The following is a 144,179-nucleotide window of genomic DNA, read 5'->3' as shown; positions in this document are numbered from 1 at the left end:
CCATGAGGAAACTCTCTCCTCCGACGGGCTCCGCGGCGCCTTCGGGCCCAGCGAACCCGTCTGGGGCCTCTAGCGGGTCGGGGGCTTCGGCCCCGACGCCTTCGGGCCCGGCGCCGCAGGTTCCCGTTATCCCGACGCCGCCGGTGCCTTCGGGCCCGGCGCCGCAGGGTATAGCGGCGCCGGCGCCTTTGGGGCCGGCGTCGCGGGACCCCGCTAGGCCTTCTTCGGGTTCTGGATCGTCGCCGGTGGACCTTACGACCTCCCCGGCGTCGGACCATCAGGTGTCGCCTCCGGCGCCGTCCTCGGGCGGCGCCGTCCCCGATGCCTCCTTCATTCCTGTTCAGCCGTCGGGACGGCCCCGATGGGCGCCGCTCCAGACGTCGTTTGGGGAGTTTCACTTCTATGAACAGGCCCCATTAGTTGAGAACCCTGAGTTTCAGGAGATGGGTGCTGAAGAGGATTCGGAGGGGTCTGAGGACCCTCTGACCAGAGAGTGTAAGTCTCATGAGGACTGGGCAGGAGACCTTGGGGAGGCCAGTGGCCTGGACACCTCTCCAGACACTGGTTTTGTCTCCCCTCCTACCGTGGCTTCGGAGGAGGGGGCAACCTACAGTGTGGTGTTGATGAGGGCTGCCAAGGCCTTGGGCCTTGAGCTCCCCGTCGCGGCCATGAGGACTAATCTCCTCACTGAGGTCCTTAAACCGCAGTCAAGCTCGGCTGAGCCTCTGCTGCCCTTTAATGAGGCCTTGACCGACGTTCTTCTGGGCACTTGGTCCAAGCCCGCTACGGGTTCGCCCGTAGATAGGAACGTGGCCAGACGCCACCGCCCTCCCCGGGCGACCCATGTTTCCTGTCCACCCACCCTACCCCCGAGAGCCTGGTCATCCAGGCCTCCAATTCCCAGACCGCAGTCCCGTCGGCACCTCCGGACAGGGAATTCAAGAGGTACGAGCAGTACGGCAAAAAGATCTTCTCGTCCCTTAGTCTGGGGCTGCGGTCTTCCAACACCGCATGCCTCTTGCGCCGCTACACCCACTCTCTGTGGGATCCGGTCGCGGAAGTGCTGCCAGAGTGTCCGTTGGAGGTACGGGCCAAACTCGGCCACGCCCTTGTGGAAGGCCGGGATGCAGCCAAATATTCTATACGGTGTGGGCTGGATACCACCGACTCACTGGGTAGAGCGATGGCAACGACGGTGGCGGTCAGACGCCACGCCTGGTTGCGGTCCGCCAACTTTTCGGCCGATGTCCAAAACACTCTGATGGACATGCCGTTTGATGGCCGTCGCCTCTTTGGCGACAAAGCAGACCATGCGCTTGAGCGCTTTAAGGACTCCAGGGCTACGGCCAAGTCCTTGGGCCTCTCTGCCCCGCGCCAGCAATCGGCTGCTTATCATTCTTTTCGTGGCCACGGAAGGGGTGTACCCACACGTGCTGCCAGCCACGCTCAGCAGGGTAATACCCAACGCGGTGGCGGCCATGGGAACCGCCGTCCCGGCGGTCGGAGGCAACGGCGAGGTCAGTCCACACCTTCCCCCGCAGCATCCGCCTCAAAACCCTCCTAGTCCGTGCTTTCAGGCCCACGTGATGCCAGTGGGGGGCAGGGTTCGCCATCACCACCTCCACTGGCGCACCGTCACTGCGGACAGGTGGGTGCTGCAGATCGTCCGAAGGGGCTACTCCCTCCCCTTCGAGGCGACTCCTCCAGCCATGCCACCGCAGAACCACCGTGTATCGGGGGATCATTTGCGACTTCTGCAGGAGGAAGTTACGGCCCTCTTGGCCAAGGGGGCCATCGAGCGCGTTCCTGGGCCAGAAGTAGGGTGTGGTTGCTACTCCCACTACTTTCTGGTACCCAAGAAGGGCAAAGGGGGCCTGCGCCCTATCTTGGACCTAAGGAACGTCAACGGCTTCCTCCGGAAGGAGAAGTTCAAGATGCTGACACTGGCTCAGGTCCTAGCTGCCCTGGACCCAGGAGACTGGATGGTAGCGTTGGACTTGCAGGATGCTTATTTCCACATCCCCGTCCTGCCGGCCCACCGGCGCTACCTGCGGTTCACGGTAGGCCACAAGCACTTTCAGTATACCGTGCTCCCCTTCGGCCTTACCAGCGCCCCACGGGTGTTCACAAAGGTGATGGCGGTGGTCGCAGCTCACCTGCGCAGGGTAGGGGTTTAAGTTTTCCCCTACCTCGACGACTGGTTGTTGAAGGCGGGCTCGCCCCAGACAGTCGTCAGCCACCTCCAGGCTACGGCAGACCTCCTGCACCGGCTGGGGTTCTCCATCAATGTGCCGAAGTCACACCTGTGCCCCTCTCAGAAGCTCCTTTTCATCGGAGCGGTTCTCGACTCGGCGCGGTTTTGGGTTTTTCCACCCGAACAGCGGGTCCGGGATATTCAGGCTCTGATTCCCATCTTTCAGCCGTTATCCCGGGTCTCGGTCAGGTTGACGCTGCGGCTTCTGGGGCTGATGGCCTCCTGCATCCTGCTGGTGCATCACGCCAGGTGGCGGATGCGGGCTCTGCAGTGGGACCTGAAGTTTCAGTGGGCCCAGCATCAGGGCAACCTATCCGACCACGTCCTGATCTCGGAGGGCACTGCGAGACAGCTGCAGTGGTGGCTCACGGACCGCGATTGGGTCAGCGGCAGATCCCTCTCACTTCCCCAACCGGAGCACGTAGTTGTGACGGACGCGTCCCTCCAGGGATGGGGTGGCCACATGGGAGAGGCGGAGATCAGAGGCCTCTGGTCTCCGGCGGAGGCCCGGCTCCACATCAACCTGTTGGAGTTACGGGCGATTCGTCTAGCGCTGAAGGCATTCCTCCCCTCTGTCAGGGGAGTGTAGTGCAGGTTTTCACGGACAACACCACCGCCATGTGGTACTGCAACAAACAGGGCCGGAAGGGGTCGTGCACCCTTTACCAGGAGGCTCTGCGCCTCTGGCAATGGCTGGAACGCCAGGGCGTGACCCTGGTGGCTCAACACCTGGCAGGTTCTCTGAACGCCAGGGCGGACGAGCTCAGCCGTCGGTGCATGATGGATCACGAATGGCGTCTGAACTCGGACGTGGCACAAGGCCTCTTTCAGCGATGGGGAGAGCCTTGGTTAGATCTATTCGCCACCAAAGAGAACGCGCAATGTCATCACTTCTGCGCGTTGGAATTTCCAAGGCGCCACTCGCTCGGAGACGCTTTTCGTCGCGAGTGGAGTTGCGGTCTGTTGTACGCCTTTCCGCCTATACCACTTCTGCCCAGAGTGCTGAAGAAGATCAAGCGCGACCGGGCCCAAGTCATCCTTGTGGCTCCGGACTGGGCACGAAGGTACTGGTATCCAGAGCTACTCAGTATGTCAGTCGATCCCCCGGTTTGTCTGCCTCTTCAGGAGGACCTTCTGTCGCAGCAGCAGGGGACGGTCCTCCACCCGAATCTGTCCAGTCTCCACCTCCATGCTTGGAGATTGAGCGGCGACAGTTGAGGCCATTTGACTTGCCTCCTGAAGTCTGTAATGTCATTCTGGCAGCCAGGCGTCCCTCCACGAAGTCGGTATACGCCTGCAGGTGGAACAGATTTGTGGCATGGTGCACAGCAAAGGCTGTGGATCCTCTTGCTGCCCCTCTTTCTGAGGTTCTTCTCTTCCTTCTTTCTCTTGCCCAGCAGGGCTCTGCTCTGGGCACTATCAAGGGCTACCTTTCTGCTCTTTCAGCCTTTCTAAGGCTGCCTGATCAACCTTCTTTGTTCAAGTCCTCTATTGTAAATAGATTTCTAAAGGGCATCACTCACACGTTCCCTCCTGTTCCGTTTGTGATGCCTCAGTGGGACTTGAACCTGGTACTTACGTTTCTGATGTGCGCTCCCTTTGAGCCACTTCACAACTGTCCTCTTCGCCTTCTTACTTTGAAGACTGCTTTCCTGGTTGCCATCACCTCTGCCAGGAGAGTGAGTGAGCTCCAGGCCCTTTCTTGTACTCCACCTTTCCTTTCTGTCCATCCGGACAAAGTGGTGTTGCGTACCAAGCCATCTTTCCTGCCCAAGGTTGTCACGGCCTTCCACATCGGGCAGTCTATCACCTTGCCAACCTTCTTCCCGCCACCGCATTCCTCTAAAGAGGAAGAGCGGCTCCACCGTCTGGACCCAAAACGTGCGCTCTCATTTTACTTGGACCGCACACGCCAGTTCCGGGTGGATGACCAACTCTTTGTTGGTTACGTGGGCGCTAAGAAGGGGAAAGCGGTGCACAAGAGGACCATCTCCCGGTGGATCATCTTGTGTATCCAGGCATGCTACTCCTTGGCTAGAAAGGAGCCCCCTGTTGGATTACGGGCTCATTCCACATGAGCCACGGCGACTACAACTGCCCTGGGCCGGGGGGTGCCCTTACAGGACATCTGTCAGGCAGCTACGTGGGCATCGCTGCACACGTTTGCAAAACACTACTGCCTGGACAGCCAAGTCCGGAGGGATGGCTTCTTTGGCCATTCCGTCCTCCAGGACTTTCTGGTGTGATTATTGGTTCGCAGACCCACCACCGGGGTTGGTATTGCTGGGGTATCTATTCTAAGGTAAGGAATCTAATACTAACGTGTCTCTTTCAGATGCACATGTTACTACTTGTGTAACGATATATCTGTAAGAGACATTAGTTAGTATTAGATTCCTTACCGACCCACCCATCCTCCCCGTTCTGCGAACCGATATCTAGGGTTAGGGTTACCCCCTTTCAGGGCCCTAGTTTCAATGGCACCAGTGTTGGTTTTTAACATGGCTCTGCGTTTCTGGCGCGGAAAAGCTGTGTCTAAGAACTGACATCAGCACGCGGAGGCGGCGTCTAAGTACTCCAACGACGTCATCACGGCGCCCACGACGCCGACGGCGGATGCGGAGCCGCAGACGACGCCTACCGACGCGCAAGGGTACTGCTACGCAAAAATGTCCGGATCCAGTCTGACGCCTGGGGATATTCTAAGGTAAGGAATCTAATACTAACTAATGTCTCTTACAGATATATCGTTACACAAGTAGTAACTTGTGCGATAGTACAATAAACACTAGCCACCAGGTTGAACCCTCCATCCCATAAAAACATTAATGTTTAGATAAGCACATCATCATACACATCTAAGTTGAACACTTACAGTGACATAGAGTGATATCAAGTTTGCTGTTATAAATATTTGACCAAAGCAATTGGTATAGAATAACATCACCTGTAATAGACAGCAATTTACTTTCTCCACTGACATCTGTATACATATTCCACATTTCATCCATATTAGATTGGACCGTCTCGTTCTGGCTTGTTAAACGGTTCCTACAAATTTAGTAGGACTGTATATTAGATCAACAAAACTTCATAATAAAGAGACTGAGACTTATTATATCATCAGTAAATGTTGGTATGGCTAGGTCCCAGTGCCGCATCTAAACCCCTAAACCTCCACAGTTTCAAAATGTTGTTTGTAACCTCGAACATAACCACATTTATTCCAAATGAATTCATGGAAACAGATATAACCTTTTTGTTTGTCACTTTTGCATGCCCAAAGGGTCACAAAGAAAAGAAACGATAATGCATTTTCAAAAGTTTATTGAACTGATCTAATCTTTGTTAATAAAACATGAACTGCGATTAATAGAAAGATGATACACATCATTGGTATAAGCATTATTAGAATGGTGAAAAGCACACACAATTCAACCATGTTAATTGTTCCTAATGTTACTCCTGTTTATCACTAATACCAACGAGAGCATGCCAGAACTAACCTTCTGCCAGACCTGTTGGCATGATCTAATCCCATGCCTTAGTTTTATGTCTCAAGAAGCCAGCCGTAGTGCACTAACAAATGCATCCTGTCTGAACGTGCAGGTCTGCACACTTCTGCTTGCATGGCTATGTTCCTTCTCAGGATGAAGGTGGGGCCTGCAGAGCTGCATCTCAGTTACAGCAGCTTCCCTGAAAACTCTGGTGTGAAGTGCTTCTCTTTGAGTTCAACCCCAGACGCTGTTTAAATGGTAAGACACTGGCCTCAATGCATTGTGCCAGAGGCGCAGACAACATCCTTAGTTAGGCTGGAGCAAAAGAGTTGTCTCCTACGAGCACAAAAGAAAGCAAGGACAGTGCGTTCTGATATGTGTGATGCTGGAACTAACAGTGCGGAGTTTAGAACAACAATGTCTATCAAGAATAAATGCATGCATGTTCTTGTGTTATTAACAAGTTTCAAACCACCTTCTCAAAAAGATGCTAAGTTTTAAAAGAAAACTAAAATGTAGTCTAAATGTTATCCCTACAGCAGCTCTCTAAATTTACTTGGTAAAGTCGATATTTGAGCTGCACTCTTTCTTCCTTATGATTGTGTTGTACAATGTACCTTTCCACTTAATTCTCCCCATATGCCGCATCTTCCTGAATTTCCAATACTGTCATAGCCAGACCATCTATATTACAATGCACTTCATGTGCCGTGCTTTATGCACACCTGTTTCCAAGGCACACTCCTGTATAACACCTTCCTCATCCCCCTTCTTTCCCTATTTCATTTGTGGTTTGCTGATAGTTAGACTTTCCTTGCAGGAGTCACTTCCACGACCCCTCAAATTCATAAATAGGGATGTAGAGGAGTCTACATTTTTGGTATTTCAGTTTAATTGGGACCGGCAAAGTTGAGCTGATGAAAACCTGATGAGTTGTCAAACATGATTCTGGGGCTACTTCCTTATGTTTATATTTCTGTAACATGACCAGGTCGTTCTTCCTCTGACTAGTAAATAAAAATCTATGTATAATGCATTTACGAGATGCTCGATTCAATTTGGTCAGTGATAAGTCTGGTAAGTCTGGTACATTTTTTGTCTATAAAACCTTGTTTAGTGAGGCAATATTTAGCTCCATATCCTTCTATGTAAGTAAGTAAAAAATGTATTGTTTCTGATTAATTAAAACCATTAGAAAAATACATTTCAATGCGCATTTGATCAATAAAAAATTTTTAAAAACAGAAATCTTAGTTGTTAGAAAATGCAATAGTTGATAAATGAGGGTTTGAGGAGTGTCCATAATTCATTATTTTTGTCTAAGCCACCGACATCTTAGTTGGATAGTTTGAGCACCACTAATTTCAAACATTTTACCAACATCCCATTTAGTAGTTGAAGTCTTAGATCAAAGCATGCAAGGACTGCTTGTCTCTGTGTGCGTATTCTCTATTCGTTAAAAGTTGTTTTTAAGAGAGCTACTCTTTCCTCTTTTAGCTTCGAGCAGGAGCATAGCAAGTGTTCGATATCTTCTTTCCCTGCCCCGCATAACCTGCATATTGTCCTACAGTTACTTCTCAGCCATGGTTGTAGATGGGGTATGGCTGGTAGAATTCCTAGCCTGTGTTTTAGGAAGGCTTCTTTTGATTTCCTGCAATACCCCAGTCCAAAGTGAGCCTGTAACCCGGGTGATTTATATGTGCTCAGAATCATCCAGGCGTGGTGCCTATGGGCAAAGGAGGCTTTGTCCTCTATAAAAGAGAGTCTCTTTATGCACTTATTTACTACATGCTTAAATTGTACGTGCGGTAGTAGAGTTTCCCATAGTTCTTTTAGTCCTGTAATAGCCAGTGACTCCTCTAAGTATTTTTTTCCCGGCGTTTTGGAGCTGCTGCACAAATCTTGCCAGAGCCGGTGGTTCAGTGTGTTCTCAGGTGAATTCTTTATTTTGTACCAACACTTAACATACGATCCTCTCCTTGCTAGCAGTTGTTTTGTTAATCCAAATTCTAACCGGATCTGGGATTGTGAGGTGTAAGATGGTAAATTTAAGAGGAGTCTGTATGCTTTTGAAATTATAGTGTCCAGCAATTTCGCATCTGTGCCCCTTAGTGCTTCGCTGCCATAGGTAAGTGGGGCCGGTCAGTTTGGTTTTAAGTTGTCTTGAGTGTTGTCGCAATCAGCATGCCTTTCCTCTTTGTGGCCTCAAGGTGATTTGAGAAACGGCCTCCCCTATCAACTATAACGCCAAGATATTTATATTCTAAGCAGTTCGCTATAGCCTTTGTTCCAAGGAACCAAGAGTGGGATTTTTTATTCCCAGTTATTGACAATACTTTAGTTTTGTCAATGTTTACTTCGAGAAGGTTCTCTTCAGCGTATCCATGCAGTGTGTTGATGAGATGTTGTAGTCCTACTTTGGTATGACTAACCAGGACCTCATCGTCTGCATAGGATATGCTAGGCAAGGCTTGACCCCCTAGTCGGGGGGCATGCGCGTTGCAAGCTTCTAGAGCAGGTGGCAGATCGGCTGTGAATAAGTTAAAACGGGCTGGCGCTAAAACGCACCCCTACTTGAGGCCTTTTGTAGTTGGTATGCGCCTCGAGAGATGAGTACCGTCTCCAAGCTTCACCCGATCCCACGTGTTAGAATGCAGTTCGATCAAGATGTTTAAAAGTTATCCTTCTATGAGGTTCTCTTAAAGATCTGAATATATTAAGGATTTTATGGTTGTAGGATTTGCCACTGCGCACTCACACAGATAATTTAGAGTAGCCCTAGTATGGAGTGACTTTATGAATTTTAGGTTCAGCTCCAGCCTGGTGTCTCCGTGAGGGGTGGCTGTGCAGAGATGAAAAAGTTTACATGCAATCTGTAAAAAAACGTTTTGTGGAACTTAAGGCGGGCGAGGCATACAGTAGATAAGGAATGAGCTTCACTCTCAAAAAGTTGATTGCCCTTCCGCCAAATAGTTTGAAAAACATCATTATTGATTTGGTGATTGTATTGGATTTAAGCTTTACAGTCGAATGATGGTTGGTCCATGATTACCTAGCATCAATCATAACTCCCAAATATTCATATTGACCGATGTTTTCGATTGTGGCATCCCTAAGACCCAACAAGTGGTCATTTGTTTCTTTCCAAATATGATGATCTTAGTTTTTAATATGTTGGCAGTTAGTCCGTTCTCCAAGTTAGAATTGTTTAAAAAGTGTAATAGATATCATAGTCCCTTTGGGATTTGTGACAGGATCACCAAGTCATCAGCGTAAGCCAGATGTGTCACCCCTCGTGATTCCAACTTTGGTGGTGCTCCATATTCCGAGTTAAGAAACTCAGGCAAGTCAGCAGTGTATAGATAGAATAACAAAGGTGCCAGGATGCAGCTTTGTTGTAATCCATTTCTGGTGTAAAATTTGGTGGACATGATGATTTCGAGGGAGAGTCTCATTTGTAATCATGTTTCGATGTGCAGTTCGACTACAAAGTGCAGTAGTGGAGAATTGATCCCCCAATTCGTAAGCTTCATCCACAGTCTTTGGCACCTTACCTTATCGAAAGCTTGTTGAGTAGTCCACATAGCAGGTGTAGTATCGTCTCCAGCCTGAGTACCCGCCAATGACTACGCCACACACGGAGCTTAATATGGCACGTCTTTATTCTTCTGTGTGTAACTGCGAACTCCACATTCTAAATCAGCTTTAATTGCATTCTGCTCCAACTCCTTCATCACAACTCTACGGAGTCCATCAGGAGCCAAAAGGATTCCATCATTGCCAGCTCAGAAGATGCTCCATCTCCCCCTCTGTTACGTGAAAAATTACTATTTTACAATATATATATATATATATATATATATATATATATATATATATATATATTTATTTATTTTATTGAACCTCTACAGTCAATCTTTTTGTAGTTTTACTACTCTTTAGATCGCCCTGATCTGGTAATTGGAAACTGGGAACTGTCACTATCAATGTCAAGAATCTGTGTTGAAAGGAGGAGAGGCAACAGCAGTCACTAATGCAGCAGAACCAGTCTCTCCTTCAACATGTAGATCTGATGAACAAGGTGTTAAACGCTGAAAGTGAGAAGAGTCTCTGGAAATAGATTTCTCAGGTCACTGAGCAGTCACCACGTGTCCCTTGGTAGACACCACTTGAATAAAGGTTCTGCATCAAATGGAGCGTTAGATTTTCATTTCCGTATGTCGCTTGTGAACATTTGATCTCCTCTTTTTAAGAAAAATCTCGTCTGTCGTCTTTTGTCAGTATACGCTTTCATCTTTTGTTTATGAACCAAGTCCTTCTCACGCGTTGTGCTGTAGTCCTTCTCTCTCTGATTAGTCCACTGAGGGATCTTGGTTGTCATTTCTCTCCCGAACATCAATGTCACTGGACTTTCACCCGCGGTCGAGTGAGGTGTTAAACGATAAGCTCTTATGTTAGAATTTAACTTTTTTAAATTGAGCTTTTCAAGAGTAGCAGTCTGCACTGCTTTCTTTAGCATACCCATAAAGTGCTCTACAAGTCCAGTGGCCCGTGGCCACACAGGTGTGCTCTTCTGATGCTTTATATTCAGATGTTCTTAGATGGCAAGATGCTATCTAGTCTCTCAATTACTCCGTCTTGAATAGTAGATGAGAGATCCTCAATTAAAGGAAATTGTGAGTATTTGTCCACAATCACCATCAGGTGATGTCCATTGTCCTGTGCACCAAGAATGTCAATGTCTACTCTCTCCAAGGCATGCTTCAGGAGTTCTGACATACTTAAGGTGTGTTGAGTAACTTTAGTAGAAAAGGCAATTGCATAAATGACAGGCCTTTAATTCCTTTCCAAACCGCTCATTGAGATATGGAAACCATACTCTGTCTCCGAGCGCTCGTTTTGCGTCAACGATTCCATGATGTCCTTCGTGGGCCACTTCAATCATTTTCTGCCGCAGACTCTCTGAAATCAGGATTCTCAATCCTCGCAATATAACTCCTTCCTGAGTTATTGACAGTTCATCTTTAACTTTTTTGTATTTTTGATACTTGCCATCACTGGTGAGCGGTCGAGAGTGTTTGTTCCATGACTGATGTGTGATTATATCTTTCAACTTTAGCACATCACTATTATGGCTTGTGACAGTGATAATCTGGGATAACGAAATAAATGCAGCTTGTCTGTTTGATTTTTACAATGAAATTGATATAGGCTTCAGCTAACTTGGATGGAGCACCATGACCTTGTATAGGCACTCTGGAAAAGTAGTCAGCAGGGTCATGAGCATTCCCTGTAAGAAGCACAATGTTATAATTGTACTCTTGTAGTCGAAGTCCCCATCGTTCTATGCGAGGAGGCATCATGGCCTTTGGATTGCCAAATATAGTTAGTAAGGCTTGATGACCAGTTACCAGTGTAAAAGGCTTTCTGTACAGGAATACATGGAAATGTTCACAAGCCCATACCATGGGAAAACTTTCTTTTTCAGGCTCTGTTTGGGACAAACTCCTACTTGTAATATGCCACAATATGCCTTCAAGCATTTGGTTGTTCACTATGCTGTGTAAAGATGGCACCTGATCCGACTGGGCTCGCGTCAACAACATCCTCTGTATGAAGCTTCAGATTGAAATATGTCATTTCAGTAGCATTCTCAATGGCTCGTTTGATTTTCTTAAAACCTTTCTCACATTCATGTTACCAATGAAAGGCAACATTCTTTTTCGTCAACTCTCTCAATGGAGCACTTACAGTGCAAAGTCTTGTCTATATCTGGAACAGTAGTTGGCCATGCCAAGAAATAAACGCATCATTGAAGCTTCTTGTGGGGGATCAGCATTTGAGAGCGCTTGTACTTTAGCAGGATCGGATGTCAAACTTGCATTCGCAAGTGAACGACATGCTTGTGTGAGAGCTATATCGTGCTCTTTTTGTGTAGCTCCAAAAACGAATGTCATCACAATAATTCAGTGGTTCTCAAACTTTTTGACCCGCGGCTTCCTTGACCTATTGGCTGTTGGCCGCCGCTCCCCATTGTTACTTTTCTTTGTGCGGGTGGGGGGGATGAAAGCCCAACCTCAGGAGTACTTCCATTTTTCTCCCTGAAAATAATTGAGCTGAAGGTATTATAATCATAGATGTAATCCTATCCTATCCACTGCGGAGCCCCATGCAGTGTCAACAACTCATTGGAGGGAAACAGAGTTCTCACAGAAGTGAACTGTTACGGCATTGTGATGTAGTGCTATTTAAAGAGCTGTGTCTTTAGCTCATTTCTGAGCAGGGTTTGTGATGCCCTGATAGATACAGGAATGCTGTTTCAGATCTTGGGTGCTTTAATAGAAAAGGCCTGCGTCTGTCGTCTAGATTTTTTCTTTTTCGAACATTATTACCTCCAGTCTGATTGTACCCGGCTGTATGAAAGTTGGGGTCTGAGTTGATCCCCGGTTCATGCAGCTGACTCAGGTTTGGACTAGTAGTCCATTATGTACCTCCTTTCTAAGGCTATATGTAGGGCTCACACTGTAAAATGCTGTTGTAGACAGCATGTTTTAAATTGCAATAACTGCTTCTTGTGTTCAATAATGATCTCTGTGATGCAACAGCACCGCAAGGGTCTCGTAAATATGCCCCTCAGTCTTTTGTATAGAAACAGACCATCATGTGTAGAAAAGGTTGTAATGTACCTGCAATTTTCTTCGAGTTCTAACTGATGATAGCCTTTACTCAACTCAAGGCGAGAGAAGGCTTTTGCACCATTTAACTGTGTTATCATGTTAGCAATTTGTCATTCTCGTTCAATTGCCCTCTTTGCCTGACGCATGTCAGTCAACGCATATGCGTACAGCTCCTTCGCTGTCCCTTCTGGGCACTACCACTATGGTAGAAACCCATGGCTTGGGATCAGTGGATCGCATGCTTAAGTAATGATTTAAGTTCATTTTCAACAGTGTCTTGTAAATGGAAAGCAATTTGTCTATATCTTTGGGCAACAGGACGGATATCCTCATTAATATGCAGCTTTACTTTCATAGTCTTCCGCTTTCCAAAACCATGAAATATGAAGGGATTTGACTTACTATTTCGTGGTGAGCATTCATGTTGTAGTTTAAGGAAATCAGTACCATATCAGCAGCCATTCTAAAACTGAGTAGACAGGCACTTGACACTGTACCTTGAAGCACATGGGTGGGTGCTTCCACCTTCATTTTTTTGTCATTGTAGCTACAAATGAACCATGACTTTTTAAGGGCATTGATGCAGCCCATGTAAACACTTTTGTTTTTGGTGGTTTCAGTTGCTGTAATGGAGACAATTAGATTTCTCCTCAGGCATAATGTTTATCAAAGCACCACTGTCGATGAGGAAAGGTATTGAACAACCATTTACTTTCAGGGTAATCTTTGGACAATGTTTGAATGACTTTGGTGCTTTAGCATGTCAACTTTTCTTTGACTGACAATTTCCTTCACATGCCGCCACTCCAACATGCACACACTTTTCTGAGATAAACATCAATATGTCACAATCATATTCTTCACTTTCACTTGACACTGATATAGAAGTACTGTTTAACCCCTTCGATGCTCATGACGGAACGGTTCCGTCATGAGCATCGATTGGCCTGTGCTCATGACGGAACCGTTCCGTCATGAGCCCGTTGGCTCATTAGAACGTTCAGCACAGCGCAGGAATCTGTGCCGCGCTGATGTGGTTAACGATGATTAAGATGATAATCAACTTCACTCAATGTCGATTTGTCTTAACTGATTTCGCTGCCTGGCCTTGTGGGTTTGCGGCAAACTTTGTTTCAGGAACGTTCCAGTGGCCATTCAGTCTTCGCGCTGTGACGCACTTGCTTTTCTCTTTGCTCTGCAAACCATCACAAAATAGTTCACCTTCCCACAGCCTTTACATATCTGTCCAATGATGGGATAGTTACCTTCATATGGAAACAAAAATCCACAATTAAACACAACTTATTTTTACGTGTAGACATCACCTTGTGTCCTTTAGTCTTTGGCTTTCACTTATATTCATGCTGAGCACCTCTGGCCTCCATGTCAGCAGCTTGTCTATCGGCACACTCTTCAACTCTGGAAGCCATTAACACTCGCTCCAGACTAAGAGTTTCACTCAGCATTCGTTGTCTAAATGAATTTGACAAGCATCCATGAATAACTCTAAGACGTATAGCTTCTTCGTCATTAAATTGATTGAACTTAAGAGTCTTTGATGAGTGTGTCCAGTCTCTCCACAAATTCATTGATGGTTTCACCAACTTTCTGTCATTCTTGACTGAAAATGTATCTTTCATAATCTACATTGGGCATTTGAGTGAACTTGAGATTCAAAGTTTCTTGTGATTTCTTTGCAGGTTTGCTACATCTTCCTTATGACTTCTTTTACACCATCACCAGCTAGATTTCTGAGGCATTTAATAATCTTTTTATCATTCTGTTCAAGTGCATCAGTTAAATCTTCAAATGTCTCTATCCACATAATCCATCTTTTGCCAATATTTTGATTTTTGGTGGTATTGAAAGGTGGTGGTTTCAGGAAGGTGGCAGCATTGTAACTATTTATGGGAGTGGCTGGCATAGAGGGTGTAGCTCTTTCAGAGATTGTCGGCTGTCCACTAGGACATGCGTCATCTGCACCATCTCTGAAGCGCTGCATGGATTGGCTTTTGCATTGTCCTGGACAGTCTGTGGTACGGTGACGTCCTTCTTGGTCTCCATCGGAGCCCTTCACTTTCTCGAGACCTCTGGAGTTGTTCTGAGCCGCTACCTGGCAGCTTTGGTGGTGTGCCACTTCAGGTATGGACAGCTCAGTAAGCACAACCCTGTGGTTCTTCTGGAGTCTCCTAACTTAGTGCTTAGGTCATAGAGCTACACTTATTGTGGTTCTGGTAAGTGCAATGACAGTATGCTTTCTTGTCAATTGTTTCGTCAGCCAACGCTTTATGTATTTTGTTAGACCTGGCACCATTGGCGTGGGTCTCCCTTCCATTTTTGTTGCTGTTGCCTCATGTGTTTTGCTGGTGTTAGCTGCTCAGAGCTCTGTGCCACTGCCAATCAGTGCCACAGTGCAAGTGCTCCCTGTATAAAGTGTATACATTGATTGGATTCCATGATTGGCTTATTTGGTTTACTGTCTGACCCCAGTAAAGTGCACCAGGAGTGCCAGGGCTTGTAAATACAAATGCTGCTGGTGGGCTTGCAGCACTGGTTGTGCCACCCACAGAAGCGGCCTGGTAAAATGTGTGTAAGGTCTGCCATTGCAGAAACTGTGTGCAGTCTGGTACTGTCATGCTGACTGCGCAAGTGCACCTACTTGCCAGTACCTAAACCTTCCCTTAACTTCATATTAGTCACCCCTATGGTAGGCCCAAGGGCAGGGTGCATTGTAAGCATAAGGTAGGACAAACCCTGATGTGTATGGCATGTCCTAATAGTGAATTACAGCCATTTTCGTTTTTCACCATGGTAAGGCTACCTGTTCTCATAGGTCAGAATGGGCTGCTGGAATTATTACACACTATAATCCTAGAAGGCTCAGGGAACATGGTAGGAATTCGAGTTTGGTATGCCTGAACTCAGAATATTAAAATACATATTTTAGCAAAGTTTATTTTAATGTTCTGTGTTTGCAAATACCACTTTTAGAAAGTTGGTATTTGGTTGCCTAACCATTTCAGCCCGCCTCTGCTAGAATGTGTATCTGCTATCTGGTTTCTGTGTGTGACAGGGCTGGGGAATTCCAAGAGACAGGCTGGACAGCCAGGTGGTGAATAGAAAGATTACACCAGAATGGGTGGGAGGAGTGCTCCTTGACTCAGAATAGGGCTGTGCTCTGCCACCACAATGCTGGCTCTGTAATGTATTCCTATAGGTTCTGTATCGATCCCCCATTCCTGACCCTGTTCTGGTTAATAATGAACTAGCAGCCATCCCACGGTGCAAAAACCGTTATCTGATTAAGCCACACCACGGCACAGAAACGTGTTATCTGATTAGGTCATAACGCATGCCATCTAATTAGACAAACGCTATTCCTCCAGCCCCTGATAAGGCATACGGAGTTCTCAAAACAAATCAAACCTATGACAACCTGGGAAAATCCCTACGGCCATTGTTTTGATTTCACAGAGAACTTCAGTAAAGAATGTGCTAACGACCAGTTCGTATGACATCCTTATTGACGTATCTATGTCCATCCTTACGTCAATCTCGGCACCTTACAGGTATAAATATTACCGACATTGCCTTAAGCAAACACACGCGGTGGTGACGAGATCGGAGCAGCGAGACTTGCCGAAGAGGCCAGCACAGAGCGGACCCCGCTGGCGCTGCCCCGCCTTCCTGACGCGCTGAGAACGAGACGCTGCTTTTCTCCTGCCGAGAAATCCAGTTCCGGCGCTTCCAAGCAGCCCTCGCAGGCAGCTGGAATATCAAGACCAGAGATGAGAGATACCAGCCCTCAACCATTCTAGATCTCAGGTACAGAGCTGAATAACCCCTTGCAGAGAATTCTTGAGTCAGTCACTTGGCAAAACAAACTTAACTTAAACTGCTACTTATCTACTCCCGCCCACGTATTAGGCTTAGGTCAGGTACACTGGGGTAGGCGTAGTTAGAAGCACCAGTTGAGTACGATTAGTCAAATGTATATATGTATGTATCTATTTTATCAATTTTAAATATCATATGGCTTAGAAACCATATCAATGCTTTTACAGTATTATTTTATACTTCTGCTTTTATTGTATGCACTTTACTTAACCATAAGTATTGCAATAATATCGATTCATTTCTCTTGTACGAGAAAAGAGACTGATCAATAAATAACATCTTTTATTGAACACGCCCGTCTCTTCCTTTTCTCTACAATCTGGTGAAACTAAGAATGCACTGAACTGACTGAGTAAAATAAGTTGTCTTTTGTTTTCACACGACTCTAGAGATACACTCTTGATTAGGGGAGAGCAAAGTTGTCATGTTCTATGATTGTCAGAAACTAAATCCCTTCTTGTCTATCCAGGGAGGTTAAACTCCTCCTTGCCTATTCGAGAAAGTTTCTAGTGAACTCTGAGCTAGCTGGCAAACCCAAAACTTTAAGTCTAATATCGTCAGTAGAAGACCTAGTTAACCTCCGTCCTAGGTCTATACTATTGAAGGTATTATTCCAATGCGCAGAGCCTATTGGGATAATAGGAACTACACTACATGGCGCCCAAACGTTTGGATAGGCGATAAAACTAACGCAAGACATTAGAGTAACTCAGTCGTGCTTTTTCACACAGAACCCCTTTTTTTCCCATAATACTCCAAAGACGTCTGGAGTGGGTGAAAGGTCATATCCGCCAAACCTCGCAGGAGGAGACTCCTATGTATGGTTCTTGGTTTAGTCAACGTTGAAGGATACACTGTTCCAAAATATTGTGCATCTAATCTTTGTTTCCATAAGAGACCTGATCTGCAAACAAATAGAATAACCTTCCTGTCGGTAAAATGGTAGACAGTGATGAAGAAAGAGAGACAGCTAGAATAGCAGCTGAACTCGTAGCAGCTGATAATACTATGCAAGAAGCAGACCCGGATATAATACTCATCCCGGTCAACAAAAGGAAATCTGTAACTTTAAAACTTATAGAAAATGGACTGACACCTAGAGGTGGCACAGTCATATTCGTAATAGAGGCCCACGAATATTGGCAGACAGAGGTATTCTATTCATGGATAAACTTTCCAGCAGCTAATGCTGTAACAAAGGTCTTCCACTATTACAAAACAGAGGAACCTCCTGATGAGTACATTCCTTTCGAGGAGGTGGAAGTACCACTCAAATTCCAAGAGCACCTGCTCTTGTTTAATGGCGCCCTAAAACATAATAATCACATCACCAGGCTCGGTCCACTAGGTAGACCAGGAGCAACGTGGCCGGTCCTAGCCGGATACACACCACATCCAGACATTGAAGAAATGCCTGCAGCAGAGCTTTTTATACAGCTAAAACAACTAATCAAAATACATAGACAATTAGTCCAATATGTAATGCGGACTTCAACAGTCCAACCAGCAATTAAAATTCCACAGCTGACCCCTCATCAGGGTAACACAAATAAAATTACACCACAGAACATACAGTCCTGTCTAGGTAAAGTACCCGCAAAACGGGAACAAATACCTTTCTGGATAGCACAAAAAATCACTCAAATAGAGGCGGTGTTTCCAGATACCACCCCTGTTGAGAAACACAGGATTCTGACTATCTGTCTTCCAGTGGGAATCGCACCACACGTGGAGGACTGTGACACTTGGGGTACAGTCTTTGCTTCCATTTACACAAAAACACATGGTGTACCATCCATGTCAGTAATACCAGATGTGCTAAAACAAATTCAAGATGAATATGGTCCAGAACCCGCTTTAACTCTTGGTATGAAATTACTGAAAGACTTCAAGCAGGTCTCGGCTATATTATTAGCCAACATAAAGGGAGAAGCAGCGAATGTGGCGATCCGCCAAAGGTTAAAAGAAACAGATATAGCAAACCAACCAGCTGAAATTGCCAGAATCATAGAAAAATCCTATGAAGAACTAGGAATAGATAGTCTAGGTGGAATACCGGTGAAACCACAACTGATTGAAAGTCCTGAAAAAGTATTTATTAAAAATAATTTAAACACTCAAAAAAAGAGCTGGGATGGAAACAAACAATCCAATCCTAAAGAAAAAAGATTCCAGTCCAGAGGAAGGTCTCCTCGGCGGAGAGAAAGATCTCCCGACCAAGGACGCAAGTCTCCCCAACGGGAGCCCTCTGTGAAAAAATACAACCTTAGAAATAGGGATAATATAAAGAATCCTGATAGATATCAAGATATTGATGCACGTCCCTCTCAATCTTTTCAGACTTCCTCGCAGAAATCGGAAAGAAGAGGACGATCAGAACAAAGGAAAGAGCACGTCAAGTCCAAAGACAAAGAACCTGCTCATCTGAATAAAAAATTACAATTTCCAAAAAAGAAGGTAGCCAGTATTAAAGTAATCAATAATGCCGAGAATACTGAGGACACAGCTGAAAAACGGAGAATGGGCTCAGACAATGCTAGACAGCGCAGCAGAAGTGAGCAGAGCTCGCAAAGTCCTTATGAATCATCTGGAGACAGTGGACACGAATTAATATATTCAAGTGGAAACTGCAGACACCAGAGTTAGCAAACCTCACAAAATATATGAAATAACATTACGTATAGAGGGGGATAAGACTAGAAAAATAAGGGGTCTATTTGGGGATAATCTCTCCCAGGGCTATGACATCCTTCTAGCTGAACGAGACTGGCCACCCGAGTTTGTCAGGGAGTGCCCTCATGGCGAAGAAATAATTATGCCTGCCTTCTCAAATCATATTCCAATTCATAAAAAATATACACTTGCAAGAAAGTGGGCAGTAGCTCTAGCTCCTGCTTTATATAAAAATCATGTAGGATGGGATGAGGACTCTCCTCCTCACAAAATCCAGTTAAAATCACAACCTACTGCACAGAGGCAGTACCCAATTAAGCAAGAAGCTAAAAAACAGGTAAAAGAGATCCTAGATCAACTTGAATACCAGGGGGTGATTGAAACTTGCACCTCACAAATGAACAACCCTTTGTTTCCTGTCTCCAAACCAGACAACTCATATCGTCTAGTTTTGGATTACAGACACCTTAACTCATGTTGTAAAACTTTTGCAGTGCAAAACTCGCATAGTGCTGCACTAATGAATAACATAGTGCGCAAAAAATACAAAACAACATTAGACATCTCTAATGGATTCTTTTGTCAAAATATAGCACCAGAGAGCAGATATTTGACTGCCTTCTCGGTAAATGGCTCGCAAAAAAGTTTCTGCCGTTTACCCCAGGGGCACAAGAACAGCCCAGGATTATTCTCAACGAGAGTAACAGAATTACTACAAACATATGATGACGAGGCATTATCATATGTCGACGACATTTACCTAACAGATGATGACTTGGATACTCACTTGAAGAGAGTGAACACCATAATACTTGGGTCGCAGCAGAGGGTTACAAATTCAACTTTAAAAAATCAAGAATTGCCCATCTAACAGTCCTGTTTTTAGGATATGAATTATCAAGTGAAGGCAAAAGCCTGACTGACAATTTCCTAGAGAAATGTGCTGTACTCCAAGCTCCTAGAACACTAAAAAACGTACAATCAATTCTAGGCTTCCTAAATTTCGGAAGAACATACATTGCAAATTACGCAGAAAGGGTCAAACCCCTTTATGATCTAATAAAACCAGATTTTAAAAGAATCAATTGGACTCAAAAACACACAGAAATTTTGAGATCTTTACAAACAGACATGTTAATTAAAACAAAATTAGAAACACGTGATAACACACGCAATCTTGTGATTCGAGTCATCCCAGGAAGATGCGGATTCACATACCTGACCTCTAATGAGGGAGAAAAGGTACCAATTGCATACAAATCACACTTGTACTCAAAGGCTGAAATGAAATTTAGTCCAACGGAAAAAATTCTGACCGCGGTACAGACTGCTGTAGCAAAGGAGCGGGCCCTAGCACAAGGTAAATGAATAATTATCGTGACACCGATACCAGCCCTGGAGGCGGTAACAAAGGCAAGCATTCCGAATGCTAAAGCACTCCATCCAAGGTGGATACAGTGGGCTAACTCTCTTGCTGCAACAGACGTGGTATACGAATTTGATCCCAATTTAAAAACACAAGAATTTCTCCAATATGAATTCGAATGTCCTCCGCCGACCGAAATTCTGCCTCTAGAACATTACGGCTGTATAATATATACAGACGGATCAGCACAACCCGCAGTGGGGGGTAAACAAGCTTACAGTGCTGCGTGCGCGATTGTTAAAGGTCGCTGGCACGAAGGGAAATTTAAACCAGCGGTCACTAAAACACAATCTCTAGGAGATTGTACAGCTCAGCGAGCTGAACTACTGGCATTCAAGATGGCGCTTGAAAATACCGATCGAGAATTCCCCACACTCATAGTGTGCGATTCGTATTATTGCGTTCAGTCTTACAATGAATACTTGCAGATCTGGCTTCAGAATGGTTTTAAGGATGCAAAAGGAGGCACAATCAAGCATAAAATGCTTTGGGAACAAGTAGTTCATTTGCAAAAAGAACTACCAAAGACTCACGTGATACATACACTGAGTCATCAACGTGATGGCGTTCACGTTGCAGGGAATTCATTGGCTGATGAGGCCGCGAAGGCAGCTGTGCAAACGGCTTCCGTAGCTGCCATCACACGGTCGAAAACAAAAATAGACAGCGATATATTACAAGCTGTCAGCGCTACAGAAAAGATTCGATAGAAACACTCCCGAAAGGCTTTCCAGTGAAGTATTCATATATAACTGATACAAACAATGTTCCGTTTGCTCGAATCCCTGGAGTGGGGGATAGGGCAATTCCAAACATGGAACATAGGTTAGGACTAATCATAGCGGCACACGAAGAACTTGCTTCTGTACATGCTGGCGTCTCAGCCACAGTATCGTTATTAAAACAGAGATACTGGTGGCCACAAATGAGAAGACAAACACGGAACTATGTTCTAGAATGTGAAATATGTCAAAAAATGAAAGTATCAACAGTGAGACGACCAGCGCAGACGCCCCTTCTAATCTCGGATAAACCATTAGCCTGTGTTTACCTGGACCACTGTGGTCCCTTACAAAGGGATGGTAACTATAAATATATCTTGGTTGCAGTGGATTCATGCACGAGATTCATATGGATGTGGCCCCAGCGATCGGCTGACGCCAGAACTGTTATAAAAGATTTGCGAGTCTTTATCGGCACATACGCAATTGGCATGCTGCATTCTGACCAGGGTCCTGCTTTTAGCTCTAGAGCTTATAAGGAGGCCATGACCAGCATGGGCATTGCATTGCGGTATTCTTGTCCATTTCATCCTGAGGGAAACGGAATTGGAGAAAGAAAAAACCGTGACATAAAGCAATCTATAACAGCGAAGGTATTAGGTTCGGGAGCTGGGTGGGTCAAACATCTAATAAGTGTCCAACGTAGTCTAAACAACCTGCCAAGAAATTCTCTGAGGGGATTCAGTCCGTACGAATTATTGTTTGGAACTAGAATGATGGTCTTAGATCTTGACAGTCAGACTTCAGTGGTTAAAGAAAAAAGCTTTGATATCAAAGATCGTTTGGCTATTTTGCAGGACTTAAACGAAACAAGGAAAGACCTGAGCAACATAAAGTTGAAACAACAGCCAACAACCACTGAAGAAAAACCACCTGTCCCAGCAAGACCTGTCTGGATTCCAAAAGTCGGGGATCTAGTCAGAGAAAAGATCGCGGTAAAGAAGGAATTTGGGCCTTCTTACAGAAAAGCAGTTCCTGTCTTGTCTATCAACGGGATAAGATCAGTAGTACTACCGCCCCTTGCTGGTAAAAAGGAGAACAGAGTTGTATCAATCGACCTGATAAAACCACAATCATGTGGCCGATAACAAACAGTAGGCCAAGTGGACTCCCGATAAGTAGTAGAACACCAAGATTTGCTACAAACACAGAGGTTCAATCGAACAGGCTACTCACATTTGAAATGCCAACAGAACAACAACAAGGACTATGCAACAATGCTATGGAACTTAAACCTCTAAAAACCCAAATAAAAACATTTAGCAGAGACCAGCCAATCTACAATGAAGTAACAAATGACTATGCTGCTGCAACAAAACACGCTAATAAAGCAAACAGTAATCCTGAAGCAATAGGAACAATAGACAGAACGGCATCTGGTTACTTCATCAACTTCAATGATTTATTTGAAGATCTGAGTGAATCAAAGGAACAAACATCAACAAAAACCTTTAAAGATAAAGCTAAGGAACTTTTTCAACATCTGAAAGAAACCTATCTGATTTCTCCATGGATTGAATTCTGGGTGGCCTTAGGTGCACTTATCCTCATACTTTGGCTCATCATGGTACTATGTTTGGGACATTTCATTGAGGGAAAATATGCTAAAATGGACACAGCAAGCCAGAAAATCAACTTGGTCCTCAAACCACACACGTCTTCACACGTCGAGAAAAGAGAACTTTCTTCAGTCAACTTCACAGCCAATCCTATACCCGGTGCGGTAGCATGGGACAATACTGATTATGAAATCTATGGTCCGGTTGAAATCCTGAAGTATCCACATCAAATCAAGATCTCATTGAGTGACTTTGTAAAACCAAGCTCAGTTGCAGATGATTGGGACGTTGAAAGCATTAATAATATGATGTCTGACCTAGTGATGTCTGCTAAATTTACAAAACATGATTATTTGCAGGGTTCGTCTAATTATGATAAAATGTTCTGCTATAATCACTATAGTAATCATTATCTGCATAAATCTGCACAACCTAGAAATGTCTTAAATTATAATCAATGGGAACACTGTGCAACCCCTCCAAAAGGTAGCACAAGAACTTTTTATGACTAATATTCATATTTTTCAGGGTTCAACACAAGTAATGCAGAAACATTTTATTTCAAATTATCGAATAAGACAGGTACAAAGACCATGCTTACAAATACTAAATTGATATATTCAGACTCATTTTTTGAGCAAATGAGTACATTTGGTTTTGATTACTGGGAAAAAAATGTTGAAGTAAAAAGTGTTTGGGGTACAAAGGAATGGCAAGTACAAGGTATAGAATCATTGTTTAGAGCCTGCATGATCCCAGAACAAATTATATTTTTGAATGACACTGTCCAACAAACTACCTGTCTTGGCCTAGCCAAAATCAAAGACTTAAACAAACCGTCTATTCCAAAGCCAACAATGAACGGTAATATATCTATAGATGAGGAGATAGACGTAAACCATATATTAAGCCAAAACAGAACACATCCTGATTGGAAACAATGGTTGATCTGGCCCACAGATACTAATAACTGTCAAGACAGATTCCTGAACAAATTACAGGGGTTCACTTTGGCCAGGCCAGACCCTAGATATTCCCAAAGACAACACCCAGGGATAATCACCACGTACAGTGTGGGCAAACTCTGCCTTCAATGGCTACAAACATCCACACTGGCAGAAATTAAGCAACACCTAACTTTACTTACTGATGGTGCTGACTTGCGTGATTTCATTATGGGACCGCGCAAACAGCATCAAAAACGCTTCATAGCAGCCTCTGTATATGCAGCTTATAACGAAGCCTGGAAAATAACTCAAATTGAAACGTCAGAGAGAATACGGGAAATTGACCGTATTAATTTGGAAAAATCACTTTCTGTAGTGGACAATGGGTTAATGACTCTGTCCTCCAGAATATACTCTTTGGACAGCATTGTGTCTTCAGCAATCGACATAATATTGCAAGACTTACTGTTGTTACAACACGGTCAGTCCCAATTGCGTTCTATTGTACAGCTTGGCTGGACGTTACAAAATCTGCGTTCAGGCTATGTGCCTTGGCGTTTAATCAACACAACGTCACTATTCAATAACTTTAACCTTACTGATAAACAAATCAGTATGGCACAGAAGGGTGCTGATTATACAATCCTGAGCATTGAGAAACTCAAGAGATTACCATTGACAATGTCAGAACGACCTGTCATTGAATAGATAATACATGGGATAATTATTTTTTTTTTTTTTTTTTGTGTAAGACATTTATTAGTTATAAACAAGTGTTACACTGCGTCATGCCAACAACCCGGAGGTAGGCCGCGATACGTGCAAGTGTCAAACAATAACAGGTCTCCCGTGAGGGAATTTCCAGCATATCCGGTGGGTTCGTAACTGGCAGTTCCTGTAAACTTTGTTAAAGGTAATTAAACATACAGTGCAACAGAAGCAAATCACATAATCTTACATTTTTTGTAGTTGGTGTCGCAAATAGTCAAAATCTCACATGTACTAGACATGGCACCGTCATATTGACGAGCACGGTGGTCATGGCGTATCAAAACATTGTATTGTATTGTATTGTATTGTATTGTGATTTGTAAAGCGCGATTGCTGCCCAAATGGGCGTCCAAGCGCTGGAGCATGGATAGCCGAGCTGAGGGTGGCGGAGACTGAGATTTAAGTGGGCCTGGCAAACAGAAAGGTTTTCAATTGTTTGCGGAATGAGAGTAGGTTAGGGTTGGACCGGATTTGTAGTGGGAGTGAGTTCCACATTTTAGCGGCCTTTAAGGAAAACATCCTTCCTCCGGTCCTGGCTCTCCGTACTCTTGGGACTACGGCCAGAAAGGCCTCCGTGGACCGAAGGGGTCTATTAGGGTGGTATTGAGTGACCAGTTTGTTAATGATCGCTGGACCTGACTTCCAGAAAGCTCGGTGGGCAATACATAGTGCCTTGAAAGCCACTCTCTGTCTCACTGGGAGCCAGTGTAGGCTGCTCAGTGCGGGTTTAGCAGACTGTGTCCTTGGAATCTGTAGCAGGGCGCGGGCTGCGCAGTTCTGGACCACCTGTAGCTTTCGCATGGACGTCTCAGGGGCACCCACATACAGGGCGTTGTTTGAATCCAGCCGGGACTGAATCAGGCCCTGAACTGCCACTTGTTTGGCTTCCATTGGGAGGAGGGGGAGGACTTTCCTTAGAGTTCTGAGTAAGCTAAAACAGATGGCGGATAGTTTTGTAGCCTGGGTGGAGAAGGAGAGGTTTTTGTCCAGCCATACTCCTAAGCTTTTTACACTTTCTTTGGGAGTGGGAGGGGTGCCCAGACACCCAGGCCACATGGAGGGAAGTGACGTGGGTGATGCGGGACCTAAGAGCATGAGCTCGGTTTTGTCTCCATTAAGTTTCAAAGAGGAGCATGTCATCCACTTTTTAATGTCCTCTAGACAGTTCGTCAGACTTCCTGAGGTGTGACCGGCGCCTTCCTGAGTCATTGAAACCACTAGCTGGGTATCGTCAGCATATGATACGATTTTTATACCCGAGGGTTCGACGAGTCCAGCCAGTGGTTGCATATAGACATTGAAGAGCGCGGGGCTTAGTGAAGAGCCCTGCGGTACTCCACAGTTCAGGGGTTTTCTGGCTGATATTGTGTCCCCGTCAAAGATCTGGAAGGATCTATTGTGCAAGAATGAATCAAGCCATCTTAGAGCATCGCCTCCGACACCGATGTTGCGCAGACGGTTCAGCAAGGTGGCATGGCTGACCGTGTCGAAGGCTGCGCTTAGATCAAGGAGGATCACTGCCACTGATCCTCCCTGGTCTAGTATCCTTCGGGACTCTTCGGTGACTGTCAGCAAGGCGGTTTCAGTACATCAGTTCAGCATAGACAAATCTGCGGCACCTTTACTCCCAACCCCTCACAACAGTTCGAGGGTAACAAAGAACTTCGTGGTGCTTAGCAGAGCATGATCTACATGTCTGAAATGGCAATCTCGGGGCCGTGCGCGCGAGGTGCAGACAGCTGGTGTAAGATGTAAGCATGCGGCAGGGTCAGTGACAGGGGCAGTCCAGAAATCTCCCGGAAGGTGGGGGGGGGGACAGACCAGCTAGTGTGTCGTACGATCAGTGAATGGGGCATAACGATAGGTCTGGCAGGCGCTAGGTGAAGCAGAACTAGGGTATGGGTAGGGTGTTTCGCAGGCCAGAGGAGCAGTCTCTTTGGCAGTTCTCAACCCGCCATAAGTACCGTGCATGTAATCCAGGGATCTCAACCCATGTCATCAGAGACGCCCACGTCAGGGGAATCTGCGGAGGTAGCAGAGCCTGTTTTCTCCCTGGCCCACTGGAGGAATGGCTCCCAAATGTCATTGGGCCTGGTGGCAGTGGGCATCGACTCCCAGTAGTGCGTGAGTTGTGTTTGACCATAAGTCACGTCTTTAATCCACGCCGCGAATGTAGGTAGAGTCCTGCGGCCCCAGTTTATTGCCACCTGGCGTTTCGCATAAAGGAGCAATATCGCGTGCAGCTTCCGGTCACAAGGCTCAGTGTCCCTCACATAACCTAACAGGCCCACGAGCGGGGTGGGCTCGTCTGACCTGCGCAGCATTTGGTTAATTGCAGTGAAGATGGCCGACCAATATTCATGTAACTTAGGGCAGGTCCACGCCACATGCAAGAAGGATGCATCCGCCCCACCACATTTCCAGCATGAAGCATCTTCTCTGATGCCCATGCGGTGTAACAGTGCCGGTGTGCGGTAGTACCTGTGCAGGAATTTAAAGTGGACCAGTCTCAACCTATAATTCGGTGACAGTGCCGAGAGTTGTGCACAGCAGTAGTCCCATGTGTCGTCAGTGAGGGGGTCATCCAGGTCGGCAGACCAAGCCTGTTTGGCCGCTGGCTCTGTGATCGGGGCCTGTTCCTGCATACAATTATATAGTCTAGAGACCAGCTTCGCGGAAGACGGTCGTGACAGCAAATTATGGAGTGCGTCTAGGCGTGGCGGCTCCTCAGGGAATTGAGGCCACAACTTTTTACAGGACTCCCGGAGGGAGTGGTGCAGCAGTGCGTCCGAGAAGGAGTCAGGTTGGCCATCCTCTCGCGCTGGTACCTCAGCGAATTTCCCGTCGGGATAGAGATCCGCAAACGTCAGTATGCGTTTCCCTCGAAGCAGAATGGTGTCACCCCTGGTGCAGAGGCACGGTAGCATCGGGTTACCACGTAGTGGGATTGATGGCGCGTAGAGTAACGGGAGTTTCGCCCGGATCCTCAGTTCACGCCAAGACCAGCGGATCATTTCCACCGTGTCAATGTCCTTCGATGGGCGCGTGACCCCGCCGTTTAGCGCCACCTGTAGAGGCGATGGGGCGACAGCGGCCAGTTCCACCGCCACGTGCGGCTGGTATGGGGTGGGGAAGACCCAGAAATGCAGGAACTGCGCCTGTGCGCATAGGGAATACAATTTGAAATCCGGCGCTCCAAGGCCTCCCTGCCTGAGCGGGAGGGTCAATGGGGCCCAAGAAGATCTAGCCTGGCCACCGGACCACACCAGTTTCAGAAGTAGCGACCTCACGCGTGCGTGGAAGTGCGCCGTCATTGGTATGGGAACATTCACAAATAAATACAGAAATTTGGGGAGTACTACCATTTTCACCAATGCTATCCGTGCAACCAGGGAGAGGGGAAGCCTGTTCCAGATCTCGACTTTGCTTTCAAGCCAGTCCACCGCTCTCCCGAAATTCAGGGACCATATTTCCTGCATGTCCCGACTCACCCATATGCCCAGGTATTTCACCGCCTCAGTTTCCCACCTCAGGGGATATTCCGAGGGAGGCTGTGTAGTCGCGTCAGTTAGGGGGAATGCTACAGATTTTGACCAGTTGATCGATATTCCAGCCAGGCCCTCGAATCTCACGAATTCTCGGAGCAGTGGGTTCATATTTTCAGAGGGATCTTTAATGTAGAGAGTGACATCGTCCGCATATAAGGAGATCAGCAGACTCCGGGAGCTGAATCCTATCCCCCTCGCCGTATGATGTTGACGAACCCTGGCCGCTAGCGGCTCCATGGCAATGGCGAAAAGGAGAGGAGACAGGGGGCACCCCTGTCTGGTCCCTCTAGAGATGTTAAAGGGCTCGGACACCAAGCCATTCACACTCACCCGCGCCCTGGGTGCATCATACAGCAGTTTTATGAGTGTGATGAAGTTGAGACTAAACCCCATCCTCCCTAAGATTTTGAACAAGTAGGGCCATTCCAAGGAGTCAAACGCTTTGGTGGCGTCTAGGAACACCACCGCGGCCTGAACAGATGGGTGTAGATAGTGTAAAATGGAGAAAAGAGTTCTGAGGTTGTGGGAAGTCGCGCGGCCTGGGATAAACCCGGACTGGTCAGGGAGAGCTATCATGGGTAACAATGGTTGTAGCTTGTCTGCAATGACTTTAGCAAAAATCTTGGCGTCTACGTTAATAAGGGAGAGGGGACGATAAGAGTCAAGTGCCATGCTGTCTTTGTCGGGTTTCAGGAGCGTAATTATTAGGGCTTCGCGCATCGAGTCAGGAAGTGAATTCAGCTCAAGGGACTCAGCAAACAGCGAGTGTAATTTCGGGGCCAGTTCCTCCACATAAGTCTTGTAGAAGGAAGTCGTAAGCCCATCCGGGCCAGGCGCCTTGTTCGATGGCATGCTCTTAATAACCTGAGCTATATCTTGTGCCGTAACGGGGAGGTCCATGTATTTCCTGTGATTGTCATTGAACCAGACCAGGGCAATAGAATCAAGGAAGCTATCTAGGGAATCAGGGATGTCCGTCTGTTTAGCCTTGTAGAGGGATGAATAAAAATCAGTGAAGGCTTTTAAGACTGCCTCTTGACCCACCACCAGAGTGCCTGCGCTGTCATGAATAGTGTGTATGTGGTGTGCTTGTGACCTAGGGGCGATTAACCTGGCCAGGGTCCTGCTCGGTCTGTCTCCTTCCCCGTACCTACGCGCTTCAGCCTGTTTACCCAGAAATGTTACTTCTCGCTGCGCCTCCTCATTGAATACAAGCAGTTTGGCTTTGATGCTACTGGCTAGCTCTAAGTGCGGGTCTCGGCAGAAGGCCAGGTCCAACTCCCTCAGCTCCTGTTCTAACCTCGACAGAGAACGTCGAATATCATGTAGTACTCCTGCTTTTCTGGCTATGCACTGGCCTCGTATTACCGCCTTAAAGGCGTCCCATACAATAGCCTCCGTGGAGGCCGACCCCTCATTATCCTTGAAGTAGTCCTCAATGTCAGTACGTATGCCTTCAGTGAACACCTGGTCTGTGAGGGCATGCGGGGGCAAGCGCCAAGTGAACGCCCTTGCAGTGCTACCAGGAATATTCAGCTCCAGTGCACAGGGGGCATGATCAGACAGCGACCTAGCTTGGACGTCGGCCCTCTCTACCCATGTCGCCACCTCAGGTGTCACCAACCAAAAATCCAACCTAGACCAAGCAGCATGATGGCATGTGATGCAGGTACCCAGTCTCTCCCCAGGGTGTCTAACTCTCCACACATCGGACAGCAATCCCTCCTCCATCACATCAAGTATAGCCTGTCTCGCTTTGACGTGTGTGGGCCTGGCCACACCCTGCCTGTCTAGCTCATCATTTAACACAACATTAAAATCCCCCCCAATCACAATCGAGCTGCAGTTTAACAGAGTAATTTGTGCCCAGACCTCGCGAAAAAAGTCCGGGTCATCCACATTCGGACCATATATAGCAGCCAGAACCAGAGGTTTGCCCTGCAGCGAACCATGCAAAATGACAAAGCGGCCCTCAGTATCAAGCACGCATTTATGTTCTTTCCAATCTAGCCCTCTACGCATAAGAACAGCCACTCCCCTAGCATAATTGGAATAAATGGCGGAATACACCTGTGACCACCTAGTGTGTTTTAGCCTGGGCGACGGAGTCGCGTTAATATGAGTTTCTTGCAGGAAGCATACATCTACATTGTGCCTGGACAGTACACCATGCATCAGCTTAGCTTTCTTGTAGTCTCCAAGCCCTCTAATGTTCCAGGTCCATAGCTTAACCCCCCCCATTCCAGCATTTGGGTCGAAGTGACTGAATGCACCCCGCCACCAACCCCAACATTTTCTGAGCGTCCTCGCACCCCACACCCAACAGCCCCTCTCGCACCATGCAAGTAAAGTCATGAACTATTGTGCACCAGTTCAAAACAAATAACCAAACACCCAACCCCTCTCTCCCCCCCCACCCATGCCAACCCCCCAATCAGGTTGCGTTAAAACCCTTGGAGTGCTTAGACCAGCACTCCAGTGAAGTAGAACCAAGAACAGCGGGAAATACCCCATGGGGGCGAGGTGCTCCCGGCGTACACCCCCGATCTCTCGGGGTGGCTGCACATCCCAGGAGATTTGCAGCTCTCCAGAGATAGCCTGCCTCACGAAAGTGCCATTAATGTACCAATACGGGAAACAGCAGTGTCTTAGATCCGGGACTGCACTCGGTACCCGGTCGATCTCCGGGCAGGGAAAATAGGTCAGGCTGCTGTCAGCGAACCAAGCCAGTGTCCATTGGTCGTGACGAAGCCAGGGCCCCCCATCTAGGTTCCCATGTAGGGGGGGCTCTCGGCCAGCCAGGTCCGATGTGTTCAATCATTGTCGCTCATCCGGTCAGCGCTTTCCTCCAGTCTGGGTGATTTTCGGCGAGTACCAGCTCCGCATATGTGTCTGGAGAACTTCAGGGCAGATTTTGCGTCCGTGAAGAAGTGCGCTTCTCGCTCGTGCAGTATTTTCAATTTGGCCGGATATAGTAAGGAGTACGGTATTCCGGCTTGCATCAACAGTTTCTTGGCCGGCATAAACTCCTTCCTGGCCGCTTGAACCATAGGGGTGAAGTCAGGATAAAAGGAGAGCTGGTTCCCTTTGTGGGTGATCTTGCCCTTCTCTCGAGCCAGCCGTAGGACACGGTCACGATCCTGGTAATTTAGCAATTTCGCCAAGATGGGGCGAGGAGGGGCCCCCGTCTGAGGTTTCTTGCCAAGGGTTCTGTGCGCCCTCTCTACCGTGAAAACCTGGGAAAGGTCGGGGTCAAACAGTTCGTGCAGGAGATCCGTTATAAAGACCTCCATCTTCCCAGTATTATCAGTTTCCGGAATGCCTGTGATTCGAATGTTGGATCTGCGGGAACGCGCCTCCAAATCATCTGCCTTGGCTCGCAGGAATTCTAGTTCGCGCTCAATGTTCGTTATGTGTTGCTTAGTCTGTTGCTGGAACTCGCAGCATTCCGTTTGTCTGTTTTCGAGTTTATCCAGGCGTGTCTCATGTGTGTCCACCTTAGCTTTGACCGCTTCCAGCTGTGAGGACATTGCGTCCAACTTGGAGTCGATGCTTTTGAGGCTAGAGCGGACCTCCATAATTAAGGCGCCAAAATCTATGTCCGGTGTAGGACTGGTGGAAGGGGGTGTCGCTGCCTCCTGATCTGCCGGCATCTGTTTGGCCTTCTGTTTCTGCTCGAAAGTGAGCTTGGGCTGTCTCGCATCTCTATTTCCTCCCATCTGGAACCAGGAGGCCACCACCACGAAGGCTGCGTATGTCCACCCACACTCGTGTGCTGTTAAGTCCGCCCCCAAGGATATTGCAGCCCAGAGCAAGGATCCCCTAAACTCAAGTGGGGAATTCTCGAGTGTCTCAGCAGGCGATCCCCACTAGTTGTAGGTGTTGAAGGGGTGCGGCGGTATCAGGTGGGCCTCAGGACAGGGAAATGGTGGGTCTCCCATCAACGGGCTACAGCCGAGTTCCGTGTGTCCCGTGGTTTCGCCCCCTAGTCCTCCCCGTGTGCGCAGCCAGGGTTCACTCACCAGGGGTGCAGCAGTTCTCCGCGTGGCTAGCGGGCTGCAGGAGCGCTGAGTATCGCCGAACAGGAGCAGTGCTCTATCGACCCAGCCGAGTGTTCAGGCTGCGGCTCTCCGCACCGCAACACCACACCAAAATGGCGGCCGCTCTGTCGGGCCGGCGTCAGGCCGCTCCGCGGGCACAGGGTAGCCGGCGAGCACCTCCGCCGGGCTCAGACACCGCAACTGCAGCTCCACGAGACACAGCGGCTGGCAGCAAGCGCCCCCGGGGTTCCGACAGCTCCGCCACCGTTCAGGAGAGAAGGCCCAACAATCCCCGGGGTCCGGTGGACAGCAGCCTCCGCCTCAGGTTCCACAGCGGTCTGCGGGTAGAGCCGGTCAGGTCGTCAGCGCCAGAACTCGTGCGCCCGGTGTCAGCGTGTCGCAGGATTTTAACCGAGTGTTCCCTAGGTCATTCAGCGCTCGGCCATACGCGAGTCAGGGTCTCTCCACAGCGTAGGAAGGATCGTGTCAGGATTTTTAGTGTGCAGCCGGCGGAGCTCACTCACAGAGCGGCCATTTCGCTGCTCGGTTAGCCACGCCCCCACGCCATACATGGGATAATTAATATTCCAATATCTACTTTCAGGTTTCAATACTGCCAAAAATATGTACAGGCTGGCATGTACGAAAAATTGGGAAAAGGGTACATTAAGTCAACATGGAACGTGCCCTATTCACATGCATGTGTCAGTAATAAAGGCCAGAAAGTGTTTCTTAGTGGCAACAATTGTGCGATGTCACTAAGCGGTACACTTCTGTGTAATGGTATTAATTTGCATGGAGCCTGTGAAGGGACCTCAAATAACCTTTCATGTCACCAGCTAGGCACACCTGCAACACAAATAGAGCCATTCTTTAGGAGACTATCGAACGGGAGTTACATTCTAATAGTAGACCGCAGATGTTGTAGTTTGCTGCCCGGAATACCTTATCTCATAAGTACGACTGCGAAGGTCATGTGCTGTGAACGAGTATTGTTCCCCAGCGCAATGCCAGACAGGGAGGCAAGGTTATGGCCGAATTTGAAAATTGCTTCTATTCGAATTGATACTTTAAGCAGAATGAAAACAGTGCTCCTTCAGACGCCGACCAGGCTCACGTCATCAAAAGAAACGTATGATCTCCAAGTTGCAAGGAAAACGGCAGAGATTCATTCATTGTTATCAACTAATTCCCCCATACATTTCGCGGAAATCCTTAACGAAATCTTAAATATTTCTGATACCAGTGGAGTCTCAAATGTATTAGACAGTGTTTTTGGTGGCTTTAACACCATTTAAAGCCATTCTGGGTATTTTTCCGGAGTTCGTCCATTCCATCTTTGGTGGACTTCCTCTCCTTTTGGGACTAGTGGCAGGAATCCTATTTTTGATCCTGTTATTTCGCTATGGCAAACCGTGTCACAGACAAAACACCTGCGACAAGGGAAGAAACAATCCTAGCCATTGGATACTGGGACCGGATATCTAAAATATTGGGACTTAGAGACCTGAACATGACTTGGTTTCTTTCATTTAGACCAATGTGGCAAAGCTGTGTTTTACCTGTATTAAGGTGCTTGCTATGCGGAGAAGAATGCGTGTTGGACACCTGTCTGACGCTACAATCGGATGCGCCAATGGATGCAGAAACTTTGTTGGGTCCGGTCACGGCTCATGCATTGTGCTGTCCCCAGCGGCTACCAATCCTGATGACGGCATTCGTGGAGACTTCACCACTACGATTGAGGGGTAGTGAGGTTCAAGATGAAAGCAGCATCGATCAGGTACGACTTTCTGTCAGCTATGCTGATCAAAACATCAATGGAGGCAATCATGCTCATGAATGCATGGTAACATCTTTTTCCGAGTTAGTGGAACTCTCACAGGAAGCTGTTGACAGCTTTTTCGACAGTCTAAATAATATGATGTTCTCACCAGAGCAGAAATAATGACTTTTGAGTAAGCTAGCACACTGCGTTCCCATCACCCTGAATTTGGCCTTCAACTTTAATGATAAAGTAACATGAACAATTTTTCTCTCCAGCATGGACAGCAGATTTTTTCACAATCCCCAAAATATTTTTTTACAATTTTTCGGGACACTTATCTTCTGCTTAAAGTAGAAACTATTCTTAGAGAACTGAATTTCTATTTTAGGAACTTTAGAGACATTAGCTGCCCTCTGACATGTTCATGGATATTTATTTTGTGATGAAATGGTCTCGCATTTTTTCTTCTGTATTAAGAGCCATTTCATGTGTTATTTTTCACATTTTATTAATAATGATGTATGAATATGTGTGATTAATTTAGCATTTCTCTACTGCTTGAGTGCATATGGTGCATATGATTATTTTTTTCTCGTATATTACATAATTTCGAAATGCATATAAATGTATTTTGGGGTGGTACGGTATACACATACACTACTGTATAGTTACTATGCCTAGATCTTGTAAATATGGACATAGCCTGCGTGGAGTGGGTGTAATGTATTCCTATAGGTTCTGTATCGATCCCCCTATTCCTGACCCTGTTCTGGTTAATAATGAACTAGCAGCCATCCCACGGTGCAAAAACCGTTATCTGATTAAGCCACACCACGGCACAGAAACGTGTTATCTGATTAGGTCATAACGCATGCCATCTAATTAGACAAACGCTATTCCTCCAGCCCCTGATAAGGCATACGGAGTTCTCAAAACAAATCAAACCTATGACAACCTGGGAAAATCCCTACGGCCATTGTTTTGATTTCACAGAGAACTTCAGTAAAGAATGTGCTAACGACCAGTTCGTATGACATCCTTATTGACGTATCTATGTCCATCCTTACGTCAATCTCGGCACCTTACAGGTATAAATATTACCGGCATTGCCTTAAGCAAACACACGCGGTGGTGACGAGATCGGAGCAGCGAGACTTGCCGAAGAGGCCAGCACAGAGCGGACCCCGCCTTCCTGACGCGCTGAGAACGAGACGCTGCTTTTCTCCTGCCGAGAAATCCAGCTCCGGCGCTTCCAAGCAGCCCTCGCAGGCAGCTGGAATATCAAGACCAGAGACGAGAGATACCAGCCCTCAACCATTCTAGATCTCAGGTACAGAGCTGAATAACCCCTTGCAGAGAATTCTTGAGTCAGTCACTTGGCAAAACAAACTTAACTTAAACTGCTACTTATCTACTCCCGCCCACGTATTAGGCTTAGGTCAGGTACACTGGGGTAGGCGTAGTTAGAAGCACCAGTTGAGTACGATTGGTCAAATGTATATATGTATGTATCTATTTTATCAGTTTTAAATATCATATGGCGTAGAAACCATATCAATGCTTTTACAGTATTATTTTATACTTCTGCTTTTATTGTATGCACTTTACTTAACCATAAGTATTGCAATAATATCGATTCATTTCTCTTGTACGAGAAAAGAGACTGATCAATAAATAACATCTTTTATTGAACACGCCCGTCTCTTCCTTTTCTCTACAATCTGGTGAAACTAAGAATGCACTGAACTGACTGAGTAAAATAAGTTGTCTTTTGTTTTCACACGACTCTAGAGATACACTCTTGATTAGGGGAGAGCAAAGTTGTCATGTTCTATGATTGTCAGAAACTAAATCCCTTCTTGTCTATCCAGGGAGGTTAAACTCCTCCTTGCCTATTCGAGAAAGTTTCTAGTGAACTCTGAGCTAGCTGGCAAACCCAAAACTTTAAGTCTAATATCGTCAGTAGAAGACCTAGTTAACCTCCGTCCTAGGTCTATACTATTGAAGGTATTATTCCAATGCGCAGAGCCTATTGGGATAATAGGAACTACACTACAGCTCCACCTCCTGTGGAGCGTCTGATGTCTCTGCCCTGCACACTGAAAGCAGAAGCCTGCATTATGTCAACAAAGTGCTCAAGAACTGGACTGAACAAGGCAAAGGCCCCCTGGCCTCAAAGAACAAAAGAAATGCAGTATAAAGGTAGGAGCCCTGCTCCTAAGAAATCAGATCCTGCTTGAACCACGAAGAACCTCTGCCCGACGAGAAGGACCTGGAAGAAGCTGTAAGGAGGAGTACTGTCCCTGACCTGGGGGATTGGCCTGCAGTGGGTGCCTTGCTGTGAAAGGAGAGACAAAGGACTAAAAGAGACTTTTGCAACTTGTGCTTCAAACAATCTCCAAGGGCTTGTGGGTGAGCTTGCCCCCTGAACGGAGTACCAGGATTATTGGACTCCTCCTGCCTTCGCTGACAGATCTGCTGAACTTTTGCCCTTCCTTATCGCTGGAGCCGCGATCCCAGTGCGCTTCGTCCCCTTCTTTGCCGTGACGCTTGTGCCTGGCCACCCCCGCACAGTGTGAGCGGCTCCGCTACGAGCCGACCCTCGCACCGTCCCGCCAGGGCCGCCCGCACTCTGCCTCACTCTTTCCCCCCTGTTCGAACCGCACTGCTCGCCTCGCCGCCCCCACCGCTGGAAGCCCGACCGTAGTGCCTTACAAAGCCAAGGACGGCCCGTACGCACAAAGCGTACCAGCCGCCTCGCATCGCGCTCTTGGGGGCCGCGCCGCACTGAGAGAGCCCGGCCCATACGCCTCGTACTGGCTGCCTCGTGCCGCGCTGCCCGCATTTACTCAGTAGCTCTGAACCGAAGGTACGGCTCGAACGCCGTGAACGCCGAAGATGACCAACATCGCCCGCCCCGCTCCTAGAGGCCCCCCTGCTCTACGCCTCTCACCGAGACGCCTACCACGGCCGGGGCCCGCCTCGCAGAGGAGCCGCCAGCATCTTTGTGTTGACCACACATCCCGGACGCCTCATTCGAGCCAGACTCATCATCCCAAAAGGTACTGTCCCTCACCTCGTACCCCTGTGTGTTCGCCACGGACCAACGCTTGCATAGTACCTTTTGACAGTTTTGTTACCCTGTGAGAGTCGGACAAGAGTGCGCAATGTGCACAGGATCCAAGAACCACGCATTTTTAACGGAACTCTTATTTTTGCTAAATAGTCTTGTGGCCATATTTTACAAACGTTATTTGGGTCTTGTGCTAAGCCTTATATAAAGAAAACCTATTTTTGATATAAAACTAGACTGGTGTCCTTGTGTGGTGTTGTCACTGAGTTACTGTGTGTATTTACAAATGCTTAACGCATAACGCTCTGAGATTAGCCTTGTCTGCTCGCGCCACGCAACCTAGAGGGTGAGTAGGGGTTATTTTAAAGAGTAAGTCCCTAGCCCTGACTAGAGGAGAGGGTCCCTGCTTGTCACAAGTTCTTACCTGTGCCAACCAGAGACCCCCAATTCTAACATATTTCATTTGTATTTGACTACTGCAGTCTTTAGTGCTTCTTTTCGTCATCTGTACGTATCCGCCTTTGACAGTAACATTCTGGGTAATGTATGACTTTATCTTGTGTGGCAGCGCAGTAACTTTATGTATGTCTTGACCAGCAGGTTTTCGAACAACAGTGAGTAGATTCTCTGCAATGCTTTTGTTATTTTTCAACTGCTTCAGAGCGGCTGGAGCTGCGCTGTGACTCCACATGCATTAAGTGTTGATTCCTTACTTCGACGTCGGCACATGTGGCACGCCTGAGCAGTTTGCTTGGACCAAGGCAAACTCTCTGGGAGAGCACTGTTGATCTTGAGGTTACTTATCCCCTATCTCATCGCCATTTGTAGTGTTTTCCCCAGCCTGTGTACCCACTAATGACTATGCCACACACTGAGCTTAGCATGTCACATCTTTATTCTTCTGTGTGTAGCTGCAAACTCAACATTCTAAATCAGCCTTCATTGCTTTCCGCTCTAACTCCTATGTCACAACGCTATGAAATCCATCAGGAGCCAAAAGGTTTCCATCATTCCTGACTCACAAGCAGTGTCGGCTCCTCGGCTGAGGTGCATCATCTCCCCACTGCTTTGCAGCAGGGAAATAAAGGAAAAATAAAATGATAATAACTAAAGGTTATTAGCATTTTATTTTGTCCTGCTGCAGCTTTGCAGGGTGGGCAGGGCTGCTCTGACGATAGGAGATGGGGGAGTGGTGAACACACTTTGTAAGTGCGCATGAATGTTTGGCCAGCCTTCTCGGGCCAGCCAAACAGTCATGCACACTTTGCATGTTGTCCACTGTGGCTGCATTACAGCCTGCGTGGAGAACATGCCCAGGCCCCCATTCCCTGGCTGAGCCCCGAACCATGGAGCTCACACCAATTACAATGTTGCATTGCAGTGTTGTGATTGGCCTAGGGGAGCCTGGATGTGCTTCCTGTTCCAGCAGTGCAGAGGGACGAGGAGGAGAGTCGCACTTGTAATGTAAGTTTTTTAGTTTTTCATTTTAGATCCCCGCCACCCCCAATCCGTGCCGACCGCCACTACTCCAAGACATGACAGCATAAAGGGCTGTTTTGTTTTTCAGTGCTTTTTTAGCAAGGAGAGGCAATGCCACAATATTCTCAATGGTGGAGTAGCCGTGGTTCCTGGGCTCACTATGCCACTGGAACACAACTATACCCGACTTAAGAGTCCATAACAAGGGTGAAAACGGTCTTGGGTTGCTTGCGTTCCAGTTCAGGAGGACCTGGCCTGGCAGTTCGGTCTGACAGGGTCAATACTGATTTGCATATAGCTTGGTCCAAACTGAGGAGGCTTGGTGAGCGAAAAATAATGGATTGGGCTACGGCCCTGAGCAATTGCCAGTTGTGATTAATTCACGCAATCTATCCCTCACCTTGTTGATTTTGCATTCGACTTCATTAATATGCACGCTGGAGGATTTTTTCAAATCCTACCAAATGTCTGATTTTGCTCTTTATGAGTGCTACATCTTTGCAGCTCAAAAACACTTCTTTTCGTTCCCAACCAATTGCTATGCACAAATTGTGACTATTTTGCAACCTGACAGTAGTACATTGGGGCCCATCTTGCCTCCTCCATTTTTCCCCCACAGCACAGGACGATGCTGTCACAACTCTCTATTGTTCATTACATGCCGGTTGCCAAGGCCACTGGCCAGCCTGCACCACTCCAGTGGATAATGGAGAAGGGCCCATGTGTAACTTAAGATTTGTTTCTCCAATGTTTCCTGAAAGGTATTTTAAAGGGGAGTTTGGGCGAATGCTGTATTTGGGAAGATGCGTCTCACTTCATGAAAACATCGGAAACAGGTGAATTATTTGCAATTTGAAGATAAAGACACCTAGGAGTCGGGCACAGATATGGGGTGGGGATTGTCAGGCCAGAGTGCGGCTCCTGCTCAGGTAGGCCACAACTTTGCTTCGTTGGTCTAGCAGCTCCATCATCTACATTTAACCCTTTAATTCCGGGATATGTCAGACATCAGTATCAAACTTTGCTACCCGATCACATTGGCAGAGACTTGAGACTTCTTCTCAAAAATAGCTATGTTCTTGCCCAAACGTCCCCCTGGAGGTGGACCTTATCTAACAGCCTATCCACGAGTCACCTATTTTATATTTATTGCTTGTGTATATGCTGATTATTTACATTCTGAAGAGAGGGAAGGCGGTTCTAAGGTTGCTGCCTTTCTCAGACAAATAAGGACCATTTGTTCACGCTTTCAGTATCTGAATCGACCAGGAAGTGGCATTTGAAAAAGATTTTTGTGGGAAATACACTGTATCATATTGTAAGAAGGTATCGCTGCCTCTTCTGTAATGATCATTTCGGAATAGTCTAGGCAGCTCTAAAATACCCTTGAAGTCCTTGCTTCTTTCATTTGCTCTGATGAGTTTCCACTCCAAAGGGAAAAACACCTGATTTTTCCAATGTGCACTCTTTCTTTAACCGGCTTTGACATTAAAATACCAAATATGCAATAAAATGCTGGCCAGGTGGCAACCCTACTTTGCATCTATGACCTTTGGTGTCTAATTCATCATTGTGCAGTGTGTAGTGTGTGAGTGAGTGAGGAAGTAGGTGTGTGGCGTGATTGTGTGGCTAGTTAATGTGGTAGATATACGCATGACAGTACTTACCTTGTTCACTGTGTACCTTCCTTGTTTATTGAAGTTTTAAGTTCCACGTTCTGAAGTGTATTATTGTCTTGCAGGTCTTGATCTGGTCACCTGCACGGTTTGGCAGTGTTTCCTGGTCATCTGGACTTCCAATTTGCCAATACACTTCTTATTAACTTCCTCTTTGGCTCGTGAAAGTAACTCACAATAGCGTGCAATTCTATTATATTTGTAATTAAACGGGTGGCAGTTCATGTATTTGCCAGGAATGTGTTTGACTGTGTTTGACTGAAGCAATCAGTCTGCTCGAGGGCCAGCTACGTCAAAGTTCTACCCTCTTCTTGGAGAGTATAAATATCGAGATATAGACCGGTATTAACAATGGATGCCACAGAAGCAGTGGTCGAAGTGGGGAAAAAAAAGTAGGGGAACTGTGGGCGGAGAATCAGAGGGCGGGCATAAACTGAAGATTGGATCAGTGGGCGGAGTCGGAGGTGTGGCTAGAAATAGCAAAACATATAAATTTTTAGTATGTTTGACATTTCACTGACCAGTTACAGCTTATAATGTTATTTAATTCAAACAATGGATAAACATGTTTATTTGAGGTTTATTATATACGTTATTTACATTTAATACATTTACAATCTGGGACTCGTTTCCAATCACAGAATGTTCCAAATACACTTATAAGTGGAATCATAAGCCATTTGTGTCCGAGCCATGCAGTTTCTTTCATCGGCACTTCTCCTCCCTTTTCCGACCCATTTCTGAACATAAAATTCAGGTTTAAATTCTATGACAGGAAGCCCCACAATTTTTCTGAACATTATATAAGACAAACAATTTATTGATATTCCGTTCTGCAGTGGTTTGAGCACCTCATTCATTACACTAAAGCCCCGTTCACATTCAGCAGTGGAGGTACTAAAGGTGTCTATAATGTGCACTAATGGTTTCAGGCTTCCAGGGATGCAATTTTTATTTTCTTTGTACTCTCTGAAACCAAGGATGTACTGCCTAGTATCAAATACATGCAACCTGCTACAAAGGTTTTGTAATTCTCCCTCACCATATAAGTTGTCTACTGGATCCGGCTAATAAACTGGTTGTAGGAGTTTCATTAATTGTACCAACTCTTTTTTTCCATTTCGTCAATGTTTGTGGTTGTGCATGTAGAAACATTTGATGCATTAGTCATTGTCATCCTTTTTCACAGGTTATTTGCTAAGCTTCTAAAGAACTGTGCCCTATTGATGCTAACACAGCCTTTGTTCTGTTGCAGTCCTACACAAGTAAACTACATCTGTTCTGCAGCATTTAATGCAGTTGTAGCAAAGGGCCCAGGTGAATCAGCCATTGATGCAAGCACTAAAACCTGCATCTGTATTGAACGATCCGCCTCATATATGATCATATCATGCCACAGCAGCATTCTAGATAAGTCCCCCAGCTGGAACTTTGCGTTGTGCATGTACCACATTGCAAGGTGCAAGAAGCATGATGCAAGGCCCTTGTAAACATTCCCCTTACTCTGGTGTGCATGCAAATCCAGCATTGCCAATCCCTGGTGAGTTGCATTAGTGCTGCTGGAACAAGGCAAATGGAGGCACCAGTAGGTGAGGCGGACTGGCCTCAAGGGTCCTGTGACCTCAGTGGCAAAGTCACTGCTGCTCTAGGGTGTGCTACTTTGTAGGCCTGCCCCAAGACTGGAGGTGACCTTCAGTATGGATTGTGGTGGACAAGGCTTCAAGGTTAACCAATACTGGGCACCGGTAAGGTCCACCTGCTGGTACTAAGAGACCAGGGTTTCTAAGGTCTAGTGGGTCTTCTAATGTGTAGCAGGGGTATGTGCTCCCTCGGGAGAGTGGTCTGATGGACTAGTCATGAAGGTTGAATCAGGTTTCCCAGTTCCAAATTCTGTAGCTCTGGCCATAGTGCCACATCCTCTCCCCCGAACACCCTTTTGCTCCACTGAGTGAAACTCGCACTGTCTTCAGCTACAACCCAATTCTGCCCCAATATAAACACCTGGATGTGACTCAATTCAAATTATGCACTGCCTATAAAAAGTAACAACATTCTGGAAAAGGCAAACACTCATAGGAAATGCAGGATTATGTAAAGCATGAGAAATATAAGCAGGAATGACATGTTACCTTAACACTTTTACTCTCATTGGTCAGAAATCAATGAGTATTTTTTTGTCTCAAACATTGAGGACATGAATACAGGGCTCCTCCTGTACACATGTGTTAAGCAGGGCTCAGAAGAGAAACGCCCCCTTCAAGAGAATTTGATCTGACTCACAGAAACCCACAAGGGCTCCTTCATATTCATGTCAGCCAAATAGCTGCTCAAACATAGTATACTACATATGTATTCAAGTGTCCTACAAAGGATACCTTTTGAATTGCCCTGCTTGGCCAACTCTTCTACTCACAAAAAACGAGAGCGATATTGACAGTAAAAGGCAAAATTATATTTTCATTCAGGAAGTGAAAAAAAAGCAGTAACCCAATGAGCTATGAACATAACATATTGCTCTTTGATATGCATGGTACACGTTCTTCGCAGCAGGCGTATTAACCCTGTGCGCTACATTAGATAAGTCAAAACTAAAAACTGCCAACAAACAAAACTCCAATCTCTCTCCAGCAGGAAGATAAACAATCTTAAGACTTTTATTGTTGCAGAAAAATGACTCTGCAGTGATTTGTGTGTTTTTAAAAGTGAGTCATTATGTTCCTCGACTAATGGCCCGCAGATCTCCACGGTGAGTGTTTAACTCATGGAACCAACCTTCTGAATATCCACACTTGCAACCACCTGCTTAAATTAAGCACTGGCTTCAGGCTTCATCATGAACTGAGCAGGGACAGCACAGTCACTTTACTGGCTGTCTTGAGCGCAGAGGCTCAGGTGCGAAACTCTATGGACCAGGCCTCATGAGCAGAGCTGTTAAGGAGGGGCTGGGGACCTCTGGGCAGGCATGGAGAACAACTTCCAGGAGAGGCTGAAGGGGCTGGGTCAGCTGAGGGTCTCTTGTACAGCAGCCTCCCTCCTCCTATTTTTCAGTTCTGGCTGGGTGGAGAGCTGATTTACAGCAAGCCACGCAGGCCTCAGTGAAGCCCTTTTCTTTAGATCTCGCGTGGCATTGCAGCGCAAAGCTCTGTCGCTGGGTGTGAGATTTTGTAGGAGAGTATATGGGGACTTAAATGCCCGTCCCTCATTTTCATTGGCTGGCATCGGTGGCCTGCCATTGGAAATGAGGAGTTTTTGTTGACGACCTTTGGCCTCCGATCTGGACTGGGTCGCCTGCTTTGCTGTTGTTGCAAAGCACTTTCTTATCTTTATGGGGCCATGTGTTTCGAAATAGAAACACATAGCCCCATAAAGAGAAGAGATCAATGCTTGTTTTCTTAACCATGGTGGTCTGGAGTAATCAGCTGGAAGGTGATGATAGGTCGTTACTTGGGAAGATAAGAGGCCGTGCGTTGTAACTAACTTGTAACACTGAACAAAACTGTTGAATATTAAAGAAACCACGAAGCAGTTTGTCGTTTTACAGTGCGTGCATTCCCACAGTGATGCATGATGCAGAGGTTGCTTTAGATGACTCGTATGTTGTAGTTTAGGAGTCCCCTCCCGTTTAGCAAAACCCCCTTATGACCTACGCAGACTAACACGAAACCCTAATGTATTTCTGCACAGAACCTTACATGCACTTTGCGTGCAGAACACCAGCATTTGTCACCCATGTACACAGCTGAACGGAGGCGCAGGCACATAAGTCCAACCCGGAGTGTCTCATATGAAGAGAATTCACGTATATGTCCAGTACCAGATAAAACTCAAGGGGTATTCGAGAGATGATTTTAAGATGGGCAGAAGGTTGTATGGATGAATAGATGTAGGTTTCATGTACACTTTATGCACATGAAATAGAATTCGAAGTAGAGAACAAAGCAAAATGCTGGCACCCATACAGTCATTGGCCTCTCCTTGGTACATCCTTTCACAACTAGTAGTCAAAGGCCATAAAGTGGAGGGAAATGTTTTTAGAACTGGGGGGAAAAAACAGTCACCATCCAAAGAGTGGGACAAGGGAGACTTGGGGTAATGCAGATTTTCATTCCTGCTTTTGGACCCTGGTACATTTAATACTCAACTAAGCCCATTTGCTGAGGAACTTGCATTCAAAGTGGAGAATGAGTAGAATATCAATGCCCATTCTGTTCTTGGCCTCTTATAGTAGAAATCCCTTGCACAGCGTGATAGAAGGCTTTACTGCAAGCTGAAATGTCAGGGACCCGCTGGGTGAGGGGGAGATGGGTTCCATCGAAACCGGTTATAGTTTTGATACTTCCCAGCACAACAGAGACACGTGCAAACTTCATAGAGACAATGGATTACAGTAGCGAAATAAAAAGGTAAAATATATGTTTTGCTGCCTCTTTGAACACAGAAAGGTGTGGAACAAAACTGTTGAATATTAGAGCAACCACGAAGCAGGTTGTCGATTTACAGCGCTTGCATTCCCACAGTGACGCATGACGCAGACGTTGCTTTAGATGACTCGTATGTTGTAGTTTGGGTGTCCCCTCACGTTTAGCAACACCCCCCTTATGACTGACGCAGAGTAACACGAAACCCTAATGTATTTCTGCACAGAAACCTACATGCACCACTGCATGTAGAACGCCAGCATTTGTCACCCATGTACATAGCTGAACGGAGGCGTAGGCGCATACAGTCCAACCCGGAGTGTCTCATAGGAAGAGAATTCACGTATACGTACAGTATCAGATAAAGCTTAAGGGGTATTCGAGAGATGATTTTAAGATGGACAGAAGGCTGTATGGGTGAATAGATGTAGGCTTCATGTACACTTTATGCACCGGAAATAGAATTCGAAGTAGAGAACAGAGCAGAATGCTGGTGCTCATACAGTCATTGGCCTCTCCTTGGTATGTCCTTTCACATTTAGTAGTCAAAGGCCATAAAGTGGAGGATTTTTTTTTTAGAACTTGGGGAAAAAACAGTCACCATGAACAGCAGGTGCTAGCCTTGGGCTATCTTGTAGTTTGTGTTTCTATAACCTGGTCCTGTTTGATTCTTACTCGATACTCTCTGATTTTTTTAGGGCTTCCCACATGCTTACTGGCAAATATTAACTCCCGTTTAAGATTACTTTGTTAGGTGTTGGGAATCGGAGTGTCCTAAAGATTACTGAGTGATGTGAACGTTAGAAAAAGAAAATAACTCAGTTGTTTTTCAAAATGTTGCCCTTGTCATCCCTTTTTCAGTAAGGACTCACTACCAAGCAATATGTAATCTGGGAAAGTCTGAAATTGGTCCTTGAGCAAGAGGGATGGAATCCAAAGATTGGGACAAAGAAGACTTGGGGTAATACAGACTTTCATTCCTGCACTGGGGTGCTGGTACATTTAATACTCAACTGAGCCCATTTGCCGAGAATGAGTAAAATATCATTGCCCATTCCGTCCTTGGCCTCTTAAAGTAGACATCCCTAGCACAGCGTGATAGAAGGCTTTGCTGCAAGCTGAAATTTCAGGGACCCCAATAGATTTCCTAGGCTCCAGGCTGCAAAAAAATAGACAGGGGCCTCATAACTGCTCCATCAAATCTGACAAAGTACACATCATTTGCGTTGGACAGTCCCGTCAGAGAATGCAATGGTTGTTGGCCTACCCTCCTGGTTACACACACATCTGAAAACGTATGGCTTGGAATACTAATGGCTTCACCACCATATAAACATATGTACCAAAATAGAAAAATTACAAATAAATTACTCACACCAAGCTTAAACAAAAATTTGCAATGCAATAGGTCTCGCATTTACGCGAGTTTAAGCTATTGGCATTGTAAATGGCAAAGCTTTTTATTTATGTTTCAAAAACATAAACTAAAAGGCAGTCATTTACAATGCCAACAGCTAAAACTCGCGTAAATGCGAACCCTGCTGCATTGCAAATGCTTGTTTTTTCCTGGTGGCGACCGACAGTCTGCGTGAGCAGAAAATAAAGGGCAGAGCAGGTCAAGGGCGGGGAAGCCAAAGTATCCTGATGTGATCATTGCATTGATAAATGGGGGTGGGGTCGCACACTACTCACACACCAGCGGGATCGCCCCTAAGGACTGTGGTAAGTGTAGTTCGTGTTCCGCAATGCATCTTCTTCCGATTCTCTGCTATCTTCGCCATCCCTGGACACGTGTTTCGGGGTATTTACCCCTCATCAGCAGGGATTAGGCCGTGTTCTGGGGTTGCCGGTGGCTGCCAAATATTGCCAGGTTTAGTACCACTCAGGCGCGCAGGTGCGGGGTCCCAGGCTCGTCAGCCAACTGCTCGAGGGAGCTTTAACATTACAAATGGGGGTGGGGTCGCACACTACTCACACACCAGCGGGATCGCCCCTAAGGACTGTGGTAAGTAACACTTAACTACATTAACCAGAGTCCTTAGGGGCGATACCGCCGGTGTATGAGTAGTGTGCGACCCCACCCCCCTTTTGTATCATTGCATTGATCACAGTGGGTGCAGGCAAGTAGCGGCCCCACTAAATTAGGTGTGAATCACGGCAGCAGCAGGGCCATCAGAGGAAGCATTTACATGCTAACCTAAGACTGATGGCCTTTTGGTGTTGTTTTGCAGGCCCCCAGACACAGAGGCTAAGGGGGAGGAGGTCGGGCGCACTCCAGAGGCATTTTTCAATGTGAACCACACAGTCTGAAAGATGAAGTTGCACTTTTAAAAGTAGGGCTATTCCTACAGTCCCGGGACGCTTTTTTAAAACAAACAAGTAGGGGTACGGACTGACATAATTTTTAAAAGTAAGGGCACGCCGTGCCCTTCCATCCCCGCCCACTTCTAACACTGCACAGAAGACATTATTTTATACGTGAAAATATGGTCGGGAATTCCCCCCCCCTCCTAGAATTCCCCCCCCCCCTCCTACGCCCGCCATCCAGAAATAAAGCAAATAGATTTTAAAGAAAACATACCTGAAGCCCACGCCAAGTGCGTGGCATCTGTGCGCAGCGTGTGGCTGGAGAAATGTCTTCAGATGCGAATGAATATCTCGCCGCTTTGTTCTCCAAAGAGGCAGAATTTCAACATGGACCTGCCTGATTTTGTTTATGTCACAGTTTAGATTGTGACGTCAGTGGAAGAGTCATTTTCTTTATTTTTGTCTTGACTGGCCCTGCTGAAGGCGCATGTATCATTTGCCTTGGCTCCCCATTCAATGAGCCACTGCTGTTCACAAAGCACGTCATGCAAAGGACCCGTGCTCACACAGAATAGCTCACACACCGATTTCCAATTCCTGTGTAATATCTCGATTTGTGTTTAACAGTTATTCTGAATCATAGCTAAGGGTCCCCGTTTTCCGTTTTTACTGATTTTTACAGATAAATACAGACAGAAAACGTTCATTTACTTGTCTGTATTTATTTTTAAATGTGGATAAAAACGGAAATTGGGTGCTTTGTGAGTAATTCTAAATACTATCTGCCATGACTGCCAGGCCAACAGGTGTGTGGATTAATAGATAAGGGGGTTAAAAAAGAAAGGAATTTTAGTAAAGAGGCTTTGACAGCAATAGATTGTTTGATACTGAAATGTATATTTTATTCATATAAGTGCACTGATTTATCTTCTTTGGATGCTCACAGCACTGAAACCTGGCAGACATTCAAGCATGAATGCATATTTATTGGGTAAATAAATGTGGGAATATGCTAATTTCAGCTTAATTTTTCAGCAAAACCTAAAATGAATATAGATAACTACAGATAAATGTAGCAAAAAATAAATATGGATAAATACAGACGGAAATGGCAAAAAAATAAATACCATAAAATGGGGAGCCCTAATTATAGCATAGATGCATACATGGTGTACTCGGGAACATTTCAAAGTGTGAAGGTGTGGTGTTTATTATTCCAGGTGTTTCTTGTGATAATATCTTCCTTGCTGACGTGCCCTATGCAGATTTAAGACTGCTTGAAGTGGCGAAAACCCTTCACTACTGTTTGCGCATTTACATTCTCATCGCACTTTCATGAAATCGTTATATGAAATGACTGTTTCTTGACTGACTGAAATAAATACTTTCCTCCCACGTCCAACAGCTAAGTTGTGTTTTTATGATTTTATGTTTAAAAGCCTTTGCCTAAAAAAGCATTAGTACTCACTTCATTTAATTTCAATATCTTTATTCGACTATCAAAAGGTAGTCACAAAAGCACAATCATATTACATTTAAAACATATTAGCACATATAAAATCAGAGTTATTAATATTCCATTTCCTGAGTCGTCACCATACAAAATCTCATATTAGGTGTCAAAATAAAACCATAATATTATTGTTACTGATCCAGCGCTCCTATTGAAAAACTGTCTCAATAACACTACTGATCACCACAATACTCACCATTAATCATGAAACGCATATAAAGGCCCATACTACCAATGAGACAAATTTTGAGCAACTGAATCAGGTGGTCTGATTAACTAACTACTCATATATTATTTACAAAAATTATATACAACAGCTGTTTATCTATTTTCACCATGGTTTTAAAACATTTATCAATCATTAATCAGGCCACTAAGGCGATTGAATCAACTGATGGTAACTAGATCATGAATAAACAAGACCAGCTTGTCATTTCAAATCTAATTTTATTGTCTTTATTTATCATAAGAAGAAGCATTTATGTTTTAGAATCTTTATTTTATAAGCAAATAAAAAAGCAGCATTTAAATGAGGAAATGAATTAATTAATAAACTGACACTTTCAAAGCAAGTTCAAGAACATGAAATATTAGCGGAATAATAGTTTTCCATTCCCTAAATCTATTTCCCTGTCTGATTCTCACTCCCCCTAGAAAGGAAAAATCATTTAAAGTCTGATGTCCTTACGTGCGCCAAACGTCCGACAGCATGTCATGTCAATCAGGAATCGGAAAGAAGAGAGTTTTTTCTCTGCTCCAAGTGTCAGGTTTTATACCTTTCTTCCTAGCTAAACTTTCTACATTTTACATTTTTCTGAACGCTTCCGAGCTTTTCATTGGCTGTCCTGTGTCAGTCCACGATAAAACATTAGATCATGTCCGTTACTTGACCAGGTCCAGGCTTTTACATAAGCCCTATTGTCTCTCATTACCACGTCTTCCAGCTTCCTCAGAAAAGATACTTTTTCCACGGATTTCAAACATTTACTTCCTAGCCTTGGCAGACACAACAAGTTCCTGTCCTTGAGCCTTTCTCCGAGTGCACGTTCAACTCAGCTGAAGAACTGCTTTTCCAAATTATATGATGATTGTGCAGTAAAAGTCTTCACAGCTACGCATGTGCAAGGCATCACTCTGGACAAGTTTTCATCTGTAACTCTGTCTACCATATTTTCTGAATCACTTCTAGGCCTCACTTCGGAAACTATTATTAAACAAACACAAGACATCAATTAATTAAAGAATTGAAACCCATTCTGTTACCCACCCCCTTTACTAATTAATCCTGTTAATTATGTTACCTAGCTGAAGCACAATTAAGCAGCTTTATATTTACTTCTCCTTTAGGAACTGCAGGAACTCTTTTATGCATTTTGTCACAAAAAAGACATAACGTAAGCACACAAAATAAGCACATGCCATTAGTTAAACAGCCGCATTTAATACTGACAAAGACAATAGACAAGGTTAGTTTATTATTTCTTCTTTGCGTTCGCAACATGAAGCACATTAGTTTAACCCGCGTGTACTTATGCAAGAATTCCTTAAACTATGTTGATTAGTAATTTCACCTCAAGCATATTAATTTGATTACGGTTATTGAGAGGTTAACGTCGCAAGTTTGAACAAAATCTTGTTCATCACCTTGCTCCATCATTACGTATGAAAAAATCAGCTATAGATGTGATAGAATCATATCAGTTCCATTCTACAATATTTAATTGTTTCCTCAGGTTAATTGCTTTCAGGATGCACATGGCAACACTATAATAAGTCAGGGGGTCACTTAATGTTACCAAAAATTTCATAGCAGCTTTATATGACCAGATATTGTGGGTGACAAACAATGGTTTTAAATAAAAACATCTAAAATTCTGATAAAAATTACAAAACAACATAAAGTGCAATGTGCTTTGTTTGCTTTTGTTATCGCGCAGACATAAAAACTCTTCCCTCGGATTAGACCTCATTTTAGGGAAGGGTACAAGATGGTGAACTATGTCGCATCCCAGTCTAATTAGCACATAGCGGTGCTGGGCATAAGACACATATGTCAAATAGTTACTAGTACGTACGCGCATCTAAGCTGTATGATATACAGGGCGACAGTAGATTTATTCTTCTCAGCCTTAGATCTCAAATCCAACCTATGTTGTAAAAAAGTATCCCTAATCTCCTTCTTGGTATGGGACAAGGTTTTTGATGTTTCTGACCATACTGTGGTTCTATATAGATTTTCTAGGTCAGAATTAATATGTACCCACCATGGGATTTTAAGTGCGTTGTGCAATTTAAGACAGTCTTAAATAATCGATTTAGTAAAATCAGTTTCTTCCCTTTTCCAAATATAGTCCCACAGTAACAATGGTCTGGCCAGTAGGAGGTCTTCTAAAAACTGGAGCTCCACCTCATAATGTGCAATAGTATTCGAAGCAGATGGTGGCAAGTATAACAGGCGTTTCAGGAAAGGATTGTCAAGTGTTTGCAGGTCCTTGCTTTTTACATGGCCCCAAAGCCCTGCCCCATAAAGGACTAGACTTAATCCTTTGCCTTTGTATAGGGCCACCATCGCATTCATTGGCCTGTTCCCCAATTTGGAAGAAAATAAAAAAATTCCCTCAGTTGTCCTGCTCATTTTTGTTCTAGTATTTGAAATGTGTTATGTCCAAGAGCCATTATCGTTGAATGAAAAAGAAATACCAAGATAGCAAAAGGAATTACCAGTCTTAATACGGCTTTTTTCAATAAGAAAAGTTTTAAGAGGTTTTGGTTTGGGCCCACAAATCATAGTGTATGTTTTGGATTTGCTTATAACTATTTTCTTTTGTATCATAAAAGCTGAGAATGCGTCCATCAATCTCTGAAGACCTATTGGGGTACTTGCTAAAAGTACGGCGGCGTCCGCGTATAATAAAACAGGTTTTGGACGGCCTGCCACCATAGGGGCATCAGACTGTATCTTCTGCAGATAATCATCTATCTTGTTAATAAATAAGGAGAATAATATTGGTGCTAGGACGCATCCTTGGCGTATCCCCCGTCCCACTTTAAATTTAGATGTATATTCCCCCTGTGGGATGAAGCGAACTTGACTAAATAAATTCTCATACAGACGGGAGAGAAACCTAATAATAGCCCTTGGTGCTCCTATTGTAATTAAGGTTGACCAGAGAAATTTATGGTCCACCAGATCAAAAGCACTACTTAAATCTGCAAAGCATAAATATAGAGAGCCTGCCTTTGACCTGGTATTCTTGCCGATAAGTAGTGCTAAATTTGTGCATTGCTCTACGGTCCCTATTCGCTTTCTGAACCCATACTGCACCGGGGTTAAAACAGAGTGTTCAGTTGCCCATTCCTCCATTCTTAACAACAGTACCCTACTCGTCATTTTCATGGCAGTATCTAAAAGCGAGATTGGACGGTAATTTCTAGGGTCCTCTTCATCCCCCTTTTTAGTTATCGCCTAGCGAACGCACCGCATCCGCTGCTTCGCCTTGGCGAGACTCTATTGTCGTCGCTTTCGTTCGCGAAGGGAGACAAACCATGTGTGCCCCCGCTGCCGGACAGGCGATGTGCACGTGCATGGCGTCTCCCACCGCAGGCTTGATTTATTACGGCTCGGCCTCTCGCTCCCTCCCTGTGCGCACGTTCTTTTCCTGCTCGCGGTTAACTTGTTTTTAACCCTGCTGCAGAAACGTATTTTAGGTTTGGTCTACATCTTGAAAGGGAAAACAAGCAGCTTGACATAACTCATACAGCATTGCTTTCCAGCTCACGTTTTGATCTTTCTTGGCTTCCGTTGTGCCCAGGGGAGTGGGCATGCTTAAATGCCTGCTGTCCCTTTTATGCAACAAGAGACCACAGAGCTGAGGAGAAATGTGGCAGAAACCGGAGGTGTGATGGATATGATCTCCGGGGCACCTTCGTAGAGTTTAGATCAGAGATAATGTTTTTAAAGTTGTAGGAGCTCATTTCACAGAAAACACAATGTGAATGTACAATGCACAGTGAATGGCGTCAAGAGAGGCATAACGTTGCACCGGGTTTTGCTTAAACAAACGAGTATTAGTAACCGTAACACAGGTTTTTTTTATTAGGGTGCTCCTGAGACCAATGTGCTCCACATGTGCAGCCTGCTTTTGCCACCTTGAGTGCTCGTTCCCTTCTCAAGCTCTCTATTCGCCCACGCTTGGCTGGTGGCAGCAGCCTGGCCCTCTTGAACCCTGCTAATCAGCGCATTGCAGTGCGGTTATTTGGAAGAAGCGGTTGCTCGCTCTAGCGCGATTTAGGCGCTAGCGCGAAGGAATATTTTATTCCAATTTTAAAAATTACTAAAATCATTTAAGCACTTTGCTATCATTTACTTACCTGCACTACTGTATTTTTTGTGTGTCGTCCGCCCCGTTCCATCGCGGCTGGTGCCGTTTGTGTGGAGGGTGAGACGTGCCGCCATCTTTGGTGTAGCCGGACCAGACTGAGCGGTCTAGCTTTCCTCTGAGGCCGTCCATAAAACTCTCTTTCACTCAGGGCCACTCGAGTACGCTTGGCTGGTGGCAGCAGCCTGGCCCTCTTGAACCCTGCTAATCAGCGCATTGCAGTGCGGTTATTTGGAAGAAGCGGTTGCTCGCTCTAGCGCGATTTAGGCGCTAGCGCGAAGGAATATTTTATTCCAATTTTAAAAATTACTAAAATCATTTAAGCACTTTGCTATCATTTACTTACCTGCACTACTGTATTTTTTGTGTGTCGTCCGCCCCGTTCCATCGCGGCTGGTGCCGTTTGTGTGGAGGGTGAGACGTGCCGCCATCTTTGGTGTAGCCGGACCAGACTGAGCGGTCTAGCTTTCCTCTGAGGCCGGCCATAAAACTATGTGCATCCAGGAGCGCAGCGGACGAGCGCAGTGGGCGCGACGAAGGCGCGCCGAAGTCGCGCTCAAGTCAAGCCCGTCTGCGCCCGTCCGCGGCAGACCGGGGCTCGGGGCCAGAACCCCTGGTCAAAAACACAAATACTCCGCTGCTTCGCTGCTGTCATTAAGACCCTCTGACAGCGCTAGCTTCCCCCCACCCGCCCACATTTTAAAGCGTGCCGCCACGCATGGTATCTTAAAACCTGAGTTTGGCCTTGCAAAAGTCCACAAGCCCACACTCTGGTCTGCCCCCTCGTCTCCACCCATGCCTCTGACTACTCTCAAATGTCTGTACCTAAACACCAGGTCCATGGTAAAACACTACCTGGACATCTTCCTTCTGCTCCAGGCCGAACAACCAGATCTTTTATGTCTATCTGAGACTTGGTTAAATGAGGCATCCTTACCTGACATCTTGGCGGCAGTCCCTGCTGAGTATTACATACTGCATGTTGACAGGCCACTTGGTAAAAGGGGCGGAGGGGTCGCTGCGATCATTCGCAAAAACCTTAAAGCCTCCCTCTTACCTTCCTGTGATCTGATTGGCTCAGACAACTTAATTTTTAAAATGGATTTGGACACGGGATCACTTCTTGTAATCCTCATATATCGGCCCCCTCAAAACATGCCCACTTTTGTTGCATCCCTAGCGGGACAACTTGCCCCCCTAATTATCACCCATGACAAAATTGTACTATTGGGGGATTTTAATCTTTGGCTGGACTCTGTGGAATCTGACTCTCAGGCAGCCACACTGAAAGAGTCTTTCTTGGACCTCAATCTCATTCAACACATTCACCTCCCTACCCATGAGAAAGGACATAGCCTTGACCAAATTTGGTCTCAAAACATCCCTCTGGCAGTGAATTCCATCTTGCCGTGCATTTGGTCGGATCATTTCCTGATCAACTTCAGCATTTCCATCGCAAAAAACAACAAACCTAAGTCACATCAAGGTGGGAAGGCAAGAATGTGGAAGAATGTAGTTATTCCAGCATTCCTTGATTCATTAACCTCTACCTGTCCATCACTCGATCAGGACATCGATGAATCAGAAGTAGCTTTTACTGAGTGGCTGCTTCTTGCAGCTGATGCTCATGCACCCTATATCGACTTCTCCCGCTCTCGCCCCAATGACGCTCACAGATGGTATACACCTCACCTGAAAAGCCTTCAACTTAAGGCTCGTCAAATGGAGCGTAAGTGGCGTGTAGCCTATTTAGAAGACGATAGGGTCAATTTTCGCAGAGCTCGTAGGGACTATCAAAATCTTATTCTTAAATGCAAAACTGACTATTTTTCAGATAAAATCTCTAAAGCTCAAAATAAGTCAAAAGAGCTATTCAATATCGTGGAGAATCTTAGCTCTAATGATAGAACTTCTCTTCCGATAGTCCCCACCCAAGAACTCTGTAACACACTGAACTCTTTCTTCCAGGATAAAATCTGTTCTATCAAGCAAAGTATCCCCACCACTCAGTGTCCTCTTGTGTTTGATGACACACTGCACAACCCTACCACCTTAGATTCCTTTCCCCTCATAGATCAGACTAAACTACTTAAACTTCTCACTAAAGTCAAAACAGGTTCCCCCGATGACATTTGTCCCCCTTACATCTTGAAAGAAGTGGGCACCAATCTTCCTGAGTGTCTACTTTCTTTAATGAATGGATCTCTTTCACAGGGCAAAGTTCCATGTGGTCTGAAAAAAGCTCTTCTTGTCCCCCTCCTAAAAAAGGCAGGAGCAAACCCATTAGATCCTATTAACTACAGACCTATATCGCTGCTGCCATACTGTGCTAAACTTTTGGAGTCACATGTCTGTGAAAGCATCTCCAGTTTTTGGGAAAAAACCGAGTACTTGGCACCTAATCAAGCAGGGTTCCGACCCTCCCATTCCACCGAGGCGGTCATCCTCTCGGTGCTAAACACTCTAAGGCGGAACGCAGATGCAGGAACCCATCAGGCGCTTGTGCTTTTGGACCTCTCTGCTGCATTCGACACGGTCGACCACACCATCTTGGTCGACCGTGTCGAACAGGCAGGTCTCAGGGGTCCTGCATTGAGCTGGATCCGCTCTTTTCTCACGGGCCGTACTCAATCGGTCAGACTGGGCTCTTTCTCTGCTCCCATCCTATCTACCACCTGTGGGGTACCACAAGGTTCCTCATTGTCCCCCCTGCTCTTTAATGTGTACCTACGCCCTCTTTTGCACTCGCTCCGTAATGCAAATGTAACCATCTTCAACTATGCGGATGACTTGCAGCTCATCTTTCCTCTTAACACCCAGGACTCAGTGGTTGAATTCCAAAGAACTATGTCCCACATACTGAGTTGGATGAGCTGCAGCCATCTGAAGCTCAATCCGGGCAAGACCGAGTTGATCTTGCCCGGACAGAGCTCGCTTAGTTGGAACTCCAGCTTCTGGCCCATTAGTATGGGAGTCCCCCCATCTAAATCAACGGTGGTCAAGAGCCTAGGTATCCTTATCAGCGAGGATCTCTCGCTAAAAAGACAGGTTGGAGCGGTGGTATCCTCCAGCATCTTCCAACTGCAGAAAATAAAAAAAATCGCTCGTTTTTTTTCCTCAGCAGCTCTCACACAGATTGTCATCTCCTTGGTTCTGTCCAGGCTTGACTTCTCCAACAGTCTCTATCTCGGCCTACAAATTGGAGAGCTAAAACGTCTCCAGCTTGTTCAGAACCAAGCCGCCAGGCTTCTTCTGAATATACCTAGGAGGCAATCTATCAGACCTGGCCTTAAACAGCTCCACTGGTTGCCAGTTGAGCAGCGTGTGGCCTTCAAGGCCGGGTGCATACTGTTCAGGTCTTTGAATGACTCTGGCCCTCTATTCATCAGAGATCTATTCAAAAAATACTGCCCTTCCCGTCATCTTCGTTCGACCTATAAATCACTCCTGATCGTACCCCCATTTAAAAGGAAACGCCTTGGAGGCAGCTGTTTCGACCACCTCGCTGCAGGTCTTTGGAACTCTCTCCCCCTCAACATAAAAGTCAACGATAACATCCTCAGTTTCAGACATTCTCTGAAAACCTGGCTCTTCACTCAAGCTCACTACTGATAGCACTGCTCTTTCTATTATCTGCCTGCTTGGTTTATTTTCTATAGCGCCATGAAGCCTCCGGGCGTACGAGCGCTCAATAAATTCCCAATTAACATTAACATTAACATTAACTCTTTCCTGTTATTGGCTGCCTCTGTCACTCTGTGTCAGCTTTCATCCACTTCCGATCCACCTGTCTGGCTGCCTCTGTTATATCAAGCGCCTGTCTTGGTCTGCCCCCTGTCCTCCCCGTTTGTCATCACTGCTTGCCACCTGTGTCGCTGTCCCTCTGCTCTGGCCATTCCATTTACGATCGATAATATTCCTTAGTTTTTCACTGACTCACCCCACAACCCACGCATTCTAACCCTCAGCCTGTGTATATCGCTCTTTGCCGATCTCTCTGATCCGGTTTGTGTGCATTTCTTCTACGTGCCTATGCTTTGCCATGTGTGTCTATGCATCACGCTCACAGCGGTCAGTGTATCTCATCGCACTCCTGACTTTGACTTTCTCCTCTGCTCCTGTAGTGCTCGTTTCAAGTGCTGTGTTTGCGCACTTTTCTTGTCCTCTGTACATTCGTCCATCTCCCTGCCTCTGTTCTCTGGCCTGTCATTTCCATATTCCTTCGACCCCTCTGCCCGTGCTGTCTCTGCCTCCCCCTTGTTAAATCATACTGCTTATGTTTTGTATGGATACAAGCTATGGACATTGAAACAAGTCCCTTCCAGCCCTGTAGTCCCATTCTTAACTTTTCAGTCAGACCTGCATTACCTAATCTTCCATTTCCTGTGAGTGTTTGCTATTTTCAGGATGTTACTTTTTTCCAGCCAGTAAGTTACTCTTGTCTCCCCTCCCTCATGTATTTATTTATTTCACATATTTCCCACTTTGAGGTTCTCCTGCATCGCAAATTCATACGAATTGCAATAGCGCTATGCAAATATCATCACTCCACGGCATACAAAAGTAAAAAAACATTGTTATTTTCAACACCAAAAGCTCTAGCTTTCAACACCAAAAGCTCTAGCTTTCACAAATGCGAGGCCTATTGCATTGCAAATGCTTGTTGAATATTGGTATAATAATAGAATCTCCCCATGTCTTCGGGATTATATCTGTGGCAGCTTTATTAAACACTCTAGTTAGGATAGGTCCCCATAAAGTAGGGGCAGATTTGAACACGTCCACTGGGACCCCCTCTGGCCCTGGGGCCCGGCACTTGCATGAATTGCCTGGATGACTTCCTCATTAGTGATGTTCAGGGGGAGGTTTCTGCCCTCTTCTAACATCACTTCTGGTGCCTCCGTTGTTTCCCCTTTACTATTAAAAATATCAGAGAAATGGTTCACCCATTTATCTGTTGAGACAAAAGAGCAGAATTCTGGGATATTGTCACTCTTCAGGAATGGGGCATTTACTGTTTCCCAAAAGAGTTTGTTGTTTTTAGTTTTTGCAGCAGTAACCAAGTTTTCCCATGCCTCATCCTTAAGTGTCTTCTTACGGGCGGATAAAGCTAATTTCTTCTCGCAGCGTAAGGATTGAATAGGTAATAGGTCTCGTGGTCATTTAGACAGGGCATGCTTCAAGCGCCCTAGGGCTTTCGTGTAGGCGCTGTCAAACCACCCCCTCTTTTTATTACATGAATGCATTAGTACTCCCAAACACCCACATTAGCATGCACTGAACTGCAGTACCCCACCCCAACACCAGAAATCACATTAGCGCCAGACTAAAGGCCTCATTACGAGTATAGTGGTCTTGCAGTGAGCCGCCACACCAGCGACCCACTCCAAGACCGCCAAACCCAGTGCTTTAAATGGAAACAAATAAGTGCAGGTACTCACCAAAAGGAGCGGTGGACTGCGGGGTGGAATGTTGGGCGGTGCAAGGGGCGGAGGTAGGGGTGGGGGCTAGGCTTTCAACCTTTCCAAACTTTATATGCAAGAAATCCAAGTGCAAAGTAAAAAAATCCAAAGTATCAGTCCTATAGTTTTGGCCCTAATAATAATAAGGGTATGTTTAAAACCGTCTCTGAATCTTGCCATCAAAGCTTTGCATGCTGGAATTTTTAGAAACCCTTACTTATAATGAGAAAGGAGAACTATGAGTTCCAGCATGCAAAAGCATTACCAGCTAAAATCTGGAACTGTCTGAAGGTAAAGCATTCCATTGAGCTGCCTGTCGCATTTGGGTTAAACATGGTTTTCCATACGAAACAAGCGGTTTAAATGCACCAAACCAAAAAGAATTGTGTTGCCTTTAAAGAGTTTTTTTGTTTGAGGGTAATCGTAAAATTGGCTGCAAGGGCAGAAATTTACATTCAAGTAAAAATGCTTAATTTAAATTGCTGATGAACTAATATTTACAGTCATTTAAAACAATGGCATGCTAAAAAGCTGTACTGCCCTGAAGAATGCGCCTCACACCGTTGTCCATTAGTTTTATGGTGCACTCTTAACTCCTACTGTGCAGGATCAAAGGGTAAAAAAACACCCTGCAGCCTCACAGGTGCTGGAAGAGTTGCAGAGAAGCACAAGATTGCTGTGTCCAGGTGCCAAGAGCTGCAGTTCTGGCGCTCCTGTGCAAACTCAGCTCAGGATTGCGGAACCAGAGCTGGTCACGTGAAAAGGGCTGTTGAGGCACGCAAAAATGAGGAGCACCACCTGTATCAGGGCAAGGCCCCCATGAGTACCGGTACTCTCCTGGTCCTAGGAGAAGTTCCGATATTCCGTGCAGGAAAATGGAGTGGCAAAAATACAGGGGGGCACAACATGTGCCCTCCTGTATGCATTCCCTGGCCCAGAGGCAACATGGGGCCCTGTAACCACCCCCTGAGTTGCCCCACCGTCATCCTTTCCATGCCGAAATAAGGCCCTAAAACACCTTATCACTTCAAAATCACCACCTCAAAACTACGCTATCATCTCACCAGCAAACTTCCACAGCATCACCACTCTTTCCTCAGCACCCCTTACCATTATACTACCATTCCCCAACGTAGAAATACCAACCCCACCATGGTGTTACCAGCCTAACCCCACACTAGCATTCCAAGTCAACACACTGCTACCACTCACAATGATTCTACCGGCACATACTCTCACCTCCACACCATTGTAGTACTACTGACACGCCTGCTGTCCACCCCAACTGCACCACACACCCACCTTACCCTGCAACACTATCCTTTATTTTTTTATAGCATTTGTTAAGCGCAAACTGTCACCAGGCTTTTGGAATATCATAATCTGGATGTCCTATTTCTTATAGAAACTTGGACACGGACAGACAGAGAAGTTGAGCTGGACTTAGCCTGCCCTCCCGGATATAAAATCTGTCATAAATGCAGGGTGGATGGGAGAGGGGGAGGAGTAGGTTTTATTTATAAAGATACTTGGAATCTCACACCACTCTGTGTAGAGAATATTCCGGGGATCAAATTACTTGGGTTTTCACTTAAGGATCCTAGTGGGGTTTTATGTACAGGCTTACTTTGTTATAGACCACCAGGTGGAGCTGCCCATGGCTATCAACAACTGATTGACGCAATATATAACTTATCGCATTCTCACTCTAAACTATTGAACCTTGGAGACTTTAATCTCTGGGAGAATGGTACCCTAGACAAAGCTTTTAAAGAGCTTTGTCAGGCCTGTGAGAATGTCAACCTCCAACAGCTGGTGCTATGTCCTACTCACCAGAAGGGCCATGTGTTGGATCTTGTCTTTTCTGATGAATAAGACGCAGTTGTTAAGGAGATACTTCCCTTAAGCTGGACGGACCATTTTTTGGTTCTTTTCTCCTTGAAGGTGGCTAACCATCAAAAACAAGCTGCCTATTTGACTGTCACATGGACTAGTAAGAATGATCTAAAATATTAAAATTAGTGGATTTTCTCTGGCTTCTTGATGACAGATTCGATATTCACAATTCAGTGGAGGAGAACTATCTGAATCTGTTTCATCAAATTACTAATTCTCTGGATCAGATAGCTCCAGTGAGGAAAATTAAAAGCTGTAAAAAGCCTTCTGCCCCCTGGTACAATGAAGAGCTAAGGTTGATGAAGACTAGCTGTAAACAAGCAGAAAGGAAATGGAGGAGGAATTACTCAGAGATAGATAAAGTAGCCTTAAAAAAATCGTCTTTATAGTTATAAAGAGTCGATAGGCAAAGCAAAGGCTAAATATCGTGAGGAAACCATTCTACAGTCTACTAATAAATCTCAAACTTTATTTAGCATTGTAAGAGATATGTCTAATACAGACTGCGCAAAAGCTAAAATTCCGGCATCACAAGAACTGTGTGATGGTCTAGCAGTCTTCTTCGAGGAAAAAATTAATAAAATCTTAACTGGGCTAAAATCTTCTACGGATGATGATGCGTACCAGCTTACTACTCCTACAAACTGTAGTTTAAATGACAGGGAACAAATGATATTTTTGGATCAATTCCAAGTTCCCTCACAAGAGGAATTTAATGCTATTGCAGCTGGCATCTACTCTAGTTCCCCTATGGATCCACTTCCACACAAGTTTTGGAAACTGTTTGGCGGTGAACTCTTTCTGTATCTTTATCAAATTTGTTGTCAATCCCTAATTACCCGTTGGCTGCGATGAACGTTCCGCGCCAGTGCGGAACGTTCTAAGAAACGGGCGGGGCCGTGTCGGCCAATGGACGTGCGCAGCACCTCCGAGGTAGTGCTCGCGACGGCCGTTGGCCGACAGCAGCAGCCAACGGGTTAAGGTGTAGTACCGAACTGCTGGAAAAAGGTAGTTCTCTCTCCACTGCTAAAAAAGGCTACACTGGATCCCCAGTGTCCCTCTAATTACAGGCCCATCTCCTTGCTACCGTATCCGATTAATATCTTGGAGAAGGTAGTGAGTAAATCTCTCTTAAAATTCGTTGAAGATAATGAGTTGCTGGACGAAGTCCAATTCGGATTCCGCCCTGCACATGGGACCGAGACTGTCTTGGATGACCTGAGAATGCGACAGTGTTCAAACAGTTTTCTTAGTGCTGCTTGACATGTCGGCAGTGTTAGACACGGTTAACCAGCGGATCCTGATCAAGAGATTGGAGGAGCTGGGTGTGGTGGGCAGGGCACTGGATTGGCTGCATTTTTATTCTTATCTTTCTAGTAGGCAGTAGGCAGTGACCTTGTCGCCATTTATCTCTCAGAATAGGGATGTTAAACATGGGGTTCCACAATTTTGTTTAACCTCTATCTCGGACCACTTATTATCCTGATAAAATCTTTTGACATTGATGTAATTAACTATGCGGATGACACCCAGCTTGCCTTCTCTGTTGAGGGCAATAAAGCAGCGCCTTTGGAAAAATTCCATAGCTGCATGCTTAGAACAGTAGAATGGTTGAGAGAAAACTCACTACAATATAATGGGGAAAAACTGAAGTCCTGCGTTGTACTGCAGGTAAAATTCCGCAACCTTTTCCCGTGGATTTCTGGCCAGGCCTGGCTAACAACTCTTTACTGCCCGCTAAGTCGGTGCGCGACTTAGGAGTAATGTTAGACAGTAATTTACAACTAGATTCCCAGGTAAATAAATCTGTAAATCTGTAAATACCTGTCTATCCCTGCTTCTGGCTCTTCAGAAGATACATTTCTACCTACCTCAGCTAGACCTCAGGTGGTACGGAATATCGTCCTAAGCAGAGTGAATTATTGTAATGCGCTCCTGTTGGGTACCCCAGCCTCTCTGATAAAAAATTACAAAGAGTACAAAATATGGCGGCTAAGCTGGCACTTAATCAGCCACTTAGAGCTTCTGCCTCACTTGCTTAAGGGATCTACACTGGCTGCTCATTGCGCAAAAGAGTCCAATTCAAGGCACTCTGTATTGTCTATAGGGCAATACACAAAACTGGGCCAAAATTGCTGCAAAGGAAATTTGCATGGTACTCTCCTGTTAGACACCTGCGTTCTTCCTCGACTAATTTGGTCTGTGTTCCCTGCGTCAATAAATCTCGCATGGGTGACAGATCCTTTAGTTCTACAGCGTCCAGACTCTGGAATGCTCTGCCTTTGGAGCTTAGACAACTGAATACCTTGTCACGTTTTAGGAAAGAACTGAAAACCAGATTGTTTCCTAGAGATTAGTTCCTTATCTATCTCGGTTAGTACACGCAATGGCTGCCTGGTAATCTAAGCGCCAGGATACCCTTGGGGTGACAGTGCGCTATACAAGTATGCCTACATTACAGACTGGTATCCAGGCATTGAAAGCTTATGTGTAAGCACAGCAATGCTGACCTAGATGCACATGAGCGAAAATAATATTTTAGAGTTACTTAGGGAAAAGCCAGGTGTTTAAAGCTCTGCCTGGGACAACTCTTGGTGGCCACCTGCCCTGGGAACCGCACCCATACCTACGGATCACGCACGCAACCTGGGCTTCATCCTAGACTCCTCTCTCTCGATGTCCAGACAAGTCAACGCCGTCTCATCATCCTGCTTCAACATCCTACGCATGCTCAAAAAAGTCTTCCGTTGGATCCCCACCGAAACAAGAAAAGCGGTCACCCACACCCTGGTCACCAGCCGTCTGGATTACGGAAACACCCTTTACGCCGGAACCACAGCCAAACTACAGAAAAAACTCCAACGCATCCAAAATGCCTCAGCCAGACTCATATTGGACATCCCTCGTCAAGCTCACATTTCCGGTCACCTGAAAGACCTCCACTGGCTCCCCGTCAACAAGAGAATAACGTTTCGTCTCCTCACCCACGCACACAAAGGCCTCTACGACCTTGGACCCGAATGCCTCAACACACGACTAACCTTTGACACCCCCACCCGCCAACTACGATCATCCAATCAAGCCCTCGCCGCTATCCCACGCATCCGTAAATCCACCATGGGGGGCAGATCCTTCTCCTACCTAGCGGCCAAGACCTGGAATTCTCTCCCCACCCACCTCCGCCTTACTCAGAACCACCTCTCCTTCAGAAAACAACTAAAAACTTGGATATTCGATAAGTAAATGCACCCCCCTCCCCCAAGCGCCTTGAGACCCTCTGGGTGAGTAATGCGCTATATACATTTCTGAACTTGAACTTGAACTTAAATTGCAGCAATTCTGTTGATGACCTAAGAGTGGGTTCCGTTTGTTCCACAACTGGACTGCCTTAACTATAAAGGCCCAACCACCTTGTCTTATCTTACAAAATGCATTTATGCAAACTAGATTGGCAAAACTCGAGCAAAGATATCTCCCAGGAGTATATCCTTTCAGTCTATGCTACAGAGGCCCAGGACCCTTGCCATGTAGAGCCTTAAACACAATACACATGACTTTAAAGATGATCCTGTTCCTCACTGGAAGCCAATGCAAATCCTTCAGGGCATTGGATGCCGAGGATCTACGGGGTCTGTTTAACACAAGTTTAGCTGCTGCCACTTGGACTCTATACAGTCTATTGATCAAATAGTCAGGCGCTCCAGTTAATAGGGGATTGCAGTAGTCCAACCTACTAAGTATGCACTGCACACAATGAGAGATTTAGCTTGGGTTGGTAGTAATAGTAGTACCTTCCTGAGGCCACAGAGGAGTGCAAAACAGGTTCATCCTGTTATAACTGCCTCTCCCAAGCAGCACCCTGACACTGCCAAATACCACTTCTGCACTTCCGCCCCAACCATTACACTGCTGCCTGAAAGAAGTTTACCGCCACTCACTAGCATCACATGTCAGCCACCCCACAGCACTACCACCTTGTACCATTGAACACCCACTGCAGTTTCAGCCATGCTACTATACCCAATTCATCACTATCACTATCCAATATGCCAACTAACCCACACTTCCGTTCACAACCCTTCCCCCATAGCACCACACAACCCATTTGATGCACCAGACAGCAAACCCTAAGATGTAGGTACCATCCCCCATAACTAAACCACCTCACACCACCATGCATTTACCCATCACCACCACCACTCTACCACACCCACTACTCTGCTACCACAGGACAGACCCACAGTACCACCCATAATCACCCAGCATCCAAACCCCATCACTGTGCTATGCCTGCCACCACTGCACTACCACCCCACCCAAACACCATTGCATTATCAACTCCCTCAAACAAATTATACCCACCACCACTGCATCCCCTCTCATCATTACATCACCAAGCCACAGCACCAAATTATCAGTACAACCCCTATACCATAATACCCCTCACACTGTGAAAAAAAAACCACCCCGCAAACAGACTATGTTGAGGTACTTCAAAAACCAGTCCTAGGATGCTTGTTTCCAGTCCAAGGAGGACCTGGCCTGGCAGTTCGGACTGGACTGTTCCCATTGGGTCCAGGGTCAAGACTGATTTGCATATGGCTGGGCCCAAACTGGAATGGCATGGTGAGCAAAAAAACGATCGATTTAGGCCCAGATCTCTGTACTGGGGTGAATGTATGACATTGTTCTGCATTCTGTCCATCAATTGTTCTTTTTGCATTTGTCACCCCGAGTGGGACGGGTATGCCCAGACATGGGTCCCGTGCTCTCCATGCCCCTGGAGTCAAGCTATCCTCGCTGATGAGGGCTGAAAGCCTGAAACCGGTCCTAGGATGCTTGTTTCCAGTCCAGGGAGGACCTGGCCTGGCAGTTCTGGGCTGGACTGTTCCTATTGGGCACAGGGTCAAGACTGATTTGCATATGGCTGGGTCCAAACTGGAATGGCATGGTGAGCAAAAAAACAATGGATTTAGGCCCAGATCTCTGTACTGGGGTGAATGTATGACATTGTTCTGCATTATGTCCATCAATTGTTCTTTTTGCATTTGAGGTACATCAACAAAGCACAACACCACCACCATAATAATTCAACCATAATACAACAACACACAATGGCATTACAACAACACCACTGCACAACCATAGCAAACGTGTTCCTCCCATTTAGTGGAGTAGTGTGGCTCACTGGTTAGAGGCGGCAGGCACGAGAGCAGAAGTCAGCCTGGGACCAGGGTTCAATTCCCTACGCGGCAGGGTCGTGGACCTTGGTCAGCGGACTCGATAATTCTCGCTTCGGTGCTTACTCTAATCAGGGGTTCCACTCGGCAACTCTGGGCATTAGCTTGCCTAATCTCCACAACGGCCCCACCAATTCCGGGGATGCCTGGCTCCACCTTGGGGACTCCCAGCAAGGGACCATCCCACAGGGAAAGCCAGGACGGGTTCCCCAGAGTTATACAGCGCCGGGACGCCCCGTTGCTGGGGCAGCTGTGCGCTTTACAAGTATACTACATTTACAAGTATACTACATTTACATTTAGTCCAACAGGACTTCTTGGTTTTGACTACCCAGTTTTTTTACTTTTACTGTGAGCGAGTCTCAGAACTTGAATCCCACTCACAATAAATTCATGGTAATTAGACTGAGAGTGCTAACCACCAGTGTCTGCCTTTTCTGATAAGGCCACTGCTACACAGCAAATAAGGTAAGACGCACTAGGTTTGTAACGTGAGCACAAATATGTGGGCTGAGCATGTGGGACTACTGTTGTGTACATCCTCATATCTGCGCACTGGTAGCCTGTCGCAGGATGGACACTACAAGGATTGGTACAGACATGCGGTATGCCTTACAATTTGAGTGGGTATTCATAGTGTAGGTCTGTAGTGATTACTTAAACATCTGTAATGCTTACATTGTATAGAGCACAGCCAGAATCACATCAACTACACAATCTCTCAGTTGTTTTAGCTCAATCTCTACTCATGAAAGTCCAGACTGTGAAGGCTTGGGTGCAGCACTATGCACTGTTGTTGGGACAGCAGATCTTCCCGAAACTATAAATGAAGGGGGGTAGGGGGTCAGATGCCCAAAGTCAGATCCTCCAATCTCAATTTGAGGCTAGGAGAATAATCTTTGTGCTCCCTCACCTTTCACAGAAAGCGCAGCATCAGGGGAAATGGTGGGAGTGCATGAAGGAGGCCCAAGTCCCACCCAAGGCGGAGCATGCCTCGTAGAGGAGGAAACTCCAGTCCTCAAAAATGGGAAACTATGCATTTTCTGTAGTGTGAACATGTGCACTTGGGGTATGTCCCACTGAGTGAAAATCCTTTGGGTCACCTTCGGTATAGGCACCACTTGTGGCACATCAGATAACGCTGTCCAAGCTTGTCTCCTCTTACATTGAGGAAAAAGCCAGGTAGCATGCACCCAGTGAAATCTTGTTCTTCTCCAGCTATAGTCACAATCTCAGAGCCCCTAGATAGAGAAAGTATGAGCCCATTCTGCCATGTTTGTTGCAGTACTACATGGCAGTAGCATTGTCAGTGAAAACTTGGATTGCGCTGCCCTTTATTGATTGTAGAAATGCATTCACTATGTGGGACACCCCCGCGCCGCACGGCCACCAGCTGCTGCGTGTGCCCCCAGTGCCTGCCTCTGTCTCAGCGCCGGCCTCGCTGCCGCCCTGAGCGCTCTCCTTGGTTTTCCCCGTATTTTGCCTGAAAATTGTGCTTGTTTTCTTCGTGTTTCTCTGACTTTTTGCCCGTATTTTGCCTGAAATTGTGCTTGTTTTCTTCGTGTTTCTCTGACTTTTGCCCGCTTTTTGCCTGCATTTGTGCCTGTCTTTGCATCTGCCCATCTCGCCGCCCCCCGCTCCCGCTTCCCGCCACCGCCTTAGCCCCGCCCCTTTTTTCTTCTGTTTCCCTCCCCGCTCCCGCCTCCCAGCTGCTCCGCCCACCCGCGCACTTCGCCTTAAATGGCGACCGTGCGAACGCGCAGCGTTGACGCGCAGCGGGCGCGCCGATTGTGCGCCGAAGGCGCGCCAAAGGTAAGCCCGTCTGCGCCCGTCCGCGCCTGGACCGCGCCCAGCGCCAGGACCCCTGGCCCCCACCGACGGAAGCCGACCCGACGAACCTACAGCGCCTCCGACCTCGTCGCACTCAACACCGGCCACATCCCAGGATGTCACCGAGCCGCCCCGAAGCACACCCACGGACCCTTCAGCTGCCTCGCCTGCAAGTTCACCTGCATCCGGACCTTCCCTGCACCCGCCAAGCCGAACTCCAGCAGCACCCACCTCAAGTGCATCCTGCTCAACACCCGCTCCGTCCACAGACACGCCGTAGAACTCTGGAACCTGCTCGACACCACCGCCCCCGACGTTGCCTTCATCACCGAGACCTGGATGAACGCCTCCTCAGCCCCAGACATCGCCATCGCCATCCCAGAGGGCTACAAGATCACCCGGAGGGACCGCGACAACCAGACCGGAGGAGGCATCGCCATCATCCACAGAGACACCATCCGCATCACGACCAACACCGACGACACCCTCACCACCGCTGAACACCTGCACTTCCAGATCCACACCAACCCGAAGACCACCCTCAGAGGCACCCTGATCTACCGACCCCCGGGACCACGCACACGATTCAGCGAGGACATCGCCGACTTCGTCAGCCCGCACGCTCTCCCCTCCGCCGACTACATCCTCCTGGGGGACCTCAACTTCCACCTTGAGAACAACAACGACCGCAACACCACCACCCTGCTCGACAACCTCGACAACCTCGGACTCAAGCAACTGGTGACCACCCCCACCCACCTCGCCGGACACACACTCGACGCCGTCTTCTCTTCCAGCAAAGACGTCACCTTCAGCCACGCAACAGGACTCCACTGGACGGACCACAGCTGCGTCCACTTCACCTTCAGAAGAACGACGATCCACCACCTCCAGCAACAGGTTGCTCGAAGAAGCTGGAACAAGATCACAGCCGACCAGCTCACCGCCTCCCTGAGCCAGCACCCTCCCGACAACTCAGCGAACCCCAGCCAGGCCGCCGACAACCTCACGAAGTGGATCAGCAACTGCGCGGACGAACTCGCCCCTCTGAGGACCCCGCCCAGCAGATCCTGCAGCAGAAAAACACCATGGTTCACCGACGAACTCAAGTGCTCCAAGAAGAACTGTCGAGCCCTCGAGAAAGCCTGGAGAAGGGAACCAACGACGGACAACATGGCCACCCTCAAACTCGCCACCCGGAAACACCACCAACTGATCCGCGCCACCAAGAAAAATGCATACAAGGACCGGCTGGACAACAACGCACACAACTGCAAGGAACTCTTCAACATCGTGAAAGAGCTCTCCAACCCCAACGCCGGAAACAACGACATCACCCCGTCGCAAGACCTCTGCAACTCCCTCGCGTCCTACTTCCACAACAAAATCACGGACATACACAACAGCTTCAACAACCAACCAACGCAAGCCACAACCGCAACGACTCCACCATCCACCACCCTCCGCACCTGGACCCCGATCAGCACCGAAGACACCATCCGCACCATGAACTCCATCCATTCCGGATCTCCGACTGACCCCTGCCCTCACCACGTCTTCAACAAGGCCGACGCTGTCCTCGCACCCCACCTGCGGGACATCATCAACACCTCCTTCGACTCCGCCACCTTCCCTGAGAGCTGGAAGCACGCCGAAATCAGCGCTCTCCTCAAGAAACCCACAGCAGACCCCACCGACCTCAAGAACTACCGTCCCATCTCGCTCCTCCCGTTCCCGGCCAAAGTCATCGAGAAGACAGTCAACAAACAGCTGGCCGCCTTCCTCGAGACGAATGGATCCCTCGACCCCTCACAGTCCGGCTTCCGAGCGAACCACAGCACGGAGACCGCCCTCATCGCCGCCACCGACGACCTTCGAACTCTGATGGACAACGGAGAAACAGCGGCCCTCATCCTCCTGGACCTCTCCGCGGCTTTCGACACTGTCTGCCACCGCACCCTAGTACAGCGCCTCAGCAACATCGGAATCCAGGAGAAGGCACTGGAATGGATCACCTCCTTCCTCGACGGAAGAACACAAAGAGTCCGCCTACCACCGTACAAGTCAGAGGCCACCAAAGTCATCTGCGGCGTACCCCAAGGATCCTCGCTGAGCCCAACCCTCTTCAACGTCTACATGAGCCCCCTCGCGGCCATCGCACGCCAACACAACCTGAACATCATCTCCTACGCCGACGACACCCAGCTGATCCTCTCCCTGACCAACGACCCCGCCACCGCCAGAGCCAACCTGCACGAAGGGATGAGAGACGTAGCCGAATGGATGACGACCAGCCGCCTGAAACTGAACTCAGACAAGACGGAGGTCCTCATCCTGGGCTCCACGCCCTCCGCCTGGGACGACTCCTGGTGGCCCCCCGCCCTGGGCACCGCACCCAAACCGACAGACCACGCACGGAACCTGGGCTTCATCCTGGACTCCTCCCTCTCCATGACAAGACAAGTCAACGCCGTCTCCTCGTCATGCTTCAACATCCTGCGCATGCTACGTAAGATCTTCCGGTGGATCCCCACCGAGACGAGGAAGACGGTCACCCAAGCCCTCGTCACCAGCCGACTGGACTACGGCAACGCCCTCTACGCCGGAACCACGGCCAAACTCCAGAAGAGACTCCAGCGGATCCAGAACGCCTCGGCGAGACTCATCCTCGACATCCCCCGACGCAGCCACATCACCGGACACCTGAGAGATCTGCACTGGCTCCCGGTCAACAAGAGAATCACCTTCCGGCTCCTCACCCACGCGCACAAAGCCCTACACGACCAAGGCCCGAGCTACCTCAACAACCGGATCAGCTTCTACACTCCCAAGCGCCTCCTCAGATCAACCAACCTCGCCCTCGCCGCCGTCCCCCGCATCCGAAGAGCGACAACAGGAGGAAGATCCTTCTCCTACCTGGCAGCCAAGACCTGGAACTCACTTCCGACCAATCTGCGCCTGACCCAAGACCACCTCTCCTTCAGGAAGAAGCTCAAGACCTGGCTGTTCGAGCAGTAGCGGCACCCCCCCCCCTCCCAGCGCCTTGAGACCCTACGGGTGAGTAGTGCGCTCTACAAATGACCTGATTGATTGATTGATTGATTCAGCACAAGATGCATCTCCTGCATCTCTGGTAGGTGTGTGGGACAGCATGCCTACTGGTGACTGCAAATCTTCAAGTCATTCAAGTGCACTCCCCATCCTAGGAATGATACATAAGTAACTGACATGACAACTGGAGAAGGGAGCAGCATGGTCTGCTCCAAGTCAGATCTGAAAGACAACTCCAGTGCTGAGGCCGTAGAAGATGCAGGTTCCACTGGGTGACACTCATATTCCACTGGGTGAATGGGACTCTCAGGATGTAAAAATTGTATACGCTCAGTGTCCACAAACCTGACAATACTGGAAGAAGGGCTTTTGTTTCAATCGTTGGGATCATAGCCTGAATATCTTGGACTTGCTGCAAGGGTGTGAAGGCTCTCAAAGCAAATGTGTCCCTAATCGTCTGGATGAAGGGCAATCTCTGCATGAGCTGGCGTTGTGTAAGATCTGCTTGGCTGCATCTTGATTATCATATACAGTTTTGAAAAATAAATGTTTTGGTTCCATGGAAAATAACCATCTCTCAAAGAGTATGCCAGCCATAGGCTAGGAAGCAGTAGGCATTTAAGGAGTGCTACTGCAAACTGCCTCAGGAAAAAACCCTTTTGCCCGTTGCAGCGATTTGCTTAGGCTCCTTGTGCAGGGGAATTATTAAAGGAAATACATTAGGATTGAGTTTTACATGAAGAAGCTTCCACGATCAGTCTTTCTAGTGAAGGGAGTTGTGGCGCAAATTTAGGGTCCCCCGGAGCCGGTCTGTGTCCCCCGGGCAGAAAATAGCTCGGATCAAATCACCAGAATGGGGTCCATGAGGGCAACATTAAGCAGTAGAGGCTTAGAAGAGGATAACTTGACTGCATGATTTCTCTTAGACAATTCTCTTTACTCTCTTCTGTTAGAAGACTTCCACACCCCTGTCGATAACAAGTGCATAGGAAGCACTCTGCTCTCTAAGAGAGCCATAGGTCCAGTCTAGGACTGATTCGGAGAGGTGTTCAGAACCCTGCTTTTTTGCAGATCTAGATAAAGGCCTGAATCTGTTTGAGGGGAGGAAAATATCCGTCTCTTCCTTCGTGTGTGGCACATACGGTAACATTTGGATTGGATCTGATCTGAACCAAGTATGACTTCCAACTGTATGGAAAAGGGACCATAAGGGACTTTTTGTCAAAGCAAGGTTTCACATTTGTAATAGAGTAGCATGACAGAGAGTGAACCTTGGCTCAAGATGGGCCAGACTTCACAGGCGGCACCATCAGAGTTGGGACTGGTGCAGCTGGCCGCAGGGCCATTGTCGAAGGTGACACTGATATAGGAGTATTGCAAGGCCTTCTGCATGGGTGTGTAAGCCAATAGTAAAGGTAGACCCAAGTAGTCTGAAGGTAGTCATTAAGCTCCAAGCCTAGCGCTGCCTATCGAAATACCGCTGGAGGTCTTGTTGGCTCCATAGGGACGGAATATGCTCCAGAGGAAGAGGGACTTATCTTGAATATTTACAGCATGGCCTCTCTGAAGGTCATGATTTAGTGCAGATCCAGTGACGGCCCAAGAAACTTGGGGGTGCATCTTCTTAAGGATTGAAAGTGGCTTGGAAGAGGAGAATGAAGCTTAGGTTGGTTCACAAGGACACCGACTACTTTACCTGGTATGAGCATATGATTGTCTAGGGGAAGAGGAATTCCATTTTGCAATGCTTTTTATGTTTTTTCTTTCTTTCAAACTTTGTCTTTTTACTGACTGGCCTGAGGAGGGGGACTTGAAGTGGGGACAGCATAATTTCTTGCGGTCCTCCACCATGTATAGTTTGGCTTCCTGTTTCTTAATGGCCTTGAGTGCAGAAAGAGGGCTGCAAAAATGTAAGAATGGGAGGGAAGTCTGAGAGTAACCAGAATGGATAATTGAGTAGAGCATAGACTTTTGACTGAAGCAATGCTTTACCAGTTTACGTATGTAGAGGAAGTCAGGGACCCAATAGGTACTGACTGTTATTCATTGATTGACTGGGAGCCATCCCAGGACCTTCCTTACTGCACACCATTGCTTTAGGCTCAGATATACTCAGCTTGATGTGAAGGGATCAACATTTATTTCTGTATTTTATTTGGAAGCCTGGGTGTAAGGGTGAATTTTGTAAGCTAGCCATTCTGTGCAAAAGGACAGATCTGCAGCAAATACTACTTATGTTCTTTTGACATTTCTGTATTGAAGACAAACAGTTGATCATACATTTCAACTATTATACCCTAAAATAATACCTCTACAATTAACAAACCTCCCCAATTTATAAAACTTTGCTAGGTCTCCATTCATCAATTTGAACCATCTCTGTTGTGAAACCCACAATCTTTTTTATGAAATACCCACCCCTAAAGAGGTGGGTTGTGAGACAGTAGGGTAGGACAGAATAGAGAGAACAGCCAGACGAAAATCATCAGCAAGGGCTTGACGACTAGATTGTCCCACTTTGTAAACCTCATACCATCCCAAAGCAAAACTTTCTTGGTGATCTCTAATCAGGGCTGCTATTGTGAGCTGAAGCACTTGTAGAACCATCTCTTTCCGCTGAAGACTGCCGTCGACAATGACAGTTATCCAAGGCATCACTATTTTGCCCAAAAACCAGCAGATTTTGGTGACAAGGCCCTTAACAATGTACTCCCTCAATTTATGGAAAAACCACTATCCTCAGCAGGCAAACCGGTAACAATCTCCAGTATTGTGATCCAAGTAGCAAGTCCAACGTTGTTGCCTCTTTTTTTCTGGTTAGGTTCCTCTAGCACTGGGCAGCTAACAGATTGTGAGTAGTGAAGGAGTTTATGTCAGGGTTAGTTTAGAATTGCCAAGATCCATCCAGACATCCATATTTGTGATATGGGCACTTCACCATGGTTATCTATCCTTTGAAAGAACCATCGGCTTCATTCTGAAAACCAGACCTCCTCTCAATGTTCTTTGCCTAACAGGAATATACTGCACAATTCAACTTTTGCACTCTGATCTTGTGATAAGTCAACACTCTCCTCAACATTAGGCCCAACCAAATTAGTGGAGTAATAGATAAGTAGTTTCACTCAGTCACTGAGTTCTAGATCAGGGGAAATGTAAAGGGTTTTATTATAAAAACATCTAATTAAGTATTACAGAGAAATGCAAAATACGCCATTAAGGCTCAGATACAGAATACAAAGTCAGACTTCAGAATTATAATAAGTCATGAATACAAAGCATAAATGGAACTGACAGAGTGTCAGGAAAATCATCTTGCTCACCCACAAAACCAAGGGACTTTTTAAATACAATTTATAAATACAAGTTGAGCAAAACTGCAAATTCAGCATGGCATGACTATAGATTACACATAATGAGCAAATCTGAATTTAGATTGCCACATATAATCTAATCATGTAACACTAACCGATTTCTAAGGGAAGGAAAACTCCATCAGCTTCTGCAGCAACAGCAGCATAGTCTGGAGATGTACAACACAATATGAAACATTTTTCAAACAAAGATTCATACACTAATGTATGTTAGCATATCCACATTGGAACCTCCAGCAGAAGGACAGTGTAACATTGATGCTTTCAGTACATGAAGAAAAGTCTATTCACAATAAATGCACTTGAAGGAAAATAACCAGTTATGTCACAGTGTCCTGTGGTCTGTGAATACTGTGAGGAGGGAAGACATGCAGGGGGACATTGATTGGCAGAAGTAATGGGCAGAAACAAGATGAACAAAATACCAGAACAGCATCAGTAATTAATAAAATGGAGTGCTTTAAAAAATATGGCACAACTAAACTGCATTAATAAACACAATTCTAAACGTCTAATCAATATAGTTTCAAGTGCAATATCAATAATGCATTGGTTATGACTATATTCATCATAAAGATCATTAGTATTCAAAAATAATGTCACCCAAAATTGTACATTCTGAAAACGCTATCATAAACTCCCCCCTCTGATTATTCTTTATCATCAATAAACACAATAATAAACTTTATTAATCAGCCATCAGTTAGTGGACATCGTCTTCATCTTTAGGTGTTTTTGAGAATTTTCCTCTACCATTTTCATCTGGTTGTAGACATGATTTTTAAATCTCTCCAATTTCATTTCCATCAATATTTTCCTTTTCTTCAACCTATTTTTACCTTCACCTTTGTTTTTGTATCTACTAATCTTACACTCAAAACATTTTAGCAAAAGAAACAGTACAATTGCACACATCATTGTGATTATTATAGGTGTTGGTATAGCCTGTAAAACATTTCCAACTAAATTACCCAGTCATTCTCATACCAAAACACTTCCCTAACTCACTAAACTATGAACCTTACAATTTCCCCAAAGCCAGGTTCCTCAAGAGACTTAATCTCATGTGAAAAATTAGTTAAATTAATAACAAAAGAATCAATGATTCTACTATTATTGGGTATAAATGTGCAACACCTCTTGGCATTTCATCACCTAACAGACTGTGACCTTTTTTGCCAAGATAATATCTAATAGAAGACAATTCTGCAACACCATAGCCCTAATAGCTTCCATTTCCATATTTACTTGTATAAATTACCCTGTTGCATCTACTGGAAGCCTATCTATGACTGTAGAACAATACCTAAGATTCTCATAATTCATTGCTATACATACAGAAGGAATAATAGTACTTATTATATCTAAAACTACTTGTCCAAAACTACCTCTCACGCTTTCAAACAATGCTTATCATCCAATTCGTCTATTTGATAAACTGTAGGAAACACTAAAGCTAGATAATATGAACTAAGCCAATTTCTCAGCAAATTAAATTAAGCCGTTTTCCCACATACATTAATTCCTCTCAAAATAGGTTCTCCACCTTACAAATAGACTCCATGAATTTCATACATTCTATCACACACACCCTTTCCTTGAAATACTACGTTATTTCCCTTTGGAAAACTGTGCCTAACCGTAAAGAACTCACCTCTCCTTTCTTGCACCATTCTCAATCTAGGATGTAAACCTGACAATCTAAATGTCTCTTCTTCTTTCATCTGTTCTAGTGCAACTTTAATTTCTCCCAGTTTTTCACAGCCTATACCCCTCTCTCATTGTATTCTCTGATAAAATTATGCTCTTCACTACTCAAAAGACATTCATAACCTTGGTTAGTAATAGCATCATATTTATTTTGTGCAATAGCTCTCAAATATTGACTATATTTAATGTTGCTATTGTCTTCTCTAATAGGTAACTCCTCTAAAGGCACATTATAATCAGCCAAATAAGGAGAAAAAAACCCATCATGGTTAAAAATTTCAATATACATATTACATGAAAGCGAGTAGGAAATAGGAAGCTGTACATAAGCTGAACCATCCTGCTGATGTAGGTAGGTAGACACACATATAATATCCACTAACCTTCATTGTATCTACATATTCTTTAATAACTTTAGTATTCTTATCCTTAAATCAAGTAAGTGCATTCTCTCTATACACTGGTGCATCATTTTTCAACTAATTTCTTTCAGTAGTAATCTCAACTTTAGCATCATAACATGATCTGAGGCGTATCCCACAGGAGAAAGAAAGCACAAGAATAGTCTGGTAAAAACTCCTAATATTATTATTAATAACACCAATCCTACATTTTTATAGCATTTGTTTACTCTATCTTCCAATGAGTCAAAAATCTTAAGGTGGTAATAATGAAAAAAATCAGCAAAAAAAGTTATTTAAATCAATTTGTTTTCTTCTTTGTCTTCTTATATTGTTAAAACAATAATATAACACATTATAAATTAGCCTTCTTCTTGACAGTTCATGAGTTAGTTTAAAAATTCTCTCAAAAGTTAATCAGTCTTTATTGAGTGATTTGTAGTGTGCACAATGTCTCTTATCTTTTCATCAATTTTCAATGTCCACCTTTTTGCAGTAGTTTATTTTCGTCATTCAAGCTAGTTCCTCGTCTGTCTCTATCTTACTCTCAGTTTTTGTTTCGTATTTGTACTGGCAATAGTTCACAACTGGGTCAAAATCTTTGAACTTTACTGCTTCTCTTTCTCCTTCTTCATATACAGTAGGTAGATACCCCCACCCAGGCGAGGCATGCTTTCTATTTGGCACTCTTCTGCTTGTTGATCTTTTGGCCACTGGTGATTTGCTACCACTAGCTTCAGTCTCTGTACGTCTCCCAGGTGTTTCAACTGTCTCATAGTGTTTTCTCTTACAAGTTCTCCTCCTAGGAATATCTTCCTCAGTTCTTCCTCATTCAGCAACTGTCCATGTCATACTCTTTTCACTCTCCAAGGAGCTTTGGCTTGAGCTGAAACCTGAACTTGAACATAAATTTGAACTTTGATCAGTTTTGTCTTTGTCGGCTGTGTTCACCTTTTCAATTCCTTTGGGTGTCTTTGTAACTTTGATCTTCAACTGAAACTTTTCACTGCTTGGATCCGAGACTACTTCTTGCTCCCACTAATGCCTTTGTCTTTTGTACTGTAACAGCTTAGTAAAGTCCTGGGGGGAAAAATGGATGTACAGTAGAATGTGAGAATTGAGAAATTAGAATTTATAAATCAAATGACCGAATCAGCTTATCACATTGCCAGAGAAGGGGAAATAACCAATATTCTCACAAATGGACATGTAATACTTTGTCAAAATTCAATCCCCTAGTTTCCATAGTTTTTAAATCTAAAATACACCTCAATTCTAATCTTCTCAAATCCTTCTCACTATCTCCACCTTTCATATTCCTAGGAATTGAGTCAATGACATCAAACTTTATTTTGGTCTCATCATCATTGTTGAATTTCTGTAAGTGTCTCGCTACTGGATAGCTTAGGTCTACATTTCTATTCGTCCTAAGATGTTAAAGAATGCTTTTATGGTTTGGGCGTATAGTGTTCCCAACGTATAACTTCTGGCAGGGGTAGGAACAAAACACAACAGCATCTATATTATTAAATTGGAGTCTCTGCAAAAAGTAATACAACTAAACTACATTAATAAACACACTTCTAAATGTCTAATCATTATTGTTTCAGGTGCAATATTAATAACTAATTGGTTACCGCTGCATTTATCATAAAACTATTAGTATTCAAAAATAACTTCTCACCCAAAATTGCAATATTAATAATTAATTGGTTACCGCTACATTTATCATAAAACTATTAGTATTCAAAAATAACTTCTCACCCAAAATTGCAAATTTAGAAAACGCTATCATATTTTACCGCTACAGACAAGGATGATCCATTTGGACATCAATCTTGGCCCGCCCTAGTAGGAACCACACAGCTGAAACTACGTTACCACATCCCCTGTGCTAGGGAGCACAAGCACCCCAGACATGTTTCACCCCTGTGGGCCTCATCAATGAGTTGTAGCTTGAGCCCTTTGGCAAAATGAGCAGCTCCCCAGGCAAATGCAGACTTTTTCAGCCTTGTGAGGTGCAGCCTAAATTCTATGGCACAGTGAGGACAGCACCCAAATCAGGGCATACCCGTGACACATAGGGTGACTAATTGAAACAAAAAAATAAGTGATATATGAAATGCTTGAATTAATTTCAGTTATTGGTAATTACTTAAGATTCCATTCCAGACAATAGGTTTTCTGCTCGCTAACCTATGCCACTACAGACAACCCCCAACCATATGCAAATCTATCTTGGCTCTATTGGAATACTGGTAGTAAAGTCACAGCTGCTGGGTGACATCTGTCTGCAAAGGAACACAAGCAAGCCAGACATGTTTTGGCCATGTTGGGCTTCATCAATGACGTGCACTTTAAGTACACAGGACTGGGTATACCTGTCTCATTTAGGGCATCTGAAATGAGGACTGATGTGATTGAGGAAAGCAAAAAAACGATTGAAGGTTTGAATTTATCCCAGACAATAGTAATTACTTGTATTTCAGTCCAGGCTGTATGGGGTTTCTTCTTTATTCAGAGTGGATGTAGCCTAGCTATTTGGGTTAAACTGTACTTTTTGTGGTGGGTGATCTGCTGGGCTGATCTGCATATTGTTGGTCCTGATCTGTAATGTCACAGAAGGAATGAAATAATATGGAAAGTCACGTTGCCCAAATTAATTATCAGTGACTGAAAAGTAATGCAAGCATTCCAGCTATCCCCTTTGTTCCTGACCATGGGCAGGGACCATACACAAAGGAGTGGTTCTCCATTACTGCACCTACAAAAAGAATCTCCAGTTTGGCTTCTATACATCCAAGTCACTTTTTCCTATCAAGCTGTTTATATTTTTAATACATATTGTGAGTTCCCTTACGGTTTATTCTCTCTAGCTTCAACTTGAATAGTATAACTCCATTGTGCATTTGATAGCAAGGTGATGATGTGCATCCATAGATGACTGAGCAAAAAGAGGATGGCTTTTACCTTCTTACACACAAAGAACGATTGTGCAGGCTTTAGTCATATCCAGACTGAACTACGGCAGTGTTCTCTATCTGAGTGCTATTAATTTCCTAACATAGCAGATTGCTCCGAATGTGGCAGCCCGCCTTTTATGTGGTATTCCAAACTATGCACCAGTTTCCCTTACTCTTAATACAGCATTTCTGGCTCCTGATAACCAAACGTTTTCAATTCAGGGTGTTATGCTATATGCACAAAGGCATGGGCCATGACTCACACCGGACCTTTATGTTTATGGTCGCTGGTCCAACTTTATTTTCCTAGGCAGGAGCTCGAACCAGCAAGCACAATCTTGCACCTGTTCCTAAAATTAGATTGGCAAGGCAGAGAGGGCACTCTTTTGCCTTCCTCAAACCTGAATTATGGAACTCCTTCCCTAGAAATCTTCGTCTACACAAGTCCCCCGAGATGTTTAGAAAGCTGTTGAAAGCATTTTTTTTCAGAAATAATTCTATGCTGATGTTTCATCTGCTTACATCAGCGCTGGGAAACCCTGCTGGGATAGTCATGTTGTGAGAGGCTGGCCTGGTATGTGCTGTCCACTAGTTAAAGTGGGCACCCTGAACAAGTCCATACAACCCTTATGGTGATTTAAGAGGTCTCAGACAACCTTAGAAAGCTATCCAAGTGGTAGTTGTGGAGAGCAGCCTTCAGGCTAAGTCTTGAAGAAGTGTAAAGCAGCTTGTTTTTACCAGAATGCAATCTTATAGTATAGATTTAATAAAAAGGAATTTATAAAAATATGTATTTATTATATAATACTCGCTAGTATGTTACAGTATCGCCCACAAGGAAATAGACACAAAGCACACAAAACTCCATCAAAGAAATGACTGTAAATAGCACTAATACACAGAGGGCTCCAGGGGGAGACCAAACCATATACTAAGAAAGTGCTATAAGAACCACGACTCGGGTCAGGACAATGTCGAGAGGACGTAGAATCTCTGGGACCCCAAGGAACCAACCAAGGTGAGTAGATAGGGACCCCACGGAGGACGGCTGCAGTGTGGGAACACGACCGGGTGCTCCGTACAACTCTATGGAAAATTCGCAGTTGGAGTTTTAGAGATTAAGGACCCTTCTCAGTAGACTACGAAGAAACCCCGTGGGAGACAGAAGGTTGGATAGCCACCCCACCCGTGGATACTGAAGTATGCAAGTTACCTAACCCCGGGAAGCCGGGTGTATAGGTATGATGTGGGGTCAGAAACCACCGTCGAACCCAATTAGGACTTCAAAGAAGAGCTGCTGCTAGAAGGGAGAAGAATGTCCAATGGAATCCAAACGTGGATTCTTGTCGATAAGTACCTGAAAGCATAGGGGACAGAGTCTGGGTCACTTCAGGGTGACCAGGGGCTCAGTAGACAAATGCCCACTGATGTCGGGTGCTTCAGGATAGTAGACGGGGACCTTGACTCTGCAGCTGCTGGGACCAGGCGACATCGAGGACAACCGGGTGCTGGATACGAGCTGACCCATGAAGGAACTCGAATGCTGGGGGGTCAGTGTCCGGTGGGAGCACCAACAAGCCTTGGCAACGACAACCAACACAGAATGTCAAGGGAATGTTCGGTTTGGACCAGCAAGGCCCAGGAAACTCACCACACACAGAGGAGTCAGGGCAAGCCTGTAGCAACCAGGGGTGTCCAAGATAAGCAAAGTTGACCCTCAAACAGACCTACAGGCTGGAGGCACAGGAGTCGCAAGAGGACCTCGAGCAGCTTCACAAAACAACAGGCCACGGAGCACACGGTGTGAGGTGGTTAAAGATCTTTGTAGTAAATAGTGCCAGAGGTTGGGGCAACTCAGAGCTCAATGCACTTGTTAAAGTATTGCCAACAAGCTCATGCACTTGCAAAAGTATGTGGTGCACAGGGGTTCGGGTATGGCAGCCCCCACGTGGGATTCTGACCTCAACCTTGGTGAAAGGGCAGCTCGGTCCTCAAGGTACATAGAAACACACCTCCTGTGTTGCATATCCTTTCAGAGTCCATAGGAACTCGGGACAGCAAACCGGTCAGCAGTGTTGTGGTGCCTGTGAATGCAGGGGAGTGACTCCTTCACTGCAAGGGAGATTATCTTCAGTTGTCTTTGATGCTCCACAAGTCCTGCACGGATCCTGTATGGTGCACAGGCACAGATGGTGCAGCAAACTGAGAGGGAGACGAAGTCAGGCCCAAACGAAGTCCAGCGAAGTCCAGAGCGCCCAGACGGTCTAAGTCCAGTGGTTTCAGGTTAGAATCTTGTCCATGATGAATCTAAGGTCCTACAGCCAGGTAAGCCCTTAAGTACCCAAGGGAGAGGGTTGGAAAGATTCAGGGGACCTTCTCAGAGGAGGATCTGGGCAGGGCGGATGTTACTCTCAAGTCCTTTGTCCAGTTTCGCGCCAGAGTGGGAGCCAATAGCTCCCAGCACTAGTTTGAACTGGACTATGCACACGGACACCAAATGTGCCCCTTGTGCAGACTTTCAGTTGCTTGCAAGCTCACCCACCCAGCCCTAATACACTAAATCCTGACTGAGAGGTGGTCACACCTCCCTGTGACAGGATGCCTATTGCTCTGCCTTCCCCTACTCAAGCTTGGCTCAGCAGCAGGAGGGCAGAAGTGTGTCTCTGGTCGGCAGCAACCATTTTGTGCTGTCTGGAGTTAGAAGGCTGGTACTGGGATCACCAGATAACTCCCAAAGATTGCTTCTGGGGGTGGAATCATACCTCCCACACCGGTTACCGGTGTGGGTGTATGATTCCAACATGTTTGACACCAAACACTATAGGGTTTGTTTCAGCCGCTTTAGAGTTGGTCATCACGCGGTCGCGTAATGCCCCGCTATATGTTGCATATTGCTGCTTCACTGACAACCTGGGAGAATGGGCCCTTAGATATAGTAAACCTATATCTTAAGTAAGTGGTGCATGCACCAACGTAAACCGGCTGAAATGGCAGGCCTGTAGTTCCATTTTGCATTGCCTCTCATGGGTGGCATAATACAAGCTTCAGCCCATGGGAGGCCTCTTGGGTACCTATGCCCTGGGTACATATGTATCATATACTATGGACTGATAAGGGTTCCCCAGTATGCAATCTGGAGTGTACCTAAGTGCATAACATAACAGTTTAGGGAGATAGCAGATAGACTGGGGTCCTGATTAGCAGGGTCCCAGTTAGGCTAGTCAAAAACAGTGTTACATCAAGCAAAAAGTAAGGGTAACCATAAGAAGCAGATCCCACTTTCCTACACATGTCTATAAAGCTGAATAGATACATAGATGTGCATAATCGCCTCAGGGGTACGTGACCATGTTCATGGGAAGTTGTAAAAGTGATTACTCTTGCAGTACACTTTAGGAAAAGCCCCCAGATGAAAGGCACGCAGTTTGAAATCCAGCACCTGTACAATATCGCCAAAATATCATTGACAAAGCCAATAGTTCTTGCAAAGACAAGACCTATTGGGTTTGCCAATGCTTGTTATAACTTGGTGTTCAGTAGTTTCGGAGTTAATAAAGGGAAAATAATAAAGATGTCTAGGAATGTGGATGCTTCCCGGATCCCATGGGTACCCGCGGCTGAACTGCGGGTACCCACAGATCCAAAGCCCAATGTAAGAAAAAAAACTCACCCACTCACTGACACACCAGACTGTGCCCCCCTCACGCACAGCCATTTGCTGCGGTAGTTGTATTAACAAACGGTAATGAAATATTACTTTATGTAAAATTTAAAAAACATAGAAATTCACTGAAAAAAACAAAGGTTACAGGGACGTTATAGTTAGGTTTATGTTTTACATGCACGAATCCAAAGAAATTCAGCAGTTATAGTTATACTTATACAGTTTCCAAAAAGTAGCAGTAGTGATCCTCAGACAGCACAGTCCAAATTCCCAAGTAGATTCTCAATATACTGTGCCCACTCCTAGAGTTCCGACTGCCCACAAAACTCAATATAGAACATAAATGTTTTTTTAACAGGTGGGAATTTTTCTCCTTGTTTTCATCGAACATTCAAACTTCTGTTGCTTATAGCTGTAATCACTTTTTTCAGGTTACAATATTCACATGTAAAATCTTTCGTTTCGGTGTTAATCTCCAAACGCTGATATTTTTCTCATATAAAATTCTTTATTGTTAATCAATTTCCAATCATCCTTTTTGGCAGGCCCAGCCAACGCGTTTTATCCCATATAGGGACTTCTTCAGGGCGTTTGCACTAAGCTTCATTTCAATGTTGTTATGCTTTCTGATTTCATCACTTTCAATTCATTGTAATCACACACTTCTCAGGAAAGTAACTGCAACAAATTATGTTATGTTTGGTTGAGGAAAACACTCCGCATGTAGAACAGAATTTGTTGCAGTTACTTTCCTGTGGAGTGTGTGATTACAATGAATTGAAAGTGATAACATTTCTGTCCAGAAATTCTTGTCCAGAGATTTTCAGTTTTGATTTGTGTTTTTGGATCATTAAAGAAGTATTTTAGCTTGGGTAGACATTGCTGATGCGGGCCGAATATTTATGGACAACATTTTAAAAAATGGCAGATATGTTGCAGTGATGATGTGATATTTCACGAACCATGAGACCTATGTACTTCATTTTGGTGTCAAAACATAGGTTTTGTGGGTCATGTAGTCTTAGAGAGACAGAAAATAATTTCTCAGAGCAACCCTTCCACCATTTTCCTAAATGGCAGCTATAATAGAGGAAGAAGAGACATTTAAAGAAATGAAACAAATAATCATTTTTTAAATCTTTTTATGTATACACCAAACAATGTTTATGATGAGTATAAAAAAAGAATGTTTATCACTCTGTTTTAGACACATTTTCATAGTTCAATTTATTTATTTGTTTTGGCAATTGCTTATGTTACATATGCATAATGTTTAACATTTGAGAAGAGGATATCGAGAGTGACATCTTTTTGTAGCACAGGTTTTGCAAATACATGTACGTGAAAGTTCTGTGGGTAGAGGCTTTAGAAATTCCTTAGGTTTTAGCACCCCATCAATATCTTACCAACGAAATTTAATTAAATTTAATTTAAAACAGCATTTATTGAGCGCATAGTTACCCTAAGGCATCCCAGCGCTAGAAACAAGACAGGGAAGAGTTAAATGGATTATAAAGAGGCAGTTTAGAACAGCCATGTTTTGAGGAGCTTCAAAAAGGGAGATGTCCAGACTCTGACCGAAGATGTACAGGAAGAGTATTCCAGAGTCTGGCTACGTTTTACGTGAATGGCTTTCCTCCACATCTCACCCTATTTACTTTGGGGATTACGGCCAAAATACTATTCGCCAAGCATAGACATTTCATGGGGGGATAGAAGGTGATAAGAGAGTCATTGATTGATGGACCCTTCCCCCATAAGGTTTTGTGGGCTATGCATAGAGATTTTAACTTTATTCTATCTAAGATTGGAAGCCAATGTAAGGTGTTCAAGGCTGGCTTAGTGGATCACACAGATCTTTCTCTATATATGAATGATCCAAAACATTTACACAACTTCTGATCAAGTAGAACGATCTTTTTATGTGTCCACTCACACAATACGACGTCTGTGGAAGATCACTTAGCGGGACTGATCTCTTGAACTCACTGCACCAAAGATTGTCAAAGGTGTGACAGTTAGAACTCGTTTCCAGACACACACAAGATATTTTTCTATGTCTTTAAAGTCACATTCTTCTTCTGTCTCAGCAAGTCATTTTAGAAACTTCACAAGTTTAGCAGTTAAAGCTCCAAGCTTCGGTCCAATTTTGCTCATAGTGCCATCACTGGTAAGAATATGTACCTTGATAAGAACACTGTGCATCTCTGGCTCCGGTTTCCTGTACAGAATATGAAGCGGAATTAAGTGTCTTTTCTTGCCTGTTCTATAACATATGCATAACTCTACAATCCTTGACTTATGAATATTGCAACAAATCTAAGTAGCACAATAATAACATCTGTGCTATTTGACAGTACAATGACTCTATTGGAAGCACTTCGAACAGCCACTCAACATGTGGCACAAACACGAAGGTCAGCTTCCTCCAATTTGCTGTTAAGTTCTTGAACAATACGGCCCATACCTTTTGAATATCTCTGAATGCACCATCCTCTCATTGACAATCATTCCACTTACAATATCTGGAAATTCAGTGTTCACTGAAGCAGCAGCAATGTTTCAGCGAGTTCACATCTCCAAGTTCATCTTGTTCGATGTTGATGACCAGAATTTATCAAGTTGCACAAGTATAGGTGTTGAGTTTTTGATGCAGGCAAGGTCTGGTGTTCCACTTGTAGACATTTGTCTGATTCTCTCACATTCTTTGATAAATAGTTCAAGATAACTGTCAAAGACAACGTGCTGTTCTTTAAAGGTGCACACTGACTTTGAAGTCTGTAGATCAATTTGAATGACCTCTCCAAAGTTTTGCATGGATGAAACCTTGACCATTCGCAATTGTGACATATAGTCCACAACAATAGCAGTTTTCAGTGAGGACACATTTTCGAATTGATATTCTTCAGGTGAAATTCTTTTTCAAGCTCTTATACGAGTTTGCTCTTCACTGGTTTGGTTCTAGCATCTCCATCGAATAATGCATTTTTTGGAAGAAGATCATGTGACAGAATATCCTTGATAAATTCACTCCATTCTTTTGCTTCCTCCATCTCTCAATGTGCTTTCGAAAGTTGTTTTTTGTAACATGTTTTGTAGTGGCTGGTTGGACGAAATTCTTTACTATGGCAATTAAAGTGTGGAAGTTTAGCGTAGTTTTGATCCATGTTCCAGGACATCTAGTAGACGTGTCTTTATATAGTTATCTACATATTGTTTGGTCACGAAGTTGTGTAGTCGCACAGGCTCAGTCATTTCAAAGAGGTTTCTTTCCTGCTGCATGAAATGAAGCAGGCTGTCATTATGTTTATTAAAATGTTCCCCTCTCTTTCCCACAAGTTCATGGTGGGGAATAGTTTCACAATGGTCCATTTATTTGGAATTTATCATCTCTCTGAAAACATTGCAAATAGAAAGGACTTCATGGTAAACTAGATGCCATTGAGCAACATATTAACTTTTACGTGTCTGACCAACAATTCCCTTGGAGCTTTTCTGTGATCTCTGGATGGTCTGTTCCAGTTTCATATCTGGAGCCACAGCCTTGAACCTTCCCTCTCTGTCTTTCTCTGCAAAATGTTTTTGGATTAATTTTCTGTAGTGGTATGGTTTTTCCACCTCTAGCTTCTTAACTCTTTCCAAATACCAGGGCCCATATCTTAGGTACTGCAATCACCTTCCCGATCAGCATGTACCAAGTCTTTCACTAGAGCTATCATATGTAAAACATTTCCTCAGTACTTGCAACAAACTGATTTTTCCTCACATTTTTAACAAACTTTATGAACTTGGTTTTCAGGTTTTCTGATTTTGAACTGAGGGTATTGAACAATGCCTGGCTTTGCATTTACCCCCAGATGCATCAAGCACCCACTCTGCGAATTCTAAATAGCGAAAAATACCGAATCGCTATGTAGCATTCGCAGAATGGGATGCATCATCAAAATCGCTAATCAAGTGCGATTCGCAATCGTCCGCAATCGCCGTATGCAATTTTCCCAAAATCGCTATTAAACCGCAGAATCGGCTGTTTCCCAACCCCAAATTGCGATTTCGCAAATACCAAAATCGCAAATAGCGATATCGCAGATTGCGAGATCACAAAAATGGGAAGTCACATTTTGAGCACAATGATGACATCACAACCAGGAAGTAGGTAGCTCCATGACTCATTTGGAACTCAGAGCTGGATAGAGGAGGAGGCACAGCACTGAGCTCCAGGAGACATACCCTGTAGTCCCAAGACAGGACACACATTGACACCAGAATGTCCCAGGATGCAGCAGGATCCAGTGAAACTGGCAGGAAGTGGAAAATCAAGTTCTCCGAACAAGAGCTGGAGTACTTGATAGAGGGAGTCAGCAGGGACCATGACAAGCTTTTCGGAAAGCTTTCCCGGAAGGTGCCCAAGGCTGACAAAAGGCGCATCTGGCTGCGCATCAGGGCAAAGGTCAATGCCGTAGGAGTGACACAGTGGTCAATCGATGACCTCAAAAAGAGGTGGTACGACCTCAGTGGAGCGCATTGCGGAGAGGCTGTGGGAGAGACTGGACACGGGAGGCGGAGACTCCACTGTTCCCGCAAACACACCACTGGAGGACTTGGTGGAGGACACATCGACCCTGCAGCCTGCGTGGGGGTCACTCAGCTGGACACCTTCCATACCACACACCAATCACAAGGTAAGAGCCATGCAACTGCGACCCCGTCCCCTAACAATGCCAATGCCCCCAGAGCAAGCTATATTGGTAACCCCAGTAATGCAGTCCCTGCCCATCCCAAATGCCCAATTGCATTGTGGGACCTGTAGTGTGACAATATGCCCTGATAGCCACACACAGCCAGAACAGTCACGTGAAACATACCCCTAAAGCCAGTCAGGGAATGCAAGCCTGTATGCATGTTGCTACATCCCAGGTGCCTGAATCATATCATTAATCATGCACTCATTCACATCACAGGTGCTGCAGATGCTGAGTCCTCAGATAGCGAGGCACTCCATATCGCGGAGACTCCAGATGAGACGGAGGGAGAGAGCCAAACAGCACCAGCACCTGGACCATCACATGCACCTGCTCCAGTACCTGGACAAGCACCTTCCCAAACGCACAGTGCCACCCCTGCAGCCATGGAGTAGTTCAACCACCCCAGGCGTCACGCATGGCTGTGGATCAGACCCCACCACCACCCAGGAGGCAGACACGCCACACAGCCACTGTGCGGTCCCAGGCAAGCGGCCGGTTGAGGCAGCAGCGCTCTGTGGCCACACGACCAGACATGGAGCAACAGGCTCAAAATCTAGGGCTAGGAATTGAAGCCCGGATGCTTGCTGTGCACCGCAAGCAGGCACAGCACATGGCAGCCATGCAGCTGCAGCTGTACAAAACTGCACGCAATATCAACCAACAGACTGAAAGTGTGCAGGAGCTAACCGCTGCTGTGAAAGAGAACAACCAACTGATGGTGGCGCAGCAGGACATCACCCGCCGACGCCACCGCCAGCTGCTGACCCGCCTATCTGCCTATACCCGGTCGAACCACCTCATCGGGAACGCCACTTCACAACTGTCACGCAGGTCACTGGCCATGCAGCTACAGATGGTACAATGCTGCCAAGATGTAGCAAGGGCCCTAAAGCAGGTCACCACCCCTGTTGAGAATCAACAGGTGTGTGGCCATGGCCATGCAAGGGGGGGGGGTTGATGACACCCCCGCGCCGCACGGCCACCAGCTGCTGCATGTGCCCCCCTGCTGTGCCCTCTGCCTCGCTGCCAGCCGCGCTGCCGGCTGACCCTGCTGTCGTTGCTCTGTCCTGTTTTTAAAATAATTTGTGCTTGTTTTTTTCCCTCGTTGTTTTTGCCCGTATTAAGTGTTTTTGTCCAGCATTTGTGCTTGTATTTCATAGTTCTGCCCGTGTTAGCGTGTTTTTTGATTATCATTTGTGCCTGTTTTCCTCGTAGTCGCTGCCCGCTCCCCTTCGTGTTTCCTGCCTTCCTCGCCGCCCCCCGCTTCCCGCCACCACCGCCGACCCCGCCCCTTTTTTCCTTCTGTTCCCTCCCCGCTCCCGCCTCCCAGCTGCTCCGCCCACCCGCGCACTTGCCCTTAAAAGGCGACCGTGCGACACAGGTGAGTGTGACCCACTTGTGGGACACCCCCGCGCCGCACGGCCACCAGCTGCTGCGTGTGCCCCCCTGCTGTGCCCTCTGCCTCGCTGCCAGCCGCGCTGCCGGCTGACCCTGCTGTCGTTGCTCTGTCCTGTTTTTAAAATCATTTGTGCTTGTTTTTTTCCCTCGTTGTTTTTGCCCGTATTAAGTGTTTTTGTCCAGCATTTGTGCTTGTATTTCATAGTTCTGCCCGTGTTAGCGTGTTTTTTGATTCTCATTTGTGCCTGTTTTCCTCGTAGTCGCTGCCCGCTCCCCTTCGTGTTTCCCGCCTTCCTCGCCGCCCCCCGCTTCCCGCCACCACCGCCGACCCCGCCCCTTTTTTCCTTCTGTTCCCTCCCCGCTCCCGCCTCCCAGCTGCTCCGCCCACCCGCGCGCTTGGCCTTAAAAGGCGACCGTGCGACACAGGTGAGTGTGACCCACTTGTGGGACACCCCCGCGCCGCACGGCCACCAGCTGCTGCATGTGCCCCCCTGCTGTGCCCTCTGCCTCGCTGCCAGCCGCGTTGCCGGCTGACCCTGCTGTCGTTGCTCTGTCCTGTTTTTAAAATCATTTGTGCTTGTTTTTTTCCCTCGTTGTTTTTGCCCGTATTAAGTGTTTTTGTCCAGCATTTGTGCTTGTATTTCATAGTTCTGCCCGTGTTAGCGTGTTTTTTGATTCTCATTTGTGCCTGTTTTCCTCGTAGTCGCTGCCCGCTCCCCTTCGTGTTTCCCGCCTTCCTCGCCGCCCCCCGCTTCCCGCCACCACCGCCGACCCCGCCCCTTTTTTCCTTCTGTTCCCTCCCCGCTCCCGCCTCCCAGCTGCTCCGCCCACCCGCGCACTTGGCCTTAAAAGGCGACCGTGCGACACAGGTGAGTGTGACCCACTTGTGGGACACCCCCGCGCCGCACGGCCACCAGCTGCTGCGTGTGCCCCCCTGCTGTGCCCTCTGCCTCGCTGCCAGCCACGCTGCCGGCTGACCCTGCTGTCGTTGCTCTGTCCTGTTTTTAAAATCATTTGTGCTTGTTTTTTTCCCTCGTTGTTTTTGCCCGTATTAAGTGTTTTTGTCCAGCATTTGTGCTTGTATTTCATAGTTCTGCCCGTGTTAGCGTGTTTTTTGATTCTCATTTGTGCCTGTTTTCCTCGTAGTCGCTGCCCGCTCCCCTTCGCGTTTCCCGCCTTCCTCGCCGCCCCCCGCTTCCCGCCACCACCGCCGACCCCGCCCCTTTTTTCCTTCTGTTCCCTCCCCGCTCCCGCCTCCCAGCTGCTCCGCCCACCCGCGCACTTGGCCTTAAAAGGCGACCGTGCGACACAGGTGAGTGTGATCCACTTGTGGGACCCCCGCGCCGCACGGCCACCAGCTGCTGCGTGTGCCCCCCTGCTGTGCCCTCTGCCTCGCTGCCAGCCGCGCTGCCGGCTGACCCTGCTGTCGTTGCTCTGTCCTGTTTTTAAAATCATTTGTGCTTGTTTTTTTCCCTCGTTGTTTTTGCCCGTATTAAGTGTTTTTGTCCAGCATTTGTGCTTGTATTTCATAGTTCTGCCCGTGTTAGCGTGTTTTTTGATTCTCATTTGTGCCTGTTTTCCTCGTAGTCGCTGCCCGCTCCCCTTCGTGTTTCCCGCCTTCCTCGCCGCCCCCCGCTTCCCGCCACCACCGCCGACCCCGCCCCTTTTTTCCTTCTGTTCCCTCCCCGCTCCCGCCTCCCAGCTGCTCCGCCCACCCGCGCACTTCGCCTTAAATGGCGACCGTGCGAACGCGCAGCGGGCGCGCCGATTGTGCGCCGAAGGCGCACCAAAGGTAAGCCCGTCTGCGCCCGTCCGCGACCGGATCGCGACCAGCGCCAGGACCCCTGGCCCCCACCGACGGAAGCCGACCCGACGAACCTACAACGCCGCCGATCTCATCGCACTCAACACCGGCCGCATCCCAGGATGTCATCGAGCCGCCCCGAAGCACACCCACGGACCCTTCAGCTGCCACGCCTGCAAGTTCACCTGCATCCGGACTCACCCTGCACCAGCACTCGCCAAGCCGAACTTCAGCAGCAACCACCTCAAGTGCATCCTGCTCAACACCCGCTCCGTCCACAGACACGCCGTAGAACTCTGGAACCTCCTCGACACCACCGCCCCTGACGTTGCCTTCCTCACCGAGACCTGGATGAACGCCTCCTCAGCCCCAGACATCGCCATCGCCATCCCGGAGGGCTACAAGATCATCCGGAGGGACCGCACCGCCAACCTGACGGGAGGAGGCATTGCCATCATCCACAGAGACACCATCCGCATCACGACCAACACCGACGACACCCTAACCACCGCTGAACACCTGCACTTCCAGATCCACACCAACCCGAAGACCACCCTCAGAGGCACCCTGATCTACCGACCCCCGGGTCCACGCACACGATTCAGCGAGGACATCGCCGACTTCGTCAGCCCGCATGCCCTCCCCTCCGCCGACTACATCCTCCTGGGGGACCTCAACTTCCACCTGGAGAACAACAGCGACCGCAACACCATCAGCCTGCTCGACAACCTCGCCAACCTCGGACTCAAGCAACTGGTGACCACCCCCACCCACCTCGCCAGACACACACTCGACGCCGTCTTCTCATCCAGCAAAGACGTCACCTTCAGCCACGCAACAGGACTCCACTGGACGGACCACAGCTGCGTCCACTTCAGCTTCAAAAGAACGACGATCCACCACCACCAGCAACAGGTTGCCCGAAGAAGCTGGAACAAGATCACAGCCGACCAGCTCACCGCTTCCCTGAGCCAGCACCCCCCCGCCAGCTCAGCGAACCCCAGCCAGGCCGCCGACAACCTCACGAAGTGGATCAACAACGGCGCGGACGAACTCGCCCCTCTGAGAACCCCGCCCAGCAGACCCTGCAGCAGAAAAACACCATGGTTCACCGACGAACTCAAGAGCTCCAAGAAGAACTGTCGAGCCCTCGAGAAAGTCTGGAGAAGGGAACCAACGACGGACAACATGACCACCCTCAAGCTCGCCACCCGGAAACACCACCAACTGATCCGCGCCACCAAGAAAAATACATACAAGGACCGGCTGGACAACAACGCACACAACTGCAAGGAACTCTTCAACATCGTGAAAGAGCTCTCCAACCCCAACGCCGGAAACAATGACATCACCCCGTCGCAAGACCTCTGCAACTCCCTCGCGTCCTACTTCCACAACAAGATCGCGGACATACACAACAGCTTCAGCAACCAACCAACGCAAGCCACAACCGCAACAACGCCACCCACCACCACCCTCCGCACCTGGACTCCGATCAGCACCGAAGACACCATCCGCACAATGAACTCCATCCATTCCGGATCTCTGACTGACCCCTGCCCTCACCACGTCTTCAACAAGGCCGACGCTGTCATCGCACCCCACCTGCGTGACATCATCAACACCTCCTTCGACACCGCCACCTTCCCTGAGAGCTGGAAGCACGCCGAACTCAGCGCTCTTCTCAAGAAACCCACAGCAGACCCCACCGACCTCAAGAACTACCGTCCCATCTCGCTCCTCCCGTTCCCGGCCAAAGTCATCGAGAAGACCGTCAACAAACAGCTGGCCGCCTTCCTCGAGACGAATGGATCCCTCGACCCCTCACAGTCTGGCTTCCGAGCGAACCACAGCACCGAGACCGCCCTCATCGCTGCCACCGATGACATACGAACTCTGATGGACAACGGAGAAACAGCGGCCCTCATCCTCCTGGACCTCTCCGCGGCTTTCGACACTGTCTGCCACCGCACCCTAGTACAGCGCCTCGGCAACATCGGAATCCAGGACAAGGCACTGGAATGGATCACCTCCTTCCTCGACGGAAGAACACAGAGAGTCCGCCTACCACCGTACAAGGCAGAGGCCACCAAAGTCATCTGCGGCGTCCCTCAAGGATCCTCACTGAGCCCCACCCTCTTCAACGTCTACATGAGCCCCCTCGCGGCCATCGCACGCCAACACAACCTCAACATAATCTCCTACGCCGACGACACCCAGCTGATCCTCTCCCTGACCAACGACCCCGCCACCGCCAGAGCCAACCTGCACGAAGGGATGAGAGAGGTAGCCGAATGGATGACGACCAGCTGCCTGAAACTGAACTCGGACAAGACGGAGGTCCTCATCCTGGGCTCCTCGCCCTCCGCCTGGGACGACTCCTGGTGGCCCCCCGCCCTGGGCACCGCACCCAAACCGACGGACCACGCACGCAACCTGGGCTTCATCCTGGACTCCTCCCTCTCCATGACCAGACAAGTAAACGCCGTCTCCTCGTCTTGCTTCAACATCCTGCGCATGCTACGTAAGATCTTCCGGTGGATCCCCACCGAGACGAGGAAGACGGTCACCCAGGCCCTCGTCACCAGCCGACTGGACTACGGCAACGCCCTCTACGCCGGAACCACCGCCAAGCTCCAGAAGAGACTCCAGCGGATCCAGAACGCCTCGGCCAGACTCATCCTCGACATCCCCAGACGCCGCCACATCTTCGGACACCTGAGAGATCTGCATTGGCTCCCGGTCAACAAGAGAATCACCTTCCGTCTCCTCACCCACGCGCACAAAGCCCTACACGACCAAGGCCCGAGCTACCTCAACAACCGGATCAACTTCTACACTCCCAAGCGCCTCCTCAGATCAACCAGCCACGCCCTCGCCGCCGTCCCCCGCATCCGAAGAGCGACAACAGGAGGAAGGTCCTTCTCCTACCTGGCCGCCAAGACCTGGAACTCACTCCCAACCGACCTGCGCCTGACCCAAGACCACCTCTCCTTCAGGAAGAAGCTCAAGACCTGGCTGTTCGAGCAGTAACGGCACCCCCCCCCCCAACCCAGCGCCTTGAGACCCTACGGGTGAGTAGTGCGCTCTATAAATGACCTGATTGATTGATTGATCGATGATGCCAGTGAGGGCACATCGAGCCTGAGCAGCCTGTCTGTGCCGGTGCTACCTGAAAGACGCCGCAGTTCCAGGCCCAGTGCTGCATCACGATCGGACACTCCCAAAGTGGAGTTGGAGAGGCGACAGGGTGCGTCCGGCAGGAGGCGCCAGTGACTGACTAAACATTACCGGCAGTGCCATGGTGATGTAACCACGCACGCCTGCTCTGGATACAAGAGCCTGTATGACTCAATACAGTTGTACATTTTTTGATGATTTAAAGCACATCTAGAGCTTGTTGAACATAAAAATTAGAATTTATTTTGCACACAAATCTTCCTCATGTCATTAATTCCTGTGTCATGCATGAGTGCAGTGTTGTGTGAGGGGTATGGGTGCACTAGAAATAGTTCAGTGTGATGTTGTTGCGGCACCTGTGTCCTTCAGGAGGATTCTCCCCGCGTGCGCAGGTGGCAGGTTGTCCCCCTCCGACTCACTACCAGACACCACCACAGGTATCCTCCTCTTGGTGGCAATATTGTGGAGTATGGCACACACGGCCACAATGTGGCAGCAGACCTCAGGCTGGTATTTGAGGGCCCCGCCAGTCTTGTGGAGAATGCGGAATCGACTCTTCAACTTGCCAAATGTCCGCTCAATGACAGTTCTTGTGTGTATGTGCGCAGCATTGTCACGCCGTTCCTGTGGTGTAGCAGGGTTGAGGTATGGGGTGAGGAGGTATTCACAGAGGCCGTAGGCGCTGTCACCTGAAGGATAGGAGCAGAGTGTCAGTGACTGTTATGCGCAGCAACATGGTCTTGACATACTGTATGTGGGCATGTGTACTTACCTAGGAGATGTCCTTCGCCAAAGTCACCCCATGCCAAGCGGGTGTGTATGCCGCTGTGCCGGAAGATGAACGAATCATGCGTGCTCCCCGGGTATTGGGCCACAATGTCTGTGATGATGGTTTTCACATTGCAGACCATCTGGATGTTGAGAGAGTGGTATGACTTGTGGTTCCGGTACATGTATTCGGTCTCAGCGGGTGGACAGATGTGAATGTGGGTGCAGTCAATGCAGCCAATTACATGGGGTAAATGGGCGGTGTGATAGAAGTCTAGTTTAGTTTGCGTTAAGTCCTGTTGGGTTATTGGGAAGGTGATGTAGTGGTGGATCCGGCTCAGCATGGCGTCCAGGAAACTCTGTAGGCAGCGTGACAGTGTACTCTGTGATATACCACCTGCATATGCCACTATACCCAGGAAGCTTCCGTAGGCCAGGAGGTGCAGGCAGCACATGACCTGGACATGGGCGGGCACGGCATTGGTCCTCCGTGTTGGGTGCTGCATCAGGGGGTCAAGGTCTCTGATGAGCTTCTTTATCATTGCCCCATTGAGCCTGTAGTTTGAGTAGATCTCCTCTTCAGTCTGTCCCAGGAGTGTAATCCGCAGCCGGAACATGCGCTCCTGGATCCTTCGTCGGTTCTGGGCTGCAGCCTGGACCCTCAGCCGCCTTGCCACGATGTAGAGACCTGGCATTGTGACTTTCCTCATGCACCTACTTAGTCTCCTTAAATGTGTTTGATTTACCCTACACCTGATTCTTGTTTGCAATTTTTTTTTTTTTTACAATTGGACTTCATGGTTACTACCTGGTTTAGCTTCTCCTTAAATTGCGACTCGTTTTTAGCGAATTTTGGGTATTTTCGCAAATTGCGATTTATGATGAATTTGATTTGCGATTTGATTTGCGAATTCGCAATATAATTGCGATTTTGCAATATATTTGCGAATTCGCAATATATTTCTCGGAAAATGTGGATAATCGCTGTTAAGGAATCGCAATGTAGGTTGACAAATGGTTTTGTGATTGTTTGTTTTGCGAATTCACTATTTCCTGCTTTTGTAGTTGATTAATTTACGGGAGCGGAAATTGAAATCGCAATCGCTGTTTCGCTTGATGAATCTATGCCTGAGTCATTTGAATAAAGTGCCCCCTGTGCCTTGTTCACTTCTGAGATAAGATATGCAAAACCTAATTTGCCATTCCGGTTCCAGAAAGAATTCCAAAGCAATGTTTCTAAAGCCTCAGATATGATGAGCATACTTTGCAACGAACAAACCTAATGAGTTCCGCTCAATACTGACTGGACAGTTTTGCTTCCAATGATTTCAGCCTCAATAAGTGCATTGTCTATACCACGTCCAATAAGATAACTTCCTGCACACTGCAACACAACTTTTGTCATGTGGAAAACGCCCATCATTGGATAAAGATCATCAAATTCTACTGGATTGCTCATAGAAATGTCAGCTAAAATACCTTTGTCACAGAAAATTGGAAGAATAGGCTGTCCTTGAAGCTGAGTATGCACATTTTGGAAATGTTTTAGAGCTGTGTAGACTGTTGAGTAGTTTGGCCCTGGAGATGGTATTACTGGTAAAAACCCAGCCTTCTTCAGTGAACGATGTTCTGGGAGAAGAGAGCATGAATTCCAGGCCACTGAGGAACTGGCTTTTCTTCACCCTTCTGTCCACACCGAATAAGCAATATGATAAATAGGTTAAATCAGCTTTGTGGACCGCAGCATCAGGTAGAAGAAGATCCATGTCCTCAGCCACTTTGAAACTTTTTGGTAGACTAGGACGTGCTGATGGCTCGTAGTGATTTTGTACATGTTGGCAAGGCAGTTGGGTTATAAGTTTGCATCTTCGTTTGTTGATGCCTACAACTGAAACAACTTGTTTTTCAGCAGCTAATTCATTGGTACAGTCCTGAAAAAGTACCATGGCAGTATCATGTGTACCGGATGTTCCAGACAAAGAAGAATTGTCTTCAAAATCAAAATTATCAAGAGTAGCAATTGTAAATGATTTCCTGGTAAAGTGACTTGAAAGAGGTGTGCTCTCGGATTCACAAGATTTTTCAGCATGAGCTGCTAACAAGTACCTGCTCTGTACTATGTCATTATAACTTGTTAATACACCAATCCTATTCATTGAAGTGATTAGCTCTCTATGTTTGCACTTCTCATAGATTACATGGGCAGTCATCAGGTGTAGCAGAGCTTTCTTTTTGCCCTGATGTAATTCAGAAAACATGATTTGGAAAAGACAGTACATTTGCACAGCATAAGCCTGTTGGTTCATGGGATTGTCTTCCACTTCTTTGCTTCTGTTCCACACTCCAGAACTTTAGTTTGTAACAGTTTTCTTTTGCTGATATTAAACAATGATGTAAAAAATGTTAAGACAACATCAGGCCTTCTTGTTGACTCTCATGATTTGCAGAGTTCCGAGGCATAACACAATTTATCATTAAGTATAAATTCTAAATCTTTCAAGGCATTTCTTAAAATGGTTCCTGCTGATTTTACTGCATCCTGTGATCTTATTTTGGCAGCAAGAACTTTAGGAGTCAAAACATCTGAGACCACCACAAGTGGCTCATTCTTTTTGTTAGACTGACAAAAACACATTCAGTCATTGTACATTCTCACCAAAATGTCTTAATTTCATTATTATGGATCAATACAGTTTCATCAATATTGACCATTATTTCTCTGATCTTACTGTTTGTGAACCTGTAGCCAGCACTCAAAAGTGGCTTTCAAACTTAATTTCCTTTTTCAAAGAGTGCAAACTTAACTGAAGGCTGGTTGTTACGTTGCTGCTGGTAGTTAATTTTACATTCATATATTCGAATGTATGGACGCATGTGTTTCGGGTGGGCATACAAATCCACTGCAAATACATTTACCTCACTGTTTAGATCAACTACTCGGCTGAAAACTTCATCTTGGAAGAAACTAGCAGCAAATAAAACATGTTTGCCCTTTGAGAGTCACATACTCTGTACTGTGTTCATTTGTCAATCCCTTTGGCCTTTCTTCTTGTTAAACCACAGATAACACATTGAAGATCCTCTGCTTTCTGATCAGTTGTTGGAGGTGGATGGGGAGTAGCCATCGATCCTCTAAGTGTCTGGGCATTGAGTTTGGTTGTCTGCTTTCACAGAAGACTCAGATTTTAGTTGTGCTTCACTGGTTTCTGCTATTTTTGACAATTTTTTTCCAGGCTTTTTTCCAATGTATACAACATGTAGGAATTGTTGTTACAATGATGAAATATTTGATCCTCTTAGCCCATCAATTACAATCTTTAGTGAACTTCTTCTTGCCGTATTTCAGTAGCATCTTGAACTCTCTTCTGTCCAGCCTCAGTTGATGTTAGCTTTTCTTTTGGATTAGTTTGCCATTTGACAAATTTTTCTTCGATGATGTAGTCCTCAAATTTTGTAGTGAGCGACACTCTGTCAGGAGGTAAAGATCCTCTGCTACCACCTGCTTCATTCATGTTTACGAATTTGAATCAACAGAAAACCTGAAACAAAAACAATATTAAAACTAATTACCTAATGATGGCTAAAACACATCATTATAGAGCCGCTGTTTTGGAAAATGGCGGAAAGGTTGCTCTGAGGAGTTATATTTTATCTCAATAAGACTACTTGAGAGGAGCTCGTTTTGGACTTGTCGCCACCGCCAAGAGTCAGTCTCCTGCATTTTACCTTGGGGACACTGAGTGCAAAGCAACCGCCACCGCCGAGAGTCACCGGGGGCCATTCCAGCGTAGACGGATGCCGGAGGGGAGGAGAATTACACCTCCCAGCGTCTCCTGCGCCGCGCACGCCACTGATGGCAGCACAGAGCGCCAGGAGGCGCACAAAAGGACGCTCGGGCTCCCGCGGCGCGGGAGCTCGTTTTGGACTTGCCGCCACCACCAAGAGTCAGTCTCCTGCATTTTACCTTGGGGGCACTGAGGACAAAGCAGCCGCCACCGCCTAGAGTTACCGGGGGCCATTCCAGTGCAGACGGATGCCAGAGGGGAGGAGAACTACACCTGTGCACGCCGCTGACGGCAGCACAGAGCACCAGGAGGCGCACAAAAGGACGCTTGGGCTCCCACGGGGCGGGAAGCGCGAGGGCCAAGGGCGGGCCCGTCCGCGCCCTGAAGAGGCTGGGCTGGGCCATTCCTCTAAGACTCTGGACTGAGTATCCTTTATAAGTTTCGTGGTATTGTATAACTTAGTAATATTCTCTTGCTGGTTGTTGTCTTGTACTCTACTGGTTTAAGTATGAGCAAGGGCAATACTCTTAAAGGAAGGTCCGTGGCAGGGACCTTAGATGCCTTTTTGCTAAGAGCAGAATCTGTCCTTATCCACGAAATCCAGCTCACTGAGCGAAGACTGTCCCTTGAACCCCCCCTCCCTCCCAGTAGACTCTCTCTGACCCCTACAATATTGGCATCGAATGTGATAGGTAATGATGAGAACCCCTCTTTACTTACTGGTTCTCCAGGCCAGGTTGGACCAGATTCCCCCATGAACACTGTTTTATTATCATCAGATGGACATAACACTACGGGTCCCCATGTAATAACTAGACGACAAAAGGTGACATGCAAACGCAATCATACATATAATGAGGAACTTCCCACAACTCCCCTTAAAGGGAAGGGTAAAAATAATACAAAACAACGTAAAGTTGCTAATAATCCTCCAGGAAGGAAAGGGGAAAGGGCTACAAATGTAGACGAACCAAAGGGGCAAGTAGCTAGCAACTTTGAGCGAAATAATTCAGGTAAACCTGAAGAGGATGAGAATTGTTGGGGCAGACTGGAGACATTGATGTCGACTCTTTTAGAACCTATTCACTTAAAAATTAGTACTATTGAAGTCCGTCTAGCGAAAATGGAAGAGATGGTGCATAACATCTGTCAATCTGCCCAGACGGTTCCTACCAATGTATCAGCACACCCACCCCCGGTAACATGATAGAAAATTCCAAGAGTTTGATCTCCAACCATGTTAATGCTGGGCAATCAAAGAGCAGGGAGGTTAATACTATATTAGAACACAATAACCCCGCCCGTACAAACGGAACCAGTGAAGCAAACCCAGGAGGGTTAAACAGGGGAGGTAATGACGCAAGCGAAAATGGCAGAAGCCATCTAGGCCAAAGGGATAATTCATATAATCCTTCATTAAATTAAACTTACCACCAGAAGCCACACCGTATACCAGAGGTCTTCAAACTTTTGTAGGTTGAGCCCCCCCAGCTCACTTTTTTCAGTTGTTGGGCCCCCCCCCCAAAACCTGACAGAAATTTCTGGAATCTGGTACACTACATAATTTACCGCCGCGCCAAATCCGGGGCCATATCCAGCATATAATGTCCAACATAATAAGAGTGTTTAGTTAAGTGCAGGTTTGTGAGTGGGTGTGCTGAAATGACAGATTATTACATAGCTCAAACCACCAGTTTCCTAGATAAAATGTGCGCAAATTGTTTTTACTAGGATGCTTTGTTTTACACATTACATTGATTGATAACACCACCAACATAAATGTGACGGGTGTGCCCGTTTTTCGTCACAGACGCTCAATCTGTGAATGGATTTTTGAGAATGAGAAGCGAGTTGTCTGAATGCAAGGTGCATTCCAAGACACTTGAAGTAACTCAGAATGGTATTGAGGGCAGAGTAGGGTTTCAAATGTGTTAAACCATGGGTAGTCACAAACTTTCTCTCGGGGGCCAAATTTACAGTGTGGTTTGTGTCCGAGGGCCGCACCGGTGGGGGCAGGGTAAGTGGGGGAGGGGGCGGGGCTAGAGAAAACAAAAAAAACTGAGGTTGAACAGAGGTCCCTGCAGCAGACGCCTTCATCCACTGAGCCACCAGACCAGGCATACACACATCTCTCTCTCTCTCTCTCCATCTCTCTCCCTCTCTCCCTCTGTCTCACTCAGACTGTCTCACTCCCTCTCACTCCCTCTCTCTCCCTCCCTGTCTCACTCACTCTGACAGTCCCACTCCCTCTCTCTCTCTGTCTCTCCCTCTCTCTCTCTGTCTCTCCCTCTCTCTGTGTCTCCCTCTCTCTCTGTCTCCCTCTCTCTCTGTCTCCCTCTCTCTCTGTCTCCTTCTCTCTCTGTCTCCCTCTCTTTCTATCTCCCTCCTCTCTCTGTCGCCCTCCTCACTCTGTCGCCCTCCCCCCCTCCCTCTGTCTGTCACCCTCTGTCTCCCTCTCTCTCCCTTTCTCTGTCTCTGTCTCCCTCTCCCTTTCTCTGTCTCCCTCCCTCTCCTTGTCTCCCTCTGTCTGTTTCCCTGTTTCCACCCCTCTCCCTCTGTTTCCCTCCTTGTCCCTCTCTTTGTCTCCCTCTGTCTCCCTCCCTCTATTCGTCTCCCTCTCTCTGTCTCCCTCTCTGTCTCCCTTTCCCTCCCTCCCTCTCCCTCTGTCTGCCTCCCTCTCCCTCCCCCCTTTCCCGCCCTCCCTCGCTCTCACTCTGTCTGCCTCCCATTCCCTCCCTCCTTTCCTTCCCTCCCTCGCTCTCCCTCTGTCTGCCTTCCTTTCCCTCCTTCCTTTCCCTCCCTCCCTCGCTCTCCCTCCCTCGCTCTCCCTCTGTCTGCCTCCCTTTCTCTCCCTCCCTCTCCCTCCTTCTCCCTCCCTCCCTCTCCCTCCCTTTCCCTCCCTCCCTCACTCTCCCTCTGTTGCCTCCATTTCCCTCCATCCCTCTCCCTCCCTCCCTCGCTCTCCCTCTGTCTGCCTCCCTTTCCCGCTCCTCTACTTAAGCACACACAAGCAAGCATTTGCAAACATTTGTTCCAATGGAGACACTTCAGTGAATTGGAAAGCTGAAAGCCTTGCTATATTTAGTACGTAAATATACGGTAAGGTACTTTTAATATTATAATTTAAGAACGCATTCTTGTTAGCTTCCTTAACGTTTTTAAAAATATATTTGTATATTTATCAAAAGTACACTAAAAAGTACATCTATCATTGAGATGCGGGAATTGTTACAGTACTTAGCTGCAACCCTCCAAATAGAGGTGTCCTCAAGGCAGTTAAATACAGCTTTGTTATTGTGCCCATTCAAATGGTGGCCTCTCAGCTGATGCTCCTGTTCTGCGGGAGTCAAGCAGCACGGAATGTGTAAATTCGCCCCTAATGCATCTGGACTAGCTTGCCTCAACAGTCAGATGTACACCTTGTAGCACTATCATGGACCCTTGACTTGCTTTAGCATTTCTCACTCATTTAAGATAGGATTTTGCCTGAAAGTGCCTCAAGGTCATCGTGATTCGTGTGCGCTATAGCCCAGCTGACCCCTCGTAACTTCTGCCAGAGTGCATGATGGTGGTAGGAGGTAACTGAGCGGGTTCACACATCTGCTGGAGAAACGTCCTCGCAGGCTGCAGAGTGTGAGTTTGAACCCTAGCAGGGCCAGCTGTGCACCGTCCTCCCACTGTCAGGAAAATGACTATCATGGAGATGCGGGAATTGTTACAGTACTTAGCCGCAACCCTCCAAATAGAGGTGTCCTCAAGGCAGTTAAATACAGCTTTGTTATTGTGCCCATTCAAATAGTGGCCTCTCAGCTGATGCTCCTATTGTGCGGGAGTCAAGCAGCACGGAATGTGTTAATTCGCCCCTAATGCAACGTTAGAACATAGTGCTACATAAAACTATAATAAATAATCCACCACGGACGCTTTTAAAAACAAATAGATAAAAAACAATGCCATTTAAAATACCAACAACTTCAAACTTTGCTAATGCGAGACCTATTGCATTGCAAATGCTTGCTCCTTCTTCCCTCTGTCTCCCTCCCTCTACCTCCCTCTATCACCCTCTTCATCTCATCCTGCCTGTCTGTGCCCGGGCTGATGTGGAAAAAACAAGGACCCCCTGGGTAGTGGTAACAACAGACTCCTAGGGCAGGGTAAACAAAGTATATGCAAAAAATCCTAGGCAGTCCTAGGCAGTCCTAACATTAGACAACAAGTAAATGGACCCAAATGCAAAAGGAACAGATAAAAAAGTAATCATTCATAAAAAACAAACATGTTTTTAATGTACATAATAAAATTCATATAGAAAACTAAAATTAATCAGACTATATGACAATTGTTTGTTTTTTATGAATGATTACTTTTTTATCTGTTCCTTTTGCATTTGGGTCCATTTACTTGTTGTCTAATGTTAGGACTGCCTAGGATGTTTTGCATATACTGTGCCCCGGCTGAGACAGCTTCAGGGCACACACACACACCCGCACCCAAGCACTTCACAGGTCTTTAAAAGACCATTTGTATGTTAATGAGGCTTCTGTATTTCACCTCTGGGGACAGACAATCAGGAATGTGGGTTAAAGGACCATTGGCAAGCATCACAATTCAATTGCTTTAAATGTGTCAAAATGAGGCTGTAACATATGTCCTGTTTCATGGTCTGAATGTTGTGACTTTGCCCAATTTCTGGATGATTTTGTTCTTTACGATTTTGTGCTCTTGGTATGGATTCACTTCATTTCAAAGGGGGGGCCGGGCTCCGTGTCAACTTTAAATGCTTCCTGTTTGCAATTGGCGCTGTTCCCATTTTTTACACGAACCATAATTTGCATTTGGGCTCAGTCACCTAAAGCAGCACCTCCCACGTCACCATGGCTTCTGTGAATATCATCAGAGATTTGCTGCCTCGTTGCTGAAGCTGAATGAATTAACCCCCTCCTGGGAGGGTAAACATAATAAAAGCATGGGCACTTCGTGCCTTGTCGATTTCCCCTCCCTCCTCCCTCGACTTGCCACAGGGAACAAAGGTGAAATTAGAGAGTAGGTGTGAAATTAGAGAGGAGTGCGCGCCCCCGAGGATGGTGTCGCGCCCCCCTAGTGGGGCACGCCCCACAGTTTGAAGAACTCTGCCGTATACGGTTGTCTTGGCTAATGTCCCAGTTTTACCTCCTAATGTTTTCGAACACTGGTCAACGCTAAGGAACAAGTCTCTTCATTTCCTAACCAATAGGACAGGGTTTAAAAACTCTCTGTTCTCTGATTTTAAAATGGCCAGAAGGATTAGCTGGATTGGTACATCCCCTAAATCCTTAAATGGAGATTGTGTTGTTCTAACCTTTAGGGCCCCACATTTGGTGCGCACTATCATTGAGAGGGGTTTTAACGGGCCTGTCAATGCTCATGACATTAATATCCTACCTTTAGGCTTCTGTTATCGCCCCTTGGAAACTGTTATGAACCCAGGCCCTCAGCGTCTAGCCGAAAATTATCTGGGATTTAGACTATCAAGATATCATATACCAACATCCAACCACTTGAGGTTTTGAGCGGTTTGGAAAATAACGACTGAGTGCACCTCGAGATGCATGTAAAGTAACTAGTGAAACAGGTCAGCATAAAAATGCTCTTAATCAGACACCAACCATGGGCGAGGGAATAAGTCCTACTGTTAAAAGGACTAAGCAAGTCATAGGACCTTTGATTAGCAGGAACAGAGCCCCACAGCTGGATACTAAGGAGAAGCTTAGAGGTCTTGTATCAGAGCTCCCCTTATATAGTTGTTTAAATAAGTACCTGGGGGATCCAGTGAGTGAGAGGGTGGAGGGGCCCAGAATCGTTGGGATTGAGAGTCCAATTAACGAGCAGGCTGTCCCTGAAGCCTCTTTCCAGATAGTGCAAAGTAATAGGACTTTATTGGAATACTTCTGTTCCTGCCCCAACTTCCGTTGAATCTTCATTATACCACATTGTCTCCTGGAACATCGCTGGAATTAAATCAAAAATAAATAACCCATTATGGTGGGATTTTATTCAACAACAAGAGTTGCTTTGTTTCCAGGAGACTTGGACCAAGGAAGTTGTCCATTTAAATGGGTTTAGGACGTATCATACTCCGGCAGTTGAGGGTGTGAGTGGGAGAGCAAAGGGGAGACTGTGTGTATATCTTTCCAACAACTTGAATCTAAAACAAATTACAGAGCCTGTCAAAGATGTCTATTACCAACTTCTTGTGATTGATTTGGACTCTGTTTCTTCTATAGCCTTGGTCAACTTTTATAATAATATCCCTTTAGGAGCAGTATGGAATGTTATTAAGAATATGTCTCAAGCATTGACCTGCCGCGTTAAAAGTAAAAGGAAAGATATGATGATTCTTTTGGCAGGGGATTTTAATTGTACATTATGTAGAAATGCTGAAGACAACCGATGCGGAGCACTGTGGGAAGAGGGTACGTGTCCCTCTCATTTTAGTCATACTGCTTTGGGTGAACAATTAAATGAATTACTTAATAGTTTTGAACTTGGTTTTATAAATGAATTATGCGCACTGCCACCCCCCCTCCAACATTTAATGGTAGGGGTTGTCGCTCTACTATTGACTATGTTCTTCCTACTAGTAATCATGCTCATAGAATCCGTTCTTTCAATATCTCTGATAACACACTCAGTGATCATTTTCCTCTTTGCCTGGCCGTCACACTGCCAACGAAGAATACTATAAGGATTAATAAAAGAGATCGAGTTTTAGAGAACCTATCTATTGGTAGTACTAATGGTTATTCCTTATGATGGGCCTTGGTTGATCAATCGGAAATACTCAAACTAGTAATTAGTAAATGTATGTCTGAGTTTGCTATTTGCTTGAGTGAAGATACCGCCCCTGTAACTCTTCTAGCCTCTTTTTTAACAATTACAAACACAATAAGGAATTCCCTTATTAGGCAACATAAAAGTAATAAAGTTCAGAGAGGATGGTTTGACTCTAGATGCACTTCAAGCTTACGCACTTCTAAAGAAAGAACTACACAAAAACCCAAGAAGTATCTCTAAGGTGAGGAGATTGAGAACGTATATAAATTAGCGGTCAGAGACAGGAATAACACGATAAAACAAGAGGCCTGGGAGGCCTTGCACTTAGCTTCAGTAAATAACGATAGTGCAGGCTTCTGGAAGGCTATTAGAACTCCCTTTTTAGTCGAGGAGACTGGTCCCAAAATCGAGATAGCTATCCCAGAAACGGATTGGATTAGGCATTTTGCACAGGTTTATAGGGGAGATGAACCTTCACTTGCTCCTTGTCCCACCAACCATCCACTTAAATCAAGGGACCTTGTGTTTACTTTGGAGGAAGTTGAAAGGGCCCTTCATGCCAGCCAGGGTGGTAAGGCTCCTGGCACAGACGGTGTCCCCATAGATATATTTAAGGCAAGTGTCCCTCTGTGGGGGCCTCTTCTGGTCCAGGTGCTTAATGCAAGCTGTAATACTGGTTTCTTATCTACCTGGGTGGAGTCCATTATCGTGCCTAACTTCAAAAAAGGGGATAGACATGATCAGGGATGTTATAGACCGATCTCCTTGTTGGATTCTTTTACAAAGGTAGCTGGGCGGATTATTTTGGAACGTCTCCTGGATTGGGCTGACGAAAATTCCATCTTATCTGATCTACAATATGGATTTCGGACCGGTCTAGGAAATGTAGAGCAAGGCATAAATCTTTCATTGCTGGTGGGAAAATACACGAGGGCTAAGAAAGGAAACTTGTTTTTATCTTTTGTGGACCTCTCGGCCGCATTTAACTGCGTGGTCCACTCTAAATTATGGAGATTACTGGGAGACTTAGGGGTTGATGAAAATATTATTTATTTTCCTAAGCGTTTTTATAGTGACGCTTCAGCTCGGGTCCGCTATGGCCTGAAGGGTGAACGCACGACCGCAATCCCGATTAGGAGTGGAGTCAGGCAGGGATGTGTCCTGGCTCCATTCCTTTTTAACTTGTACATAAATGAGTTGGAGGCTGCCTTGTGCAGAGATAATTTAGATTCCCCGTATGTATCAGGACGTCCAGTTCCACCTCTTTTATATGCAGGCGATGCCGTGTTGATGTCATGCACTCAAGTGGGTCTACAACGCGTTGTGGATAGTTTTACCCTTTTCATGAAAGATCTCGGATAAAGGGTAAACTCCTCCAAAACATTTATTATGCACTGTGGCTAGGGTTTTAAGGCTAATAGAGCTATTTTATTGCAGGACAGAAGCTTGAGGCCACTAAACAATTTTCTTATTTGGGCATACTGTTTGCACAGAATGACTCTTGGGCCCAAGCTGTAGCAGCAAAGAAATTAGCAATATTACGCTCTACATCTGCCCTCACCATTTTTGCCAAAAAACTGGGTAAAAGACCACCCGTTGAATAAATCAAAATATACAAGGCAAAATGTGTATCTGCTGCTATTTATGGGAGTGGGGTATGGGGGTTTGCTGACTCTACACCGATCCAGGTAGTCGAAAACTCCTTTTTAAAATATATTTTAGCTGTCCTTAGCAGTACCTCAGGTTATATCTGCCATGCAGAACTAGGCCTTCCATTTATATCTGATTTAATTAAGCTTCAGCCTGTGCTACTATGGCACAGGCTGTGGGCAAAAGAGGAAACAAAATTAAATAGGGATATCCTCTCAGATATTTTGAAATTGGAAGGAACAATGAGGATTCCCTGGTTGAGATACATGCATAATTTCTGTAAGGATCTTGGCAAACCAGAGTATTTTTTAAATCCTCTTACTATCTCGGCAGTAACCAGAAAGGACCTGAGGAAAGTGGGCTTGACACTGCTGGATACTTTAAGAATGTCAACAGAGATTATAAAGCCAACTGTCCTGCAACATCAAATGTTACTAGCCACTTTTAATATTCAACCGTACTTAACTTTTGTTCCCGGCAACTATGATAGATTCTTATTGACTCGTTTCAGGCTGGGGATCTTTCTTAGACTAGTTAGTTTTCCTGTTATTAATGATTGGTCGCGAGATCTCCAGCCTTGTCCCTGTGATAACGTGTCTCCCCAAACCACGATGCATGTTATTTTATTTTGTAAATATTTATGTTACTGTTAGACGTGGGATACTGGTGCCTTTTTTGAAACAGATGGGACTACGTCAATGTCGCCCAGCCTTATTATGTTTACAATATTTGGACAATGAAAGAGGCGTTCTAATAACCACGACTTTCTTGAAAAAAGTGATATACTGGAGGAAAAGCATGTTTACTTAGTTGCACTTTCTGTCTAGTGATGATGATATTATGAAATATGAAATTAGTTAATAATGTAATATTGAATATGGTTTTTTTTCTCGTTTTTTTTGTCCTCATGAGAGAGCACAAGTTTGAAAAAAATGTATAAGTACGCCATATTTACAAGCACGTAGTTAGTTAACATGTACTTTGCACCAGAGTGTTTATATTTAGAAGTGAAATACACCGAGTGTCTTATATTCAGTGGTGAAATGCATAGAATGTTTAAGTAGAGTAACAATAATCATAACTGTGTGAGACTAATGTAGAAATGTTTGGGATGAATATGAAAACCTCACGTTCTCATGTTAAAGGAATAATGTAAGAGTTGAATGTAACTCTAAAACCCAGTATTTTGTGTAGGCCTCATGGCAATTCACAAGCAAATCTAAACGTGCTGCTAAAATAATGTGAGACAAGGTTGACATGGTTCTTTCAAAATGTACTATTGAACTTAGGGTTGAAAGTATATGCTTTATAGATGTGTTATTTTAGAAACGTATGCTAGTTAAGAATGTTTGCTGTTTAAATCAAGTTAACGTTTTAAGAGTGCAGGAACCTGCTGCATGTAAATCAAGTAGGCCAGAGCAGATAATGTCATGTAGTTTAAATCGTCATGTGCTCGTTAGAGGAGAGGTCGTGAGGTGTCCAGTATGGAGCTCTGAGAGTGTTTTATGGCCTAAGATATGGTGAAGTCTGGAATTTGAGGCCCACTGCAGGACGAGCTGTATGCAGGTGCGAGGGTCCTAATCAGCTCGAATGAAAGGGACTTTGTTCAGTGGCGCCTTGCGCAGGCCTGTAGGAGTTTCCAGGAATTTCAGGGGGTATCAGCGCACTGAAGAAGAAGCCTGGGAACCAAGGTCAACTTTAACGAGGGTCTTCAAGAGTACCATCATGGAGTTTGCCGCGGAAAGATGTACCACGTGAGGGGCGTCCCAAGGGGCGTTTCTATTGGAAATGTGATTTGGTATTAGGGAAAGTGACCCGGGAGGAGAGCAGGGCAGATGATTTTGGGAGCCTAAGGAAGCGGATGGGTAGGCAGATAGGCTGATCAGGAGAGACCCATTATCAGAGAAGAGACAAAGAGAAGTGCGTGATCTTCTTAGGAAATCACCACGGCTGACACCTAGAGGGTTAAGATCTTGCTAAGTAGGGATGTCATTTAGTGTAGTGTAGGGACAGACTAACCTTAATTTTCTTTTCTGTAATGACTTTGAGGTTGCAACTTGTATTCATTTTGGCAACGCTCATGTTGTTAGAACTTGTACTTATTATTTTGTTCTTCAGACTCAGACTATTCAAGAAGTTCATGTTCATAGTGATACCGATATACCTTTTGAATCTCATTTTGAGAAGTTTGTATCTTCAGTTATCTTTGACTTTATATTAAATCTTTAAAACTTAATTTTGGTCAGTGGTCATTTAGAGTGGTGTAAGTTCTTAAATTGATTCTTTATTGTGAGATTACCTTTTACTCAAGACAGGTACCAACGATTCAGTCGACAGGAAATGGGATTTGGTAAGATAATTAGTAACCAGTAATCCCGCGTTAGCAGTTGGTAGCAGAGTGAGGATGGTTATCTTCTTGAGGAAGGTAATCTAGAGAGGTTAGTTTACCCCAAGGCCCGAGACGTCGAGAGACGAGCAGCGGAAGAATCGTGTGCCGAAAGGTGCAGACGGTGCGAGAAAAGCAGCAGTATCGGAGAGTGAGTATAAAAAGGGTCATGCGTGAACAGATTGCGGTGTTTTGTGTTGTATTTGTATTGTAATGTCTTGCGGAGTTGAATGCCTGTAGTGTGAAAGAGAGAAGGTTGTGAGCGCGCGCAACCTGGTAAACTGGTAACCTGGTAAACGGGTTAACTGGTGAAATCTTAAGTTCAGGCCAGAGCTTAAGTGGTTTTGGGTGTATCGAACATCCAGGGTAGTTGTCGACCATAGTACGGAGGTCACGAGGTACCATTGACCGCCGTGGATCCAAGATAGGGGGAGTGTAAGAGTGAGTGTATGAGTAACGGACGCTGGTCGAAAGTTACTGCGTGTGAGTAACCTATCGGAGAAGGCGATTGTCTGGAAGTAAACGGAAAGACATCTCGCCAAGTTAGGGTGACAACTACAGAAAGACTGTGGGCGTACAGTCAAAGAAAGGTGATCGCTTGGACGGAAGTAATCATTTTTCAGAGTATGAATGGGATGCGTGCATGACCGAGGAGACGAGCTGAGAAAGGAGGGGAACTGCTGCGAAGGGGGACGGGTGACGTCGGCTAGAGCCGCGCTCTGATTGAGCGGTTGGTGTGACGTTAGCTAGAGCCGCGCTCTGGTTGGGCGGCTAGAGTGACGTCGGAGGAAAGCCGCGTACGGATAGGCCAGTTAGTGAGAACGGCGCCGAGATTGGTGGAATATCCTCAGGAAGTAAACAAACGCGGAGAAAAGAGAAATCATGAAGTGTTTTAAGTGTTTGAAAGGGATTTTTAAACGTAAACGAAGTGAACATTATTACGGGGAAGAGGCTCCCCCAGAGGGTACGCCAGCTCATTATATGGCAACGAATGTTGGGCTGCATACGATATTGTGGATTGGGGCTTGGAATAAGCTTACGGAAGGAAATGAGGAAATGCAGTTCCCGAAGTATGGAACGTTTAAGTTAGAGGTGTTACATCGGCTAAAAGCAACCATGTCCTCATTGAAACCTTCACCTAGACCAACACAGTTTGAGGCTCTTAATGCATGGATTAAGGCTGCACACGACCGAAATTTGAACAGGCGTCAACAAAGGCTGACGCGATCGGTAAGGGCAGTGCGAGATTCCAAATGGGATGAGGAGGAAAAGCGTTGGAGGGTACAGACTATTGAGGTGGAGAAAATGTATCCGATGAGGGAGGTGTCAGGAGGAGGAAACCTCATGGAAGAAGACGAGGAAAGCGAGTCGGAGGACAATCTGATAAACAGATTGTTAATGGATAGACCACCTCCGAGAGTGGGATTGATAGAAGATAGAGAGCTCGCAAGGGAAGATGGGAATGAGATAGAGGGGTATACACCACTCCCTATATCGGAATGGACACCTAGCAAAGGCGGAGAAACACCTCCAAACAACACTGTACAGAGTGTAGTGGGAAGGTTTGTGGTGCAGAAAACGCCAACCACAGAAAGGGTTGAGTCTGTGGGATTGCCAGACGCTCTTCAAGTGCCTGTTACCATAGGACCCATAGTTTCGATCTATAATTCTGAGAGAGATAGAGGGGAACAACAAAGGCAATTGGATAGGGAAAGGATTGAGATGGAAAGGAGGAATAATGTGACGAATGCATGGAAACAATTACCAGGTTCGGTAACGTGGAACACCCCATTAGACACAACTGTCGGTCCCAATTCAGAACAGGGAGGTCCGAGAGGACCAATGGATCTAAGGGGACCGCGGCCAAGATCTTTTTCAGAGTTAAGAGCTGATTTGAGGGAATGGGACGGGTCCATAGTATCTCCGAGTAACAGGACAAGAACGGAACCAGAGTGGGAAAGCAGGGGTAACGGGACTGTATCTCATTGTGGGGCCAGCGAAAGCAGTCAGGGCCGGGAAGGCCAAAGTCAAGAGAATAGAGGGGATGCATGTCCTACAAATCAGAGAGAACAGCCGGAACAAAATACTAGGATTGTAGAATGTGAGGAAATGTCCCGTCTCTGGGGGAACGGAGGAGATGAGGCGGTACGGGCTTTCCAGAATAGGTTTAGGTGCCTTCATCATACCCTTGGGGAAGACGTTCAACATTGGAGAAAGGAGAACAGCGATAGGTCCCGCCACGCCTCGAATACTCAGGAAGCACAGGGAAGTAGGGAAGAAAGAGGGAGTAATAGAACCTCTTATCCTCAATCCCGTGAAACTAGCCAGGATGGAGAGAGAGAGGCTGGGAGGCATGAAGGAGTGTTTCACCACCCACCCCGAGAAGACGGAAAGGCATGGGACTTAGAGAGATGGGAACAGGGGAGGACTCCCTATAATTCACCAATACCTAAACGTAGATCTCGGAGCTGGGATGGGAGAGATGCAGATGGAGGAGCTAAATTGAGTGTCTTGAAAGCTGAAATAAAGGCAAAAAGGCTTGATGTTACCAGTTTAAAATCAGATGTTGATGAGATAATAGATGGAACATTGCCTTTGGAGAGGATAGAATTGTATGAACAGGATGAGTTATTGTTCATGGCAAAGGATATTACTAGGAAAGCTAGAACGGTTCATGAAAAACTGACCGATTTGGCAGACAAGTATGCCGTGGATTTGTCTAGGACAAGGGCATTGCAGAGCAACCACAGATTACAGTACGCAGACCAAGATCTAGATGAGAAGAGAACTGCTGGATTAAAAACACACATAAGAGAGTTGGTAACAGGGATAAGAGTGTGGAGAGAACTGGATAAATGGGAAGAAAGGTGGTCGAAAAAGGGTACAGTTAGGCGAAGTACAAATGTGATGACCCCTGAGGGAAGGGTAATGCAGATGGAGGCATTCCCTTTGCGAGAAATATCAAATGGAAATTATGTACATGTGCCCTGGAGTAGAGGAGACTTAGCCGCATTTACCAACTCATTTCCGAAGTTACGGGACAACCCAGTCGAGTGGTATAAGCAGGTAGAGAGGTTTGTTAAAATTTCGAAAGTACTGTGGATAGATTTGAACACGTTGTTTGACATCGTGGTCCCATCTGATTTGTGGACCCCTTGTAAGACTAGTGTCGAATGGCCAAATGCTGAACCATTGAGAGATGTTCGAACAAATGGACCATCTGAGATTGTCATGCGAAAGTATGAAAGGGTAATAGCATGGCTGAAAGATAAGGTACCACCACAGGATATAGATTGGGTAAAAATAGACCGAACAAGGCAGGAACCCAAGGAGACAGTTCACGAGTTTTATGAAAGATTGTTGAAAACATTCAAGCAATACAGTGGACTAGATGTAATGGATCCCAAAGACATAGGGCAGTTCGTGTCAAAGTTTGTATTGGGGTTGAGACCTGATATTTGTTTGATGATACAGCAACATTTAATCTGTTGGCAGAACAAACCACTAGATGAGATTTTACGATATGCGAGGTACTGCAGTGACGAGATAGATTCTAAAGCCAAGAATCTAAAGGAGAAATTGATGGTGGTGCAAATGCAGTCCGCTGGGAAGGGTGGCCAGCAGAAGCAGGGGATGGGACGAAAACCAAATGGTCAGAACAAAGATAATGAAGAAGGGCAGAGACCTAGGATAGACTTTGCCACTTTAAAGAAAACGACAAAGTGTCATCTGTGTCACCAGGTGGGGCATTGGCGACGCGAGTGTCCCTTTAACCCTGAAAACGGAGAGCAAGAAGTAGAAGAGCAGGTCCAAGAAGACCCAGTGCAAAAAGTGACAGTCCCAAGCAGTAAGGTGGCCAAAGGGGGGACTTCGGCTCCACGGGCCCAATTCCCACAGCCACCGAAGATAGCAGCTGGAGGAAATGTCTTTAAACAAATGCCTCTGTTTATCGAGGAAGAAAAATGTTATTACATTGATCCATTGACAGGACAACGGGTGAGCAGTGAAGAAGACTGTACCCTCGGGGCAGTTCTAGAAGTGGATCAGAGGGGGCCATTTGTTGAGGCAGAAGTGGCAGGGTGTCCCACTACGTTCTTAGTGGACACTGGAGCTACTCGTTCGACTCTGAGGTCAGTGGTAGTTCCAGACTTGCCAATGTCAGGGGAAACAATTCAAGTGGTAGGAGTCGCAAATAAAAGAATGACTAGTCCCTTGACCGAACCAGTGTCTGTGAAAATTGGAAACCACATGAACGAACATCAGTTTGTGGTTTGTGACTCGAGTCCGGTATGTCTGTTAGGTAGGGATTTGTTATGCAAATTGAATTGCACCATATACTGCACCCCACAAGGAGTGGAGGTACAGACTACCGACGATGATGCTACCTTTAAGGTGGCCAATTCAAAATTCTGTGTAGAACTATATCCTACTCTGACTGTAGAAGATCTTCCACAAGACTTAAGAGATGCAGTGGCGTCAGAGGTGTGGGATTTCACAGGAGAAGATATAGGATTGATTAAAGGGGTAGAACCGGTAAAAATTCTGGTAAAACCAAATGTTGAGTTTCCAAGAACGCCTCAATACAAATTGTCCCAGGAAACGATTGCGGGAATAAAGCCTGTGATCGAGTCAATGATACAGCAGGGAATACTGAAGGAAATCGTGGGCAGTCCTTGTAACTCCCCGATTATGGGTTTGCAGAAACCTAGCGGGAAGTTTAGGATAGTTCAGGATTTACGAAAAATTAACAACATAGTCGTTTCATGTTGTCCCGTGGTACCGAATCCATCAGTAATATTGTTTCAAATACCATGTCAAGCAGAATGGTTCACAGTGATAGATCTTTGTCAGGCTTTCTTTTCAATCCCATTGGATGAAGAGAGCAGGTACCTTTTTGCGTTTAAAATGGAAGATCGCGTTTTAACATGGTGTCGAATTCCACAAGGATTCACAGACAGTCCATCCATCTTTAATCAGTTGTTGAAGAAGAATCTAGAGAATCTAGTACTGCCACAGAACTCGGTTCTGGTACAGTACATAGATGACCTACTTGTTGCGTCAGAAACAGAGGAAGCTTGTAAAGTAGATTCAATTGCCTTACTGAATCATTTAGCTGAAAATGGACATAAGGTATCTCCGAGCAAGTTACAGTATTGTCTGACAGAAGTACAGTATCTAGGGCACAGGTTAGAAAAAGGGAAACGTAAGGTGTCCCCAGAGAGGATTGAGGCGATAATGAAAATGAATGCGCCTACAACTCAGAGAGAGGTTAGAATGTTCCTAGGAATGGTGGGTTACTGCCGACAGTGGATAGTTAACTTTTCATTGAAAGCAAAGCCCTTACAGAAACTGACGCACAAGGAGGTGAGTGATCCGGTACCATGGGATGAAGAATGTCTGGTGGCGTTTTTACAGCTGAGAGACGATTTATGTCGTGCTCCGGCTCTGGGAATGCCAGATTATGAAAAGTCGTTTTCACTCTATTGCTGTGAGAGAGAGGGATGTGCTTTGTCAGTCTTGGCACAGACCCACGGTAATGCCCGTAGACCAGTTGCATATTTTTCGGCTACGTTAGATCCAGTAGCCGCAGCGTTGCCCGGATGTCTCAAATCCGTTGCTGCAACGGGTGTCAGCATTGAAAGGAGCGAGAGTATTGTGATGGGACATCCAGTAGTGGTGTATGTACCGCATTCAGTTGAATTGTTAATGACCAGGACGAAGACGCAGCATCTGACCAATAGTAGGCTCACGCGTTATGAGCAAGTTATACTTGCCGCAGAAAACGTGACTCTCAGGAGATGCTCTGTCTTGAATCCTGCTACTCTGATGCCATTACCTACTGTAATAGAAGGCGAAGGATGTGAAGACCACGATTGCCTTGATGTGACTGAACTATGCACGAAACCCAGACCAGATATAGTGGATGAGCCATTGTCTGACCCCGATGAAATTTACTTTGTTGATGGCTCATGTTTAAGAGACGATACTGGTCGGTTAAGAGCAGCTTATGCTGTTTGTACCATTACTGGAGTTGTGGAAGCCGCTTGCCTGGAAGGAGTACATTCCGCACAGGTAGCAGAGATTATTGCCCTAACTCGTGCCTGCATAGCAGGAAATGGAAAGAGAGTCACCATCTACACGGACAGCCAATATGGTTTCGGTGTGGTTCATGATTTCGGGCAGTTGTGGTCTCAGAGGGGTTACATGACCTCCTCTGGTTCGCCCATTCGAAATGGAGAATTTGTGCGATTGCTGATAGAAGCATTACAAGGTCCTGTTGATATTGCAGTGGTGAAGTGTGTAGCTCATACTAAGAATACTGATTTTGTGTCACAAGGTAATAGATATGCTGATGAAGTCGCACGCTATTGTGCGGAACAAAGTTATTCTTTCTCAAAGGTGGAAATAGAAGGTGCAGAAGAAAAGACTGAATTAAGTATGATGTTAGAAACTGTAGACACTTGGGAGGATTTAAGGATAATGCAGGAGAACGCACCTGAAACAGAGAAAAAGGCATGGGAAATAGCAGGCTGTGTGCGAAGTGAAATGGATTTTTGGGTTTCAGCAGATGGGAGAGCTGTGTTACCTGAAGAATTAGCTAATCCCATGGCGAGAGAAATACATGGTCCAGTACATCTAGGAAGGGATGCTATGATGAGAGTTTTTAGGCAAACTTGGTATTGCCCGAAATTCAGAATAGCAGCAGAATCAGTATGTAAGCGATGTGTTACCTGCCAACAACTGAACGTAGGCAAACGAACACCAGTCACACTGAGTCACATTGGGAGGTCAGGGGGGCCTTTCAATAGAATGCAACTAGACTTCATCGAAATGCCAAGAGTCAATCGCCTTCGGTATGTGTTGGTGATTGTATGCGTATTTTCCAGATGGGTTGAAGCGTACCCTACACGTAGGTGCGATACTCTCACAGTGGCTAAATTGTTGCTCAGGGAGTTGATACCGCGCTTCGGGGTGCCTGCCTCTTTGGAATCGGACAGAGGAAAACATTTTAACAGCGAAATAGTGAAGATGTTGTGCTCCACGCTGAATATCGATCAAAAGCTGCATTGTAGTTATCGACCAGAAGCTTCAGGAATTGTGGAACAAGTGAATGGCACTTTGAAGAATAGATTGGCTAAAGTAGTGGCATCCACATCTTTGAGTTGGCCAGATGCTCTTCCATTGGTGCTCATGAGCATGCGCAGCACACCTGATAGGAGGACAGGTCTCTCTCCTCACGAGATCCTGATGGGGAGGGCCATGAGACTTCCTACAGTTCCAACTACTGCTCTATTGAATATTACAGATGATCTGATCTTGGATTATTGTAAAGGACTGTCTGACGCCATCCATTCTGTGTCCCTTCAGGTGCATGCGGCTGAAGTTCCAGCAGCGAGGAACCTGTGTCATGACCTGAACCCAGGGGACTGGGTCCTGGTTAAAAAACACGTCCGGAAGAACTGCCTAGATGTTCGCTGGCGTGGGCCCTTTCAGGTAATCCTGATCACGAACACCGCGGTGAAGTGCGGGGGGCTGCCAAATTGGATCCATGCATCCCATACTAGAAGAGTTCCAGCACCTCTAGAAGGAACAGCTCCCATCCCAGACGAAAGCCCGGAAGTGGAAGAAGAGTCGCAAGAAGGGATTGAGGCGGCTGAGGAGGTGTCGGAAGAAGTTGGGAACGCATCGGATTCAGAAGAAGAGCGAAGGCAGGACGGCAGTGAGACAGAAGACGCAACCGAAGGAGAGAGCAGAAGTGAATACGACTCAGACTCAGATCCGTATCGGAGCGATCAAGAACCAAATGGGAGGACAAGGAATAGGAGAATAAGGCTTGGAGCTGCCACTTGGCCAACAAGAAGAAGAAGGCTAAGTTTGAGGTCGGCCCAAGAAGAAACGCTTACTCCTATATCCGAAGACTCAGATCCGGAAGAAGATATCCAGGATCAAGCCGAGGAGGGTCTTAGAAGATCAAGTAGGGTGCGAGTGCCTAGCAGAAGATACTCTACTCCCGATTGGACCTACCTTGTTGCAGATGTCTGGGAGACACAGAACAGGGAGGATCAGGGAAGTGGAACTGATCAGAACTGACCCGATCATCACAGTACAAATAAAGTTTCTACTGCCAGGAGCGGAGACCGAAAGGTTGCTGACACTCAACATCGTTCATCCTGCTCTCCTGAGTGGAATAAGAAAATTGCTTTTAGAGACAGTTGAGTTTCCAGTTTGCTGTTCACGATATCCAATATTGGAGGGAACTCTTCTTCGTTTGGAAATGCTTGAACGAGTAGTAGAATTGCTAGGAGTGCTTATTGTTGTGGACTAAAACCATACTACGAATGTCTTCAAAGGGGTGCAGATCTGGAAAAGTGAAGAAAGTGATCTTGATTAGAACGGACCCCTTTGTAATTGTGGATATAGAACTGATAGTACCAGGATTAGAAATTGAAAAAACGCTAACTCTCAATTTCGTCCGTCCACTTGTCTTGAGCGAAATAAGGAGAATAATCCTAGAAAAGGTTGACTTTCCATGGTGTGGTACGAACTGTCCAGAACCTGAGGGAATGATACTTCGGATGGACGTTTATGAAGAAGTAGTGTCACTCCTTGAGTCATACATAACTTCAGACGAAAATAAGACTTTTGAAAAGAAATTGTAAACTTGTTGCAGGATAACCTAGCGCCGAGTGGAAGAAGAAAAGTGATAGGGGTTTCATTTTAGTGGATGGAGAAGGGCTAGGGTTGTCTATTTTCTACTGGACTTTGAACTGTTTTGCGGAAACAAATTGTCAAGCTTCCAAGTGTTTCAAGAAAGACATTGCAAGAGAGAAAGACTTTGTTTGAAAAGAAGAGGAAGTGAATGCTGGAAGAAAGTCGAAAACTACACTGTTTGAGAACATGGAGGCTGGCAACCCGAACCGCAGGGCAAAATGTATAGCTGTTACATTTTTAGGAGTAGTGGTTTCTCTTATAATTTTAGTGGTAACTGTTTCATTCCTAGCGGGACACGAAGGGGATGGAACCACAGTTAAGGAGGATAAGGGAGTGTCAACACCGAGAACTACCACAGTTAAGGAAAAGGGAAACATCAATGAGAAAGACAAAGCGTTGTTAGATGCAGAAGTAAAAAGGTTACACATGGATGAGTCACAGGGGAATTACAAGTCAAATGCTTATGCTAAATTGCTTTATGAATATGTTGATGCCATGGAGGTAAAGGACTGCTATGTATGTATGCAATTACCAATTTCGGTGGAGGAGGGTATCAAATACCATCATCTCCCGTTGACATATGGAATAACGTGCAGTTTATTGTTAAGTATGTTTTATGGACGAGACGGATTTGAGTATTACTTCTCGAATTTCGACTCGACATTGCCAGAGGTTCCGAATTTCAAGCATTTGAACAAATGGGACTACTACAAAAGCGAAGACAGGTTACACAAATGGTTTATTCCATGGAGAACGTTAGATACTTCACATGCTCGAATAAACAATCTGACTTGTCAAATATCAGAAGTTGAGAAAAAGTTTATAGCACAGGTAGATACTAGATACAGGAAGCAGAAGGTATTGAAGGCATCAGGACAAGGAGAAACAGATTGGACCAAGGAAGAAAGGGCACAACAACGAAAAGGAAGTATTGGTCCAATTGCTTTGGATAAGGAGAAACGGGGGAAACTGTGCATTCACAGGAGTTACTCCTACTATGAAAACGTTTATGTAGGACAAGTCAATTGCGAACATGCTTTTCAATTGGAGTACTACTCTAAGAACTTCATGAAAGGGATGCAAGCAATACCAAATGTATATTTTGTATGTGGAAGATATGCCTATGTGAAGTTACCAGATAATTGGTACGGATCATGCTATCTGGCTGTTGTCTTCCCTAAAATATATCATGTTGAGAATTTAGACACGCCTAAGAAAGAAATATCAACTAGATGGAAGCGAGGGCTGGGTGCAGCAGAAGTAGTTGGAGATGTAATAGGTGCTGCATTCCCTTTCTTAGGATTGATAATGAATGACATTAAGATCAGGAGGTTAGCTACAGTCGTAGATAGACTGTCTGCCAGTACTGCAAGGTCCTTGATGCTGATAGAAGGGGAGATGCAATCGATTAGGGCAATGGTTCTTCAGAACCGACTTGCTTTAGATGTTCTGTTAGCAAAAGAGGGAGGAGTCTGTAGGGCCTTGAAGGTCCAGGAATGTTGTACTTACATTCCAGACAATTCAAAGCCTCTAGAGAAGTATATACAAAACATCACTGCCATACACTACGAAATTGAGGACCTGGCAAAGGTAAATGTGTGGGAAAAAGTAGGCCATGGAATGGGTAAAGTTGGAAGTTGGTTTGCCAACTTAGGAAAGGGTATCGTTTGGTACATATTGAAACCCATCATCATAGTAGTGATTTGTGTAATCACTTTGTGGGGATTGGTGCGTTTGTATCAATGGTATAGAGCAAATAGGTTACAGAGAGCTATGAAGAAACAGGAAGAAGAGTTGACGGCGATGCAGGACACCCAATACAAAAGTCTGAAAGCATTAGAGAGTATGAAAAGAAGTGGTACTGTCCTGACTTCACTTTAAAAGGTTCTACATTTTTGGTGTCATGGTGATGATGACCCCTGAAGGTCATCAAAGGGGGGACTGAGAGAGCACAAGTTTGAAAAAAATGTATAAGTACGCCATATTTACAAGCACGTAGTTAGTTAACATGTACTTTGCACCAGAGTGTTTATATTTAGAAGTGAAATACACCGAGTGTCTTATATTCAGTGGTGAAATGCATAGAATGTTTAAGTAGAGTAACAATAATCATAACTGTGTGAGACTAATGTAGAAATGTTTGGGATGAATATGAAAACCTCACGTTCTCATGTTAAAGGAATAATGTAAGAGTTGAATGTAACTCTAAAACCCAGTATTTTGTGTAGGCCTCATGGCAATTCACAAGCAAATCTAAACGTGCTGCTAAAATAATGTGAGACAAGGTTGACATGGTTCTTTCAAAATGTACTATTGAACTTAGGGTTGAAAGTATATGCTTTATAGATGTGTTATTTTAGAAACGTATGCTAGTTAAGAATGTTTGCTGTTTAAATCAAGTTAACGTTTTAAGAGTGCAGGAACCTGCTGCATGTAAATCAAGTAGGCCAGAGCAGATAATGTCATGTAGTTTAAATCGTCATGTGCTCGTTAGAGGAGAGGTCGTGAGGTGTCCAGTATGGAGCTCTGAGAGTGTTTTATGGCCTAAGATATGGTGAAGTCTGGAATTTGAGGCCCACTGCAGGACGAGCTGTATGCAGGTGCGAGGGTCCTAATCAGCTCGAATGAAAGGGACTTTGTTCAGTGGCGCCTTGCGCAGGCCTGTAGGAGTTTCCAGGAATTTCAGGGGGTATCAGCGCACTGAAGAAGAAGCCTGGGAACCAAGGTCAACTTTAACGAGGGTCTTCAAGAGTACCATCATGGAGTTTGCCGCGGAAAGATGTACCACGTGAGGGGCGTCCCAAGGGGCGTTTCTATTGGAAATGTGATTTGGTATTAGGGAAAGTGACCCGGGAGGAGAGCAGGGCAGATGATTTTGGGAGCCTAAGGAAGCGGATGGGTAGGCAGATAGGCTGATCAGGAGAGACCCATTATCAGAGAAGAGACAAAGAGAAGTGCGTGATCTTCTTAGGAAATCACCACGGCTGACACCTAGAGGGTTAAGATCTTGCTAAGTAGGGATGTCATTTAGTGTAGTGTAGGGACAGACTAACCTTAATTTTCTTTTCTGTAATGACTTTGAGGTTGCAACTTGTATTCATTTTGGCAACGCTCATGTTGTTAGAACTTGTACTTATTATTTTGTTCTTCAGACTCAGACTATTCAAGAAGTTCATGTTCATAGTGATACCGATATACCTTTTGAATCTCATTTTGAGAAGTTTGTATCTTCAGTTATCTTTGACTTTATATTAAATCTTTAAAACTTAATTTTGGTCAGTGGTCATTTAGAGTGGTGTAAGTTCTTAAATTGATTCTTTATTGTGAGATTACCTTTTACTCAAGACAGGTACCAACGATTCAGTCGACAGGAAATGGGATTTGGTAAGATAATTAGTAACCAGTAATCCCGCGTTAGCACTCATATGCCATTAAATCTTACCAGAGCAAGGTTAAATTTGTCTACTGAAACCAACGCAAGCTCACTCATTTAATCGTTTGCACTTTACACAGAACCTCTCGTGCTTTGTCTGTTCTTTACTTCTATCTATGGACCTCAGAACTGACCGAGAGGTGAAGTAATTCCATGTAGAGGCATAATCATTGGACAAACATACCCCTAAAAACAACATAACATAATCATCTCTCTACCCATTCGTGACATGGAATCCAAAAAGCTCTTTTCTTGTTTTTTTCTTTTTGTGTAGCCATATCTAATTTCATTACCTATTTCAAAGAATTAAACCAATCTAAAGAAACCGGAGGGGTACGTTTGATCCAACATTTACAAATTTCTCTACGCACTAGTAAAATGAGATAAAAACTAAGCTTATTAATATCAATTGCCAACAGATTGTAATTGGGGAAGATGCCGAAGAATATTAAAAGACTGCTCACCTGAATTTCGAACCCAAATATTTCTTCCATACCTTTCCTTACCAAGTCCCAAAAGTTCTGTAGAGTAGGGCAGCTTATAAACATATGTACATCATCAGCTTTTTCCATCCGACATTTTGGACAGACAGGGATTGTACCTTTCGCAAACTTTGATAATTTGAGAGGAGACCAGTATACTCTGTGGAGAGAGAACAGATGATTCCTCCTTAAATTGGCAGCTTGAACTGTAGAATATAATAGCTCTAAAGATACTTGCCATATATCTTCTAGGCTTGCGTTTGGCAAGCACTCGCCCCACAGTTGTACTGGTAGCATAAAATCCCCGTCTGCCAACTCTATCAAGAGCTAGTATAGTGTTGCGACTTCTTTCTTGTTTTGTTGTGCAGATCTTAACACGTTCTCGAACTCATTAGTACTACCAACCAAATCGCCAACCACTTGCGACCAGCTTTTAATGTGCAAATATTTCAATTTCGCTATTTGATTATCCGTTTTCAATCTTAGATCTTCCAAGAATATCAAAGATCCCTCTGGCATAAGTTGTTCCCAGCGAATTACACCAGCCTGTTTTAGCGGGATAGCTAATGAGTCTTTTGTCCACTCCGGTGAGCCAGGTGTGTCCCATATAGGCGCCTTAGCGCTATAATAGCTGATTTTTAAAAGCTTTCTAATTTTGCTCCATGTAGTCGCCAAATCTCTTAGGGCCAGATGTAGGTAGGGTTTTACCGGTCGGTAACGGCCGAATTCGGCCGTTACCGACCGGTAAAAGGAATTTGAGATGTAGGGGGCAGAATCGGTAAATTTACCCTTCGGTAAATTTACCGATCGGTAATTTTACAGAATCTGTAAATATACCGGTCGGTAAATTTACCGACCGGTATATTTACAGAATCTGTAAAATCGATATGTAGGTGGGACTCTTATGAGTCCCACAAGGCCTAAGAAATCGGTATTTTACCATCAAATTCAATTTGATGGTGAAATACCGATTCAGGTGTGCATGCACATGTGTGCATGCACACCTGTGCCATATGACAGGCAGACCTGCCCTTAGGGCAGGTATGCCTGCCATATGGCCCCCGAACCTTTTTTGGGGGTGCTAGAGGGTGTCAAAGTGACACCCCCTGCACCCTTGCCAAAAATCGGTATTTACCGATCGGTAAATACCGACCGGTAATGCCCCATTCATTCCTATGGGCTTCAAAGCCCATAGGAATGAATGGAGCATTACCGGTCGGTATTTACCGAATCGGTAAATACCGACTTTTAAAGAATCGGTAAATCCACATCTGGATTTACCTACATCTCGGTACTTCATATTTACCGACTCTTAAATACCGAATCGGTAAAATTCGGTATTTAAGAGTCGGTAAATATGATTTACCTACATCTGGCCCTTAATGTTTTTAATCGAACCTTTTTAAAGTAGCGAGGGTCCCCAAATTTATACAAATATGCATGTTCTGCTCCTTTTAAATCCTGCAACATTTCTCTGTACATTATACCTATATCTTAGAAATTGGGCTCATCCAACAGCATCTTACCAGCCTTCATTAAAAGAATCCATGCATAAGTGATTATATCCGGTGCGTTCAAGCCGCCGTTATTTTTCCTCCTTCTGAGCTTCTTCCAGGAGATTCTCGTCCCTTTTGAAGCCCATATGAATTAATTAATTTTTGATTGAATTTTCTTCAGACTTTGTGTAAATTACAGGAAACATCTGTCAATGTCAATGTCAGAAGTTCTTATATAGCGCGGCTTGTCACCGTGAGGTCTCAAGGCGTCTAATGAAGGAGCTAGGGATTTCAACACTCAAAAGACTACATTAGATCTCCTCCAAACTCTCACTGATGAGATGAGAAATAGGTTTCAGGTTTCAGAGAAAAACCAGGCAGAAATTAAAGTCTTCTGCGAGAAAATGGAAGATAAGTTGGATTCACTATCAGCCAGAGCAGAAGTACTAGAAACCACGGTGGGAGAGTTAACAAGAAAAGTGGATACAAATGTGAGAGACCTAGCAAGAATGAAAGAACAGGAGAGCAGTTTCCAAGACAGGTTGGAATCCATTGAAAACGCCCAACGAAGGAAGAACCTACAGTTACTTAAAGTGCCAGAGGGAGCAGAAGGAGAAAGTATAAAGGAGTTTGTAATCAAGTTAATTAAGCAGGCGACTAATATAGAGTGTTCAGAACAAGTGCTAAGTGCGGACATTCAAAGAGTACATAGAGACCCTTTTAGGCTAAACCCGAACAAAAAAAGACCCAGAAAAATACTGATTCTTTTTTTGACCTCTAATTTAAACAATGAGATTTTGGGCAAGGCTTTAAAATTGAATGCTTTGAGCGCAGAGGGATTTACCTTTCGGATCCGGTCTGATGTGTCTTCTATAACGGCTTCTCGGCAGTGGGAGTTAGGTAAGCCACTGGAACCATTTAATCAATCAGGAGCAACTGCTCAACTTAAATTTCCAGCTACCTTGAAAGTGATGTTCAAAAACAAAATGCATACATTTAGACGGGTGGAGGATGCAGAAGAGTTCTTACACAGGGGGGCGAGGGGAGGCGAGGGGGGAGGGTTTAGGAAAGAGCACTGGGTGGGGAGCATAAAGGAAAAAAACACCATGATAAATCTTCTGAAAACATTACTTAGCTTAAGGCCTAATGACACAGGTGTTAGCTGATCAAGCAGTCTATTTGAAGGTGTTGACATGGAATGTAAATGGGCTAAGGGTAAAAGAAAGGAGAGAGAGGATATTTCAATGCTTAAAAGATGCTCCAGAACAAATTTTAATTTTGCAGGAGACACACTTAGTGGAGGAAGAGTTGAGGTCTATATGTAAAAACAGAAAATGGATTACGGAGGTAATTTGTACTTCTCAAGCTATTACGACAAAGGGGGTGGCAATAATTTTAAAGAATCATCCTGCATTAGTAGTTGAAGGGTCTAAAGTGGATAAACTGGGATGGTGGGCCATAGCAAATATAAAATGTTATTCTTATAAATTCACGATAACAGGATATTATGGTCCAAATCTGGATGTCATTGAACCTTTGAGTACTCTGGGTATTCAGCTATTACCTTTTCAAGATCCATTAGTATTAGCAGGAGATTTTAATTTAGTTCTAGATCCCGTAATGGATAGATCTTTAAATAGTAGGGCACTACTAAACTGTAGAACAAGGTCTTTATTAATAAGTATGATGAAACAACTAGGATGGGTAGAGATTTGGAGAGAAAGAGAAGGAGGAGGAAGAGGATATACATTCCATAATAAGAAACACGGCCATAGATCCAGGCTAGATTTTTTTTTGATTAGTGAGGCTCTGAGAAGTTGGGTTTCAGAAATGAAACATTTAGGAGGCCATTTATCTGATCATACTGCTGTAACTTTAACGTTAAGACTTCCAAGTACACCAAAAAGTAAAAGATGGAGGTTGGAGCGATCGATTTTGGGAGAGGAGAAAATAGTAGAAAGACTGGTGGGAGAGACGAAAGATTTATTTCTACAAAATATAAATAGCGCTCCCATAGAGTTCGTATGGGACGCTTATAAGGCTTGTTTAAGAGGATGTATTACTTCCATTCAGCTTGTTAGGCAGAGGGAATACAAAGCTGAGATAAAAGAAATAAAGGATAAAATTCAAGAACTAGAACAAAAGAGTATGACGCAAGGAGAAAGTATAGGGACGGATTTAACAGATAGGTTATTATCATGTAGACTGAATCTAGCAGTGATACTTGATGGTAGATTGAAGAAGAAATGGGAAGCCAGTAAAATGACGCATTTTGAATATGGGGAAAGCTCTGGCAAACTTCTTGCGTGGAAATCGAAGCAAGAGCTAACTAGATGTAATATTAGAGAAGTAAGGTGCAATTATACAGGAAAAATATGTCAGGATTCGGTGGATATCGAAGAAGCTTTTCGAAGGTATTTTGACAGTGTTTATAGAGAGGAACTTGCGCCTCAGGAAGATATAATTGAAGCTTGGCTTCAGAGTTATCCACCGGTAGCAGTAAGTGATGAGGCTTCCAATAATATTAGTAAATTAATATCCCAAGATGAGATCAGGAAGGCAATAGGGTCATATAAGAGAAATAAGGCGTCGGGCCGGATGGCCTCCCAGCCGAGCTTTATAAATCTATGGCTGAAGTTCTGACCCAAATAATAGAAAGGCTGTTCTCTGGTATACTTGACAAGGGTGGGACTATGCCTCCCTCATGGAATGAGGCAACGCTGGTATTGATTTTAAAGCCTATGAAGCCAGCAAATCAATGTGACTCATACAGACCAGTCTCTTTGCTTAACTTAGACTACAAGATCGTTGTCAAGGTTTTAGCAGAGAGACTGAATTGTATTATGGGGGGGTTGGTACATCAAGATCAAAAGGGGTTTGTGCGAGGCAGAGGGTTTCAAGACCTAACCTATAATTTGATTGGTGCCATTGATGTAGCAGTAGTATTAGATCCCCTTGGCGGTTATGACGGTAGATGCCACAAAGGCTTTTGATCGGGTTAATTGGAGCTACCTGATCAAAGTATTAGAGAAATCAAACCTGGAGGGAAATTTTGTAGGGTGATTTCAGCCATCTATCGTGCCCCTATAGTCAGAGTTTTGATTAATGGTAACACTTCCTCTGTAATACATGTTCAAAGAGGCACGAGACAAGACAAGGATGTCCTCTATCACCATTATTATTTAACTTGTATATTGAATCCTTTTGCAGAAAGTATAAGAAGACAAGATCAAACTCTGCCGTTCAGATTTGGTAAATGGGAAAAAAAGGTCTCACTGTATGCTGATGACATTATGGTTTACACATCAGATCTCGAGAAAACCATTCCTATCATATATAGCCTGGCTGAAAAATTCGGTAATATCTCAGGATATGAGATAAACCAGTCAAAAACAGAATGCATGGAGTGGAATTATACAGTTTGTTCGCTTCAGCCAAAGAAAGCAATGAGGTATCTAGGTATACAAATCACCCAAGACGTAAACGAGATACCTAGTACAAATTTACGAAAAATAGATAAAGAAATTGCTGAGTCTCTGAAAAGTTGGACATACTTACCCTTAACATTGATAGGCAGGGTGCAGTCGCCGCAGCCGGCGTGGAGGTGGAAGTCTGTTCCTGCTGCCTTGAGAGTACTTACCTGACCGCGACGCCATCGGCGGTGCCGTGAGGGGAACGGCTTTGCAAGCGGAGACGCTGGGAGGCAGACCAGCGCACCGGACCACACTTCCCAGCAGCCTCTGGGGCAGCGCGCCCGTGACGCGCCGGGAGCGCCAGGAGGCGCTTGAAAAGGGCTGACCCCCGGGAGCACAGGGGGGACACCAGCAGAGTACTTACCTGACCGCGACGCCATCAGGCGGTGCCGTGAGGGGAACGGCTTTGCAAGCGGAGACGCTGGGAGGCAGACCAGCGCACCGGACCACACTTCCCAGCAGCCTCTGGGGCAGCGCGCCTGTGACGCGCCGGGAGCGCCAGGAGGCGCTTGAAAAGGGCTGACCCCCGGGAGCACAGGGGGGACACCAGCAGAGTACTTACCTGACCGCGACGCCATCGGGCGGTGCCGTGAGGGGAACGGCTTTGCAAGCGGAGACGCTGGGAGGCAGACCAGCGCACCGGACCACACTTCCCAGCAGCCTCTGGGGCAGTGCGCCCGTGACGCGCCGGGAGCGCCAGGAGGCGCTTGAAAAGGGCTGACCCCCGGGAGCACAGGGGGGACACCAGCAGAGTACTTACCTGACCGCGACGCCATCGGGCGGTGCCGTGAGGGGAACGGCTTTGCAAGCGGAGACGCTGGGAGGCAGACCAGCGCACCGGACCACACTTCCCAGCAGCCTCTGGGGCAGCGCACCCGTGACGCGCCGGGAGCGCCAGGAGGCGCTTGAAAAGGGCTGACCCCCGGGAGCACAGGGGGGACACCAGCAGAGTACTTACCTGACCGCGACCCATCGGGCGGTGCCGTGAGGGGAACGGCTTTGCAAGCGGAGACGCTGGGAGGCAGACCAGCGCACCGGACCACACTTCCCAGCAGCCTCTGGGGCAGCGCGCCCGTGACGCGCCGGGAGCGCCAGGAGGCGCTTGAAAAGGGCTGACACCCCTCTCGCCACGCGAGTCGCGCGCGGGAGAAGCCCGGGACAAGGGCGGGACCGTCTGTGGCCGTCCGGGGACGATTGAGGACGGGCCGGGCCATCCCCCTTGGTTCGACCTGTGAGTACCTGTAGGTGATTATATGCAGATGTAACTTTGTTCATTTTAATAACCATTACTTGAGACACCTGATCAACCCCAAAATGTCAGTCCAAACTACTTTACCGGATAATTATCTGCTGAAAGTAGTTTCCAGAATCAATAGTGACAGAAGGAAATCACTGGGGAAAAGTAATGTACCAGACCTCCAATTGATTCCATCTGCGGATCTAAATAATGCAGATATTAACATTGTCAGCGAGACTGTTACATTAGTGGAGTATGATAATATTGATGTCAATGTTGATTTAACTACGGCTCCAGACAATTCAATTAGGGTGGAAGATGACCCATGTGAGAACTCCGAAGGTACACCTCAGCAGTCCATTAGGGCTGCTAAATATATGCGAGCCTGTAAGAAAACGGTACCTAAGCGGGGAAATTACTCTATCAGAAAGAACAGAAAAGATGCCATACACAAGGAGAGCGCCGATGAAATAGGGTCATCCACAAATGATAATTTTGTCTCTATTAAGCCTGACCAAATTGACCTGTTACTGAGTACTATCTATAATAAATTAAATATGGTTGTAGAGCCCTTGTTAATCAAAATTGATGATCTGCAGGCAGAAGTAGTAAGATTAAGGGCTGTAGTGGATCAGCATGCCGATAAATTGGAAAAATCTATATCAGATATCAAAATGCCAGCGTGTACAACCACTGTCTCTACTACGGATAGGGCGCTGTCACAACTACGACCCACTAATAGTGCCCCTTCCACTAATACTAGGAAACAACTGCCTAAAGAGTTACCTGTACCTAAACATACAATAGCGAAGGGGTCAGGCCGACCTTCACAGCAACTAATTGCTGGGTCGACAAGCACAGTGTCGGGTACTTCACAGAGTGATGTTAGACCTATATCAGCTCCAAATAGTGTGAAGGCAGCTCCGGCTCCAGCTGGCTTAGCTTTGCCTGCTGCCACAAGGGGAACGAATGGGGTACCCATGCGGATATGTAGGCGCCCAGTAGACCTCCCACCTGAATGTGTACCCTACGTTGTGGTATTAACCAATGTTCCGATCTTAACCCAGGTCCCTACTACCCAGGAGTCAGCGGAATCTTTGATGAATAAAACAATTTCCTGGTTAAACCGCCACTGTGGTTATCCAGTTGGCTACTCTGATCAAATTGTCTCTATCAGAAGAGTCAATTGGATCGGTAATACCAGAAAGACATGTGGGGGTGACTGCGTGATTATTAATTTTAAACATCCGCAACACGTTGCGACTGTTCTACTTAGAGCAGCCTCACTCACGCAGTCAGAGACAGATGTAGTTGCTAGACCACTGGGCTATTTTTATAACCATCTTAGCAGATCGCCCTCTGTTAATTGCGGGGAGGGGGTAACGAGTAACTCTACCTATCCATCTTTTGTAAATAGACCTGTGTTGCCTAATTTCCGTCCTGGTTTCCAGGATGGTATATTTACCCCGCCGATGCATACGGTGAACTCTGCGACAGGCGGGAACAAATTCAGGAACACATTTGTAACATATACCCCCAATCCATTTACAACCTATGGTAGCACCCCTCCGCCTGTTAATGGGATGGTCTATCAAGTCCCAATTCAGAATAGGTACCAGTCGTTGAGCTTTCTGGATCAGAATGATTGACATGAGATTGACCTTTCCCGGGGTGATGCCACTCGTAATAATTGCGGAAAAGTAACTATGTCCGTAAATGAACTGGACGATAAAGTGATTGTAGATTGCATTTCGGTAGGGGGAGATGTCTCAAATTCAATGTATAACATAGAGCTTTTTAACCTAGAGGATAACATGTCCATATCCAGTGATGGACCGCCTATTATCAGCCATGAGAGTGATAGGGTAACTTGCCATATTGCCAGCTGGAATATTGCAGGCCTAGTGGCCAAGGAGGATATGTTAGGATGGAAAGATTTTGTGAATTTATTTGACATCATTTGCCTTCAGGAAACCTGGTGTAAAAACTTTAGGGGCATTGATGGCTTTGTATCCTATGAACTCCCTGCCTTGGCCTCAACCCATGGCAGAGCTAAAGGAGGGTTGTTGGTGTTGATTTCAGTCAAGTTGCCTATCTCGGTGAAAAACTATGTAAAAGTGGGGGCTCATTCACAAATTCTATGGCTAGCGCAAGAAGCGGGTAGAAATATACTTTTGATTAATTTCTACAATAATATATTTGATGGCACTAGACATGTTGCAATTAATGACTTAGATAGGGCATTGACTAACTGTGTTAAAAATTTTAATGGCGTCTTTGAATTTATTTTTGTGGGGGATTTTAATGTTTCAGTATGTCCATTATCATCTCAGAAGTTATGTGGTGTGTATAATCGTTTGGGGGATGCTGATGTTCATTTTCCCCATCACTCCTATGGAGAGACCCTGAATAACTTTCTGATAGACTATGATATGGAAATTATGGAAAATGTCAAAAATGATGAGGGTGAAAATATACCGACTTTTAAAGGAAGGGGCGCTAACACTATCATTGATTTTATATGCATGTCTTCAACCCTTATTCCGCTATGTTCTGTGCCCAAGGTGGTTGATGTTATGCTAAGTGATCATAACTGTTTAACTACTGAAGTAATAATATGGAACCATGTCTATATATGTGAACAAGGCAGTTTTGTTAATATTGAACCCCATAGGCAGAATGGTTATAGGTTGAGGTGGAAGGGAGAAAAAGCGGATATAACATCTGAGTCCATCATCACTAGTTGTCTAATAGAAATTACGGCAATTTTAGAACAGGATGAAACCTCGGTCGACAGTATTGACCACTTTGATAGAATGAATTCAACCATCAATAAGAAGTTTACCAAAGAGGTTGGGCACAAGAATAGATACAAAAGGGGGTGGTTTGATCATGCGTGCACTATTGCCCGAGGGGACCTTAAAAAGGCCTTGGCAGTTAAACCAAGAGATAAGAGTCTGGTGATTCAACTTAGGCAGGATTATAATCTGATCCTTGAACGTAGAAAAGCCGAACTACAGCAGGAAGCGTGGGACAACCTGAGCCAAGCAGCAGAACTGAAGAATTGTACTTTGTTTTGGTCTACGGTGAATAGCCCATTCCTAAAAGATGAAAAGGTACCAGAACTCACATCAAATGTGAGTATGGAATCTTGGATCCAACATTTCTCTACTATTTTTGACTCGAGCAATAGACCTGTCCCCAATGGAGAAGGCTGGCCTATCGTAGCCTTAAATATTACCATAGATGAGGTTATGGTCAGTATAAGAACCAGTAAGGGAGGGAAGGCCCAGGGACCCGATGGAGTACCCATAGACGTGTATAAGACCGCACCGGAGATTTGGGGCCCATTGCTGGCTAAAATCTTCAATGCAGCTATTTGCTGTAAAATACCGTCTACTTGGGAGGAATCAATAATTGTTCCTATTTATAAAAAAGGTGACCGGGGCGATGCCAAGAATTATCGACCAATATCCTTACTGGACTCATCTGTCAAAATTATGAGTCGGGTCCTTTTAGTAAGACTAGAGGAATGGGCAGAAACTAATGAGATTTTAACTAATTGTCAGTTTGGGTTCAGAAAAGGACGTGGCACCATTGAGCAGTGTCTGAATTTAGAGCTTTTGGTAGGGAAATATACCCAGGCCAAAAAAGGGTCGCTTTATTTATGTTTTGCTGACCTAAGCAGCGCCTTCGATATGGTAGACCACGCTATACTATGGGCTAAACTGATAGAAATGGGGGCTCCTGAAGGTATAATCTATTTCCTGGCCCGCCTGTACGAAAACCTTAGTACCAGTGTCCGATATGGACCTAATGGGGAGTGTACGACTAAGTTCAGGATCGGGAGGGGAATTAGACAGGGGTGTGTTTTAGCACCCCTGCTTTTCACCCTCTTCATAAATGAGATGGATTCTGTCCTGCAGACAGTCACGGCGGATGCCCCTAGAGTTAACAATCTTAACATACCCGTGTTACTCTATGCGGATGACGCCGTGTTACTGTCCAGGACTCCCCTGGGTCTTCAACGTTTGATGGACTGCTTTGTGCAGTTCATTAAAAACAGGAAACTGGTGATTAATAAATCTAAAACATATGTGATGGAGTGTGGGCCTGGACGAGCTAAAATGAAAAGTAAATCCCATTATTTTATTGATGGTGAACCGGTCCAAAAAGTTGAAAATTTCTGCTGCTTGGGAATTACTTTTTCAAATAATGGTAGATGGGATATTGAACACAAATCTGTTAAAACAAAGATGACTAGGAGCGCCAATGGGGTCTTTTTATTTGCCAAGAAGCTGGGGAGTAGACGCATCAAAGACATGTTAAAAATTTATCAATCTAGATGTCTCTCTGTAGCCCTTTACGGGGCAGGCGTATGGGGTGTGTCACCAGCGGGGATCCTTCAGGTAGAGGAGAATAATTTCCTGAAAAGGCTCCTGTGTTTACCCAAATCTACCTCCAACACCTTGGTTCACAAGGAAACAGGGATTCAAACCCTAAATGATATGATTATGTTAAGACCCTTATTACTGTGGCGCTCTATATGGCTGAGCGATGGCACCTCATTGAACAGAGCTATTATTGAGGATTGCCTTTCTTTGGACCAGCATCTTAAGATCCCTTGGATTAAATACATTATTGAATGCTTCCTAAAGATTTTTGGGCTTAATGTGATCAATGATCCATACAGTGCCTCCGACATCTCCAAATTAAATATGAAAATAACTTTTTTGAATTATTGCAACGAAAGGCACTCCTTGGAGGATTCCAAACTATCCACATGTATACTGTACAATAGCATGAATGATTTTACTGGATTTCATCCGTACTTGACACAGGTAACCAGAGTTTCGCACCAGTTTGTACTAACCAGAATGAGGATGCGAATAGTACATTATCTTGTTGCGTGCCCAAATATTAAAATGCGCCCTAATGGACCCTGTGCATGTGATAATAAAACGGAACAGAGCACTAAGCACTTTCTTTTATCATGCAAATTGTATAGTGAATTACGGAAACTCTTTCTAAAGCCTATGGTGAAAAGATTTGGAGTGAGAACAATCATGGACTCTATGAAACTGCTTTTTAATTTGCACCACCCGGACATTTGCTTTTTTACTGCTATATTTTTGCTCAAATCAATTAGCGCCAGGAAAAGTATGTGTTTTTAAGCATTTTAAATATTTATTCCATCCCCCTCTGGATAATATATGTACTATGTGTTTTTCTCTTAATGAAATGTTTGTATCTGTAACTGTATGTGCTTTTATGGACATGTTTTTTAATGTTCCGAATAAAGCTTTATGAATTGAATTGATAGGCAGGGTGAATTTAGTAAAAATTATGCTCTTACCTAAATTGATTTTTATCTTCCAAAAATATACAGTTAGCCTTCAAAGAAGAAAGATTGAATATATTTTTAATGTGTTCTTTCTTTGTGATTTTATAATACGAAAATGAATTTTGGATATTTTAATTGTATGCTTTTATGATTGCTATTCAACAATCGAATAAAGCTATTTTTGATTGATTAACTACTTGACCCCTAAAACCAATGTTTTGATACCAAAATGAAGTATATCGTCTCATGGTTCCTGAAATATTACATAAACACTACAACACATCTGCCATTTTTAAAAATGTCATCCAGAAAAGCTTAGCACGGATTAGCAATGTCTACTCAAGCCAAATTACTTCTGTAATGATACAAAAACACAAATCAAAAAAGGAAAATCTCTGGGCAACAATTTTTTTACGAAGATAGATCAAGGGGCCAGGACTAAAGGGGAAAAAGCAAATTGAAATGAGCTGTCTGTGGGGTGACTACCTGTGCTGTTTTTATAGAAATGTGTTTGCAATGCATGCTTTCAAAGAGAACACATTATAACAAGGATATTTTAATATGGAAATGGGAATTTTATTGCAGCATGTTTGTTCTTGGGCTTCTTTTAATGTTCCAACCTGCCAGAGCTTCCTCTCTCATTTTCTGTTCACCTCTCTTGTGGGCTTCACGAGGCTTCTCATATATTTACCTTTGATATCCAGCTCATTCACATGCTCTGTGGAGCCCTGTCTATTATGAAAAAGCTGGAATCATGTGCTGCACAGATGCTCGTGTAATCTGTGCCAAGTGTGTCAGCTGGTGTCATCTGCAGTGCCTGCAGCAGTGTCTGGTAGGCTGCGACAGCCCAATCGTGGGCCAGACCATGTATAATGTGCCGGGTAATTGCATTTACCTCAGCGTAGGGCCTCCTGGGTCAGCCCACCAGCAGCATCCTTCAAGGCGGCATGGACACATCTACGAGGCCCATTACAGCAGCCCCCGTTTTTCATTTCTGATACAATGAAAATAGACATAAATCTGCATAATTTCACTAAGTGTTTCCATTTCCAGCTAACTGAGCTTATCAAGCTTGTGCCTAATAAATTTAGGGTGTGCCATCCCTTTTGTGGTGTTCCTTTGCGTCCTCGCCCAACAACCTTAATTCGGGCCACTCTGTGTCATATTATATAACTTATTTCTGGTAGTGAGGCACATGGACGGGGAATTAACACAAAAAAGTGGTTTGTACTCTCTTCTGCATGTATAAAGACCCCAGTGAAGGATCCCTCCTGACAAGGTCTGCGTCTTCCCAGTGCCAACAAGGAAGGATCATAACTTAGGACATACATAATTCATATATCGGCTACTGTGTGGACAAGTTACTTCTTTTGTCAAACTGGATTTCTAACTTCACAGATAACACGAATCCTACAAAAACTAGTCACATAGTGTCACTGTTACTCTTTTGTACATAGAAATATGTAAGGATAAAATAGCGACATTCTTAAAAATCATAACTCTTTCTTTACGCCAGCTGATTCTTCTCTGTTTGTCAATGCTTAGTACCAATGTCGATGCTTTGCCAATCAAATAAAAAGCAGCGAATAGGGAGTGGGGAGGTTGGACACCGGGACATTAATAAAAAATTTAAAATCCTCTAACGGAAAAGGAGGTCGAAGCGAAAACACGAGCACTCATGTGAAGTGCTCTTAACAAAATAAACAAGCATCGATGCGGGAGGGGGCATGGAACAGGTACTCACTGAAAACAGCTTCTGACAATTGATCTCAGTCTGTGAATGCTCTGCAAATGTGAAGAGATAAGAACAAGATTTACAGGTCGGTTTACAGAAACGGAGCGGAGCTCGGAGTGAGAGTAAACAGGACTGAGAGAAAACAATCGATCGCGTGAATTGTTTCTCAACAAAGAAAAAAGGAGTTCTTAAATAGATGCTAAAATGGGACCAGTGGATTGAACTAGTAATTGGTGACTGCTCTTAGGGAGGGCTAAACACAGGAAGAGGCATGCATACCACGACAAATGGGGAGAAAGAATAGGAGAGTGATGATGAAGCCAGCAAATGAGAGGCCTGTGGGCAGGTAGCAGCCCACAAAGTATATACAACATGTCTTGAAGAGACTGCGCAAGCGCTGTCTATCCGAGACCTACAAACTGGTGACATTAAAGAGATGAGGTAGCACCCATTAATTTGACAAGCAATTATATCATAATTAAAGAATTAAGATGTTGAAAAATGTAAGCATGTGAGCATGGCATGAATGTCATAAACATGAAAGAATAACAAAAAATATGGTACACAACAGTGATGATAATGGGACTTGGTTGGTGTAGCAGGACAATTTGATGCTTGCCCAGCAGGAAAGGTAACACAATGTACCAGGTCTGAGCAACCGATAATGTAGGTATAAGGGTCAACAATCCAACCTTGAAATCATGAGTTCTATGAATGCCTGTATAAGAGTTAAATCAAAGACCCTGCCCCAAAAGGCACTAGGGAACTAACAGGACCAGGCCATTTAGAAAACGTCAGCACCATGTGAAAATCCGTGTTAAAACGTCCCAAACTTTCAAAGTGTGCTCAGAGTTGGTGATCCACTGAATTTTCTGGAATTTTTTTAAAGAATATTTTTGTTAAAGACTAGTCTGAGGGTAGCAAGGTCTTTAGTGTTGCACCTAGTTGGAGCTTGGCTTTATCTTGTTTTCTCTAAGGATCACCAAGTTAAGAATACATCCATAAAACAGTTCTGGTGTTTAACTTGAGCATGTGTAAAAGCTTTAATCAGTACCAGCTATGTGGGTTTGGTGGTCGATTGACAAATGAGTCTTGCAAATGAGTCTTGCATTCAACATTGGTGTAAAGTGGAGAAGTGTGGCTCACTGGTTAGAGGAGGCAGACCCGGACGCTGAGATCAGACCCGGGACCAGGGTTCAATTCCCGACGCGGCAGGGTCTTGAGCCCAACATGTCCACGGACTCGGTAATTCTCGCTTCGGTGCCTACTGAAATCACAGGTTCACACTCTGCAACTCTGGGCAATAGCTTGCTTAATCTCCACTACGGCCCCCCGCGGCGGGATGCCTGGCTTTCACCTTGGGGATACCCAGTAGGGGCTATCTCACATCGAAAAACCTGGACGGGTTCCCAATGCAAAGGGCTTTGAGACCTGGCGGTGATATTGCGCTATATAAAAACCTATCCATCCATTTTATGAGGACAAATACTTCAAGGAAGTCAAACAAATGTTGGGAACTGGCAACGCATTCAGTGTATCTACACCACTGGTGTATTTCGAGGACTATAAACAGTTCACAGTTGCAATTGGCTCCACTATTGCACACATTGTCAATGCTTAATTTGAGCAGGTGGTTTCCAGGTCTCAGTGCAAGATCTCCTTTTAGAGCACCTTGACTTAAGTGAGATACTTACATTCATGACTGCACTGTTGCGAGAGATTTACACATTTTGCTTGAAAGAATGGCTGCTCCTGAGCAGCATTATTAATTGAGAGATACATACACTTTTATTTTAAAAATAAAACTGCCACCCTTACTTCTAACCATTCATCTTTATTCTACATATGCTGTAAGTGGTAGACAGTACCCTATCCGTACCTCTTTAGTCGGCTTGGTGAAAGACTTTTATTCTCTTTGTTTCCCAACGCAAAGGTGACCTGAGCTCTTGTATCAATATATTCTACAAATTAATTTAAGTACATACAAATAACAGACATAACATCACTTGAAACCATTGTTTCTCCTTACTCAGAAATATTGCAATTAAACAGTAAACCACCTCCACTCTCTCTAGAAAATCTAGTCTCTAAAGTGGCAATTTACAGAGATATTACCAGTATTTTTAAGTAATAACTACATACTCAGTTGAAAAAACACTGTCCACATCATTAGTTTTGGGTGTAATTAAATTTGTTTATTTGATTACTGAACTATGTATAAAACAACAGTTGTTCAAATGTAGTTTCTTCTGAATGAAATATCAGTACAGTGTTTGTGTAGATATCCTATTTTCAACAGCAATCTTTTCTGAGACACATGACTATTATAACTAATTTTAGGCTGAATCAGGGAATGTTAACATCTCAGGGCTTGACCAATCTTCTACAGTGGGCACAGCAAAAGTGGCAACAGTTCCCTCTCACTTTATTGATTTGGGTATAATGGCAGAATGCCCATACCTCAAGTTTGCAAACAACCAATGAACACACATAAATATATTGAGTTTTTACTTGAGCCTTACCATGTTTATATGTGTATTATATTGTACTGTGATTCAGAAAAGGGGGTGGTGATGAACAGAGTGTCTGAATTAAGCAGACCACTCTTACCCAGTCCAAAGATCAGGGCTTGATCCATCACCGTTATTTAGCTCACTGCCCCATCCCAGCTCAGAACCTGGCTATATGCAAATTAGTCTGTCCCTGGCCCAGTGCATCATGGGAACAGGGCAGACCAAACTACCAAGCCAATTCTTCACCAGAAAGGAGACAAGCTTCCGGGGACCGGTTTCTGCCATTTCAGGCGTCGTCGGCCCGGCTTGCTTGAATCCTGATGGAGCAGTGAGCAAGGGACTCATGTCTGAGTATACCCTTCCACGCTTATGGTGGACAAAATGATTCAGAAAAGGGGGTGGTGATGAACAGAGTGTCTGAATTAAGCAGACCACTCTTACCCAGTCCAAAGATCAGGGCTTGATCCATCACCGTTATTTAGCTCACTGCCCCATCCCAGCTCAGAACCTGGCTATATGCAAATTAGTCTGTCCCTGGCCCAGTGCATCATGGGAACAGGGCAGACCAAACTACCAAGCCAATTCTTCACCAGAAAGGAGACAAGCTTCCGGGGACCGGTTTCTGCCATTTCAGGCGTCGTCGGCCCGGCTTGCTTGAATCCTGATGGAGCAGTGAGCAAGGGACTCATGTCTGAGTATACCCTTCCACGCTTATGGTGGACAAAATGATTCAGAAAAGGGGGTGGTGATGAACAGAGTGTCTGAATTAAGCAGACCACTCTTACCCAGTCCAAAGATCAGGGCTTGATCCATCACCGTTATTTAGCTCACTGCCCCATCCCAGCTCAGAACCTGGCTATATGCAAATTAGTCTGTCCCTGGCCCAGTGCATCATGGGAACAGGGCAGACCAAACTACCAAGCCAATTCTTCACCAGAAAGGAGACAAGCTTCCGGGGACCGGTTTCTGCCATTTCAGGCGTCGTCGGCCCGGCTTGCTTGAATCCTGATGGAGCAGTGAGCAAGGGACTCATGTCTGAGTATACCCTTCCACGCTTATGGTGGACAAAATGATTCAGAAAAGGGGGTGGTGATGAACAGAGTGTCTGAATTAAGCAGACCACTCTTACCCAGTCCAAAGATCAGGGCTTGATCCATCACCGTTATTTAGCTCACTGCCCCATCCCAGCTCAGAACCTGGCTATATGCAAATTAGTCTGTCCCTGGCCCAGTGCATCATGGGAACAGGGCAGACCAAACTACCAAGCCAATTCTTCACCAGAAAGGAGACAAGCTTCCGGGGACCGGTTTCTGCCATTTCAGGCGTCGTCGGCCCGGCTTGCTTGAATCCTGATGGAGCAGTGAGCAAGGGACTCATGTCTGAGTATACCCTTCCACGCTTATGGTGGACAAAATGATTCAGAAAAGGGGGTGGTGATGAACAGAGTGTCTGAATTAAGCAGACCACTCTTACCCAGTCCAAAGATCAGGGCTTGATCCATCACCGTTATTTAGCTCACTGCCCCATCCCAGCTCAGAACCTGGCTATATGCAAATTAGTCTGTCCCTGGCCCAGTGCATCATGGGAACAGGGCAGACCAAACTACCAAGCCAATTCTTCACCAGAAAGGAGACAAGCTTCCGGGGACCGGTTTCTGCCATTTCAGGCGTCGTCGGCCCGGCTTGCTTGAATCCTGATGGAGCAGTGAGCAAGGGACTCATGTCTGAGTATACCCTTCCACGCTTATGGTGGACAAAATGATTCAGAAAAGGGGGTGGTGATGAACAGAGTGTCTGAATTAAGCAGACCACTCTTACCCAGTCCAAAGATCAGGGCTTGATCCATCACCGTTATTTAGCCATCAGGATTCAAGCAAGCCGGGCCGAAGACGGCTGTAATGCCAGAAACCGGTACCCGGAAGCTTGTTTCCTTCCCAGTACAAGAATTGGCTTGGTAGTTTGGTTTGCCCTGTTCCCATCATGCACTGGGACAGGAACAGACTAATTTGCATATAGCCAAGTTCTGAGCTGGGATGGTGCAGTGAGCTAAAAAACGGTGATGGATCAAGCCCTGATCTTTGGACTGGGTAAGAGTGGTCTGCTTAATTCAGGCACTCTGTTCATCACCACCCCCTTTTCTGAATTATATTGTACTGTAGCATTTGTATAGCACTTACTACCACTACGTCGGCTTAATCGCTTAATCACACGGATTGCAAGCTATACAGTATGCACTGTGTGGTTGGGTGGGTGTTGTTCTTGATCGGAGCCTATATGGGGATTTTTTTTATGTGGTGAGTGATGACCACCAATATGCGGTTATCATGTTATGGGACGTAGCGAATAGGAACTAACCAGCTTAGCCACAGAGGCAGCGGGATGCTGTGTTCCTGTGAACCAAAAGGTGGGGGTAATCAGAGAAGGGCTAAGAATCCATAAAGCAACATGCACCAATCAGAGATGCTGTTGAATGAGTAAAAGGATACCAAAAGGGCAAAAATCGGAATTAGTTTCGTAAGTAGTAGCCACGCATAATTGTATTTTATTTATTTATTTTTAGGAGTCAGGGATACTGTCTGCTGCTGAACAAATCAATACACAAATGGAAAGAGGAAACAACCAAGTGCACCCTCCTTGTTAGCACATATATACACATCTACTACCTTGGCGAAACCTGCTTACTTTTAAACCAATACTAAGACATACACATTTCCAGCAGAATATGGATGATTCTTGGTCGTGGCATGCTTCATAATAGGCGACCTAACCACACCTGAGTAGGTAAATACCACTCAGGTGGACCCAACCTATGAAGGGAGTTCTTAGATTTGCGTTTTACTGGAAAAGTGCAAGGGACAGATAAAACGATCTCAAGGGTATGGCATAGGACTTTTCTTATATAGAATGTGAACCTTGGATATAATTGAAAACCAAAGAGAGGGCGCGGGGCAAACATTGAACTGCTGTGGTTCAGTTACCCCTAAAAGGTAGCCAACATGTTTCGACCGGTTGTGCAGTCTGTAGGGGTCAAGGGTCTACAACTTTCCTCATTGCTACTATACTTCTCTACCCACTTAATCCCACCTACTTAATCACACATATTGTCCATACTAATGAGGCCTAATGCTCTCATACCAGAGATGTTTTCCCAATTTGGGAATACTTGCCTGAAGAATTAGAACAAAGACAAGGAACATGATTGTGTTACTTGCATTCATTTACAATGTAAACAAGTGTTGTCACAGTGAGGTAATGTGCAAGGTGAACAGCGCAAATCAAAGCAACCCTAAGCTTGTGTACAAAAACCCTATTCACGCAAGTTTTAGTTTTTCCCTCGTGCCTCAGCTACACTCAGCCTAACTTAGAGTGAAGTCGAATTTATCTCGTCAGTGCAGGGGGAAGCTCCCCTGCAGGCATACACTATGTGAGGATGAAGGATAGAGAACCTTCGCCATCCTAAAGTTTGATATTCTTCATATGAATCATTTTACAATGCAATATAAAGGACTCCATCACAAAGTGTGTGATACCCACTGTGGGTGTGCCGAGTTAAAAAAAAAAATTAAACTTGTGTTAAAACTTTTTAATTGCCGTTTGGTAAATTGTGTGAAGCCTGATAAGGTCTTCTATCTCACAAACCTGATATTGTAGTAAACTGCACTTTGTGTCTTTACCAATGCTGTCATCCTAAAATCTTATGTTGTTACGTAACGTTTTATGCAAAATGAGTGCACATGCAGTTTGTTTGATATTAATTCCTGGATCTACACAGTCCCGTTAATGTTCTTGTGCTTCTGTTAAAAACTTGATAAAAAGTTTTCTTGGGAAACAATTGTATTTCGTGCAATGGTTTGCCCATATTTGATTCATCTAAACAAATAAACGATCCAAGAGAAGTAAATGGAAGCTACCCTTACAGGTTCTCTCGAGGCCAGTGTTCGAGCTCGATGTGTGGGGGAAAATATTTGAAGCAGCTTGTTTGCAAAATGTGGGAAATGTTTGAGATGGCTTTTTCAGGCGCTACTTTGTCTATCAGTACATCAGTCAGTTAGTTAAGTTAGCCTCTGCTGTGGGGCCTCTCTTAAAATCTGTCAAACCAGACTGACTCAGGCTACTACTTCTTAATTTACACAGAACAACAAAATGTGTCTGCAGCCTGTTCCTTGACTTGCAGAAGATATCCAAGAGATCATGGAGAAGGTCTAGGCCCCACCAGGAAGCTACTTTTGGTTCCCAACCAGAGAAGAGAGAACCACCCGGCTTATTTATAAGACTTGGATCTTTGGAATAGTATGTACTCACGCTCAAAAGAAAGGGCCAGTCTGAGAACGACTCGTCTTTTACTGCTTAGTACTGTGGTCCAGGCTCATTTGAGAGCACCTCTGAGTCTCGAAGAGTAGCTACAGATGCCCCCACCCCCAGCAAAGCTCTGTCTGTTGGCTGTGCTTTCAGTGGCAGCCGCTGCCGCCGACCTGAAGTGGTAGGGCGGCTTACTCGGGGAGAGTGCGACGGGTTGGGCAGGGGGCGAGAGAAATAAAATATAAGTAAAAAACAAAAAAAAGACTTACCTGCTTCTCTGCTCCGCCCGCCTTGTGGCTCCTCTCGTTGACTGACCAGAAGGGGATGGACCCTCAGGGCACAGGCTCCACACCCAATCCAAATGCTGCTCTCACATGAGAGCAGTGCCAGGATTGGTCTGAGTGGCCTCATTTGCCGCTCAGATGGTGAACTGGAGCCTGTGGCTTTTCTCCAACCCTGCTGTGTAACACAGCCAGTTGGAGAAACATAAGTGCGCATATGTTTTTGGCCAGTCTAGGACGGCCGGCCAAACACACATGCGCACTTATGAGTGCGCACTACTCCTCCTCCCTGACATGCCCGGCCCTGCCCCGCCCTATACCTATTGTATTGCGGGGCTCAGACAACATAAATGAAATGATAATATCATTGTGTTATTATCATTTTATTTATTGTCTGCTGGCACGGGCTGTGGGGCGACGTTCCTCGGCCATTACGGAGGAGCCGCCCCTGTGTGCTTTATAAATACGTCAGAACACAAATTGCCAAACGTTTTTGTGTGGTTGCTCTGCAGTGGTTTCCCACATATGCCTCACTATGACCTCTTTTAGTCTCATACTGTGTGATGTTTTATTTTAAAGTGATAGCGAAGACTGTCCTGCACAATGTTCCTTTTTGACCCTGTTGGACGCATTATAGGCCTCCTCAGCAGTGGAATCGTATGGGCTACAACGAGGACCCTGCCAGGACTCATTCATCTTTGGTTTACAGTAAATTTCCAAGTAAACCTGTTGACCAAAGATGAGGGATTCTTATCTCATTAACATCAAACAGATCCAAGCTGGGAGTGAATCTGCGGCTGGAGTCTTTGATGCAGACAATACGTTTATCACAACATTTAGTTGTTCATCGATTACTCATGCTTTACTACCAGGTCCATTGGCAGGACATGGATCCACGCTTCTTCTGAACACAACAGAACACAACAAAACACAACATAACACGACTATTTGTACCGAGCACATTCATCCCCAAGGATGGCTCAATGGTACCCAACTTTACTTGGGTAATTCACTTGAACAGTGTTTACTAAGAGGATGAGGCGGGGTTGATTTCAGATGGTAACCATTGTATCTGGAGATAGACCTATGGTCTGGTCAGTTTTTTTATTTGGCTGCCGCTGATTAATTCTTCCTTTCAAGTCAAAAGTCATGGTCTTCTTTTTATGATCTAACTCATCTGGCAAATACAAGTGTTAGTTGTTTTTTTTCACGCCAGGAATCTTAGTGAAACTACAACAGAGGCAAAAACCTCCTGCAGACTATTTTCTTTTTGCTCAACCACTCCATGAGAGTGCATGCATTTTCCAGCTGTCGCTCTTGTGTGCTTTACTCTCCCCCATGTTGCTCTCTATTGCTCATGTGCTTCTTTTTCACCACCTCACCTGGTGTTTGTCGCTCTCACCTGTGTGCTATTCCCCCATGCTCCACTTTGCCTCATATTCTCTCCCTCGTGTTGCTTCTCCCCTACATGCATGGTTGCTCCTTCCACCGCCTGTATCTTTTTGTAGGTGCACCCAGGTGTGTTGAACACGTGTGAACCTATGAAATGACACTGCTGCAGTGTCATCGTGCCTTTTTTTTTAGCTATGCCGCACTGCAGCCGTGAGGCTGGACAGTATGGTTAAAAAACATTGGCAGGAGCAACGGGTCTCATAGCCGAGACCTATTGGCTTTGCCAATGCTTGTTCAGTCTAACTCTTGCCTCATTTATCTATGGATCGGGGACAAGTGTCTAATAAGCTTCTGACTCTGTGTGCTTTAACTAAGTTTACTGTTAACAGACTGTGAAATCTGCTGAAACGCCGCTTAATCACTGGACATCGTAGTTCTAAATGTCACTAATAGGCATATTCTTGCTTCCATAAATGTAGATATGTGACCAGACTGATGCCTGATTATGTCTCGTGCAAAAAGTATGCCAGTGACTCGTCCACCTTTTGGTAAGCACATTTAATGAATTCATGGCTTTGTCTTTGAGATCCTTTTCAAATTGTTCATACGTGGGACACAAACACTTTGATTTTTCTGGGCTGTGGTTAATTTTTTCCTCCTCCCATTCTATATGTTTTTTGCCTTTTTTTACTTCCCCATTTCCCCCCCACCATCTTCATGTATTTTCCTTTCCCTACATTTTTAAGGCTCTCTTGTCGAAGACCTATAGTCTGCAATGCAATGTTTAGAGTGGGCTTTGGGTCACTGCTCGTTATTCAGAGCATTTCCTCTCTTTTCTTGTGTTTTCCTGCCCCTGGTGCATTTCTTGTTTACATTGCGTTTGATGAGATAGTTTCATCAACATTCCACTGCTGATGTAAGACAACTACTTTTTAGTTGCTTATCCCTTTTCTCCCTCTCTCCCATCTGCTATCCCACG

This window comes from Lissotriton helveticus, chromosome 6 (genome assembly GCF_964261635.1).
Source record: "Lissotriton helveticus chromosome 6, aLisHel1.1, whole genome shotgun sequence".
NCBI classification, from domain to species: domain Eukaryota; kingdom Metazoa; phylum Chordata; class Amphibia; order Caudata; family Salamandridae; genus Lissotriton; species Lissotriton helveticus.
The sequence above is the reverse complement of the archived record's forward strand: the minus strand, read 5'-3'. Positions refer to the sequence as shown.